The sequence below is a fragment of the Oryzias latipes genome, chromosome 21, assembly GCF_053564925.1.
Source record: "Oryzias latipes strain Hd-rR chromosome 21, Olatipes_Hd-rR_3.1".
NCBI lineage: Eukaryota > Metazoa > Chordata > Actinopteri > Beloniformes > Adrianichthyidae > Oryzias > Oryzias latipes.
The window spans coordinates 5,484,017-5,606,292 of NC_136257.1; the positions used below are offsets into that span (position 1 = coordinate 5,484,017).

At 38.5% G+C, this 122,276-nt stretch overlaps 3 protein-coding genes across 8 annotated transcripts in view; 1 reads left to right on the plus strand and 2 right to left on the minus strand.

Moving 5' to 3' along the window:
* adcy5 (adenylate cyclase 5) overlaps window positions 1-37,044 on the plus strand; it is an 81,988-nt gene extending 44,944 nt beyond the window's left edge. Inside the window, exons 3-21 of one of the 3 annotated variants that reach the window (XR_002292707.3) lie at window positions 242-363; window positions 13,047-13,158; window positions 18,955-19,082; window positions 20,852-21,010; window positions 21,100-21,241; window positions 22,477-22,614; window positions 25,519-25,541; window positions 26,598-26,757; window positions 28,043-28,140; window positions 29,393-29,480; window positions 30,364-30,480; window positions 30,572-30,730; window positions 31,347-31,531; window positions 31,624-31,644; window positions 31,935-32,056; window positions 33,341-33,604; window positions 33,814-34,018; window positions 34,193-34,317; window positions 35,318-37,044. Coding sequence is in view for 2 of the 3 variants with exons in the window: in XM_020712839.3 (XP_020568498.1) it covers window positions 242-363; window positions 13,047-13,158; window positions 18,955-19,082; window positions 20,852-21,010; window positions 21,100-21,241; window positions 22,477-22,614; window positions 25,519-25,541; window positions 26,598-26,757; window positions 28,043-28,140; window positions 29,393-29,480; window positions 30,364-30,480; window positions 30,572-30,730; window positions 31,347-31,531; window positions 31,624-31,644; window positions 31,924-32,056; window positions 33,341-33,604; window positions 33,814-34,018; window positions 34,193-34,317; window positions 35,318-35,443 (2,505 nt within the window). In the remaining variant the exon portion in view is untranslated. Of the gene's footprint in view, window positions 1-241; window positions 364-13,046; window positions 13,159-18,954; window positions 19,083-20,851; window positions 21,011-21,099; window positions 21,242-22,476; window positions 22,615-25,518; window positions 25,542-26,597; window positions 26,758-28,042; window positions 28,141-29,392; window positions 29,481-30,363; window positions 30,481-30,571; window positions 30,731-31,346; window positions 31,532-31,623; window positions 31,645-31,923; window positions 32,057-33,340; window positions 33,605-33,813; window positions 34,019-34,192; window positions 34,318-35,317 lie in introns of all 3 variants that reach the window. The other 2 variants (XM_020712839.3, XM_020712840.3) reach the window with 2 other exon arrangements.
* A 6,931-nt stretch (window positions 37,045-43,975) lies between these two features.
* sec22a (SEC22 homolog A, vesicle trafficking protein) lies at window positions 43,976-52,128 on the minus strand. 4 transcript variants are annotated; one of them, XM_011489255.4, is made up of 8 exons: window positions 51,816-52,128; window positions 50,804-51,014; window positions 48,817-48,980; window positions 48,112-48,291; window positions 45,845-45,963; window positions 45,571-45,636; window positions 45,256-45,292; window positions 43,976-45,181 (listed from the first exon to the last, which is right to left on the minus strand). In XM_011489255.4, exons 2-8 carry the CDS (start codon window positions 50,983-50,985, stop codon window positions 45,099-45,101), a joined length of 831 nt encoding a protein of 276 aa, XP_011487557.1. In that variant the 5' UTR covers window positions 50,986-51,014; window positions 51,816-52,128; the 3' UTR covers window positions 43,976-45,098. The 4 variants fall into 4 exon arrangements, with proteins under 4 accessions (XP_011487557.1, XP_078795779.1, XP_004081475.1 ...); XM_078939653.1 differs by lacking the exon at window positions 45,571-45,636; XM_004081427.5 differs by having other exon boundaries at window positions 43,976-45,292.
* Window positions 52,129-57,056: 4,928 nt separating this feature from the next.
* Window positions 57,057-121,534, minus strand: pdia5 (protein disulfide isomerase family A, member 5). The gene is made up of 17 exons (XM_004081428.4): window positions 121,381-121,534; window positions 105,570-105,696; window positions 101,325-101,412; window positions 90,710-90,793; window positions 90,544-90,589; window positions 89,643-89,735; window positions 88,906-88,966; window positions 88,542-88,609; window positions 87,713-87,804; window positions 84,202-84,273; window positions 80,731-80,867; window positions 74,725-74,795; window positions 71,306-71,469; window positions 70,881-71,011; window positions 66,173-66,243; window positions 59,951-60,085; window positions 57,057-59,092 (listed from the first exon to the last, which is right to left on the minus strand). Exons 1-17 carry the CDS (start codon window positions 121,444-121,446, stop codon window positions 59,012-59,014), a joined length of 1,587 nt encoding a protein of 528 aa, XP_004081476.1. The 5' UTR covers window positions 121,447-121,534; the 3' UTR covers window positions 57,057-59,011.
* Between the last annotated feature and the right edge of the window lie 742 nt (window positions 121,535-122,276).

A 122,276-nucleotide genomic window follows, 5' to 3' on the forward strand; every position in this document is an offset into this window, starting at 1 on the left:
GTAAAATAAAGCACATTTTAATATTTATTTTTCTCCAGTTTATAAATTTAGTTCATGCTTAAAACAATGATAACAATATTTCTTTTCACAACAACAACTTTCCTCCACAAGAGCTGTATTTCCTCCTTCATTTTATCCCTGCATGCAGCTTTTCTTTATAAATATTTTTGCACAGCTACTCTCTCCTGCCGTCAACTCAATCCCATGCACATTAAATTCATATCCCTCCTCTTTCACTCAGGAGCGTCTCCTGCTTTCAGTACTTCCTCGCCACGTTGCCATGGAGATGAAAGATGACATTAACGCCAAGCAGGAGGACATGATGTTTCACAAGATCTACATCCAAAAGCATGACAACGTCAGGTAACATCAGTAAACGGGGATGTGATGAGGTGAAGCTGTGTGAATCTGATGGAACTGATAAGACTCCTTTTCATCTGTGTTTCCTTCAGCACAGATGACAAATAATTATAATTAAGCTTTGCCAAATAAAAAAAAACCACATTTTTACACCTGTATGTTTAGAGAGATAGATTTTTTGTAAATAGTAACATTGAGAATTATGCAGGCTGTGCACATCTGCTGGAATCATTGGAATGACCTGCTGCTGTATTAGCTACATTAACAGAAGAATCTGCAAAAAAAAAAAAAAAAAAGTTCAGGTATCTAATATGTGGATTCAAGCGTTGTTCACATTCTAGAAGTTCTTCAACTTCAATTTTTGTTTAAGATTTAGGTTCAGCTATTGGAAGCTGCTGCAATAGATTCAATGCTCACTCCAAGGCCAAATTATTTAAACAAGACCATGTTAGGAAGTTGTGCAACCACAGAATTGAAAATAAATGACAATTTAGTCCAGGTTAATGCTGAACACTGCAGCCCACTCACAGGCCGCGACAGAGGAGGAGGAAATGTTTCCATGACAACATGCTGCATGGTATTTTCCAATAATATTTTGCGTAATGGGGTTCATGATGTAATTTAAAAGATAAAAAAAGACACAAAAAAAAGAATCGGCGATGCTATTTTAAAAATATCTTAAAAATAAAGGCTTTCCCTTGTGTCCAGCTAGACTTCTGGAGTTTGATGTTAAACATTCCTAGTGTTTAAAAGCGAGAGGGAATGCTTTTCTCTTTTTTAAATTAAACGTGTGTCAAATTTGCCTCTTTGCTTTGAACTTAAAGCTTTAATTAAATGTCTTATAAAAACTTGAAACCTTTATCTGTAGGATGGAACAAAATTAACATGTGATCTAGCGGATTTTACAAGCTTTTCAAAAAATACTTTAACAATTTTGAAGAGCAAACCAATTACACTGTGCGATCTGACAGCATCTTTATTTTTCATTTCAAAAATAATTTCTCTTTGAAGGGCAAAATTAATTAACTGGTTTAAACATGCATTAGTTTAAATTCATTTGTGTATATGTCATTGTCAAATGTTGTTAACTTGACAGTGCTTTAAAAGATGGATCTGCTCCCAGTTTCTGGTCATTCTCTTATCAAACTTTAATAAATGTCATAATATATTATTTGACAATATATTTCATAAGGATTTACTTGTTAAATTTTCATGCTAATGTATCTTCGTGTATATCATTAAACGATTTATACCATGGTACGGGGGAATACTGGATTCTGATTAGCTGCTGGGTGTGGATTTAAAAAGTGAAAATGGACAGTGGTATTGTATCTCAAAAAGACACCCCCAAATGTTCTATATCACTGCGCTGTCTTCTTTGCCGAAGCAACCGTTCTCCGCTTTTCATCTGACAGTTTAGGCTTGCAAGTCATCTGTTAATTTCTGATAATTGACGCCATTATCCTTTACACAAAATAAATGGAAATGATACATTTTGCAGTATATGAAAATACTGCAATTATGTCTGTTTATATGCTGAAATTTGTCCAATATAAGGCTAATGTATAAAAACAGTACAGACCAAAAGTTTGGACACACCATCTCATTCAAAGAGTTTTCTTTATTTTCACGACTATGAAAATTGTAGATTCACACTGAAGGCATTGAAACTATGAATTAACACATGTGGAATTATATACATAACAAAAAAGTGTGAAACAACTGAAAATGTTTCATATTGTAGGTTCTTCAAAGTAGCCACCTTTTGCTTTGATTACTGCTTTGCACACTCTTGGCATTCTATGATAAGCTTCAAAATGTGGTCTTTCAACAGTCTTGAAGGAATTCCCAGAATGCTTAGCACTTGTTGGCCCTTTTGCCTTTACTCTGCTGTCCAGCTCACCCCAATATACGCACGCACACACACACACACACACGCGGATGGATAGATGGATCGATAGATGGATTTGTGTGTGTATATATATATATAAAATATTCATTTGATACATGCAAAATATAAAATTAAAGAATGTAAAATGTCACATTTTTGACGATGTGTTGATTAACAACATCAATTTAGCTTGCCTTAAATAAATAGTTGGAATATTTCTCATCTTTATTTCATAAAACTGTCTTAAAGCCTATTATGAGAAATATATTCTTTGAGAAGATCTAAACTCTACACATACTATGTTGCACAATCTACAACTTCCTGGATTTGAATGCCGTTTTAAAAATATTTTTATACTTATTATTTTAACCAATTCTCTTAAGAAATTGCAGCAGGAGCTTTTTTTTGTTTTGGCTGTTCAGCCTCCTGTGTTGGTTGTCCTCCAGACCCATTGCTGCAGTGTGAGCCATTGTTGAAGTCTCTTATTCTGTGAGGTTTTGTTTTGCCACTGCAACTCTGACCCACAACCATTTAAAGCCTTCTCATGATGGAGGAAATAATTAAACTCTGTGTAACCCCATGGGATAGTTGCGGTTAGGGGATTGAGGTTATGTTTAGCACCTCCTTATGGTCTTAGGGCAGACTACAGCCTGCACTCGGTAGCGTTGCTGTGATCACTGAAAGCACAGAAGTGTCTGCTTGGGTTTCTGTCTCTTCTGACTATTGAGTAAACTGGGGTTTATTCGTGCGAGACCCTCCAAAGTGATGAAAGCAAGACCGCACAGCAGCTGGAACAAACGTGTGAGTAGAAGTCTTTAGCTGAGACAGTGGGGGGAAAAAAGAGCTGTTGAGGAAACTTATCACTTTGATCTGGCCCTCCCTCATGTGTTGGAACATCAAGACATGTACTTTTTCTCCCAGACACAATGTTCTTAAACAGATTCTAACCTAAAGCGTCATTTGCTGCAAGAATCTGCTGTAAATGTGCAGCACTAGTTGCATTCAGAAAGCTACAATGCAGTTTCGCTGTTAGAGAGAAGAGGAGAACCCGGAATGGATTAAAAACAGTGTGGTTCAGGGTTAGTGCAAGTTTTTATGCGACTCTCTGGGAAGCATGCAGCACATTAGCAACACCAGCTGAGCTTGGCTGAGTTCTGGCCTGTTGTTGTGAGTGTGCTGTGGATGGTGAGCCGTGGTAACCAGGTGTGACTGAGCTTGTTGGGCAGCAGTCAGCGTCTTTCCGTAATTGGGACTCTGCTGAGAGGCAAAGAAACAAGACGAAAGGAACTGACAGCTCCCACTGCTGCAACTTAAGAGCCAAAAGGACAAACAGAGTGGAGCAGAGATGTGGGGAGGTTGCTAGGGGTTTGAAGTTTGTTGATGCCTGCCAGTCAAGAGGTCTTTCCAAAAAGAATGTCCTTTCATCCAAGGCAGAGTGAAAAACTAACATGGTTGTCTGGGAAATATTTATTACAATTCGGGGTAAACAGCTGTGTGAACTAACAATGATGCATATGGGAACAACAAAAAGTCTCTAGGTTCAGTTGACTTTAAAATTAACCAAAATTTGACCAAAGTTGACCAAAATTAAACTGAGGGACATTGTGCAAACTAGATTCTATGGGCCCAATTGGTTCATCAGTCAAAGCTAAGATGGACTTTTCATTATCAATGTCCATGGAGAATAAATCTAACTAATAAATACACATTTTAAAAATGTATTAGGTTGGTTGGTCATGTAATAAACTTTCTTTATTTCTAAGCTAGTTCTAAAATGATCAAAAAGACTTGCCAAACGTTTTGCATCTCACCTTTATAGCATGAAATTCTCCTTTTTTATTGAGCATTGAAGTCTAGTTGGAAACTCAGATTAATCTACAGCTTCACTAAACCATGTTTATTGGAAAGGCATTTCCCAATTTTGTCTTCAGTTATACTTTTTCATATATGCGCTGTTAACTTTTTTTTAAAGTATATTTTACCTAAAATGCAAAGCTTACAAAACCTTTTCTCTGTTTTCTTCTGAAGAGTCAAACTACAAATGTACTGTAGTAAACCTCACCAAGATTCACTTGCAAGTTAATACCTCAGTGCCTTGTTTTCAGGTGGACAATTGTTTGCTCGTTTGTTTCGCACCAAACCAAGCTTTCGGGCTTTTATAAGGAAGGGGCAATAAGAAAAAAAATATTCATGACGAACCATTTCAAAAAAAGAAATTCAATGAATTGTGGATTTCTAAGGCATTTTCTCCGAAGTTGCACTGCACTGGTTGATGGAATGTGAACATAAAGTGGTAAATAAATAAAAATACTGACTGTATGTATGTGTAGAACACTATAGAAAGTTTTTGCGATGATTTAAAATCATTTTATTATTTTATTTAATTTTTTTTAAATTTGAATGTCTTATTTGAAGGCAGTTTATTTCCATTGAACCATGCTGTTTGTCTGCTGTGACAAGAGCTTGGTAAAGCAGTCCCAACCTTCCTATTTTTTTCTCCATTGCTGATGTTTTGTGTTTTTAGCAAAAGTCATTTGTATCCGTGAAAAAAAGGCCTAACAGTAAAACCATTCACTGAATTTACCCAACAGTTTTATAGGGTTTAATTTAGTCTGGTTCTTCTTTTAGTGACTTTAAATGACAATATCACCCACCAAATTGTCTAGTGGTACGAATTCTTCTGTGCGTTAAACGAGTTTAGTAACCCATTTGTGTTAATCCACTCAAATGAAGTCCTGTGGCTTCAGGAATGGGGCAACAATGTGTGCTGGCTAAGGAGCTTATGCAAGAGAGGTCAGGGGTGGATGTTTGATGCTGCTGGGTTGCCCTTTTAATGTAGAAGGAATCATCCCAAACAGTGACGCTAGCTGCTGTTGGTATGTAGGCCAGGAACACTGAATGAGAGAAGCATAGAGAGCACATTACATAAATTAGAGGAACTGACCTTCAGAGCTTTTGGGCTCACTGTTCTGGTTTAACCAAGAATTAGCACAAACTGAGCAGCAGATGGATCTATTTCACTGGGGTTCTTTTGTTTTTTGTCATTTCTGAGGTTTTTCTTTTTTCAAATTAAGTTATTTTAGGGTTTAGTTTTCATTTCAGAAGTGCAAATAATTTTTGCTAAAATTATTGAGAATATGTAAACGTTTCAATGAGACTTTATTGCAATTAAATTGGTTAATTGAATAACGGTAATTAATCGTCCTCACTGTTATGTTGCTGAAGAAATGTGACCCCCCCCCCCCATTTTGTGTTTTGTCAGCTGAGTTCTAAAGAAAAAAAGATGAAAGTGGGGAAAAAAAGCATCTCACAAGTGCCACTGGTTTCTGGGAACTTCTGCATGTCAAAAGGATGCTACAAGTGTGTTTAATTGGTGTAGCCGCCAAAGGTGGGCATTTTAATGAGTGGCTGTGAAGCTAATTGAAGCAGCTGGTCTGTGATGGCGAGGAGGCTAAAAAAAGAGGAGGGGGAGGGGTCTCTGAATTTGGCGATGCCAGCAAAGCAGAGCTTTGATTCAGCTAGGAGGTGACTGATTAACTTTAGGTGCAGCTTTTAGTGGAAATGGGCAATGAAGGAGCTGTTTTTGTGCTTTATGCTTTGCCTCTGGTTTAAATTAACGTCTGTAATAAGCTCTACAATGTTTACTGTGAGAGACAGAATGTAATAAATAATTCAGGAAGTCAAATTGTATGATTTTTTTTTAAGAATTTATTTGTTTACTGGTGCAGACAATAAGTATTTAGCTCCTACAAACAAGAATTCTGTCCCTGACAGACATGTTACTTCTTCTTTAAGAAGCTCTTCTGTCCTCCACTCATTACGTGTATTAATGCCATCTGGTTACATGTTTTAAAGATACTTGTCCACACCCTTAAACTGTGAAGACAGCAACCTATCCAGCATGAGTAACCAGTCTACGATAGGCAAATATCTTGATGAGAAGAGATTAGTGAGCAAGGGGAGTGGGGGAACTGGCTACTGATGGAAAAATGCTGAGATGCATCCCATCAACACCATACCCTCTGTGAAGCATGGGGGTGGAGAGATCATGGTTTGGGACCAAAGGGACAGGATAAGTGTTCCCTATTAAGGAAAGAATGAATGGGGCCCTGTATGGTTAGATTTTGGGCAAAAACCTCCTCCCATCAGCATTGAAGATGAAACATGGCTGGATCTTTCAGCAAGACAATGATCCAAACATCGCCTGGGCAACCAAGTCACACACCTAAAACGCATTTCAAGGTTCTGGAGCGGACCTTTCCATCTCTACAGCTCAATATAATAGAGAAACTTTAATGGGAGTTGGCAGTCCATGCTGCCCAGCAACATACCTAAAAGATCACAGCTCTTGAGAAGATCTGGATGGAAGAATGGACCAAAACAGCAGCTACAGTATGTGCAAACCTACAGAAAACCTTTTGTGTCATTTCTAACTATGGTCACATTACAAAGTCTTGAAGGGAACTTTTGTTATTGACCAAATATCCACTTTCTGCATCATTACTTACACAAAGACACTTAATATTAAATTGACACAAAGATGTCAGTTTTGCAAAAGTTGTGTGCTGCCACAACATTTCTACTGAAACGAGTTCTTCATCCAATCTAACAACCGCGATCCTCCTGAAAAAGTCCAGCAAAGTTAAATGAGAAAGTAAAAAAGCTTGCAACATTGAGTTTTATGTTGTATGAAAAAAAAAATAAACACGGCACAGGAACATTTTAACATTTTGGACGAAAATTAGGAAGTTTGTCATTTAAATCCTGTTTTTGTTTATTACCTAATGTTGGTGGGTTTTTAAATTTTTAGTTGGTTTTAAAAATCTCCGTTCCAAACTCAAGTTCAGATCAACTCTAACTTGCAGTTGCTTGACTAACAAACTCGACTGTCTTCCAGTGCCTTGCGACAGTATCCTTGAACTTTTTAACCTTTTGCCACATTTCAGGCTTCAAACATAAATATATAAACTGTAATGTTTTTGTATTTAATGGTGGTGGCAGCATCATGGTTTGGGCCTGCTTCTCTTCAGCAGGGACAGGGAGGATGGTTAGAATTGATGGGAAGATGGATGGAGCCAAATACAGGACCATTCTGGAAGAAAACCTGATGGAGTCTGCAAAGGACCTGAGACTGGGACAGAAATTTGTCTTCCAACAAGACAATGATCCAAAACATAAAGCAAAATCTACAATGGAATGGTTTACATATCCACATATCCAGGTGTTTGAATGGCCAAGTCAAATTCCAGACCTGAATCCAGTGGAAAGTCTGTGGAAAGAACTGAAACTGCTGCTCACAAACGCTCTCCATCCAATCTCACTGAGCTCCAGCTGTTTTGCAAGGAGGAATGGGCAAAATTTCAGTCTTTCGATGTGCATAACTGATAGAAACATACACCAAGAGACTAACAGCTGGAATCACAGCAAAAGGCGGGGCTACAAAGTATTAACTTAAGGGGCCTGAATCATTTTGCACACCCATTTTTTTTGTTTTTATATTTGTTAAAAAAGTTTGAAATATCCAATAAATTTCATTCCACTTCATATTGTGTCCCCCTTTTGATTTTACAAAAAAATATAGTTTTATATTTGTATGATTGCAGCCTGAAATGTGGTAAAAGGCTGAAAAGTTAAAGGGGGCAGAAACGTTTCGCAAGGCACTGTAGCCGTTTTTGAAGTTGAAAGAAAAATATTAAACTTGAAATTTCACCGTTAGATTTGGGGTTTCTAGTAGTGTTGAGGCAGACAAAGGTTCTCGAGGGGTTTCTTCATTAGGGTTGCTCTGGTTTACACAAACTGAATTATTTCATAAAGACCTTATTGATCCAGAACTGACCTGAAGCCAAATACTGTCCCAGATTTAGGTCTTTCATCTTTTCTAAGAAACTGTAATGACAATACTAAACCCTTTTATATGCAAGTTGTCATCGGGTCAGAACATTTTACATAATAGTATGTATTCAAAAAACTAAAAGGCGCTCTTTCAGAAAGCTAAACAAAGAAAAAATCTTGACAAAATGTCAACATTTTTACTTTTGTGGGACTTGATGTAATAGCTGAGGGTTTTCGTAGAACTTGTTATCTTATCCTGACACTAAAGCAGAGAAGCTAATAGTTTTTTTTTGGACCTTAGTTTTAGTCAAATGTTACAACTAAGTATCAGATTTATGTCCTGTAATATTTGCATTTTAACTTTTTTTCCTACTCTTAATGTCTACTAAAAACAGATAAAATACAACATTTTTTTCTCAAACTTTGTCTTGTTGCATTCCTCTCTGGTCATCCTCTCTTCAACCCAAGAAGTCAGAATTGTTTCTGAACGTGCCAGATTGGTGTCTGGTTTCCCTGGACCTCCCATGCAACAGTTCACAGAAAAGCAATCAATTATTCTCAGAAATGTGTTCCCAGACGAGGGGACATTTAATCCTTTTCATCTCTGGATCCAAATTGGGTAAATTTAAACATCTAAAGCTCGGGTTCACTCGAACCCATACGTGCTCTTGACATGCAACAAGAGCAAAAGCCTGCAAAGCCCCAAAACACACCAGGATGACTCTTTATAGTTGGAAACGCACAGCTGATATGCTGTAGAAAAAACAGTTTTCTTTGCTTTGTGTAATGTAATCCATGGACCCATGTGAGCTTTTTTTATATTTGTCTTTTTACTTTTACTTCTATTATTTTCCTCAAAGTTCAGGAAAGTGTTGAAAATGTTAACTTTTTAAAGTCTACATAAAGCTTGCTAGTGGATTACAGGAAAAGGATGATGGGATTTTTTGCGCCCTATATATTGATTCATTCTGGTTGTGCTCACTGATGTAGAAGTCATTTTGAGAGGTACATGGGGCTCTGTCAAAATATCAATCTATTTTTTTTTTCTAATCAGTTCCAAACAAGTTTGGGTGTTGAGTTTTTTTTACATGCTACCAACAAAGTTGAGCATTAGAGTAGTCTCACTAACGTCTGTTTCAGCGGTATTTTGTTTTGTTTTGTTTTACTACCATGAAGAGTAAAGGTTGTAATGATGGGAGTAAAAAGTGTAAACTTCATATTTGAAATGATTTGATTGACAACATGATACTATTTTCTGAAAACCGACTGCAAAAATTCTAAATTCCTAGCAGTTTTTTTCTAGCATGTTGTTAGAAAAATCCAAATAATCTCAGTGTTCATAATTGACTTTATTGGGCTAATTAATTTTCTCTCTTTAGGTTTTCTTTATGCTGTGGTTCACTTTCAATCATTCTTTACAAAAAACAAGAACTTTTGATATGGGATTAGATTAATAGTGGTTATTTAACCTTTGGAAAGTCCCAAATAAGTAGGTTCCTCAAAAGACACTTCTTTAAGAATAACACCCAAAGCACGATGCTAGTTTTTTGGTCCAGTGTTAACTAAAGCCTATCAGTTTTTGTTTTTCTGCCCTTAAGAAAAATTGGTTTCAGAGAAAGAAATATACTTATTTAGAAAAATTGAAAGCAAAAATGCCCTTTTCGTAGTGAAAGAGTTTGATTTTCCAGAACATTTAAAGCATTAGAGAGGAGGTTTCTCACAGGTGTTAGACCCTGTCCATCATTGCTAAGGCTGTGAATGTTGAGGCCTTTACCTGTAAGCCTGGCTGCTTTGTCCTCTTCACTGAGAGAAATGATTCAGCCAAGTGAGATCAGCAGTCCTGCTGCCGTGTCAGGAGAGTAATGAAAAAGCCTCGATCACCAAAAAGACTTGTGCTTTATTGGTTTACCTCGTCCCTACTCAATGTTTTTACAGGCAGCTATTACCCATGACTCCCCACGCTCTCCTTGGCCAGACGTTATTAACACAAATGCCGTTTCAGGTTTTGTTAGACACTGGATTTACGGGTGTTGTATTACATTTATGCACGACTGCCCAAAGCAGCTGTAATCCCAGTCTCACACCTCTCTTCTCCATCAGTGTCGTACTCGCACACCAGTGTGTCCAATTTTGACCAAAAGAATTCAACTTATCACTTTTATATCAACAACAAAAGTCTCATAGAAAATAAACCACACACCCTCTTTTTGTTTTTGTCACTCTTATTTCTCTCTATTTCTTTTTTTTTTTTTTTTTTACTTGTCCTGTCCAACAGCTAGGCAAACAGATGAGAGCTGAGGGCCTCTTGTGTTGGACATATTTTATTTTAACAAGAGGGGTTATTCATCTTCAGACAAACCAAAGGTATGTCTGAATAAACCCCTTTTGTAATTGAGGCCAAACTTTATTAATTTCAATCATGTTTGAATATCTTTGGTGTTGGACCGGACGGAAAAGGAAAGAGGGGAAGAAGAGAGAGGGACGTTAGAGAGAGGGGGGGGTAGGAGGGTGATAATAGGAGGGGAAGGGGGGTAAGACCATGAAGCAGCATAGAGCAGACAGGTTTACTGGTTGTTTATCGTTACGGTACGGTTCAAATGTAGTACAAAAAGGGCGGGGCCTGTTCACACACACTCAAATATTATCAACACACCTGCTAGCCGCAAAAATGTCCACATGTCAACATGCACACAAAACAGATAGTGTTCACGAACGCATACCTATGCCTTTAAACCAACTAGTGTGAAATCTTTCATTCATTCAATCATGCAAACTATTAGTGCAAAGGTGGGCTAACACCTGTGCTCAGGTGAGTGTATATGTTCTTCTACTATATATTTCTCTCTATTTCTTTTGTCCAAGGACAACAAATGGCAGAAAGTCGCTGTTTGATGGGGTTAAAAGAGGTTTTTCTGTGCTGTTATGTTTTTCCCTCAACATCTAATAGGTTACTGTCAGTCCTTTAGAGCAGCTAATGGTTTCCTGTTAATGGTTTTCATACATGTTGACTTCAATAAATCCTTTTTTGCAGAGAGTTTCCTGTAGTCTGTGCAGAGTTGCATCATTTTAGTAAGGTTAGAGTATGAATGTTTTCTTCCTGTGTCATTTGAACTAATTTCATTGTTTTTTTTTTAAAGACATTCTGTCTTTTAAATCAGTTTAATCATAGACTTTTTTTTTGTCAGCTTTAGGTGTGGGAGCGATCTCATTTTGGTTTCTTGAATCCTTTTATGCAAAAAGAGGAGTTTGATGTGATTGATTGATTATATTACCCTTCCACCACCGTGCTTAAGTATTGTAGCCATAGTTTATGTAGCTGGATGTGGTTACATTCTGAGATTGATTTTTACACATCAGTATGGTAAAACTTCATTGCATTTTATGGCAAGTTTTAGTTATTTGGGTGGCAACGAGGCAAACCTGAAAGACACTGCCATGGTTTCTGATGGTGTCTTCTAGTCATTTTCAGTGTTTAAGAATGACGTTGATTGAAAAGTTTTACACTCACTTACAATCAAAGTTTTTTTATTTGTGAATTTAAATAACAGCATGATATCAAATGAAACAATATGGTTTAAATACAAAATGTCATATCTGCAAAGCTGAACTGCCTTTGTTGTTGTAATACACATAAAACTTGTATCTTTTTCATTTGCTTTTATTACTCTGTGAAGACTCTCATTCAGTGGTTAGTACCTCCACCTAACAGCAAGAAGTCCTTGGTCCAAACCCCATCTGGGACCTTTCTGTGTGGAGTTTGCATGTCCTCCCTGTGCATGCGTGGGTTTTCCCCAGGCACTCCTGCTTCTTCCCACAGTCCATAAACAGGCCTCATATGTTAACTGGAGATCCCGAAAAAACAAAAATTATTCCTCAAAGTAAATGTGTGAGTCTGTGTGACAGACTGGACACCTGTCCAGGATGTACCCCGCCTTCACCCAACAGTAGCTGGGATAGCCCAGAACCCAGTGATCAACTGAGGCATTCAGTGGGTTCAAAAGATGGACAGACTTTCTTTTGTCCTGGATGGTTCCATTGCAGGGATGTTTAACAAAATATTCAACTTAATTTTTTAATGGAAAGAAAAAAGAGCTGGACCAAGGATAGAACCTTGCGGTACCCCACAGGACAGAGGAGCCAAAGATGATGAGGCCTCACCAATACTGACTATAGAACAACTCCCTGTTAAATAGGACTTAAGCTAGTCAAGTGTGTCCACAGTGTCAAAAGCTGCTATCAAGTCCAATAGCACCAGAGCAACAGACAGTTTGGCATCAACGGACACTGCAATGTCATCCTGGACTGTTAGCAAGGCGGACTCTGAGCTGTCACCAGATCTAAAATCTGACTGAAACTTCTTAAAATTAAAATTGTGATCTAAAAAGGACTGCAAGTGCTTAAAAAAAGTTTTCTATGAACTTAGATAAATGGGAAACGTGTCTAAAATTAGCTAAAACAAACGTGTCAAGGTGGTTTCTTTTGACAAGACGCTTAACCATAGCATGTTTAAAAGCAGACGGGACAACTCCAGAGTTTGAAGAAGTGTTAAAATTTTTTAAAAAGGAATGAAGGATTTTTTAAATTAATTTTTTTACTTTACAAGGTTTGCTTGTCATTGCTTGTCAGAGAACTGTTTCTCTGACATTTCCTATCATTTCTAACTAACATAATTGATTTAATTCCCTTGTGGAAAGCCAGCTAGAGGTCATCTTGTCATTAGAAAACTGACAAGCTCCAGTCATGCTTGACCAGGCTGCACGGTCACTCAGCAGTTCTGATGATTCCTTTTGCACGTTTACATTGAAAGTTTGATCCATGCACATTTTCACACATCTGCCTCAGGGTACCCACAGTTTTAGGTATAGACTTCAACATGTTAGATCCAATATGTAGCTCACTAAAAACCGTGCAGTGAAAATGGACCATGAATGAGTCTGTGTCTCCTGTTTTTGTGTTTCTGCAGCATCCTGTTTGCAGATATTGAGGGTTTCACCAGCTTAGCATCTCAGTGCACGGCACAGGAGTTGGTGATGACTCTCAACGAACTCTTTGCCCGCTTTGACAAGCTAGCAGCGGTAAGGATACCGTCACACTAATGTGCACAAGCTCTAACCTTAATTATGTTTTCATGTTGTTGGATTTTCACAAAAATGATCCTTTATTTGTCATGTTTTCGAGGTTACTTTGCTGATTCCCTGTAAAGTGTATCAGTGATGTTAAGTGAAGGGAACAGGAACATAGAGTGACACACTTTTATAGCACTAAACATGAGATGTGACTCACGCAACGTGTTGTCCAGGATAATGGATAGAGTGCAGAGAACACTAAATGCTTGCAGTTCTCTTGCTTTTACCATTGTCAGATGTTTTTTATGACTACAAACATAAGGTGTCCAGATTGATGCTCACTACATTTGGCTGTAATTGTTTTTTTTAATTTATTTTAAAGGACCTTCTGGACTGTTAGTGCTGTTAACTTCATGTTAAATGAGTAGAGGTGTGGAACATTTTTCATGTCTAAAACTTCTGAAGTTGTTGAACTAGATGTTCTGATAAAACCTGTAGATGGTAAACCAAAGACAAATACTCATAATAAAGATCTGGAGCACAGGCTTCTCAGGAAAAAAGACTTGACAAGTACAAATCGTGTTCTAAAAACGTTCTTCTACAAGGAAAGTACAGTATTTTCTCATACTTTAAGTTGCTCTAAAGTGTGTGCAGCCAAAAAATGCATAATAAAGGAAAACATGATACATCATAAGTTGCACTTTTGGGAGAAATATATTTGACAATATAAGGGAACAAGAACAGACATTTCATCTTAAAAGGGAGATGGAATAGATAATAATTATAGACTGAATATCTGCACGCTTCACGACACATTGATGCTTATTTAGCTTCATGAAACAAAGGAGGAATCTGGCTGCATTAGTGCAATATATGAACAATTATTCAGAAAAGAACACGATAACAAATCAAGTAAACTCTATATCACTTTAAACCAGGGGTGTCAAACTCATTTTCACCGAGGGCCACATCAGCATAGTGGCTGTCCTCAAAGGGCCAGATATAACTTATACGTGTAACTAAATGTAATGAAAAATAAACGCAACTACTCCTTAATGCTAAATTACTCATTTATTTATTTATTATAACTTTTAAAGTGACAATTGCAGTTAAAAAAACAAACATATATTTACTTGTTATATTTGCCCAATCTTATATTTCAAGTCCGATTCCCCCTAGAGATGAATAAATACAAACCAATTTTTTATTTTTATTTTAAGAAATTAAAAACTTTTATGCGCTCGCGGGCCCCAAAAAATGACATGGAGGGCCACATTTGGCCCCCGGGCCTTGAGTTTGACACATGTGCTTTAAACCATTAAATCCATTGAATTCTTCATTGTCTGTGTCGCTTCAATTAATTTTGCCAAGTCCGGCGCTTCTTCTTCTGCCTCGCTGTCAGTGGCAAATACTGATTTACACATGAATAGCGCCCTCTAGCAGATGTTGCTATTTATTTTTTAAAAATCACATACAAGTCACACCTGAGGATAAGTCGCTCCCCCGGCGAAACTGTGCAAAAGAATTTGACTTATACTCCGAAAAATAAGAGTCATAAAGCTGCTTATAAATTATTTATACATTGTGAATTTAGCTCTATTTTTCAAAGGCAACAAACAGGCTTTAATGCAATCAAATTGAAGCGGCTACATCGGTTGGGAGTGTGAGACGTTTCTGAGTGTGTAAACACAAACGAGGCCTTTATAAAACGCCGTTTATCTTTATGGTCAAGCTGAAGTGTGTGTAGTTGTGGGGATAAATGCTGTGGGGAAAAGGCTTAGTTCAATATTTTTCCATCCCCCTATATCAATTTTACCAACATCAAAGCACTCTAAGGCATAAAATTATTATTTTCTGTTCAGAAATTATGACCCCAACCCTTTTTTTCATGTTTGTTTGATTTATTTATTTAAAGGAAGTGAACAGATTGATAAACATTGTATGATTGATAGATTTTGTTCAGTTGCACTCATGGTCACAGGAATAGATGAACCCAGAAGATTATATTCTGGCATTTTTATTAATTAATGGACATAGAAGTGTGAAACTTCTTGGTCTTTATTGAGATTCACACTAGGAGCCAGTGATCCAAACGGTCAGACTGTTTTTATCCCTTGTGCTATCTTAGATGACCCCACCCTTACATTGATGTGTTCTTCCTACCATGACAAAGGTGGATAAAGGTGGAAAGATTTCATGTAATCCATGGACACCAGTGAAGATCACAAATCATTGAAGAAAAAAGGTTCAGAGCACTGTCTAGTGCAGGGGTCGGGAACCTATGGCTCGCGAGCCATATATGGCTCTTTTGATGGTCACATGTGGCTCGCAGACAAATCTTTAATTATACTTTTTTTTATCATTAGTCCAGTCCTTCTCGGGCGCGATGCGATGCCAGAGGCGCGCAGTAGTAGCGGTGCTTGGAGAGAAAAATCTGCGCCAGCGCTATAAGTTTACAATTATCTATAATTTCACAGAGTTTGTACCAACTGGAAACCTGTGAATTGCCGTGCCTAAAAGTTCGCGCTCCCGTCTCTGAGAAAGAGCGCGCAGTTGCGGGGACGGGATGTGTGAGGGAGAAAGCAGAGGGTGGGGGTGAGGGGTTGTGGGGACAGGCAGCAGGTGAATCGCGCAGGGATTGTAAAAACGTAAAACCCGCTGCCCGTCAGTCACTGCGGCGTGTGAGTGTGTGTTTGGCTCCCCGTCTGCATGTGAGCAGTCTTTGTCACATCTACAGAACATTCAGACCTACGATCACGTTTAAAGTCTCAACGCCTGCATGAAGCAGAAACTCACCACGTATCAACCAGACTAGACCATCAGCAAAACTACCACGAGAAATACTCATCATTTATTAGCAATAGCATAACAATGTTATTAAAAAGAATCCACAGACTTATTGTACTTTAAAAATGTTGAAATTACATCAAATGCACACATTCATTTGTATATTTAGTTTTAAACATATTGTCGCGGACTGAGTTGGGTGGCTGTTGGGCCGCGTTAAAAGTTCTGGAGTTCATTGATCGCATCAAGCAGAGATCTGATTGGCTCTCAGTTCTGTCGCTCAGCCTGTTGTTAGGTAGTTTGGACCAATGGGGTTCAGCTATGGGCCGAATAAGGGAAATGGGAGGGCTGGAGCGGGAGCAGGTGAATATAAAGTTGGTAGAAGCGCTCTCTCTCGTCTCGTGTCGACAGGAGAGATTCAGGAGTTGCTGAATTAATTGTACGGCGTTTGTTGTGGTCTACAGTAACCAGAATAAAGAATCCTAAAAGAAGTTAAGTCTCAGTGCCTCAGTGTGGGAAAGGGACGCTACATTATTGTATGGCTCTTTCGAAATTACATTTAAAAATATGTGGCGTTTATGGCTCTCTTGGCCAAAAAGGTTCCCGACCCCTGGTCTAGTGGGTCTAGATGACCCAACTCCCATGCTTGTTATGTACATTAGCTGATTGTCATCACCATTCTAAAAACAAATAAGAACTTACCGTAAATCTATTTGAGAAATTACTTGAATGGTGCTCCTTTTTTGTTCTAGTTCAAGGTTGTTTTTTTTTTTTTTTTTTTGTTTTGTCAGCCATTCTGTTGACACATTTGAAACAGACAGCAGAATAAGATCAATAGAAAAAATAGACGTTTCTCTTCCTGCTAAAAAAAACACACGTCTAAGACGTCACCTGATTTCAAATATTTACATCTTAGAAACATTGGGTAAGAGCGATATGTATTTTGTTATGTTTACCATGCAGCAATCCAATGGCTTTTAGACTGTTTATTTAAGCTGCAGCAAACCACATACTCATCAATATTAATATAATTTTTTCCTGCCATTGTTCTTCTGTGTAATGTTGAACATATTTGTTTATGAAAGGTGGCGTGATGGGCTGCACTTCCATATTTATGAGTGAAATGAGCACAATGCCGTCAGAAACTATGAACTGACACCTTAATGTCCGTACCAGATGTTTAATCCATGTGTGTGCTCATCAACACACACAACTCTGCTGCCATTTGAGCGTTTTATCGACTCTGACTTCACCTCTACAGGCTGATCTTAACTGATAACTATTTAATTATTTGTTTTAAGCTTTATCGAACATTTATTAGAGTGGTTGTCCAAAACCCAGTCCACAGAATAATTCCTCATGATCAAAGAAAATGCCTTTTTTTTTTTCGTAATATCATTCTTGTAAAGGTTTGTGGTTATATCAGAGAATGTCCTCATTGGGAAACAAAAGGCCCACACACTCACAGACTCTAGGCTCCTATTTGCACAGTGAGCCTTATTGTTTTTGAGCCATGTGCTGGAGAGACACTCAGGTGGTTATCATGAGATGCAATATTCTCTCTAGCCCCTTAACATTCACGCACACAGAGAATATTATAGTAGTCACACTGTGGAACCTTTGAAGCTTAAGGCTAAAGTGTGAAATGTTAAAACTCTATTATTATTCAAATAAACAACACTTATTTATTTTGTTCCATGTGAGGGACAGCTGTGATACCTCTCTGATATTTGACAGTCTGTTTGACGCAGAGACTTGTTGATTTATCATCTGTTTTATAAAGTCTAGCTGCCTCTGATGTAGTCGTTTTCCCAAACCATGATACTCTCACCACCCTGCTTCATCCTTGGAAGTCTGATTTAAGGCTCTGGTATGCATTGATGTTTAAATTAACCAATACAGGGCCAAAGACAAGAAATGATCCATTTGTTAAGATGCCTATGCTTTGAATTGTAGGGTGATCAAAAGCACTAATTAGTAGTAAAAGATTATTTCTATAGCATTTTTTTCTCCAAAAGAATCACAAAGTTCTTTTTAAATCAGGTCAAAACGATAAGAAAAACACATCAAAGATTTTCTTTTTAAAAAGTTTTAAAAAGTGAGAAAACTATGCCAAAAGTGTAGCCTAAAGTGTACTGAAATAAAATGGCTTAAATATCCTTTGTTTCAGTATTTCTTTTACCCTATGCAAATGTGCAGAAAGGCAGAACGTAAACTGCCAGAGATGGAGACTTTATGTTTTTTATTTTATTAAGTACTGTTGAAGGCAGTCTTAGTTTTTTGTGGTCTAAAAGAAGTAACAATAAAGCCAGATGCTTAATTTTGAATGGGCCTCTGAGGATTACAACAAGCAGTGGTCTTTGGGTCAAACACAATCATCTTGAAAATGAAGAAACTTGTTTTCTGAAAAAAACAATCTTAAAACAGTTTTATATGCAAGTTTTAAAATTATTTGCAAAACTGTGAAACAAATTTAAAAACTAAACTTTAATTTCTGTATTTTTATTTTCATAATTTAGAATAACTACATTTGAAACCCAACAGCAGCGGTACAAACTTTGCGTCTTTTAAAATCCCTCCTTTGAGTTAGAATAAAGAAAAAAAACAATTTTATCAGATAATGAAAATCTGTTTTATGAAGTCCAGCTGCCTCTGATGTTGTAGTTTTCCCAAACCATGATATTCTCACCCCCCTGCTTTATACTTGGAAACAATTTTATCAGAAATGGAAAATTTGATCAATAATGAAAAAGCAGATTCAGCATTGTTGTGAAATAATTCAAAGGGGGTGGTAATTGATGAACACGTCTGTAAAGGTTTAATTTGACCAAATAATACTGGATGATACTTCAATAGATAATATTTGAAGACCCTCAAAATTAAACCTTTAAAAATTGTTTTGGTAATTGTTCTGTTTCCTCATTTCTGATTAAAAAACTCAACTTTTCATAGGCGATGCCTGTAATTACCAATAAGTTGTCTGTTGTCTCTGTTATGTGGTGTTGTTTTGGGCGACAGGAGAACCACTGTCTGCGGATCAAGATTCTGGGCGACTGCTACTATTGCGTGTCGGGGCTGCCCGAGGCGCGGGCTGACCACGCCCACTGCTGTGTCGAGATGGGGCTGGACATGATAGAAGCCATCTCGTAAGTTAACCCCTAATTCTCTCAGATCTGCTTAAAGGTCACAGTGCGACAGTAATCTAGAACATGATAGGAGAGTGGTGTTCTCTCAGTTTTATTGGTTTAAAGTTCCTCCAATAATGCGGATAAAACTAAATTATTTACTCCATCTGTCAATTCCAAGTAATAAACCTGTGAATCTTAATCAACAAAATGAAAAATCTCCAAAATCTGGCTGTTTATTTTATGTCAAGAAATGAACAAATATAATAGCAGAACAAACAGTCTTCAGTCCTCCCCGCCACAAAGGAGTTACTCGTGTTATAGTTGCAGCTAATTGTAAGTCTGCTCTAATTGCATCAGGGACACTTTTTCCAGCTTTTTCCTCAAGAGATGACGCGTCCATCCTCCGACCGCCACCGCCTTTTCTCCTGTTTACCCAAAATAATAAGCAATTAACAGACCATTCCCTGGATACAGATCAGTTCCCTGTATATATAGATCAATATCAGTTATGATAAGTTGAGTGATTTTTCTCACAGCAATGTCAGTTTAAGATGCAAAAATAAAAATAAAACACCTTAATTACCCACTGTCTCAAATTTAAGCACCACATTTTTTACATGCAGTAACTGTCTTATAAAGAATTATTAATCAACAAATTGAGCTGTTTTTTCAAAACAGAAAGTTGCCTTTTAAAAATGGACAACAATTGATAGATAGTTAATAGATAGTTATTCTCAGTGTCCGCCCTGTAACTGGAAGGTCGTGGGTTCAAACCCAGGCCGAGTCATACCAAAGACTTGACTTGACATTCACAGCATTAAGAGGTTGGATTGGGGGGTTGAACCACCAAATGGTGCCTGAGCACGGCTCGTCTGCAGCTCACCGCTCCCCCAGGGGAGGGGTCAAATGCGCAGAACAAATGTCCCCATTGTGGGATAAATAGAGTCAACTTTAAAGTTTTAAAAATGAGCATGAAAAGTTCCTCTGATGATGAACTACAGGACAGAAAATATAAACCAAATTCTATCCAAAAGTTTTTTAAGGAAAGTTTGGATCATTCCATTGAGATAGGCATTTCATAAATGCAAGTATCACATATGATACAAATGGTTATCTGCTATCTGTAAAGTCCATCTCTGACCTCATTCAGATTTATAAACCAGCACATGCTCTGAGGTCAGAGGTCATCTCCAGCTTGTGGAGCCCATGACGAGGCTCAAAACTAGAGGAGACAGAGCGTTCTCTGTTGTCGGCCCTAAGCTGTGGAACGCTCTGCCTCCTTCTGACACGAGGAGGCGGAGCGTTCCACAGCTTAGGGCCGACAACAGAGAACGCTCTGCCTCCTCGTGTCAGAACAGCGCCCCCTGTGGAGTGTTTTAAGTCTGGTCTTAAAACACATTTTTATTCTCTGGCTTTCCACGCCACGAGAGTTGTGTTTTTATCTGTTTTTTTTCTCTTATTTTTATTCCTTTTATTGCTGTATTTTGCTTGTTTTTATTTTGTTTAATAATTTTAATTTAGTTTTAGTCACTATACAGCTCTTTGGAAACTGTTTGTTTGGGAGATGTGCTCTATAAATAAAGAGGATGGGATTGGATCTGCTAAATAAAATGGAGGCATAATAGTTCAAAGGACTCAGGAAGTTATCCAGATGTTCTGTTTAGAAGAATCATATTAAAGATATGCTTAAAAGCCAAAAAGTATTTGAGACTCTTCAACATTTTTTGTATTTGAGCTGCTGTCACACGACTGTGTCAATGTGCTGAAGTCCCGTGTGTTCCTGACAGGCTGGTGCGTGAGGTGACGGGGGTGAATGTGAACATGCGAGTCGGCATTCACAGTGGCAGGGTGCACTGCGGCGTTCTAGGACTCAGGAAATGGCAGTTCGACGTCTGGTCCAACGATGTCACGCTCGCAAACCAGATGGAAGCTGGGGGGCAAGCTGGGTAGGAGCTCTAGAGATGTTTGAAAGCCACAAAAAAAAATCCGAAATGCCTTGGATTAATCTATGTTTGTGGTTGTGGCTGCTCTTCAGACGAATCCACATCACTAAAGCCACCCTGAATTACCTGAATGGGGACTATGATGTGGAACCAGGAGCAGGAGGAGAAAGAAACGCCTACCTGAAGAGAAACAACATTGAAACCTACCTCATTGTGGGCTGCAGTCAGAAAAGGGTATATTTGACTTTCTCCTTTTGGTTCGAAGCTGCTTTTAAACAAGAGCAAATTGGCATCTTTAAACTTTAACATATACTGTCATTAATACACATATACTTGCAAAATGTTGTGATCAAGTAGAAAAAAAAGGTCTTTTTGTGTTGTTTCTATTGAAATCCCCCCTCTGCTGTGGAAATCAAACCTAAAGCTGAAGAAGATTATAGGTTTTATGAGGAATGTTTTAAAGCCTTAGAATAAGTAAAAAGCAAAAATCTGAACTTGATCTTTTGGAGTAAAAGCAAACGGAGTTTTTCAGCGTTTTTTGCACAAATTTCCCGTTTTAGTTCCAGGGTTCTTTTGTATGTTTTATGGCCTTTAACGCTAAATTAATAGCTTTTTACATAAAAACAGCTTTTTAGAATAATGTCAGACATTTATATCAGCCCTTTTGGAATTTTTGCCATCATGTGTGAAATTCAAAATGTTCTCCTCTCCTTATAGTTGATTTCCTGATTGTTTTGGGGGGAGGAACATTAGCAAAAAATAAAAATCCTTTTGATAACAGTTTTTTTTACCTAGTTTTGATCAATTAATTATCCTTTTTTTTTGGTATAAAACAAAAAAGTCTTTTTTCAAGGGAGCTTTTCTGTTCTTTTTGCTACTTTATTCCAACAGTATTGTGAAAACGACTGACTTTATCTCTGCTTCCCTGCATGTGTTTCTGACTTTATCAGCTGTTGCTGTCCTCCAGCAGATCACAAGCTGCGACTATAGTTAGCTTGTCATGTGAAGTGATATCGTCTTCTCATTTTGCAGCCCATGCTGGGATACAGAGGAACAATTGTGCAGTCTAATTATTATTTTTTTTTGCTATTATTCATTTTTTTCTCCCCTGACAAGTTCTCCCTTTGAGCGTCTGTGCAGGCATAATGTCAGAAATAAAAGAATTAGTCTTCCAAGTCGACTTTATGATGGCAACGGAGCACAACCTGAGAGGGAGGGGACACACTTTTAGAAAAGAATAAAGAGCGTTTGTGGTTGGATGCTTTCTCCAATCTGAGGAGTTTAAGGTGTCGCTTAAGGGTATTTAAGCATATTATGATGGTTTTACCATACCTGAAGCTTAACTTTATCTCTTTATAGATATAAATTAATATGCAGGTCCCTGCGATTGCAGCAGCTGGACTCACCTAAACTTAAAAAGTGAAACATTTTCTTGACTTGCATATTGTTTTCGTTTGTTTCTCCTACAGAAAGAGGAAAAGGCCATGATCGCCAAAATGAGTCGACAGAGAACCAATTCTGTCACGCACAACAGTGGACACTGGACTGACCGTCCCTTTTACAACCACTTGGGTGGAAACCAGATCTCCAAGGAGATAAGGAGGATGGTGAGGAAACAGTCTGTAAGATTGAAAAAACAAAGGAGCTACACTCGGCTCTCCAGAGCTATTAGGCTAATGGAGTTATTAATGTGGCACGGCCGGGTGGCCTTCATGCCCATGCCTCTCTCAGCCGCCATTGGTCGTTGAGGCCGAGGTGTAGTTGGTTATCATAATCCTTTGATCCGCACGGACAGTAGGCAGCAGGGATGGCCCTTCTCGACACGCCGCGCCTCTGACGCCTCACTCTGGCAACGAGAGGCTGTCAGGAGCACTCAGGGACACGGCAGCTGCAATCAAGAGACAAATGGAACAGGAGAGTGATGTGATCCTATTGACTTCACCATATATTTATGTGCTGAGGCTGAGCCTGTGAACAAACAGGTACTCGCTCAATGGTTAAATGCATTCGAAGTTGACTCAGCCAGAAGCTATAGATCCCCTTCCCTTGATGCCACGTTCACACGGGGCGTGTGACTGGTTCTTGAAGGTGCTTTTGACATAGTGTCATAGAATTAGAACCACAATTATTCTGCTTCATGGCCACTTTTCAAACAGTTGGCACTTCCTAGAATTGAAAAGGATGCCACCCTTCCATCACTAACAAATCCAAATCCCTGATTGGTCGAAATTTAACTGGTGCTGCTGTAGAGTTCGGAAATGGACTTAAACAATGCATGGCGACGGATGAGCGCCAGGGTTCTGAATGTGGAAAACCTGAACTGCACATTTACATGGACCTTTTGGTTGAAAGGGGTTGACTGAACGCGTGTTGCTGAGGCAGGTGGGAATGTAGCTTTAAATGCACTTGTTCTCCCTTAAAAGCATGATGTTTTAAAACTGATGGATGTATTAAAATGAACATTCCTAAATAGATTAGTTGTCTATTTGCAGTCATTTGATTTTAAAATGGAATATCTGCAATAAAAGTTTTTTATTTTTAGTTATCAGAAAATCAATGCATATATGGGTATGAAGAATCAAAAATCTTACTTAAAAAATAAAAAGTAAAGCCTCGCATCTTCACATTATGAAGAATGTATGTATTCTGGAGGAAAAAGCCAAATATTTGATTTGAGAACATTTTTATTTTCTAAATGAGTGAAATCCTGAGATTAATCAACTAATTAGACCTTAATGGGACTCTAAGAAATGAAAAAAAAAACAGATAGATCAAGGATGGGATGGAAAGACCTGGGAAACTGAATAGCGCAGTTATCAACCTTGAATTGTATAATAAGTAATAAAAACGAGGTCAAAGTGACAGTGTTAGAAAGCGGAAATGTCACAGTGAGTGATAGAAAACAGGCCGTTACACTTTGACATGAACACGTCTGATATAGATAATAATTTACTGAATTAAAGTCAAATTAGTACGATGATAAAGTGAAAGATTGTCATCGTAATTGGATCCTTTATGAGAATTGAAGTCATGAATTGTTTTGTGTCACATGCTGTATTTTTGTGTTCTGCTGCACTTCTTACATTTAAGGTCTCAATAAACCGTCACTTATTTTGCATTGATTGGAATAGTTTAAAAAGTGAGGTGGCATGAAATTAACATGAAATTATTCGGAGTGATTTTCAGTTGGAGACCTGCAGGGGTCTCTGCTGCAGCTCCTCATGCTCTGTTGGAGGCTGAAGAGCACAACAGTGAGCAGATGGCCAAGAAACCAGTGCCATCTGCAGAATCTGCTGTTTCTTTACATGCAGCAGAAAGCTGTAGTTTTATTTTATTTGTAAATAAAGGGATTGGCTGAGGTGGCGACTGATGCAATGACACATTTATTTATTTTTTATAAGCAAGAAGGAATGGAGGAAATAAAAATCGTATTTTGCTGCTGTCATTTCACCCAAGTCTCCCCTTTGGCAGCTCATTGTGTTGTTGCTGTAACAACATTGTTCACTAGAGGGAGCCAGAGAGCCACATTGTGTTTCTGTCAAGCAGACTTGAAAAAACAGGCATTGCAAGAGTAAGGAGAAACTTTGTATTTTTGTGTCCAGGGAAAATGTTTAGCATTCATGAAGTATTTCTACTACTATTAAAGAAGTGGCTAACATGAATATTTAAAAACCTTGCTGCTGTTTCAAAGCATTTTATTTGTCGGTGCACCACCTTTACTGTAGAAGAGACCAACGTGCGTTATGTTAGATTCATCTCAACTTCATGATGCAACTTAACATCATCCTTCCTGCATCCATGGGACCTTCTGACCTTTTTTGGGTTCTGTTCTTTCATTTTGGTCTGTGCTTTATTGCTCTGAAAATGCACTGCTGTTTTTTGCAGCAACAAACAGAAAAAATAATGAAATGCAGAAGCGTTTCTCACGCACAAGCACATTTTTCTAATGTTTTAAAACTAAGACAAAAAAAATGTTTTTTTTAGAGAGCATCAGTTTGAAAGACTTCTAAATTCAAAATGTCTTTATTCTTAAATTTGTTTAGAGACCTTCTTTGTTTTGGGTCGTGGGTCTTGTGCTATTAATATAGCTAATAAAGCTCCAAATTGCTCTTTTAAGTTTTATTTATTTATTTAAATCACTGAGTTAAGAGCAGACAAAAAAAAAAGCTGTTTGAATAAGACCTTATTTGTGACGCAGAAAACACGCTGGGCCGGCCACAAGCTCCTTCTTGTCGGGAAGGAGGCGCGGAGTTGCTCCGCACATATTATACCCTAACCCTTACCCACAAAAACGAATAAACTATTGCTGCTCTGCAGAAACTATGTCAGAAAACGACAGAGGTTTTTAGGTTTTCCCTAAAAACAGCATAATCCTAATTAAAAGACCACTTTTAAAATAGATCAAAAGAGTTGGACTTTCAAGATGTAAGAGAAGCAGGAAAAAGTATGACCAAATAAAGAATATTGTAAATTTACAGCTAATCATCTTTTGTTCTTTTTTCTGTTTGCAGGGTTTTGACGACCCCAAGGACAAGTGAGTAACAACGAGACTAGTTTCCTCTCTACTAGGTAAATTACATTAGAAGGTTTAAAGTGGGTGTAACTGTGCAGGTGGAAACGCCACAGAAATACACAAACCCTGAAACCCCTCGAACCAGGAAGTTGTGGGAAGCTGTGCGGCTTCTAGTGTGTTTTTCTTTGTATAGTTTCTTTGCAATGCAAACACCAAACCAGTTCATCTGGACTGTGTTTCTGATTTTAATGTTGTAAAAGCTTAAAGCTACTGATCTAATAAAAAAACGTCAATTTATTTTGTCAGAAGAATTTTGTGCACATTTTCAGGCAAACAGCACTTTTGTTTTGTTTGCTATTTCTATCAGAGGGAACATTTAACTGATGGTTTTGGCTTTTGCTGCTGATGCAACTGTGTCAGTGTTAATAGAGAGACTAAAAATTATGCCTAGAAAAGGTATGATCCACCTTTTATTATTTTTTATTCACCACATCTGTGTCTAGAATTTGAAAATGGCATAATACCCTAAATTAAAAATCATTGCAACTTTATTTTTCCACCTTTTCTGCCTTCTAGATCCTACATTATACATATTTTATATATTGTCACTGAATAAGTGAAAGTTTTAATAAGGAGACATAAAGATAAACTAGATCATCAGAATATTTGGGTTAGGTGAACTTTATTTAAATGTATGTATGTATGTATGTATATATATATATATATATATATATATATATATATATATATATATATATATATATATATATATATATATATATATATATATATATATATATATGTATATATGTATATATATATATATATATATATATATATATATATATATATATATATATATATATATGTATATATGTATATATATATATATATATATATATATATATATATATATATATATATATATATATATATATATGTGTATATATATATATATATATATGTATATATGTATAATTGAACCTTAAAGGACAGCATGTTGGAGCCGCAGGAGGCAAACTGCCTTTTCCGTATCAATATACAAATGTTGTTTTGATCCCATCTTGTTTTATTCAGGCATTTTATTTTCAGAAACGCACAGGAAAACCTCAACCCGGAGGATGAGGTGGACGAGTTTCTGGGCCGGGCCATCGACGCGCGCAGCATCGACCGTCTGCGTTCTGAACACGTCAAGAAGTTCCTGCTCACCTTCAGGGAGCCTGACCTGGAGAAAAAGGTTCAAACATGCTCACATAGTCAAGATATCTGCATAACATACTTTTATGTGTAACAATGTGTCAGTTTACTTCACTCTATTACTTTACACTTTAATTTATTTCCAGCTATGAGGGGGGGAAAAAATCACTTGTGTTTTTGTTTTCGTGTAAATGAAAGTAATTTTAGAGTCGAAGTGGTTTGATGCATATTTGCATCAAAGGTCATCAAGGGGTTAAATGTTTAGGAGATCTCTATTAAGGGCAGGAATGGACCAGTCACTGTTAAAGGGGAGTGGCTTAAGCTGAAGATCAGAAAATAAATTTCAGAGGAAAAGGAGTAAGATTTTCTTTCAGTTTTACCTCCTTTTTTTGATTAAAAAAATGTCCATGAGTTCAAAGTATATATCAGAGGGACTTTGTGAGAAGCTGGTTGGCTGTCAGAACTCCATCCATTGATCTACAGGTCTGTTTGTATTTAAATGGATATGTCATGAGCCACACTTCCATTATTCTCCCAGCTGCTGTGTTCTCCTCAATCATTTCAGCAGCAACAGAAAGGAATCATTTTGAACTGTCCATCTGCAAAAACTCTTTTTTATTTGATCCATGTTAGAATCTTCACATTTTATCCCCAAAAGTCAAAGTCCCTTTTTGTTAAAAAAATAAAAATAAACTGCAATAAATCTTTAAATAAACTGTGAATACATATTCCATCAAAAGAGGATAAAACCTGGGCATCAGTCTGTTTGTGGTTACATGCCTGTGTCTCTTGTAGCCTTTAACCAAAGCTCTAAAGCAACGTCCTGAATGGAAGGCTGAGTTTGACGCGTCCATTGCTGTAGTGCACGCTGTTTCTTGCTTTGTCTCTGCTTTTAATAACTGCTTTCAGAACTTTCTAAAGGAAATGTAGCTGTCCCATATCTAAATGTCCACATTTGTGTGTCTCCAGAGCTTTTAGTGAAAGTCTGGAGTCTTGATGGCTGACGACAGGAGTGCTTTCCTGTCATCCACTGATTGCATGTTTTCAAACTTTATTATTGTTTACGGACTGTTTGCATTCTTATTTTGACTATAAAAATAAAAAAGTAGTGGTTCAGAGGATGGCTTAACCTAAAGCTGTCACGGATGTTCTGTGTATAAATCTATTTCTTTTCAAATTTCACTAAGAGCTTCTCCACTAAACATGTGATCACAGATTTTATTCATCCCCCATCTGTGTAGTTGGTCTTTCTGTCATTTTTAAAATACGTGTCCCTCATGGTGACAGATTGTGAGGGACGCCTAATATTTGCTTCTTTTATGCAGTACTCGAAGCAGGTGGACACCAGATTCGGTGCGTATGTGGCCTGTGCCTCCCTGGTTTTCCTCTTTATCTGCTTCATCCAGATCATCATTGTGCCAAGGTGAGTCAGCATTAGCAGAAATTAGTACACTTGAAGTTTTTTCATTAAGTATAGTTGAGTATAAGTATGGCAACTACATGTAGTGTGGGAAATGTACTAACTGAATACTTCTTCAAACTAAATTGGGACATTTTATTCTTACTTGAAGTAAACTAAAGTATACTGCCTCACGTTTTGCTTATTGTAAGTAACACTAAAAACTCTGTCTGTAGATTTTCTTAAACCACTTGCCTTTATCCCTCCCGAGGTCACGGGGTTGCAGGAGCTTGACCCGGCTACTGTAGAGCGAAGGCAGGGTACGCCATGGAAAGACCACCAGTCTGCCGCAGGGCACGGCAAAAACCCGTTTTAAAAAATGTGTTTGCAAAACTTTCTTCCCGTTGAATGGCAAAAAAAATATATAAGAGCATTATTTTTTTATTTTTTTTTGGTTTGCTTTGAATCATTCCAAAGGTGAATTTTTGCCGTTCCCATGAGTATTCCATCTGTTTTGCTCTGAGATGTAGAAGCAGTTGAAAAGAAAGGTGGTGGGGAAAAAAAGGAGCGTTTTTATTTTCTAACCTGGCTTCCCACCAAAGGATGGTAGCAAGTATGATGAGGTTATGATAAATAATATTAGCAAGAAGTGAAGCAGGGCAATCGGGAATTGACTTGTTTTGAATATCAAGTACTTCACACTCCACTTCACATTATTGATTCAGCCTCCAGCTGCAACTAAGCTTAGACAGTAAAAAGAGAAAACAGATTGTTACCCAGTATAGAAGTTTTAGCAGATTTTTGTCTAAAATACTACCCAAAAGGTTCATAAACACAATAAAAAAACAGTAATTAACCTCCAGACTTTCCTGAACCTTTACAACTACAGTTTAAGGAATCTAGGAAAATGATTTTTAAGTGGATATGGAGTCCAAAACTGGTATTTGTGGTCAAGAACAACAGATGACCAAAAAGAGGTCAATCTTTGCTTTGAAATCCTCTTTTCCCCCTTAGTTCTTGCAGTTTTTCATTATCGATCTTCTTTATTGTTCCACTTTACTTCATTTTTACCTCCCAGTTTTCTTAGATGCTGTATTCTCGACTCCCCTATCAATGAAGCAGCCCTTTTCTTTATCATCTTTACTTCTAAACACACATTATACCTTTTTCTAGCACAGTATTCCCAGCAGCCAAAGCTCAAAGCATCCAGCACAAAAGCGTCACATTCAGCTGCAAAATAAACACAGAATTATAGAAAATGTGTTTTTTCCTTCAGATCCACACTGATGATTGGCTTCTTCATCACCTGCCTGGTTATCCTGATGTCAGTCATGTTCATCTCAACTGTGTACTACTGTTTCGGGGTAAGAAAGAAGAAGCAAGCAAGAACAAGTAGAATGAATTTAGCATTTATGTTGGAGAGTTTCTGATGACCTGAGAACATGCAAATATCATGGAAAGACACTTTTAATTGGTTTTGCTTTTAACATTTTTTTTTTTTTTGGATGTTCTCTCACTTCCTGTTTCTGATGACTGAACAGCTCCTAACCTTCCCTTGGAACTGATCGTTTTTAAAAATAACTTGAGTCAGATAATACATAGGCACCATAATTTATCATAACAATAATCTGCTAAGAATCCATCCAAACTAATGTGATTAAATATTAACCATCATGTACAGTTTCAAGGTTTCTGTCTGGTTTCTTACAACCTTTTGTTGCTAAGATCAATTAATACATTAATAATTATTATTGTCAATATTAATTGGGGTCACAGGGTTGCTGGAGCCTATCCCTACTGTGGGGCGAAGGCGGGGTACACCCAAACTGGCTCGCCAGTCTGTCGCAGGGCTAGATGTAGTCCATATGTTAAGCTACTTCCATGTCGTCCTTAGGATGTTAAAAACGAATTTTTAATAACTGAAAATTTTCCTGCATTGTTTAGGATTTGTTTTCCTGATTTTCTTGAATGGATAAACTCACAAAATCTCTTCTCATCCTCCCCGTAAACTTTGAATCAGAAAGTGTTGAGAGTCTCCTCTGTTGACTCATTTTCTCCCTGCAGCTGATGAGTCATGAGAAGCAGGAATGATCTAAAAAAAGGTTGTTGTTTTGTCACTATGACTCATGGTTATGATGTTTTTACTTTGCCTGTGTTGATTAGAGAGTTTTATGCGACAGACTCCAGGTTAGTTTGCAAACTGGGCATACAAAATTTGACCTCATTTCTTCTTTCCTGCTCCCTCAGATCTTCCCTGTCTCCCTTCAAACTCTCTCTAAAAGGATAGTTCAGTCCCGACTCAACAGCACCCTGGTTGGCGTCTTCACCATCCTCACTGTGTTTCTGTCGGCTTTCATTAACATTGTGAGTGAAGTGAGCGCACGAAGAATCGCCACCATCAGAGCTTCTAGCAGCAATGATGAAGCTCATGAAAAACCCTTTTGACCTGCTTCAGTTCACCTGCAGCAGCGCTGACCTGCGGAGCTGCATCGGTTCAGGGCTCAACGTCAGCGTGGACAGCGTGAACCCCTGCCACGCCGTCTCCCTCAATTACAGCCTGGACCCGCGGCACACGCCCTGCGGAGAAGGCGCCCTCGTCTGTAACTTTCCCGAGGTAAACCTGCGTACGACTGAATTAGCTGACACAGGTAAAACGGCATTTCATAGGTTTGCCTTTTATCGCCAAAATTGCGTCGATGCTGCCTCAAAAAATCACATGTGTGGATTCCAGCAGATTGAAAACAATAGTTTGACTTTTGGGGTACAGTTGAAAGTCTTTCTGGAACACATTTTTTAGGGGGTTATTAATGTTGCTTGTCCAACATGGTTTAAAGACTGCTCTGCTCGGAGCGCCACACCGTCTATGCATGACGTCAAACCAAACAAAGAATACTGTAAAAAGTAGCTTATTAGTACTAATAAAAGCTGTTGTATGAATACACAAGAAAGGGAATCTTTCAGTATAACTATATTATTAGATGAATACAGACAGACTAATATTTCAGTTCATTGTTGCCTATTGTCAAGTTGCTTATTTTATGGAATATTTTTAAAAAGTAGGATTACACTTCATAAATGCTCCAGGAGCAAAGTCCTGATGCAACAGCATTTTTTATTTGCACAGCAGTGTTCACTCAAAGGGGTTCTGACTCCAGCTCTTTCAAGTGGGACTCATTCTAAAAAATAGCTTCCGGAAACGCTCCCCTCAGCACTTCTTCTCTCCCCCTCAGTACTTCTCATCCTGTGTGCTCCTGAGCCTGCTGGCCTCCTCCGTCTTCCTGCAGATGAGCAGCATCGGCAAACTCTTCCTCATGCTCTTCATTGAGCTGCTCTACCTTCTGATTATGGAGGTGCCTAAAGTGAGCCTTTTTGACAACCAGGACCTCCTTGTCATGGCAAACGCCTTCAGCTCCCTGTGAGTCTAGTTATCAAATCCCTTTCCTTCTAGATTTGTCTTTAACAGTTGGAAAACCCCTCAGCTTCTGCTCTCTGTTCTCCTCCGTACAGCAAACAGATGAATGGAACAAGGTGAGTCTGTCATGGCAGAGACCCCAAAGCACTGTCATCTGTTAAATCTGCAGCATCCTTTCTGCTTTTCTGGCACAAATATAACAGCAATGAGCTGCTGGCAACAGATGATGATAATGAGGAAACATCCAGACGGCAGCCAACGATGCTGCAAAGTATCTCTTCAGGCTTGGTCTCCAGCATCTGGACTTGATTGTTTTTTGCCGGCTTTGCCTCAGCATAAAACCTCTGCAGAGTTCATGCCTTCACGTGTGTGTTTGTGTGTGCGCTAACCTCCAGCTGTGTGGCAGACACCAAGGTTCCTCTGAAGATCATGACCCCAGTGGTGATCACGGTCTTCGTGCTCGCCCTCTACCTGCACGCTCAGCAGGTGGAGTCCACGGCCAGGCTGGACTTCCTGTGGAAGCTGCAGGTCAGTCAGCCTGTGCACTCGAGGGGAGGGGGAATCGAACAAATGGTTGCCAACATAAACCTGGCGTGAACGTTTCTGTGTGATGACCAAACCTCACAAATCCATTGTGTTACAACAATGCTGCAAAGTATCGTTGTAACACACACTGATTTAATAGCATGTAAAGGCATGCACTCTGGAATACTAGGCTAATGCAAACATAAACTGTTCTTTGCCAATTAAGGATGCAACATGTTTCTACACAAAATGTAGTCCAGCTACACATCCTAAGTGGATCATGTTAAGCAGAGTTTAGATTGGATTGCTTACTGGTATTTTTTCAGAATATAAATTGCTATATTTTTTCATTTTTAGCTGTTGCAGTTTGGCAGGGGGGGTGACTTATACTCAAGTGCGACTTGTGTGTGATTTAAAAAAAACAACAATTATCAACAACCACTAGAGGGCGCTGTAGCTGCGTGTATCAGTTTGCTACTGACAGCAAGTCTATGCCAGGGGTGCTCATCACCCATCATGGTGGATGTCAGGCCATCAAAAATAAATTTTTGGAGGTTAGGTTGATTGACATTCAGAACGGCCAATCAAACATCGTCTGTTTAACTACACTTTCTTTCTTTCTGCTACCGGCCCCTCTGGTAATGAGCTGGTTCCCAGGAGGATATAATTCAGTGCAATCTGGCACAAAGAAACACAATTCTGCTCTAATTTTTAAGCTTAATGCAAATGTTCTAATAAATAAGACTTTGTTTTAATACATTTTTTTATAAAATGTATTTACACTAAGACCTTTTTTTAAAGACCTGCAGAAATGTTTTGGTTCAATCTGAGACTCAATTTACAATAAATATAACCATTACTCTGATGTTCATTATCATTTTATTGTTAATAATTGGGTTTTTAAGTTGTAAAAAAAGTGCAAACATGAAAAAGTTAAGTTATTTACTCCTCATTCCACCATAGTAATCTTTTTGTGTATACATAATTAGCTTAAGCTTATTGGCTAATTCTCAAATGTCCTTTTTTAAATTTGCTAATAAGCAAGTAACAAAGATAAAAACTTTTCAGTTGTCCTATAAAAATCCTGATGTAACGTTATAAAAGAAAAAATGATAACTATTCCTTACATTTTGCACAACAACTATGTGATATTTTCAATGTAAACATACTGCGATGCAGTAAGGATTCACTTTCCCCACCATTCAGTTCAATGGTGTAACATACGGTTCGGTTTTAAACCAAGAATTGCAGCATCCCTAATTATGACCCTCTATTGGGATTCTCCAGGCCACGGAGGAGAAGGAGGAAATGGAGGAGCTCCAGGCCTACAACCGTCGTCTGCTCCACAACATCCTTCCCAAAGACGTGGCCGCTCACTTCCTGCAGCGCGAGCGCCGTAACGACGAGCTCTACTACCAGTCCTGCGAGTGCGTGGCAGTCATGTTCGCCTCCATCAGCAACTTCTCCGAATTCTATGTGGAGCTGGAGGCCAACAATGAGGGAGTGGAGTGTCTGCGGCTGCTCAATGAAATCATAGCAGACTTCGATGAGGTAACCGTGTCGATCAGAGCCTGTTCTCTGGGAGTTTTTTGACCCCGATTTATGTCGGGTCAAACTACTTGGCTAGAAATGTTTTTTTTTTTAATGTAATGATTTATGCAAGTGTAACATTTGCAGAGAATCAATGAAAATCTTTAAATGTAATTCTTCTGGAAGTAAAAGTGTCGACTTCTCAAACACGCCCCGTGTTTCTGCACTAGATCATCAGTGAGGATCAGTTCCGCCAGCTGGAAAAGATCAAGACCATCGGCTCCACCTACATGGCGGCCTCGGGCCTCAATGACTCCACGTACGACAAGGCTGGACGCTCACACATTCGAGCCATGGCAGATTACGCCATGAGGATGATGGACCAGATTAAAATCATCAATGAGCACTCCTTTAACAACTTCAAGATGAAAATAGGTGTGCATCCGAAAGCTGCTCTGTAATTCTGACTGGAATCACAGCTGCAAATCAGTCCAGGACAGACTCATAATGTTAAATTACTTCTAGGAATAAATGCTGCCCCCTCCTTTTTTTTCCATTTTTTTGTAAAGTGGGAACGTTGTGACATTTCACGTCAATCTCCCTCCATAGGTCTGAACATCGGCCCTGTGGTTGCCGGGGTGATCGGGGCCAGGAAGCCTCAGTATGACATTTGGGGGAACACGGTAAACGTTGCGAGTCGCATGGACAGCACAGGGGTTCCCGAGAGAATTCAGGTAACAGTGACAGTTTTAATGTATTTCTCAGATTTTCATGACTCTGTTGCAGCTTGATTACAAAAGGGAAATAGAAATATTTTAACTTTTGTAAAAAAAAAAAAAAAAATGTTTTCAGTTATAGTCTGTTTTGTCTTAAAGAAGTCGTAATATATCAAACTCATTATGTTTTCTGCTACAACTATTTAAAATAATCTTAAGTGTGCTTAGTCCAAATCTACACCTAGTTTTTAATCATGGCTGAAAAATATAAAACAGGAAAAAAACTGTAACTTTGAAGCGATTTTAATTTTAAATTGTGTTTTTTAGAATTCATGGAAAATATCCTTTTAAAGCCTTTTTATTACTGTTGTTTAAAAAACACTAACTTTTTTTATGTATTTTGTTTGTATTTATCGCTATAAACGATAAAGTATCTTTTTAAAGTGATATAAAACAACTTTTATTTAAATCAGTAATTTAAAACCTGGTTTTGGCTACAAACCAAACAAAAGCATAATGTCTAATATTCATTAAATCAATTGATACATTCAGTTATTTGCTGCTTTGCATCATTTTGTATGGAACCCACGACCTCCCTTGCATTATTTATGTTTTTTCCTCTTTTTTGTGTTTTTATCACATTTTCTCATGATAACGAGATGGTAGATGTCATTATCACAAGAAAACAGAAAAATACAAAATAAATAAAAAGGTGGATTTTGTTATTGCAAAAGCAAGATGCCCCTCGTGCAGCTTCTGTGTTTTTTACTGCAAAGAAGCAGTGATAACTATTTACTGTCAACATTTCCTTATACTAATAGCATGGTATAGAAAATAATTAAGAGAATTTTGGTCCTTGTATGGCAACTTTTCATGACGATCATGATGATTTTACAAAACACTTTTAATGTGTATAAATAATTTCCTCAGAATTTGTTATAAAATATGTAATTTAAACACTGGATAAGGAAGAAAAAAACACAGTTTAGTCACATTTCCATCCACTTTTTATTTGCAGGTGACAACAGATCTTTACCAGGTACTGAGCTCCTACAACTACACACTGGAATACAGAGGCGTGGTGACCGTCAAGGGGAAAGGAGAGATGATGACCTACTTTCTGACCGGAGGACCCTCCAGTTAACTTTTACTGAGCGATAAACAGATGGGGCGTGACCCAGAGGACGTCAGGTCTCTCATAGCTTTCAGCAGACTGAGTTAGCCTGAAGTGTGTGGTCGCCTTCAAATCCCTCCTTGCTCATGATGCCAGTCAGGATGAGAGACAGCCCGACCTCAGGAGGTACAGGACACGCTCGCTTGCCTTTCAGACCAAAGATGTCCAATCCGTACATTTTACAAGAAGAGAAAAAAACAAACAGATTTAACCACCTGGAGGAAGAACTCCTACGTGCCAGCTTTGTTAAAAAGTTTAGGACAACCCTGCAGGGAGACAAATGTCACCTCCTTTTCTTTCTCTCTGTCGTGTTTGTGCAAACCCCGAAGGCTCTTCTTCATACTTTTCATCAAACACTCGTCACTGTTGTGTTGAACGGCTACAAATCTCTTTTCTTCCACGTGTTGATTTCAACTTGCATCAGTAATTAACAATCTAGATAACAAGAGCAGTAAGTGAGGCCTTACTGTACTTCATTTGGGGGGGGTCGACACTTTATACTATATGAAATGCGCAGTATTTATGGAAAGCTTCACGTCAGCCAATATCAACACCTGCAACAGAGAAAGGATGTCACTGAAGAGCTTTTCTAATCTTGACGTTTTTGTATTCTGGACTCCAACCTTGTGAAAGATTTTCAGATTCTATATTTTGTAAGATCATATATTAGAGAGCCTGTCTATAAACTCTAGCGTTTTCAGGTGAAGATACTTTAAACGTTATTTCCACTGCGATGTTGCCGGATCTTTGTGTCCCTTCAGAGAGGTGGGGTTTTTTTTTTTAGTTCTCCTCTTGCATTTTTGATCTACAGGAAAGTCAGCTGTTGGTTGAATAAAACGTCCTAGAAGTGAAGGAGTCGGCCTGAGCCGAGGCTGAGTTTCTCTGACCGATCAGAGGACTTTAAACGCATCACACTCGATGCTTAAAAAGCCATTTTGCACTTTTGTGCTTTGTTCCGCTTGCTCTTCTGCCCCCTTGTTTGCTCCACCAGATGGTACGACCCAATGAATGTCCAATGATCTCCGATGAGGCCTTGCTAATACGGACTCTGACCAAGTTGATGATGTTCATCCTCTGGACAGAGCACATGCAGAAATGTGCACTTGCATCTGCTGTTTTTTGGTTTTTTTCTTCCATGTTGTGTTATTACTACTCACACACAAAAAACACACACGCCGCAACGTTTCTATCAAAACCCTGCAGCTGCTACACCTGATCTTGGTTAAATAAGAGGAAAAAATTTTCAACACTTCTGGATTATATTTATACTTTTGTCATAAAAAAAGAAGAGTTTGGGATTATAGGATGCTAACGCAGAAAGAACCACTAAGTTGTACTGAAGTTGAACTAAGGTCAATTCAAGATCTCTCTGTACAATTGTCACAAAAAATGTTCAAACCTTTATTTGTTTTAAATTCCTGAACACAAACTCTGATTGGCCGAGTGTTTTCAAGGATCTGACCACTCAGAGCTTCTCTGTACTTCTGATTAGGACTATTGACCCTTTGGTTGTATGCAGTTTAAAGGTCCATGCAGCAATTTCAACTAAATAAAGATATTTTTTAAAAACATATCGATCTGATTGAATTGCATTAGAAATTGCTTTTATTTTTACACCCATAAAAACTGTAAACATTTGAAGTCGGTAAAATTGTCATTTAAAAAGAGTGTTTTTAAGAAAACGCAATATTTAGAGGTTCATTGCCTAATTCAATGTGCAAGTACTCAAGTGATAAAGATATAAATCCTGGTTAATAACCCTTGTGCTATCTTGTGGGGTCCAGATGACCCCACAAGATAGCACAAGGGTTAAAACAAAATTTGAATTACAATTAAGCCACTGAACAGATTAATATTTTGTTTTTTCTATCAAATTTCGATGTCAGTACAAAAGTAAAACAACACTGTTTAGCATTACCTTTCCTTTTAATAAGCCTCGGTGTATTTACTGGAGATGGAAAAACAAGGCAGTGCTGGTTAACCTCTTCTTTGTCCTTCACACTGTACTGCACTGTGCAGCCTCCGTCTCACCTGAACCACTGACTCCATTTGCTCTGTCTGACTTGTTGAATGCGGTTTCTTCTGCACGAATGTCCCACTGTCGCAGTCGCTGGGAGGGAAGCGCAGATTAATGGCGCTAAAGGCTCTTTTATAACTAGAAGGTTTTTTTTTTTTTTTCCTGCAGCTGCAGATCCTCACAACGAAACGGTTTCTGTTCCAGAAACAGCTCCATACAGAAACACGGGGTTGTTTGTTTTTTTTACTCTACTCAATGCCATGCTTTTCCTTTTAAAAGTAAAATAAATTCGCAATTTATTTTTTAAAGGTGTTTGAGTTCATTTCGTGTTTTTTTCCTACTTATTCTGTCAATGATGAACATCACAGTCGGCTTCATGTGTGAAAGAAGCTGCAGTGCAACATTAGGGGTCGGCTGCATTTACAGTGAGGGGGTCATAATGAGGATCAGTGCAGAATTGCTCCAGATCTCAGAGAATGCAGCCAATTTTAAACCTGTTCTGGAAGTTCACCAACAGATGGCAGGAGCACCGCATCGCTCCTGCTTCACCAGCTTCTTTAACTCCTTCCCATCATGTCTGAAGATGACAAAAACAAGCTGTTCAAATTCTGATACATAACTTTCCATCATTTCCGTATTTGTTTTAACAGCTGTTGATTAAACTAAACTTGAATAATGTCTCAGTAAATTCCTTTTGCATTACATGTAAGCAGCAGTTTTGAATTTTTGACTTCATCTTCAAAATTCAAGTTAATAAAAATGTTTTAGTACAGAATTTTTATTAACTTGGTCAGTTTTCTTCAAAGAAATTAATTGATGTAAAATGTATAATTGAATTTGAGTATTTAATAAGTATGAATATCTGAGGCAGAGGGTAGATTTTATTTAGATTATTAAAATCGTTTCATTAAAATAACCATAATAATGAATTGTACAAAGTGAGCCTAAAAACTCAATGTTTGGAGCGATAAAGTTATTTTGGAAATATCTGCCTTTGAAAAGAAAACTATAAAATTTTGACCAGGAAATTCTAAAGAAATTACTGGAATAATTTTCCTTTTTTTTTACTTGACACTGAATTCCCAGGTAACCCTTGTGCTATCCTAGGCACTTTAACATTAGGAGTTGGGTCATCTAGACCCACTAGACAGTGCTCTGAACCTTTTTTCTTCAATGATTTGTGATCTTCACTGGTGTCCATGGATTACATGAAATCTTTCCACCTTTATCCACCTTTGACATGGTAGGGAGAACACGTCAATGCAAGGGTGGGGTCATCTGGACCCCACAAGACGGCACAAGGGTTAAGAAAGGACAGCACTATGATAAATATGTGTAGAATTTTATCATAAGGTCGTCTTGTTTTATTCCCTCCACGAAAAAGCAATGTACAGGAAGTTTAGTGACGAATCTCTAAGAGAAAACTTTGAATATTGTTATGGGGGAAAAAAACAACTTTTCTATTTCTTATTGCCTTGGATAAGTAGTGCACACAATCACCTTTTTTTAATATTTAGTTTTCAAAACATTAATTGCCACTTGACTGAACAGGCAGTTAAAGGGTTCAGGCAGAATTGATTAGACGGGAACACATTGCAAAAACTCAATGTTAAGATGCTTGTTTCAAGAAATATGGTCTTTTTTTCTGCCTCTAAACAAAAATAATCATTTCAAGAAAATTTTTCAATAGCAAAAAAATCCTAAGAAAGCCTGATTAATTTTTTTTGTTAGAATATGGTCTTGGTAAGACATTTTTTCTTACCCAAATGACAGATTTGTATTTATTTTTTGTTAATTTACAGACAATCTGCCAATGGGACAAGAAATGTTTTTGACTTGCTGGATTTCTAAGGGGCCTGTTTTTGCTGTGTAAGAAACATAATTGTTTGGGGTTTATTACAAAAAAAGGATTTTTCTCCCACCCTGAACAGAGTGTAGTAATCAAATAACTGATTATGAAAAACATCTAAACTTGAACTTCCATAGACACGCATTCATCCCGCACACGAAAAGCCACAAAATAAAGCGATCACAAAAAAGATGATGATACGCAGCAGTGAGGATGAGGATGTCTCCTCTTGAATATTTGTTTGGAAACACTTTTAACCCTAGTGCTATCTTAGATGACCCCATCCTTCCATTGACGCGTTCTCCCTACCATGACAAAGGTGGATAAAGGTGGAAAGATTTCATGTAATCCATGGACACCAGTGAGGTTCACAAATCATTGAAGAAAAAAGGTTCAGAGCACTGTCTGGTGGGTCTAGATGACCCAACTCCCAATGGTAAAGTGCCTTGGATAGCACAAGGGTTAATGGTGAAATGTCCATTAATTGTAACCCATCGTTCATACACTGACCAAAAATATAAACGCAACACTTTTGTTATTGCTCCCATTTGCTCCCATTTATGAACTCAAAGATGTGAAACATTTTCCACATGCACAAAATAACCAGTTCTCTGAAATATTGTTCACAAATCTGTTTAAATCTGTGATAGTGAGCACTTCTCCTTTGCCAAGACTGGCTCGTCTCTGCTCTGTACCTGACCGAGTACCTCGTCTCTGCTCCTGCTCCTCCACCTGGCTGTGGTTCCTGTCTCCGGCTCGACTCGCACCCCTGACTGTCCCCCCAACCACAGCTGGATGAAGCTCGTCTGCTGGACTTTATATATGTAGTGGTAGGGTTAGATAAGTTAATTCTTCTCTAAGAGTTCTGGCAAATCCCCTGTCCGTCCTGGGGGAGGATCCCTCCTTCATGTGGGCACCCCTGAGGTTTCTTCGTTTTTTCCGGAATCCGGTTTTTTAGGAGTTTTTCCCTACCGCGAAGGGGGGTCTAAGAGCAGGGATGTCCAGTTTGGCTTAGTCAGTTTGTTAGTTCATTTTAGTATTTTCCTATTGAACTCTATTCATGATCCTTTTGAGTTCATGTTTTACTTCGAAGCCCATCGAGAGGACTGTTGTTGTGATTTTGGGCTATACAAATAAAATTGAATTGAAAGACAATCCATCCCACCTCGCAGGTGTGCCATATCAAGATGCTGATTAGACAGCATGATTATTGCACAGGTGTGCCTTGGACTGGCCACAAGAAAAGGCCACTCTGAAATCTTCAGTATCCAGTCAGTATCTGGTGTGACCACCATTTGCCTCATGAAGTGCGACACATCTCCTTCGCATAGAGTTGATCAGGTTGTCTATTGTGGCCTGTGGAATGTTGGTCCACTCTTCTTCAATGGCTGTGTGGAGTTGCTGGATGTTGGCAGGAACTGGAACACGCTGTCGTATACGCCAATCCAGAGCATCCCAAACATGCTCAATGGGTGATATGTCCAGTGAGTATGCTGGCCATGCAAGAACTGGGATGTTTTCAACTTCCAAGAATTGTGTACAGATCCTTGCAACATGGGGCCGGTGATGGAGGTGATGTTGGATGTATGGCACAACAATGGGCCCCAGGATCTCGTCACGGTATCTCTGTGCATTCAAAATGCCATCAATGAAATGCACCTGTGTTCTTCGTCCATAACATATGCCTGCCCATACCATAATCCCACCACCACCGTGGGCTACTAATACTACAACAATGACATCAGAAAACCGCTCACCCACACGACGCCACACACGCTGTCTGCCATCTGCCCTGAACAGTATAAACCGGATTTCATCTGTGAAGAGAACACCTCTCCAACGTGTCAGACCCCATCGCATGTGACCATTTGCCCACTCAAGTCGGTTACGACGACAAACTGGAGTGAGGTCGAGACCTCGATGAGGACGACGAGCATGCAGATGAGCTTCCCTGAGACGGTTTCTGACAGTTTGTGCAGAAATTCTGTGGTTATGCAAACCAATTGTTTCAGCAGCTGTCCGAGCGGCTGGTCTCAGACGATCTTGGAGGTGGACATGCTGGATGTGGAGGTCTTGGGCTGGTGTGGTTACACGTGGTGTGAGGCCGGTTGGATGTGCTGCCAAATTCTCGGAAACGCCTTTGGAGACGGCTTATGGTGGAGAAATGGACATTCAATTCCCTAGCAACAGGTCTGGTGGACATTCCTGCTATCAGCATGTCAATTCCACGCTCCCTCAAAACTTGCGTCATCTGTGGCATTGTGCTGTGTGATACAACTGAAGATTTCAGAGTGGCCTTTTCTTGTGGCCAGTCTAAGGCACACCTGTGCAATAATCATGCTGTCTAATCAGCATCTTGATTTGGCACACCTGTGAGGTGGGATGGATTGTCTTGGCAAAGGAGAAGCGCTCACTATCACAGATTTAGACAGATTTGTGAACAATATTTCAGAGAACTGGTTATTTTGTGTATGTGGAAAATGTTTCACATCTTTGAGTTCATACCATAAAAAATGGGAGCAATAACAAAAGTTTTGCGTTTATATTTTTGGTCAGTGTAGATCCCAAGGTAATACAATCAGGAAGTGAAATAAATACAAGCATAATTTAGCATCTGCTGTGTGAAAATGCATGCTTCAAACATCAATGTTAAAACTCTTACATTTTAAACATTGAAGATATTAAACAAAATATTGTGTTCTATAAATATTAATGAAGGATTTTACATTCTTTTCTTTTCCCATTACCAATGAAGGCCCATTTTTAGGTCGTTTTGTTTTTCCCATCCAATGAGAGTCATGGATAAATTAGATTTAAGCCTTTAACTTTGTAACATGTCAAATGTTTTGTATTTGTCCAACTAAAAGAAGTTTCAATCTTACTTTTAGGTTTTCTGATAGAACTCTTTAAAAAAACTATTTTAATTAGAAAAACATTTTATTGTATTGTTATATTTTGTTAACTGTCATTTCAGTTTTGTCCCAATATAACTGAATAAAATGTAAATATCATTTCTAGTTGTACAGTATTTTGGGCATTTGCCTAATTTCATTTGGTTAATAACAGACAGCTATATCTATAAATCTTAATTCTTAGCATTTGGACTTCTTACAAAACACCCACCCAGCAAATGTACTATAATAGCTCCTAAAGTGGATGATGAAGAATTGAGTCAGTGAGAAAAAAGTCATTTCAGACTCCAGAAAGCTTAAGCAGTTCCGTGAGAAGAGCCATTTAGTCATGTAGGTGTGGCCCTGCTGCTGGAACGGGAACCAGAGTCGCAGAATAATGACTAACATGGGACTTCTGGTTCCAGCAATCCTCCGGCTAAACGGTCAGGCTGATGCCGGATAGACACGGCACGGAGCTTCAATGCTGCATTCAAATTCTTAAATGATGTGGAGTTATAACTCAAACTAAGACGGAATGATGCAATCCTCTCAAATTTTTTTTTTTTTTTTTTTTAACTTGTCCTGTCCAACGGCTGGGCAGACAGACGAGAGCTGAGGGCCTCTTGTGTTGGACATATTTTGCTTTAACAAGAGGGGTTATTAATCTTCTGACAAACCAAAGGTATGTCTGAATAAACCCCTTTTGTAATTGAGGCCAAACTTTATTAATTTCAACCATGTCTGAAAATCTTTGGTGTTGGACCGGACGGAAAAGGAAAGAGGGGAAGAAGAGAGAGGGACGTTAGAGAGAGGGGGGGGGGGGGGTAGGGGGTGATAATAGGAGGGGAAGGGGGATAAGACCATGAAGCAGCATAAAGTAACAAGTTTACTGGTTGTTAATCATTATGGTAAGGTTCAAATGCAGTACAAAAAGGGCGGGGCCTGTCCACACACACACTCAAATGTTATCAACACACCTGCTAGCTGCAAAAATGTCCACCTGTCGACATGTACACAAAACAGATAGTGTTCACACACGCATACTTATGCCTTAAAACCAACTAGTGTGAAACATTTCAGTCATTCAGTCATGCAAGCTATTAGTGCAAAGGTGAGCTAACACCTGTGCTCAGGTGAGGTTTTATGTTCTTCTAAAATGGATGGTGGAACGTGAAAAGAAGGAGGGAGAGTGCCCAGCCATCCCCACCCCAAGACCCCCACCGCAGCAGCAGCGGCAGCCGGAATCCCCCCAACGCCACACGGGAACCGGCAGGGAACAACCGCCGCCCGGGCAATCCTCTCAAATGATGACAGTTCCCCTTTAGGATTTAGTGGAACGTTGAAGAACTTTGCTGTAATTTCCTGAACAAATATCCCATCAACTGAAAAGAAACCGGACTTTTCCTCATAGTTAACGTGCTATATGTTAGAATTGTACCGTATGAAGGGGTGAAAGACGTTTTGTTGTCCTAAATCGATGGTTTATCCGGCCTCTGGGATCCACATTGCAGCTCTGCTACTTCATTCTTGGCAGCACCAACCTGTTTACATATGCGGTGACGGGATAGTGGAAGAAGACGTGCTGGCCACAAAAAAAAACAAAACTTTGCTAGAACTGTGTCAAGCTTTAGGTCTGAGTGGGAAAAAGAAAAGAAAAAATAAAATCCCTAAGCATTTGCATCTGTACATGAAACATATTTGACGGAAAGTCACAGCAAATAAATAAAGCAAAGAGTCTAAGCATATACCAGGTTGAAAAATATGCATTTTAATTTGTGTCATTTGTAAAAATGTACAATAATGTGAAACTTAGAGGCACAATTAGGGCAGCATTGCAGATTTTTTAAATTAAAAACTACAATATTGTCCTGTAGGACAAGTCAGGAACGTTAAAAGTTGGAGAAAATTAACAATAAAAGGTTGAATTCAAGTGTTGTGATAAAAATAGATTTGTTATTTATGTTTTGTCCAGATTCAAGGCGACTTGAAGAGTTTTCTTCACGTGTTTTGCCTTATTTATGACCTTTGTGCATGTTTGGAAACTCTTCCTGCAAATTCTACATAGTCAATTTAATTTATGAGATGTATAGTTAAAAGGGTGATGAGGAAAGAAAATAAACTAAAAACCAACAAAATATTAAAACATTTTACAAGGATAGTTTGGCTTGTAATGTGACTGTAATAATACCCCTAAAAAATTAATAAAAATGCATTCTAAACTTATTTGGTAAATATAAATGATTTTTAGAGTAAAATTGGTTTCTGAGCTTGATTTTATAGCGCCACACTTCCTGGTTTTTTTGGTTGATGTTCTATGTGTTTTATTCATTTATTACATAAAAATGAAGGGATGTGTGAAACAGTCAGTTTGTCAGGAAAAACAGTCTGTATTGGGCTTCAGCGCTTCAACCCTTTATTTGGACTGAATGTACTCAAAACTAGATAAACACAGAACTATGTGGTAATAATATTTAGAATTACTTTAATCATTCGGGTCAAATGCAGTTGAGTGTCTGTGGCCTTCGGGTTTCTGACTTGACACACAATCACGTAAAACACCTTTTCTCTCACATGATTTACATCTTTGGAGTTTGGTCGTCATGTTAATTTATGATCTTCTTGTATCATAAATGTAAAATCTTTGCATATAGAACAATAACAGGGGGACTGCAATATTTGATTTGATTTTTTTAAATACTTGGTTTAGCCGACAGAAAGCGAGCAAACGAGCTTGTAAAAACACTAGTCCAATAAAGTCCTGAAGTGGATTCAACTCCAAAAAAAAAAAGTGATCTCTCCAGCGATTCTCTTTTTCCCTGATCCGTGAAGGTGCTGCTCGCCGTCTTTCCAGGTCCGTTTTGTCAGACATTATAGTCTGGTGATTTTCCCAAAGGCTGCCTCAGTCTGATTTGCAGCGTCATGAAGGCTCCCACTGCCACATGAAAGAGGATCTGCCAAACGTTCCTCAGTTCATACAGGTACATGTTGGACAGACATATGAGTGCAAACGCCAGGAAGGACTTACTGTTCCTCCAGACAGAGAAGTATGCAAACAGGTAGCACTGGAAACGAAACAAAAAAAGGATTATTTCAATGCTGCACGACCAAAACAGACTCATCTCCCTCATCTGTCTGTCAAATGACAGTGTTCCATTAAGTATGGGGGGGGGAGGGGGGCTGAATCGAACAAGCTGATGAAAATGTTTTAAAGGGAAAACACTGGCGGCGAGCGCACTGCGCTTTGGTGAATGTTTGTCTAACTGACAGGCTGCTGAGCTGTAAAGTGCAGGGCTGTTAGTCAGCCAGTGATGGGCTGCTCTTACCGCAGACTATCACTTACCTGATACAGACAGGCAGCTGTGCCGAGGAAGAAGGCAATCACATAATTAAAGTCTTCATCATCATTCTAAACAGTGTGAGAAAAGGCACAATGAAAAACATCTTACTTTGTCTTGCATTTATACAAGTGAATCAGCATTTACAAGAGGATGTGTACTTTTTTTTGTCCTCCATCGGATTTACATTAAGAAGAGGATGCGAGATCGATGCTCCCACCGGCAAAGTTGTGGGACTTTTTCAAACTTTCATGTCTGGTGTGAAGCAGCCTTTTTTACCTGCAGCACGCTCTCTATAGCATGGACTCCTCGAAGGAGGTTCAGCCCGCCACAGAGGACGCTCAGCACGCAAGATATGACGCCTGGGAGACACACGGGTTCCAACATCTGTGTGGGAGCTGAAAGAAAGGCAAACTCTAAATGCAGTCACACTGCAGCTTCCCAGGGAAAAAAAGTCATTATTGATTTAAAAGAACCTTGCAGGAAAAATGAAAGGAATGAAAAGAAAATGTGAGCTTTGACCCGCTTGAATTCCAGGACTTCCTGGCACAGTAAAATAATTGATGTGCCACGACGATCAGACTCAAGCTTCCTCCCTCAGGACAAAATGATTTATGTTCATAGAAAACTGAGACTGGCAAGGGCTGTAGGAAGTAAGACAAGCAAGGCAAAGTAAAAAAGAAAAAAAAAGAAAATCTGAGATGATGTTTCATATAACAGGAGAGGAAGTCCTGAAACAATGAAAGCTTTCAAAGTAAACATCCGGTTTCCCGACATACAATATTTGTTTTTGGTAAAAGCAGCGGAAAAAGAAAATCCTTTAACGTGTTCCCACAACAAATTTATCCAAACAAAAAATAACAAAAGGAGTGAAAATAGTGAAAACAATAGTGTTTGGTTTGAAGCCTGTAAAGACGTCTTCCTCCAGGTTGGTTCTATCTTCTATAGTCCATTTTACATAAAGGTAAATCTGGTTTCAGTAAATTCATTCTGTGGTTCCCGAAAGCAACTTTAAAATATCAGGTTTTTCAAAACAAAATGCGATCCATTTAAGGTGATGTTTGCTTCATTTACAGAACATTCTCAACTTCCAACAGCTCATGTTCTGATGCACTAACAGCAAATCTGGACTTCATCAAATAAAGTAAAAAAAACTCAATCCAGATGAGTTTTTAAAACTCCTTCTGCAGTGCAGCATCACAAGAAACCAGAGAAAAGGTTTTACCCAAATCCATCATTTATGTGGAGCACATAAAAAGCACAAACGCGGACAAAATAAAAGCCCCAAAGTGGCAAAAGGTACAAAGAACAAAGAGCTGCTTCTAACTACATAAACCTTCAAATGTTTTTGGAAAAGTAGAAGCAAAATATGCTCATCTCTATTAGAGCCGTGGGTCGTTACTTCAGTCACGATCCAATTCGATTCGCCAATCCAGATCAACAATTTTTCACGATTCATCGATAGATTATCTTTGGTTTAAATGGTTGCTGCTACATGAATGAAAATTAAAATAATATGCAATGAACGCCATTATTTTACCTTTATTTAGAACTGGAGATCAGGATCAACTAACCAATAAAGATTTTTAAGAAGAAAAATTGCATCCGTCACTTTAAACAATGTCCCACTCAAACGCTTTTCTGTCAACTTCCTGGTTGAGTCTAACAGTAAACGTTGTTTTAGATCATTTAACAACACATCCTGAAAATGTTCTCTGCAGTTTTTCTGTCCTCAAAATGTAGCCAACCAGTGGATGGATGACAGGAAGTTAGAGAATAAAGACTCAGCAACACCTAAATAAAAATGTCTCTTTGTCATTTCATCTAAACTGGCAGCAGTGCTTCCAGTTTTAACCGACTGTTTTTTTTATGTATTTAGTAGAAATGACTAACAAAATAACCCCACCCTTTAAAAGATCAACATTTCATAGATCAGTTCCAGCATGGATGCTATGATGTCACATAATTGATCACCACATTTTCGTAATATTTCTAACGTATCTTTTTAAACACTTTTTCAATGATATTTAAGACTAAATCGGCTTTTCGCAACAAATTTCAGTAAACTGAACGTCAGTCTATTTTTTTTAATCTATTAGAAATGCCTGATATTTTTACCCTGAAAAGAGCAACCTTCAGTAACACTTTACTTTGAAGATGTACTTACTTCCTGTGACAGGCTACTGTCACACAGTTTGTTTAGTTTATGTAGATAAAATCCAACATTATTCTGCAATTTTAGAGCGATAATTAGCCTTCCTGAGGTGTACTTTCACTCCACATTACTATATTTAGAAACATCGCAAATTCCTGATCCTAATATTTGTTTTCCTGGACCAGATCTGGAATATCCAAGTATTCAGATACTCGCCACAGCCCTAATCTGTACTGATGGATTTTGGTCCAGAAGGTAAACTAGTGACTTTCAGCAGATGCTGTGCCAAAATGAGAGTCAAAATCTGGAAAGAAATCTGCTTCTAAGAGTTGTTTTCTTGTGCTTAACTAGACAGTACCTGTACAGATGAGCTTTAGGACTCAAGGCCTACCTATGCCTTTGTACTTTGACGGCGTGTGCACAGAGAATCCATTGATAGCCTGCAGATCGTCGGGGGAAAGCTGATAGGGCGGCCGCAGCTTAATCTCTGTCTGCATGTCAGCCAGGTTGATCTTTGTAGACAAGGAACGAGGATTGTTGTAGCGCTGCTTGGTCTTCTGGATGAAAGTGTCTGAGGAGAGAGATGACGACGATGCAAAACCAGCTAGACACACATGAAGCCACAACTTAAGTCTCACCAAATGAAAAAAATGCAGGTAAAAATACGGATTTTAGATTTTCCTTCAAGCAACTTTCAACATGTCAACGTTGGCTAGTATGAACTTAATCTGAAACCAGCTTTGTCCAAACGTAACACTTTTGCAGTAAGTGACAGAATTAATGCATAAAAACATTTTTATATTTACAAATTCAAAAGTGTGTATTCTTCAGTCAGCTGATACACTTGTGACTCCTCCCACTTGACAAATTGTTTCAAAAAACAATTTAAATAATCATTTTAGAAAAAGGACTACATCAACGGAACAATCAAAGCGGAACTTTAAGTTATTTGGTTGTTTCATTTAAAAAAAAAAAGTTGCTTTTTTTTACGAGAATAAAGTCGTAAATTTAATAGTATTATTATTTTTATGGTGGCCCTGACACTCAGGCATATTTCTATGAATCTGAAGTTGATGTGAAATTCCTTAAGACTGACCAAATTCAATGAAGGAGTATGGCCGCACGGCGCTGCTGATACGTTTGGGGTCATAGGTGACGATGAACTCCTTCTGTAGCTCGTCCAGGAAGCAGAATGCCAGCACGTTTGGGTAATTCGCAGTGCACACCATCAGATATCCAACACCCAGAGAGCTGGTGAAACTAATACCCACAGAACATCCAGAAAACATTGTTACTCTCAGTGCACTTCATCAAGAAGAAGAAAACCAACAGTAGTAATAAAGGACTGTAGGTCCTCACTACACCAGGTTTACTATGGTTGCCATTCTAGTGAAAACGTTCAAACTGGTCAGTTTATTTTTAGCCCTCGTAACATCTTGTGCTTTTGTCGTTCATTCCCTTCACCCTGAGGTGGATTGAGACACTCCTTCCTCCTCTCGGGAGGACCCAGTTTGCATATTTAAATAATAAAAAAACAATGAAATAGCTAATGACCCAAAAGAAACATCCCTGGTGCAAATCAAACCTGTGTTAATGTACCCTTGGTGTAAAAAACAAAAAATAAAGACCATACATACATTTCAGTCTGATTTAGATTGAAGCAGTAAAGGCTTCTAGACGTGACGACAGTTAGTTCTTGAATTTAAAATCAAAATCAAGTTTTATGTTGTGAGTACAGAAAATCTGACAGGGGCATTTTATTACGCAAAAGACTGACTAGAAATCTTTCTTAAATTTTTTAAACAGAGAACACGGACCTCACAGCAAAAGAAAGTCACGGGAGGACCCAAATCTTTGAACTTAAGCCTTCAAAATCAGAGCTTTAGTTCCAGTGTTTAAAACATTTTAACAAGCACTCTTTAACCGTTTACGCAATTGACGTAATTCTGAAGCGGAGAAAAGCAGTTTGTCCTGATATGCATCACTTAAGTCATGTGTTGCATTACGGTGCAAAGATGATACGCAAAGCCGTCAGAAACAGTTCCTTCACGTTGATTGGTCAAAGATTTACTTTCTCAAAGGGCGTGAGTTAAAATGTGTCAGCAGCAACGCCTCTGGTGTTAAAGGGTAAAAAAGCTGATACTCTGATGTGACGCCTTTACACCCATCTGATGGGCCAGGCTACGTGACGAGTGAAATTCTTTAAAAAGAAGAAATGGTAGTTTTATAATGTATGGTGCTGAGTTAATCTAAGTATTACTTAGAGCAGGGGTTCTCAAAGTTTCTGTCGCAGAGGGCCAAATTAAGAACTTGACATTAGACTGGGGAACAATTTTGGTGAAAAAAAAAATGGATAAACAGAAAAAGTTGTTTTTAATAACTTTAATGACCAAGTGTTGTTTGTACAATTAACAGGCCCTCCAGATATTTAACCCGGAGGTTGCTGTCCAGATCTTCTACTCGTCTAGTAATTGTATCATTTGACAGACTTTTTTTAGCTCTGGACAAACAATGTAAGCTGCTTTCAGAATACATTCTTTCTACAAACTCCTCACCACTTAAGGGTTTGCTACGCCGGGCCATTTCCAAAGCCACAACGTAGCTACTAGCTACTTTTTAAAGGTGACATATTTGTTGTTTACAACTGTTCTGTGAAGCAGTTGCTTTGTTTTCCAAACCGCAACACTAAATCCTAAGAAAATAAAAAGCCTTGTTTCAGAAAAAATGTCTCATTTTCTGTCTTGCAAGAAACCCAACATTATCAAGAAAGTTTCTCAAAAGTGCAATAATCTGAGTTTGAGAAAACATGTCTTTGTGCCTAGAATTTTTTTTTCTTAAAATAGGAATTATTCTTTAAACCATTTTTCTGATCCAATTGGCAGATTTCTTTCTTTTTTTTTTTTGCTTATTTTTAAGAAAAGACAATCTGACGGTGGGGAAAGAATTTTGACTTCTTTCAACAGGGCCTGTTTTGGAAGTGAAAATCCTAACAAATATCTTTTTTTAATGCCTAATTTACTTAAATATGGTCGCCTAGTAAAACGTTTTTTTTTTGGGCAGAAAAAGCATGGAATGAGACCTACTTTACATTATATGGTCCAGACTTAAGTGTGCAGCGGTCAGGGAACTGGTTGAGCTTCCTTGAAAGCCCTTTGAGGTGTCTCTTTGTCTCCTGAAGCTCTTTCTCCATCTCATAATCAGTTGATGCTGAGAGAGGAAGACCATCTCCAACTCGGACCACCGAAGCAAACAACACCATCGACATGTTAGAGCTTTGGATGTCTCACTGCAGATCTGCAAACAGAGGGAAAAGCAGGAAATAAAACGTGCTCAGACACAGGTATATAATGCTTACAGGTCTCCTTCACTCGTTTGTATATCCATCTGGTCTATGACTGACTTAACTGGACAGGTAAACTTTTACAGGTAGAAATGTCTGGATCAGTATCTGTATGTCAGAAATGTTAGCATATTTTAAGTTTCGTCTGTTATAAAGTTTCCTCTGTAGTGAATATATATATTAAAGGATTTCACATTAAAGCTAAAGCAACTCTTTTTGACATAAGATGCTGATCCAGCACTGACCGTTTGTCAGAACCATGGATAGCTCCGTAGCCACGTGAAGACACCCTAAAGTAAAGAGGAAGTGATTTCTCTCCCGAAATTTATCTTCAACAGAAATGGGGACATTTCGCTATGAAGTAAACACTTCCTCCAAACTGCACAAACGAATATTACTGATGACATAAACAATAGCTCTCTTGTTAGCAGCACATCCAGTGTTGAGAATTAGCAACTTAGCTTAGCTCTTAGAAGTAGAAAGAAAAAAAACTTCTACACAACAAACGTGTACATTGGGACGTTGCATAAATTGGATCTGATGTGCAAAACTGTAAATACAAAGCAAAAGTATGCGGGCTAAAATGCAAAGAAAGCGACCAGGTTAATCGTCTGGCAGGTTAGCTAGCGTTAGCTGCTAGCAAGATGCAAGTACAGGTACATGACGTTGCTAACTATTTTAACAAAAGCAAAGGGATATAAATTGAAATCAGCAAATGTCGGAGAAACAAATACAATTGACTAAAAAAGTGATACCTGGAGAAAAAATGTAACATCATGCGGACATCTAACAACGTGCAGCTTTAAAATACTCCAGTTCCTCTGTTCTGTTTACGTGGCTCTGTCGCTGTGCATTGTGGGTAAAGATACTCACGAACGTCACCACGAAGGGAAATTTGATTCAATTAGTTTTAAAAACCGAAAATTAAAAAAAAGAAATAAAAAAAGCATAATTAAATACAGGAACGAAAAAAAAGCGTATAACTCCGTAAAGAAGCAACCCTTTTATAGATACTTGTTCCCTCTTCTTTGCCTGTCAGTTGTTCCCTTCAGCCAGGGTCACCACAGTGAATCATCTGCCTTCATCTGTCTATATATTCTCTGCATCCCCTGCCTGGCCCCACATTGCTCCTGATGGTTACAAGTTAGCACCAGTGTTCGACAACAGAGCGTGAGGGTGTGTTTACATGGATGAATGGATCTATGACTGTAGAGCATTTGGGCCTTCTAAGAAGGTATAGCACAACATAAATGCTTTCAGTGAATGTGGATTGCAGTTTGCAGATTGCAGGAGGAACATTTCAGGTGTGATGTCTGACAACAGTGTGTAAGAAAAAATGGAGACAAGGCGTAGAAGACTAAAACGCAGCTTCTCTGCAAATTGAGGCGATAGATAAATTATGACAGAAGGATCCTGTAAGAACAGTGAACACTTCCCCTTTATCTCAGATTTTAATATACGTTCCTATTATTATATTTTAATCAATCACTTTTAGAAGTTCTTAATATTGATCATTTGGATTGCAACTTGCTCCAGATGTTATTTTCCACTGAAAGCCAGTTAAACATTAGCCTCATTTCAAAGCATCTGATGTTGCAGTTTATTTTTTGGACTAGGACCAAGGCATTAAAAATAAACAATGTGTATACATGAGCGGCCAAGTTTTGTTGCTCCGATCAGACATGAAATAGGCCAGTTACTTTGTACCCCCCCAGCGTTCATACATTTCCCTAGTAAAATGTGTGAGAGGAAGAAGAAATGACTGTGACTGGAGGAGATGGTAGGCAGCCTCATCGTTCACAGATACCTGTGCAATCTCTCCTGAGCTCAGGCAGTGTGTCAGCCTGAGGGGACCTTCATGGCCCGTGTGTGTTGGGCGGTGGGGGAGGACAGCAACAAAGAGGGGGGAAAGATGGAAAGTGGATGATGGATGTGAGCTGCTGCTGACAGGTTGATGAATAGCCACAGATTTCTCTGAGTGTTTAGAGCAGGAAAGTGTCAGGTGTGGGGACAGCAGTGCTGTTATTGCAGTGACACAATCTAAACAGAAGATCGGGAACATCCACTGAATTCAAATTGATCGCTGCCAGCTGGTTTTTACCAACAATATCAACTTTTTTTTAGAGCAGAGAGGTTTTTCTAAAAATACGACTGCTTTTGCTTCTTTTTGCATCGTGTCGAGTAAATCTGACCTTTCATAACGGTAAATTGACATTAGTATTGTCATTATGACAGCTTTTAGACATATCTGAACAAAATTTTAGGTACCCACAACAGTCACCAATAGAGTGATTGACCTTAAATCGAAAGATTGCAGGTTCGATTCCCGCCCATGTGTCTAAGTGTCCTTGGGCAAGACACTGAACCCCACCTTGCTCCTGGTGGCTAGTGTTAGGCAGCGAAGCCACTAACAGTGTGTGCATGGGTGAATGGGACTGTGACTGTAAAGTTCTTTGGGCCCTTTAAGACGGTAATGAGTACCCTGCTGTTTGCCATGTAAAGTTTAAATAAGAATTTACTAAAAATCAATCAACAACCAAAGGGATTTTCTCTTATTAGCATCACAAGTGTCTTCAAATTTGTAATTAACGAGTCTGGATATTTATAGGGTGTCAATACTTTCCTGTTTTGTGTGTGAACAACACTAAACGTGTAAAACAGAAAGATAAAGCGGTGTACTTAGGTGAGAAAAAATTGCAATGACAAGATTGATAAGGGATTAGGTTGTAGGAGGTTCTGTTCCTATGATTACAAGTACATGTCATGCAGACATTTAAGGTGTACAGGACAGCAGGCTAACCACCCTGAATAAGAAGAAAATTCTTGAAAACTCAAAGAGATTTATAGAACAAGTTATAACCACAGTCTAAAACAACCTCTCCCATGACTCCCAAGGTAAACTCCAAGGTCATAGTACACCAAAATTGTGTTTTTGCTGTTTCTAACAAGTTCATTTACCATTTTTTTTCTTGGTGGAGGCCATATATTATAGTACCAAAAATATTCGCTCACCTGCCTTGACTCGCCGCCATTTCCCATAATCCATCTGTGTAGACTGTCACCTGCTAACTTACAGCCCCTCACACCCCTAACCTAACATTACCGGTGCAATTAAAATGGTGAGCAATATTGGAACTATGCAACTGTACAGTTTAGAGCCAGACAGACACCAGCTCAGATGAGGAAAACAAAGACGGACATGGATCTAGTCCTCTACAAATGGATGCATCAGAATGAAGCAGAGCAGTAATGCTAGGATTGCGGATATGAACTGACGTGGAAAATCCTAACCCATAGAGTTCAATAGGATGTTGGTCCACCTTTTGAAGCAATTACAGCTTCAACTCTTCTGGGAAGGCTGTCCACAAGGATTGAGGAGAGTGTTCATAGGAATTTTTGACCATTTTTCCAAAAGCGCATTGGTGAGGTCACACACTGATGTTGGTGGTAAAGGCCTGGCTCTCAGTCTCCACTCTAATTCGTTCCAAAGGTGTTCATCCACGTCTTTATGGACCTTGCTTTGTGCACTGGTGGACAGTCATGTTAGAAGAGGAAGGGGCACGCTCCAAACTGTTCCCACGAGGTTGAGAGCATGGAACTGTACAAAACGTTTTGGTATCCTGAAGCATTCAGAGCTCCTCTCACTGGAACGAAGAGGCCAAGCCCAATTCCTAAAAAAGAATCCTCCTCCACCAAATTTCCTGCTTGGCACAATGCAGTCTGAAACGTACCGTTCTTCTGGCAACCTCCAAACCCAGACTCGTCCATCAGATTGCCAGATGGAAAAGCGTGATTCCTCACAGCAGAGAAGGCGTCTCCGCGGCTCTAGAGTCCAGTGGCGACGTGCTGTACACCACCGCAACAAACGCTTTGCATTGCACTTGGTGATGCATGGCTTGGATGCAGCTGGTCGGCCTTGGATACCCATTCCATGAAGCTCACTTGGTGGCTGAGTTGCAGTTGTTCTCAAACTCTTCCATTTTGTTCTGAAAGAGCTGAAAGTTGCCTGTGGAATATTCAGGAAATTTCACGACTGGATTTGTTGCACAGGTGACATCCTACGACAGTTCCAGGCTGAAATTCAGGCAGCACCTGAGAGCGGCCCATTCTTTCACAAATGCTTGTAAAAAAAAGTCTTGATTTCACAGACCTGTGGCCAGGCCGAGTGATTTGTACACCTGATTCTGATCATTAGGTAAGGGAAACATTGATTCAGAATGCCGGGTATTTAACGTAGGAAGTTGATCAGAGAGAACAAACAGTGGTGTCTACTAGACTAGCCTCCTGGAACCTCAAAGACTGGATCATGAGGAAAGAACACAAAAACCTAAAGAGTCATTTAGGAGATTCTGCACAGTCTGCACATTTACCTAAGATTGTGCATGGACAACAGAAGCTTTATTTCTGTAACAGCCCACAGAGATTTATTTGGTTAATATTGGTTTTCTAAAATCTAAAATACTGTTAAAATATATTTCCTGACTTTTAATGTAAAGAACTCTGAGAGGATTATTTGTTTTTTACTGATTTCTTTCATATTTGCTGATTATTACATTTACTTTTATTTTCAGTGAAGAACCCAGAGAGGAGTATTTGATAAACGATTGGGTTATTAATATTTGGTTATGTGTGACTTTCAGTTTACATTTAGGCACCCCTGCCTCTGTCACCTGCTTTAAATCCTACTTTTGTTATGTTCCTTTAATGCCTGCAGCTTCGTGTGCATTCATTTCACAGTTGTTCATGCATTTTTGAAAGACATAAAACAAGGTTAATAATGATGCTTAGTTTCTTGCTGCTCAAGAGTGGAAAGTCTATTTTTTATAGAATATTTTTGTAAACAAGAAAATAGCACAATTATCGTTTCTGTCAATCAATGACTTTATCTGTTCTGCATTATAAACGTCTAACTGAGACTGAATAAAGTATTAGAAATAGCCATTTTCTTTGGATTTTTTAAGATTAATTTTGTGTTTGAGTTAAAGCTGACCAATAGGTTGGCGAAGAGAAATGACCAGGTTATGGCATAAACATAAAAATAAATAAATAAATTCCAGGTTAATTTGTGTTGTATTACCTTTTGAGGTATGGAAACCCCAATTAGAATTTCTCCCAAACCTTAGCGATTTTATTTTAGTCCTTGGTATTTTATCTGGGTGTTGCTTGCAACAAATACAATAAAAAGCTATAGATATCAATATTGTTTAAAACAGTTGACTTTTTTTGACCAATTGTCTGTCTGGAGGACATCAAACTTGATCTTAAAAGGTCTACCTCATCCAACATCTGAACTAGAAGGTTAGCTTCATTCTGGAGTAAGGATTTCCTATAAACCTCATTTGGATTCAGTGAAGGATTTAAACACTTGACATTTCCACAACACTGTTCCGATGGATTTATCTCTCTCTAAATTATTTAAGAAATGCCATAATTTTTTTATGCTTTGATTCAGAAAATTGATTGATGTCATTAGGCAAAACGGCTGAGTGAAAGAAAATCTTCCGCTGTTCCAAACTTTTTGTTTTTAATGTTTTTGTATGATCCAATATGTCCAACAAAGTGCATGATTAAATAAGATACTAAAAATTACAGCATAGTAATTTGGGGATGAGTCCCAAAAAAATCCAAAGTGGCGTTTTAGAGCTAAAGTAAAAGGGGGAACGCTGCATCCATTCCAAAGAATGACACGTCATCCAAACTTGGAAGATCACAGAACTTCAATGCCTTCAAGTCTTCAGGCTGAGATCTAAACATTTATCCGGAAAGTGGTGGTTCAAATTATGGAATTAATCCAACTGTGACTACCGTCAAAGTGAGATATTTCAGATTTCTTTTGGTCCTCTTTTCCCAAACCTTCAAGAATATAAATCTGCTTCCAGCATCACGTCAGTTTGCTCATTTTATTTTTATCTTTTAACGGCAAATCCTGGTTCCAAAATTCATTGTGATATGAAAATCCATCACAAGAAATGACTCCACAAAAGATTTTCAAAAGCTAAAATGTAGAACAAATGTCTTTAATACATTGAAAAAAAAAACATTCTTTGAGATATTTTTGGCTTTATTTTATTACTGCAAAAGGAGAACTGTTCAGATGGCTGGACACAAAAACAAAAGGAAAACAAAAAGGCAACAATGATTTCTTGGCATAAAATGTGAAACATTTGTACACAAATTGGACACGTTTGGGATAAAGACGGAGACTCTTCTGTTTAACAGGTGCATTTCAGTGTCTGAGCTGTGATGAAACAAACGAATTACTCCAAAATGATTGTAATAACTGTGACCTTATCACCAAACTGCATGAGGCCTTCCATCAGAGCGCTCAAACTTGCAATGAAACTTTAATAATCACCGCCAACAAAGGTTAAAAACAAAACAAAAACAGAAAGTCTGATACCAGCCAGAACTTGAGACCCGATCCTATTGGACAGTATTCACTCAGAAAAACAATTAGCATTTGAGGAGAAACCCATAAAACGGACTAAAAAATGGATGGGATGTGTATTTGAAAGAGAAATGTAAACAATATTTCATTTGGTGATGTCAAAATCAGCTGGAATGAAAACTTAATAAGAAATGCGCTCCCAATAAGTGGATTTCACTATCCCTGAGAATCTTATTTATCACCAAAGTTTTTTAATAACAAAACTCAAGTGCAGCTACATACAGTATAGGACTTTAAACAAAGTATACAGGGCAAGGCGTGGGGATTGGATTTAAAATAAAATAAAATAAAAATGATGCCTAATTGATGGAAAGGAGGGCAAACAGATGTAGGATTTTTGCACGTAGAGCAAAAAATGTTGATAAGATTGGATGGAACACATTAAAACGGTTTATGCATTTCAAAATAAAAGCCCTGAATGTGAGCTTAGAGATCTGCAGCATTTTAGAAATCAAAGGGTCGTTTACAATAAAAGAATTATGTCAAACATTTTGACCTGCCTGTGATGCAGAAATAAACCGTTTCGTAAGCTAGGATATCAACGAATCTCCTTTTCATCAAACAAAAAGGTGCAGTTATAGAGGTGCAGGAGATAAATGTCACCCTGTGTGTATAAAGGAGTGTGCGCAGCAACATTTGGCATCAAATGTACACATTTTTTCCTCTTCTCTTCTGGTTCTTGTTCAAGTGTTGAGGAAGTGAAAGTCACACCAGGCCTCAGGTTCTCCGAAACTAGATTTTTGCAGTGCCAGATATTTTACTTTGCTTTAACGTTTAAGGCTACATTTTTAAGAAATACCTATTAAAAGAAAAAGAAAAATTCAAGTGCGCCTTCAGAGCAAAACCAATGATAGTGCAGACCCAAACAGAATACTGGTCTTGTAAAGAAAGAAAATAAAAGTCTAGCCAATGTGCACAGCTCCAGCTTCTTCCAACTCACTGCAGTGCTTCACATTTGGAATGATTAGTGATTGATTAATCCTTTAGACTGTAAGCCGTGTTCTTGATGGAACCAAAACCAAAGAACAGGTGTGTTTAGATAACCAGAATAAGTCCATAAAGACAGACTTTGATTACTGATGGACAATAGAACTTCTACTTCAGCCTTGATGCCCTCATAAGACATCACCACAGTCACAGAGACCCCCCCCACAGGGCACAGCAGGAGTCAATATTGCATAGATACAGTTTAGGGTGTAGCTTTTCACGTATTCACAGTGAGTGGGCAAAAACAGTCCGTTTTTTCTTTTCTATTTTTTGCCCATCAGAATACATATGGAAAAAATCAAAAGGAAAAGAAGTCTCAAATGTTTGGTCGGACTGTAAATAATCCACTGGCATTATTACAAACGGGTCACCCAGTAATATATAAAAACAGAAGAAAGAAAAAGGACAAAAAAAACAAAAAGAAAACAGCCTTTGCTGAGGTCATCAGTATCTCCCATATCAGTGCTGACTGGGCTGAGCTCGAGGGCGAGTCTGCATCGTCCCCTGGTCCTGCACTCAGAGCTCCTCCTTCCTTTTGACTACCTTTTCCTGGTCTCGTCCTCTTAAGCTGCGCATGAATCCTGTAAAGCCTGCCTCCTGAAAAATAAGAAACAACAACAGAGAATTGCTTTAGTATTTCTTACGTTTAGGTGTGTTTTTGTCCTGAAAGCCATGAGAGACCCGCTGCAATGGAAATCGTGTCTTTGGTGTTTTTAGCATGTTCTTGTGGCATTTTTCTGACAACAGAGGACATATATAAAGAAAATTGTGTTTAAACGGGCTTTTCTTAGTATTTCGTCATACAAATCGTTGTGAATCAGGAGGAGAGGAAAAAATGCTGTTAGAAAACACTTGTAGTTGTGACGTAGAAGCTCCTACGACGAGCCTCAAGCTCCCAGCTTCGCTCCATTCTTGCAGATGACTAGACCCATGCATGTCTTCTTTTTCCTCGTCTGTATTGGTATTTGGTTCAAAACTGTTTGGCTGGACAGCTCCAATATTGCTCACCATTTTTGGTTCACTGTTGGTGTTACATTAGGGGTGTGAGGGGGCTGTAAGCTAGTGGGAGAGATGGGATAACAAAGTGATGATGGGAAATGGGGGCGAGCTAACTCAGCGCCAACAATTCCGCTCACAACTCAGAGGCAAATTTTTAATAAACTACTGCCGCTCTGCAGAAACTATGTCCTCCTAGAAAATGACAGTTTTTTTTTTCTTTTTCAGCTAAAAATCGGCAAGGATATAATAAAAGACCACTGGGAACACTTTTACAAAAGATCAATCAATCGGAGTGCTGCCCAAAAACCCAAAGATCTCAAAAGTCACAAAACACAAGTAGAAAAATGTTTTGTGTTCAAACTGGTACATGAAGCAGAATTCAATAGTGGCAAAATAACAAGGTGTATTTTTATGCCTGTTTATTGTACTTTTTCAGTGCATATTGGTAACACTTACCCCACGATCTCCATTATATCGTTCCACAAACTTTCCATAATTGTAGTGGTTAAATGTTGGGTAACCTTCCACCCCTTCCTGCTTGCAGACCTCGTGGTTCTGTCCTTTTGTGCAGTCCACAGCAGCAAAAACAATCTAAACAGACAAAACAAAAACAAAAAAACGTCATGGCAGATTATTTATACACTGTAAATACGTATCTGTGCATTTACACACCTACTGTACATTCTTACTGGCTGTTTTTTTTCCTTGTGTATAATAGAAAAAAAACACATAAAATTGTTATTTCTAAGAGACTGTTTCTGCAAAAAAATGCGTCATTTTTAAATAAAATAAAATAGTTTTTAGGTCTACAAAAAAGAAGAAAGATTTTAGAGATTTGATCAAAAAAGTTAACTCTAAAATGTGACTGTAATGTAACTTAATGGATTTGACTGCAAGGCTGATTTGTTGCTAACAACAATAATCAGTTTTTATTTTATTTTTTTGCACAAATTTTGTGATTACTTATAAGATGATTTTGTTGCTCATCAAAAAACAAAACAAATGTCTACATTAAAACTCTTTCATTTGAAATTCTCACAGTTAGTTGATGCTTAACTCCATTTTTAAACAAAACTCTACAATGTCAATCAAGCGCCCTGATAAATGGCATTTGCATAGTTGAACGGTTGCATAAATTAGTGACAAACTGTCCCAGCGAAGGATAAATGTTGCCTCGCTGACGCATCACTCACTCAACATGTCATGTTAAACAGCGGAAATGTCTCTCGGAGTCCTGCAGGTTTGACTTGTCACTGTCAAAAATCCCCCTGGATGTCTGCTCAGGTGGTTTAGTGGAAAAGACAGATTTGTTCCAGAAGGAAACTATGTTTGACACTTGGACCAAGGAGGAAAAAAATAATGATTTTTTTTTTATTTCAAGTACTTCTTTAATGCATATAAAATATTAAATTTAAGAAGATTTACCTAAGAGTTAATATATCATTCAAAGAGCAACTTCATTTTGCTTGTTTACTCATCTGCAAACCAAAAAGGTAGGAAAAATGAGCATTTACAGCCCGGTCTAAATAGCTGTAAAGCTGCATGACGAGCAAAGCTTAAAATGTCTTCAGTGCGGGTCTGCAAAGGCAAAAAAGTTACACAAATGCATCTCAAAAACTGTGAAAATTGTCTGTCCAGAGTCACAGTGACAGAAGAATATTAACCAGCAGATCTGATGTTCTTGTTCTTTGGAGTGGTTGCCGCTTTCAAAGAACAATTGTGAAAGAAAGAGTAAAATTCTCTAAATTTACTATCAAGTGTTCCGTTTAGGGGAAAACATTCTACCAGCTGGCTATATTCGATAACCGGTGTGACACAAAAAAATAAGAAAATGGGTAAAACATTTCCTGATTCACAAACAGGTTTTTCTTCCCATTTCAAACGTTTTTATTAATAGATTTGGATTTTTATATATATATATATATACCCTATTTTTCAGTGTATAAGTCGCAGTTTTTATCATGGTTTGGCCGGGGGTGAGACTTATACTCAGGAGCGATTTATATGCGATTCTTTTGAACAGAAATTGGCTCATTTATTTGTCACTTTTCCTCTAACAACCCTTTAGCGGTCGTTTCCCATGAGCACTGACGCGTGTCAAAAGAGGCAGCAGACGCACATTCGATGCGTGAATGACGTTTGGTGTGAACATAGCATTACGCTGGGCTTGACGGGTTTGTTCAGAATAGTCTGGAACAACTGGTATGTTTTTTTTCTTCTTTCTTATGAATTTTTTGGCTCCTGTGATTTATAGTCCGGTGCAAATTATAATCTAGAAAACACAGGTTATATAAAAAAAATACAACCATTAATAATGAAGAAACTGTAAGACTTTTGTATTTATTATTGTTGAGATTTATAATATTTGTGTAATTCTGCACCCTTATTTTTTACTTTAAATTGTATTCATTTTCCAATCAATTCATGACTAATTATGCAAATAGAGTTTAGTATATCTATGTGGAGATCTATATTTCTCTTGTTCACCTTCTTTAGACTTTTTTTCCTCAATAACCACTTTTCTTTTACTCTGAGTAACTGTCAGGTTGAGCGCTTGTGTGTTCTTTGTTTTCGAGCACAAAATGCAAATATATGTGGGCTGCTAAGATTTAGAGGAAGAGAAGAGAAGTTGTCTTAAATGCATAAAAGCTTCTGAGGTAATATGGAGTTCGTAAGCGAAATGAAAGTGTGTAAAAAGACAAGAGCCGCAAATTAAAAAAGGTGGAAAAGTTAAAAAGGATTCATTAGTAGTGTGGCCGAGATTTCCCGACAAATGAAACATAAAATTACATATTAATTAGAAAAATCCTAAAGCTACATTAATAGCAGTAAAGCATTTGATAAATCCTGTAATTACCTCTTAGATGAAACTTGTCACAAGCTGCCTTTGAAAACATACAATAGCAGGCCTTATGTAACTTTCAGCTACTCATTCAGAAAGACAACAATCTCTGCACAGCGTTCACACCCCTGTACAGCACAATGGGAACTCTTACTCGCTTCCCTCTTTAAAGGACTGGTTTACGGTGCGTTTTTAATGATAAGTGGCAGAGCTGAACGCACACTGTGACCATCTTTAGCTTTGTGTGGTGCACTGAGGCTCGTCTTGACCATCAACATGTGTGAACACACAGGGACACTCACGCCACTCAGACAAAAAGCAAAACTCCCTTTGGATCCTAAGGAAATGACAAACAGAAAAAGAGCTTGAGTTCGTGCACCAACAGAAAACCAGCCTCCTGCTGGGATGCTTGTGAAACTCATAGCGGGCTTCAGGTCAGGGGGGTTAATCCAAACCTCACGTCTAATAGTGTAGCCAAAATGCCTTAAGTGCTTTTGGACTGAAGACGCTAAAAAAGAACAACCCAACACATAACATGCGGTTGTACAAATATGCAGGTTGTTGGGTTCTCTAATGGCTTGGCTGGCTTTCAGTCCTTCTTTTCTCTGCATGTAATCAACATGTCTGCCAAATTTCAGCTTTGCCTTTAGGAACATAGCGAGAATTTAATTCAATATACGAGACATCCTACAAAAGCATATGAAAGAGTTCAAAATACAGTTAGTGTAGTCAACAAATGCAGAAATGAATTTCAGCTGTTACTGTAGCTGGCCGGCTCAGAGGGATGAATGTCTGATTGTGCAGGATACTGTTGCACATACTCCAAAAAAATTCCAAAGGCATGAGAGATCCACTTTGGCTGAGTAAGTGGAGCTCTTCACGAAGCTTTTCATAACAATGTTTGGTTAATTTGAGATGATGAATTAACATAAATGTTCCCATGTTTTCCCACTTAGACTGAACAAGAGAGAAAAAAAGAGAGGTGGGCGATACAAAGCTAAAAAGGTGACGAGATGAGCCAGAGACTGTGAGCAGGAAAATGTGGAGTGGGGGCGAGTCCGGACCCAAGCCTTAGACAGAGAGGTAAAAGGGAGGGGGGGTAGAGATGATGGATGATGAGGATCTCCGTCTCCTGAGCTGCAAATGAACCCCCAAAAGCTTTCAAATCCCAAATGTGCAAAGCATCTAGAGCAGTGTTTTTCAACCTTTTTTGAGCCACGGCACACTTTAACCCTGACAAAAATCCCGCGGCACACCAGCATCCAAAAAAAAAAAAAAAAATCAGAAATTCATGGTCTGTATTGATCGACAGCCCCCCCCCCCCCCCCCCCCCCCCCACGCAATCTCACGTGGTTTTTTGTGATAATTGTGGCAGAAAAAGCAGGAAGTTCCGGCTGTTTTTTTCTAAGAGATGAACCACCAGCTAAAGATGAGCTTTAGCTGGTATTTTTGTTAGAACTGAGCGACTTTATCAGCAGAATTAAGAACAAGGAAGTGAAGACTTTAACCACTTCTGATTGGTCAGACTGATGACATGTGATTAAGCCTTCAAGAATGATTGGCGGAGACAGTTAAAGGGGCGGGACTTTTCCTTACACAGTTATAGCTGCAGCTAAATCGCGGTACCGTGATTCTTATCAAAATGTCTTTAATAGAATTAAATAAACACAAAGAAAAAGTAATTTTAAGATCTTTTATATTTCTAACTACTCAGTGTTATCAGGGCCTGTTTGGATGAACAAAGAGCTGATTTCCTGGAGATGGAAAATGTTTTTAGATCAGTTAATGAGGGCAATTTCTCCACGGCGCACTTGACCATCTCCCACGGCACACTAGTGTGCCGCGGCACACTGGTTGAAAAACACTGATCTAGAGACTGTTTTAGCAAACCTATCAACTGTCTGGTTGTTGATGAAAAACACGAGAATTAATGTAAGATCTAGTAACACTAAACCTTATAAATATGACCATGAGTGGGCTTCATTCATTTAGATTGAACATCTTTAGGCCTTTTGACTCAATTCCTCTCATAGTATGACACTTATACTCCAAATGACATTCCTAAATCTGATATTAAAAACTGAATTCCACAGAAATTAGGGGCAGGCTTAATCCACGTCAACAGTCCCGCCTACAACTCAGAGGTAAAAATTTTTTTTAACTTGTCCTGTCTGACAGCTGAGCAAACAGATGAGAGCCCAAGGCCTCAGATATTACTTTAACAACAGGGGGTTATGAATTTTCTGACACACAAGGTGTATATTTGAATAAACCCCTTTTGTAATCTATACTAAACTTTATTGATATTATTTATATTTGTAACAGTTTTTGTTGGACCGGAAAAGGAGGGAAGAAGAGAGAGGGGCGTTTGTGTGTGTGTGGGGGGGGGAGGATGATTATAAAGATGTGGGGGGGGGGGGGGGGGTAAAATCATAAAGCATCATAAAGCAGCAAGTGACTTGAAGTTTATAATCATTACTGTCAGGTTTAGATGTATAACTAATCTAAAAGGGGCGGGGCCTGTCCACACACACACTCGCGTCATAAAAATTTAAGTGTGTCTCCAATTATGAGACACACTCAAATGTTGGCTCCAATAATGTTCACATACAAACGTATCATCATGTACATCATAAAACTAACGTTGACAGACGCTTACTTATGCGTTCAGACAAACACGTGTGAAACATTTCCTTCAGTCACGCAAACTATGTGTGCAAAGGTGAGCTAGCACCTGTGCTCAAGTGAGTGTTTATGTTCTTCTGAGGTGGATGATGGAATGTAAAAAGAATCGCCACCCAGGCCAGAGCCAGCAGGACCGCCACTGGCGCCCCCAATGCCACAGAGCAGGGAGGCATGGGGGGACAGAGAGTGAAGTCTCCAGAAGAGAAGAGCAGCCCCCCAGCCTGCCTGGAGGGCCCAACGACGGGGTAAATTTCTACTAAAATACTGCGCTTTGCATAAACTATGGTTTCTGAAAAAAACAAAACAGAATCATAATTAAAAGACCCAATGGGGACGCAGTGAAAATAGATCAGAACATAATCAAAGTTGAATTTTAAGTTATTTAGATTTTTTTTGAGGAACCGTTAATTGTCTCTAGTTTTTTCAGCAGAAACCAAGTATGTGAATTTTAGTGGTGTATTGATGCAGTGATGCTGCTTTTATTTTCCTGTCATATTTCTGCTTTTGCCACATTTGCAGAAATCCTGCGATGCTCATTTGGAGACATGGGTGTGAAGGCAGGTAGTAATATTAGAACCATGAAAAGTAGCAGAATTCAGAGCTACAAGCTGGGTGTTTAGATCAGGCATGAGTGAGCTGCACATGTGCAAAAACAAGAGCACATCTCATTGACTATTGTATTATTCTTTATTTGTAAGTATAACCTAATTATAGTATTGACATTACTATTCATTACCATACCAAGGGCAAAACTGCCCTGACATTATGAGTCATAATAAGAATTAACATTAAGTTTGAACAATGAATGAAATCTATGTTGACTAAAAAATGTCTAACATGACATGTTTTTCGTTTAAATTTCTTGGTTTACTCTCATGAGCAAACACAAAATCCCAGATAATGACAACTGGGAACAAATGTCAGCAATTTTTAAAGGAATTTAAAAAATATGTTCAAAGAATAAAAAACAACTGTACTCAAATAAAAGAAAGCATCTTCTTTTCTGCCAATAGATGCGTGGAGCTTTAAAATGCATAAAATCTATACAGATTTCACCTTCAAATGTATTTTTTTCTCATGGAAAACTGAACAAACTCATACATTTACATAAAAGGTGTCTATAATGGAAAAACAAAAAGAGACACACTGACCTTGCGATCCTCTTTAAAAAGTTCTGCGGCGGTGGTGAAGTGTGGAACAGCATTTTTGCAATGAGGACACCCTGAAAGAAACAAACAGGTGGGAGGGTTTCACAGAGACATGGATTACTATAAATGATAGAAAAAGTATATGTCAACACTAGAGTCTTTCTTTAATATATCATAGGCATTCCAAGCTCTAATATTGATTGACCTTTTTACTTTTATATTCCTAAATGATTCTTAGTTTAGTGTTTGAAGTCACACAAGCAACATTTTGTGCAAGGTTTTGCACAAAAAGGTCCGATACAATATAGGAACTAAACACAAATGTAGGGGAAATTATTATTTCAAAAGCATAAACAATGTTTGCAACTTTAGAAAAAGTCTGGTTCTTTAAAACGACACAAGGCCAATAGAAGCACTTTAACTTAATAATTTTCTGCAGCTCAACCAGGAAAGAAACTGACATTTTAGTTTAGTTACTGGGATTGAAGCTAAGACACACAAACAGTTTTTGAAGCTAAAATAACTTTCATTCAGCCGTTCAGGAACAGTCAGAAACCTGGGCGTTAGTTTTGACTCTAAGTTACCTTTAATTACTTATATAAAACATGTGGTTAAAACTGGTTTTTATCATTTTCAAAATCTGGCTAGGGTCCGCCCTCTACTCTCTCCTGCTAATATGGAGACGTTGATGCATGTTTTCATCATGAGTAAAATTGATTACTGTAACGCCCTGCTTGCTGGTCTTCCAAAAACTATTATTAAGAAACTTCAGCTTCTCCAAAACTCTGCTGCACGAGTTCTCGCCAAGACCAGGAGGCGGGCTCACTTCCTCCCTTGGCTCCCCATATGCTTCAGGATTGAATTTAAGATACTTTTATTGGTTTTTAAATGTCTCAACGGTCTTGCGCCTTCTTGTCTATCAGATCTTTTAGTCAAATATGAACGCTTGTGGACCCTGAGATCCTCTAGCACTGGTCTTTTATCCATTCCAGCGGTGAAAACCAAAACTTATGGAGAGGCTGCTTTTCAGCACTATGGAGCTCTGGATGGGGACCAGCCTTGCTGTGGTGGAGCGGTCCTCGCCTGTGATGCTACATTTGGCTGGTTATGCAGCTATTCACAGAGAAGGAGGTTCCAATTATTATTAGCCTTTCCAATAACAAACATTTTGTTTTCCTGCGCAGCCATTTTCAATTTCTCCCCATCAGTTAGGGGGAGGGAGGTGTGAAAGGGGTTTGGGGGGTTGTGTGTAGGTATGGGGAGGGGGCTCTATTTTAATTTTCGTGCTTGCTTTTATTTTACTTATTTTGCTTTGTTTTAATGTAAAGCACTTTGTGAAATGCTTTTTAGGAAAAGTGTATACAAATAAATTTTGATTTGATAAAAGCGAAACCAAATGCAAATTATGAGGCATTCTCCAGGGTGTTGATATTTTAGGTAATAAAACACTGAACAGAATTAGATGGAAAGATGAAGATCAAAGCAGTCCTTCACATATCTGTATGAGGACAACAGAGCTAACTTTGCTTTGGTTTAGCAGCAGCTCTCAGCACAGCCTGACTAAGAGAACATTCAGAACATTATTTCCTGCTAAAGTGCTCTTTTAGCTACAGCTTTAAATGGCCTTTAAATGATAAGAGTGATGTTATCAGAAACACAGCGGTGTGCCGTGTTTCTCACAGAAGAACCACGAAGCAATTGCCTGAAATTGCAGCAGATGACGATAAAGTTATAAAAAGGGACAGGAGGGTTAGAATCAGTTCAGAGGTGAAGAAGCACTTAAGATCTCATTTCTTATGTATCCAAGTCGGTGTATTATAATTATGAAGGTCTTCTATTAATAAAAATTCATCATTCTTTTTGAAACCTTTACCAGACCTTTATTTCTCCATTATTACTAATATTTCAGATGGAGAGTAGATTAAAGCTGATAGATAACAGGCTAGAAAATATGAGGCTTTAGTGACAAACCAAATGTTATAGTTGAACAACACAAAAAAAATGAATGAATGAACAAACAAAAAATGTCTATCTTTCTATCTTTTAAGACGTGAAGTGAAACTGCTTTGTTAAGGAGGTTGTTTGAAAGCTAATCTCAATCTAATCCTAATCTTGGATACCTTTAAACAGTCATGTGCCTGTGAACCAATCAACACCCTGTCACAGGGCAAAAACAGTGAAATCCATGTGTTTGCAATCACCTTGAACACATTTTAACCTTCAAGTGAGTTCAGAGACGTATCAGACCCCAGCGATGCAGGGGCATATGGGGGGGGGGGGGGGGGGGGGGGATTAATGCTGTTGGATGGTGCATCTTTTTAGGAGGCAGCACCAAAAGGCGTGATTAAAGAGAAGTTTTAACCACATTTCATCAGGAAAAGAGGTGCACAGTCTGCAGAAGCAGGTACGTTGATATTTACATTAAGGTTTTGTATGGAAGCTTCCACAATTTTCTTTTAGGGCTGGAAAAATGTGATTCAGGGTTTAAAGACCCACTCTGTTGAAAATAGTGCTTTTAACATGTTCGTGTGGCATTTTTCTCATAATGGAGGACATTTATAAAAGAATTTAGGATTAAAACTGCGTTTCTGAGCATTTCCTTATTCAAGTTGTGAATCAGGAGCAGACAAAAAAATGCTGTTTTAGCAAAAGCTTATTTATGACAGAAAATACGCAGGTGGGCGACAAGCTCTCTGCTCCGCTTCACTGTGATGCATTAACTCGAAAATGACTACGATTTAAATTAAGATTAATTTTATTAGTAGACTAGATCCACGTACGTCTTGTTTTTCCTCGTCTGAGCTGGCATCTGACTCAAAACTGTACAGCTGTTAGGTTAAGGGGTTTGGAGGGACTAAATAAAACAGATGGATGATGGGAAATGAGTGCGGTCCACGTCAACAGTCCCGCCCACAACTCAAAAGTGAATTTCTTTTGCTGCTCTGCAGAGACTATGTCCTAGAAAGCCACACCGTTTTTTTAAATTATTTTTTATTTTGGCTGGAAACGGCAAAATCATAATTAAGAGACTATTGGAAATGCTTTGAGGATAGATCAAAAGATGGTCAAAGTGGGGCTTTATGATTTCTGGAAGAAAATGTGTAAAGATATGTAATACCATCAACAACTATGGATGTTTTTTCTGTTCCATCAGATTCTGAATTCTTTTTAAACCTTTGATTTTCAAACAGCAACATTTTACATCTTGAAATATTATTCTCTATCTTTAATATTTCAGTGTTTTTAATTTTGAGAATCAACAATTTGATGGCCCAGATATTCAATGTAGTGAAGGGAAAGAAGTCACTTTTACTGTCCCACTAGAACAACTAGTCGATCTAAGAACACATCGATATCCAGCCAGTCGAAACATAACACTGACTTGTGTTGCCAAGTTAAGTTACTTTCTAAAAATGCTTATGAATAATCTGCTTTTTTGCGAAATCTAATAACTCAGATCCTAACCAACATACTATTCTGATGGTCTAGAACAGTGTTTTTCAACCTTTTTTGAGCCACGGCACACTTTAACCTTGACAAAAATCCCGCGGCACACCAGCATCCCAAAAAAAAAGAAAAAGCAGAAACTCATAGTCTGTTTTGATCTACAGCCCCCCCCCCCCGGCAATCTGACGTGCATTTTTGTGATAATTGTGGCAGAAAAAGCAGGAAGTTGCAGATGTTTTTTCTAAAAGATGTAATAAAAGTTAAGTTACATACAAACTGTATGTTCTTTGTGGTTTCAAGACGTGTAAGGACGACTTATTGTACGCTGAGGCGCTGTCCCTTTAAGCCAATGCATCATGGGAGATGTAGTGTAAAAACTGCGAGAAAACGGCAGAAAGACTCGCGTCTGTGAGCTTCATGGTTTTGTTCACTTGTTCCACGGTCTGATACCGGCTTCTGTGGAAAGCTACACCGCTAAAGACGAGCTTTAGCTGGTATTTTTGTTGGAACTGAGTGAGTTATGAGCTAAATTGGAACAAGGAAGTGAATACTTTAAACACTTCTGATTGGTCAGACTGATGACATGTGATTAAGCCTTCAAGAATGATTGGTGGAGTCGTGGAGACAGTAAAAGCTGCGGGACTTTTCAGAAAACAGTTATAGCTGCAGCTAAATCGCGTTACCGTCATTCTTATAAAAATGTCTTTAATAGAATCAAATAAACACAAAGAAAAAAGTATTTTATGATCTTTCATATTCCTAACTACTCAGTGTTTTATCAGGACCTGTTTGGATGAACAAAGAGCTGATTTCCTGATGGGAAATGTTTTTAGATCAGTGAATGAGGGCAATTTTCCACGGCACACTTGACCATCTCCCACGGCACACTAGTGTGCCGCGGCACACTGGTTGAAAAACACTGGTCTAGAATACAAGAAGAACAGATCTTTCTCTTTTTACTTTGTGCAATCTTATTCTTTGTGATGAAACTTATTCCAGAGACTCCCAGAGGCTTAGGTGGAGCTTAAATGCTGTGCAATGAAGGGATTGGCAAAGCAGCTCGGAGTTACAGACCGGTTTGAACACAGTCACACTAAGTCCAGCACAACATAGCTGTGATCACACTTGGCTCCGACAACCTCACACCCATTTGATATTTTAATCAAGCAAGAGAAACTCAAAAGTTGGTGAAACCAGAAAGCCGAGTCTTTTCCCAGTTCCAGATATCTGCAGAATGAAAAGGTAAAAAAAGAAACCTTCTTACACGGAGCGTAGAACATGACCAAAGCGTGTTTTTTCTTCTTCAGAGCTTCTCTGAAATCTTCTGATCCAAGATGGCTCACACTTGAGGGCTTATCCTCCCATGACAGTTCAGGGGGTGGAGGTGCCTGTGGGCTGCAGGAACATTTATGTAAATATTGAACTTTTTAAAAGAGATCAATACTGTGCCATCCAAAAAGCTGACATATTTTACTGGCGACATATCTGAACGTTCACCAAGGTCCACATAAAGATTTAATGATGCATTATTGGAAGTGATGTTGAAATGGAAAAACTGGAGTGATGTCATTAGGTTTTGAATCCATTCTTTAAAGATAAGACTTCAGGCTACATAAATGTTTTCCTCTTTTTTCCAAAAATAAATAAAGAAAGAAAAACTGGCATCTACTTCCATAGTGTGAGACTCACTTGTGCATGTATTCCACTATCATGTTTTTAGTTCGAAGGTGTGGCAATGTGTATCTCTCTTCTCCTTTTTCAAAATATTTAACGGTTGGGAAACCAGAGATCTTAAAGCGTTCTCCCAAAGCCTTGTGCACTGTGGCGTCCACTGCTGCCAACACTCCTGGACTCTGGAGAGAGAAAAAAAAATGAATAAATAAGAGCAAACATGGTTTAAAAACTCCCCTCTGCTGTTCTTCTGGATTACAATCAGACCCTTCATTTACAGTTCCTCTACAACTTTTTTTTTTTTTACTTTTGGCAATAAAGATCTGCTAATTAAAGAGCAGTAATTGTCCTGATGCAGGTCTGATGCCAAACTACAAGAGCACTTCTTTTAATGCATGCTGTCCTGTTGTTTCTGGAGCCTCTCAATCCAAAACTAACAGGAGGCAGGCCTGTTCTCATTCACTCTCCCTCTGGGGAATAACCTACAGGTCTGGGAATTGAATGTGGATATTATCTCTGCTTTAACCCCTATTGATGCAAATATGCATTAAACAGCTCAGCTTCAAAATAACCTTAATTTAGCTTCTACATTAAAGCAAAAACACAAGTTTTTTTATAGCTGGAAAAGTTTTCATTTGATTGATAGCTACTGTCATTATAGAGTAATAATTAAACAACACTGTTTGGTTTAAATGACACGGTTAAATATCTACTACTTCAATGTTGAAAATGTTATTCAACAGTTTTTTTTAGGTCTCAGATTTTTGCATATTTTGTAGTTTTTTTTATTTGTAGGTGGGAGTACACAACAGTTCACTTTGTCCCCCCTAAATGATGATTTCTGAACCCTGTTGAGCTAGGTAGACTAAATTAACACTTAATTCCAACTTAATGTTTGCTGTGAAAAATCCAATGCATGAGATCAGAGATTTTCACTCTCGTGCATATATGCCTATGGTTGCTATGCTGGATTATTGTCGTGATTTATTAAGGGGCCAGTACTTTACAGTGGGGCAAAAAAGTATTTAGTCAACCACCAATTGTGCATGTTCTTCCACTTAAGAAGATAAGAGGCCTGTAACTTTCATCCTAGAAATACTTTAACTATGAGAGACAAGAAGAAATCCAGAAAATCACATTGTCTGATTTTTAAAGAATTTATTTGTAACTAATGGTCAATGACGAAAGTATTCACCCTTTCTTGGCAATGACAGCGGTCAAACGTTTTCTGTGAGTCTTCACAAGGTTTTCACAAACTGTTGCTGGTATTTTGGCCCATTCCTCCATGCAGATCTCCTCTACAGCAGTGACGTTTTGGGGCTGTCGCTGAGAAACAGACTTTCAACTCCCTCCAAAGATTTTCAATGGGGTTGGGATCTGGAGACTGGCTAGGCCACTCCAGGACCTTGAAAGGCTTCTTACGAAGCCATTCCCTCGTTACACGGGCAGCGTGTTTGGGATTCATGCTGAAAAACCCAGCCACGTTTTATCTTCAATGCCCTTGCCGATGGAAGGATTTCACTCAAAATCTGATGATACATTCATCCGTTCTTTCCTATACACAGATGAGTGGTCCTGGTCTCTTTGCTAAAAAAAAAACAGCCTCAAAGCATGATGCTTCCACTTCCATGCTTTACAGTAGGTATTGTGTTCATTGGATGCCACACAGCATTTTTTCTCCTTCAAACATGTCAAGTGGAGTTCTCACTAAAAAGTTCTATTTTGGTTTCATCTCGTCATAGGACATTCTCCCAGTCCTCTTCCGGATCATCCAAATGCTCTCAAGCAAACTTTAGACGGGCCTGCACATGTACTGGCTTTAGCCTGGCGGCATTACTTTGGTCCCAGCTCTCTGCAGGTCATTCACTAGGCCCCCCCCCGTGGGGTTCTGGGATTTTTACTCACCGTTCGTGGGATCATTCTGACCCCACGGGGTGAGATCTTGCCCCAGATGGAGGGAGATTCTCAGTGGTCTTGTATGCCTTCCATTTCCTGATTATTGCTCCCACAGTTGATTTCTTCTCACCAAGCTGCTTTCCTATTGCAGATTCAGTCTTCCAGCCTGGTGCAGGTCAACAATCTGGTTTCTGGTGTCCTTTGACAGCTCTTTGGTCTTCGCCATAGTGGAGTTTGGAGTGTGACTGTTTGAGGTTGTGGACAGGTGTCTTTGTATAGATAACCATTTCAAACAGGTGTCATAATTACAGGTATCCAGGGGAGGACAGAGGATCCTAATACAGAACAAGTTACAGGTTTGTGGGAGACAAAAATCTGGCTTGTTTGTAGATGACCAACTATATATATTTTCCACCATAGTTTATAAATACATTCTTTAAAAAGCAGACAATGTAATTATCTGGATTTTCTTTCTCATTTTGTCTATCGTAGTTGAGGTATACCTGTGATGAAAACTACAGGCCTCTCTCATCTTTTTAAGTGGGAGAACTTGCACTATTGGTGGCTGACTACTTTTTTTTCTTCCTCACTGTATCAACTGCAAGTGCAAAATTTCACTGTACTTGTAAAATTGTTGTAAATGACTTTATTTCTAACTTTACAGCACTGGATTCCCATTCATGTTAAGATTCCTTGTAGTTCATTTTGAGTCCTTACATGGTTTGGCCCCTTCTTTACCTTTCAGAGCTGCTGCGCCCTTTTGTTCCTTCCTGCACACTTATCAGCTGCTTCTACACGGTTTGATTTTAATTCTCAATTCTAAAACCAACATCTTTATTTAAGCCTTTAAAATTGAATAAATTGGAGTTTTAAGTATTTTATTCTATTTCATCTTATTTATTTGATTTCTCTGTTTTGTTTTATTATTATTTTATAGGTTTGGACATCTGGAATGTAGAGACCTGGCTTCCTTCAGGAGGAAGCCAGGTCTCTACATTCCATAATTTTATCACTTTATCCTGGTGTGCGTATATGTGTCTGTGTGCGTGTGTTTGTTTGATCATTAAAGTGTTGTAGAATTTGATTAATTTTGTGTAAACATCAATCCATAAGTAAAATTAATGGCAGGATTTTTTTTAAATCGAGAGTGGCTTCTACTTTTGTTTACAGATCAGATAACAAGGCTTTCCACACTGACCCTCCAGCCTGGGCATAGAGCCACGAGGATGCAACGTCAGATACTTAGAGATGAGATAATCGAGAGGTCAAGGTTTCATGGTTCAAGAGGTTCAAGTTATTACAGAAGAGGACGGATGAAGAACACCACTGACTAATGGAGAGTTGAACTTTTGGCTGACCTGCATGCTAACCTCAAACTCTAGCAGCCTTCAGGTCAAGAGGAGGGATTGTTAGAACCTTTAATGAGCCAAACCTGCATCACGCAAATGTTTGCTTGTAATAGCTGGAAACGCAACGTGTAGGGCTGTACTGACACATGTTGTGTGCACATGTATGGACAACGAGTAGGGCACAACACTTACATCTGCATCTTTGTTGAGTATTTCAGCAGCTTCATCATATTCTGGCTTCATTTTCTTGCAGTGGCCACACCCTGTAGAGAAACAGACACACTTTACAGCCTGAACTGGTGCACTTTTCTTTATTAATTAATAGTTTTTTGGTTTTTTTTGCTTATGCTGAAACAAACATGCTCATTTTAAATAAACGTTTAAAGAGAAACATAGTGCAGGCATTGACAAATGCGATAAAACACAACAGTAAGAGCCAGTTGGCTCTGCATCACTGAGACATTCTGATTAAATAGACATTTTTAGAATAAAACTTACATACAACAAAAAAAGAACACAGATTTACTAAGTGGACTGCTGTTGTCTGTGTTCATGCATTTGAATCTAATCCTGAGCCGACCGATGAGGCTGGCACCGTCACAAGGAGTGGTGAAGGGCTTGACAATTTCGCTAATCAGCAGCATGGGTGGGACGAGCGCTGCAGTCAAGCTCACTTCATCAACAATCAGTTTTGTTGTTCTCCGGAGGCACAGTTATAGAATGACAAATGGAGGAAGATGCTCAGCTGGTTTTATTTTGTACACTCAGCCCCAAGCGCCCTGGCAGAGTGTCAACACAATCGCACAACTGTGTAAATGTTCAGGCAGCTATATACTGGGCTCCAGTGGCTACTCAAAGACAAAATAAATACCCCACCCCAAAAAGAACTTTGTGAGCTTACAACTTCAGTTCTTCAGTTTGACATAAAATAGCTACCAAGTAATGCGTAAAGAACATTGTTTTTTTAGAAAATTGTTGTATAAATAATGACATTAAATGTAAAAACTTGCACATAAGAAAGTGACTGTTCTGCTCATTTTCTTTTTGTTTATTAGCAGGCTATTAGAAAATTGAAAGTGAGCTTGACTCAACAAACCTCACGTAAATTCAGTTGGTGACCCCTTTTTTAAATCCCACTATTCTGGTCTTTTGATCAAATTATGATTATGCTGTTTTTAGCCCAAATCATTTTCAAGGATATGGTTTCTGCAGAGTGGCAGTAGTTCATTAGAAATTCACAACTGAGTAGTGGGAGGGATTGTTGGCGTGGAGTAAGCCTGCCCCTACTTCCTGTCATCCAACTGTTTATACGCTCTTTTGCTAGCTAACAGCCCTTCACAACCCCAGCCTAACAATAGGTTCGACAAAAATGGCGAGAAATATTCATATATCCATCTGTACAGTTTTAATCCAAAGACGTACATGGATCTATTTGTCTGCGAGTGGATGCATCAGAATGGAGCAGAGCAGGGAGCTGGTGGCTCACTCAGCGTATTTTCGACATCACAAATAACCATCCTTTTAAAACAGCATTTTCCCATCTGCTACTAATTAACCACGGTTTGAATAAAGAAATACTCAGAAATGCAATTTTCTTTATATACGTCCTCTATCATGAGAAAAATACCACAAGAACATGATAAAAACACCATTATCCTCAGAGTGGGTCTTAAAGAAGGGAGTTTATTAAGTTTTGTTATCAGGTCTTTTCACCAAAAAGTAATTCATGCACATATGCAAAAATGCACTTCCTTTTTAAAATTGTTGTTAATATTATAAAAGAAACATATTCTTACGTTATTTTTTCTAATATTTGTGTGGTTTGACAGTGATGAGCGTTGTGTTTACTTTGCTGAAAAAGCACAAAGACAACCTTGGGGCTTTTCCAAACCGTTTCAAATTGCCCTTGTCGGAACAGTTTAGGAATTCCTTTCTTCAATTTACAATGCAGCTTTGATGCAAGCTATAAATCAACCTTGCAGGAGAGAAAAAAACCTCATCTTTTTCAACTTTGTTGGTGGAGTGTGCAACCACGCACAAATGTTTCTGTGCAGTTTTATCAGAAAAACAAGAGCAACTGAGAAGACTTTGACTCTTCAAAGTGATGAGCCAGAGGAGGAAAAAAAAAAAAAATCAGTCGTCTATGCTGCATCAGTTCTGCTGCTCATTCAGAAGGATGGTGCATGAGGTCAGCTCGTGTGCACGTGGGAGTGGCTGAAAGACAAAGCTGAGATATTTGCTGATTCAGGCAAAAAGTGGGTGAAGAAGGGATCATAGTGAAGAGCTTTAAAATGCTGGCTACAAACCAAAATATAAAATAAAAATAAAGGACTAACCAGCAAATAAAGGACTTTAAATAGCATTTTGGATGCTAATAGAGCAAATAGAAAATAAAATTATTTCAGGGTAAAAACACTGCCAACAACCTCAGTCATCTCTACGGAAGCAACTTTCAATATGTCGATGTGTTTACCCAACACTGGCTGAAAGGAACTTTTGTTTCCACTTGGGACATAATAAGGTTCACTCTGGGAAGCAGCATTCAATTGGAGGTTGAGCCACAACACAAAGCTACACGCGAAACTCTCCCGCTGTGATGCTCGGAGGACGGTGAGAACGGACAGAAATACAATTTGATGGGGTTTGTTGGGAGACCATTAATCTCACTCTGACAGCAGGGCCATTAAGAAACTGCACTGAAGCAGCAAGGCTGGACATCTATGTCTGCATGCCTGCATATGAGATACGGAGAGCTGCGCGGTATAATTGTGTACAATAAATGCTTTGTTCAGGTGTGAAATATGAGTTTGATGGGTCAGGCACGCAAAAGAAATGGTTGTGAGAGAGCAGGCTGTAGAAAGGATGATGCAGCTGGTTTCAGTAGACCGGCATCGATTGCCAAATTATCATTTGACAATGATGCTGCAATAGTTGGCAAAAAGAAGTGAGTCCTGGGTGGCATGTATTTTAAAGGTATAAAATAATTCACAAGTTAAATCTTCAACACCTTACTGCATGTATATGTGCTTTTCTCAATCTTGTGCATTAGACCAGTGTTTTTCAACCAGTGTGCTGCAGCACACTAGTGTGCCGTGGGAAATTGCCCTCATTAACTGATCTAAAAACATTTCCCATCTCCAGGATTTCAGCTCTGTGTTCATCCAAACAGGCCCTGATAAACCACTGAGTAGTTGGGAATATGATAGATCATAAAATACTTTTTTCTTTGTGTTTATTTAATTCTATTAAAGACATTTTGATAAGAATGACGGTACCGCGATTTAGCTGCAACTATAACTATTTTAGGAAAAGTCCCACCCCTTTAACTGTCTCCACCAATCATTATTTGAGACTTAATCAAATGTCATCAGTCTGACCAATCAGAAGTGGTTAAAGTCTCCACTTCCTTGTTCCGATTTAGCTCATAAAGTCTCTCAGTTCCAATAAAAATACCAGCTAAAGCTCGTCTTTAGCGGTGTAGACCGTGGAACATGTGAAGAAAACAATGAAGCTCAGAGACGCCAGTTTGTCTGCGTTCGGTGGCTGTTTGCACTACATCTCCCATGATGCATTGGGTTAAAGTGACAGCGTCTCAGCGCACAATGAGTCGTTCCTGTTAAATGTCTTGAAACCACAAGGGACACACATCAAACAGTTTTTATATCTTCTAACTTCACTTTTATTACATCTTTTAGAAAAAAACAGCTGCAACTTCCAGCTTTTTCTGCCACAATTATCACAAAAATGCACGTGAGATTGCGGAGGGACTGTACATCAATACAGACTATGAGTTTCTCCTTTTTATTAATTTTGGGATGCTGGTGTCCCGCAGGATTTTTGTCAAGGTTAAAGTGTGCCGTGGTTCAAAAAAGATTGAAAAACACTGCCTTAGACTAACGTTTTAACTTTCTTTTGAGACCAATTACAGGCCTGTGTAGTTGTGAAGCTCATTTCAGGGGTTCCTCACATGCCAAGTTTTAGACATGAAGGTTTTCGTGAATGAGAAGGAGACATAAATTGCTGTTTCAAGAAAGAGTGTATTTGTGATGTCGAAGCTACAATCGAAAAACCACAAGCTCCCTGCTCTGCTCCATTCTGATGCATCCACTTGTAGACAAACAGATCCATGTTCGTCTTTGTTTCCCCCCTCCAATGTTAGGTTGGGGTTGTGAGGGGCTGTAAGCTAGTGGGAGAGACTGTAAACAGTCATCTCTGCAGTAATGAGGACGGGCGAGGTTGCTCCGCGCCAATGGTCCCACCCACAACTCAGAGGCTAATTTCAAATGAACTACTCTCCAGACACTAGGCTCTAAAAAATGACCCGTTTGTGAATTTTGGCTAAAAATCTTTTGAAAAATTGAACAGACAAAACACTGAGAGAAAGAGAATGAATAAGAAATGTAAATAAATGGGAAATAACTGAAACTTCATCTGAGACGCTAGTTCCTAAACCAACGGTTAAAAAACAAATCTTATTAAGCAGCAATCTCTAATTCCTGCTTTGTATTTTGAACAAACGAATTGATCAAATAGTCTATTGTAAAATGTTTTTTAGGAAAGTGGTTGCAGTGAGGAACAACACAAGGGCAACAACAAAGCAAAAATCCATTACAAAGTCACAGAAAAGGGTCAAAGACTGCTAATGTGCATTGAACTAGTCACCAACATGAAAGGCAGTTAGAGATTTGGCCTTTTTTTCTGCTGACACAGGATTTGAGGGCATTCTAGTTACATTATTGAGGTTTTCAAGTCCTTTGCCATTTACTGTATCAAAGGATCCCAGCAGTAAAAATTGAACAAAACTGCTAACAAAAAAAAACAAAAAGAAAAAGGTGGTGCAGGTAAAGTCAAGATCTCGACTGAAACGCTGTGGTGGGTTTTTAGAAGATCTATGTAAAACAATTATTGTCAGACCCCCATGATGATTTAAAAGAAGAAGAGTATAAAGTTTATTTTAAAAATGTTAAACAGATAATGACATAAAGAAAACCAAAGGTTTCACGTTGGTGCTATGAAACAGGACCTTCAGCAGATTTCTGTTTCATAGTTAGCAGAAGAAAAACCAGAAAACATTTTAACATATGGCCGACACATAATTATTTACCAAATAAACATGACACCCCATATTTACAGGAAATTGTAAATACTCTATAAGGTTTCTTAAACATGGTAACAAAAAAAGACTGATTAAATCAGTGTAATTTGCATTCACATGTTACTTTCACAAGCAACAATCTTCTGTAAATCTTTTGGAAATTAGATCAGCAAATCCTCTTGTTTCACACGCTTTGAAATGTTTTGTCTTAAGTATTTTGATATTCTCTTAAACTAGTATTTCTATTAATAACATTATTATGACCTTTATTTGGCTACCTAAAGTAAATCTTTTGGTTAAAAATGTTCCTGATTTTAAATAATGAAAATGCTGAAACAAATCTGTCCGATTAGTGGAATTTCAGGGGCAAAGTTTGGATCACTTTAACAAAACGGTGAGGGTCTTTGACTTTTGGGCTTTGCTCTCAGTTAGTGTATGCGGTACAGTGTGTGTAAACACACAGAAAGCATGATAAAATCTTGAAAATGAAAACTCATTGCTTTGGCTCACGCTCTTGTTATGGTTCACCCATCTATTTTTACAAGCCTGACACTGAAACACGACGAGCAGATGGTGGAACAGGCATGGAGGTGATGACGGCAGATGGAATAGTTTGAAGAAATAAAGCACATGTAAAAATAATCAAACCAGATTAAAATTGTTTGATACAATTAACAGCTTTGAGATTAACCAAAAAGTGAAAAATAAAATCTCAACTGTAAATGTGTTTGAATTTAAAAAAAAAAATGGCGTGTGAAATGAAATGATAAGCAGGCTTCTATGAACCATATGGCAACCATAAGGAGGTGTTGTGCTATGAGTTTGTGTGAGCATAGAGCTTATATGTGACAGATACCACTGAAAGTGTTAAAGTCACTGTTTCATTTTCCAGCAGACTGTAACTGCTAATCAAACAAATGAATTCAAATAAAATTAAAGCCGCTCAGGCATGTGCCATTTGCACAAAAAGTCCCTTAAAACGAAGACCAACGCATTCAAATGTATGAGAAAATATAAAGTATGTACAAAGGTCTCCAATTTTAGTAATTGATTAATAAATTGGTCAACTTATTTTTGATTTCCCTTAACAAGTGATTACTCACACGGGGCGTAGAACATGACCAGGGCGGCAGGATGTTCCTCTAAGAAGCTGTCAAACGTGTCATCAGTGAGATGGAAGACGGCAGAATCCATCTCTGACCACGGCACCTCTGGAGTTTTTGGCTGAGGGGGCTGAGGGCTGAAACCACAAGAGATGACACACTTTAATCCACTGCAGTTATAATGTTTGGGATTTTTGAGTAATTAAAGTGCAGAAAAAAAATGGAAAAAGTAAAACAAATGGAGCCCACTGTCCACCAAATGTGTAAGTATGGAACAGACCTGATTGTCCCTCACTGATGGCATACAGTGTTAATGTGCCAAGGACTTACATATTTGTAAATTGAAAGTCTAGAGCCAAGAGATTTTAAAATAGAAATGCTTACAGTGTTTATCCAGCATAAAAAAACTGGTCTGACTAAAAGACGTACCAACGCGCGATCACAAAGTGGAGTCTTTCTTCATCCATCTAAACTAATCCTAATGACCACAGATGAAAAATTAAGTCCTGAGAACAAAGAAAGAGCTCATCACCAGTGGTTTAGAAACCTGGAAGACTCCAAATTAAAATGGACAAGACGGACTTTGAAAAGAGAAACATAAAAAAGAAAATTAAGAAGAGAAACGAAGCTGAAGGCAAAATCCAGAGGACCTTTGTGCAGCTTAAGACTGTTTCTTGTAAAATTAATAAAAGAGATGTGAGCATTGCGATGGAAACTGTGTAGGGCTTTAATAATAGATGAAAACATGACTGCTAAACTACAACCCTGAAAAAATTAGAGAACAATGAAAATTAAGGGAATAAATCTGTTAATATAAGCGGCTAGATGTTTTTGAGATAAGGGGGGAGCATGTGGGTGACATGGATTTACAATTACAATAGGAGAGCCAATTATAACACTTGACAAAGAAGCCATCCTTTATTTCCGACATATATTTTCTATTTTTATGTTTAACTACTTTAAACTATTTTTAAATCACACTGGATAATTATAGCTGCACAAATTTACCTGTAGCTTGATATCCACAGATACCAGAGTCAGCGGTTTAGAAAAGCCTCAAGATGAATGTTTAGCAGAGGCTGAGGCAACACTTGAGATAAAATATTTAGTTGGTCAGATACGACCAAAAAGATACTAATCACACCTCTTCTTGTGTGAAAAGTTGTTGCCGTGATGCTAAAGCCTAGAATAATTCATGATGTATATCTACTACATGTTGGGGTGCTGCGCTGCTATATGCTGCGCATAACTGAGAAGGACTTCTGTTCTAAAACATGGTTTGAGCTAAGCATACTTCCGACACTCGCTACACCTGCTGTTTTATAAATTCCATGTTGTTGATGTCAATTGTATATTTTAGATAAAGAAATAGTGATAATAATGAAATGAACTGATGCAGAGTTGGGTGAAAACAATTACAGAGTAATAGAAAACACTTCTAGTCACATTAAAAGAAGCCGACATTCAACTATTCAGATGTTCAGCTCTTTCAGCTTTTTTCCAGCTGTGACTTTTGGTCCTTTAAATCCTTGAACCTTTCAAGATATTCCAGGATTTCTGCCTCCATTGAAATACATGGGGAATCTTTGGTGCAGAAGCTTGCTGGTTTGATACCCGGCTCTGGCATTTTTCACAGAAATATCTTTTTTGTATTGTGCTGTTTTCACTTTATTTATGGTCAACTTTGATCATATCTTTATTTATTTTTTTGTTGCCAATTACTACCCTTCTATTTTCATTTTAATTCAGCAATATAGCATTCAACCCTGCATTTTCTTTTGGAAATGCAGCTTCTTCTAGTTTTAATTTACTTTACTTTGTCATATAAGTTACAGATGTTCTTCTGTTCTTTTATAATGTTGCACTGTTCTGGTTGTCACTTTGCTTGAATGTCACTTTTGCCACTGCAGACAAAATGTCCCCATCTAAATAAATAAAATCTTATCTTATCCATCTTTCTGTCATCCAGAGCACATTAAATAATATCTCTTACATCCAGACTGTTCATGAAGAAACATCTTATTTCACCACAATGGAGAAAAACAGATTGTTTTCTTTTTTACAGAAAACCAGCACAAAAGACCATACTTTACAATTACATCAGCTATAATAATATTGATGATCATCCTAAACATGAAATTTGCTCTATCAATTTAAGTGCTTAGTGGTTTGCCAAGCAACCACTTACCCCAGAGGACCCCTATTAGGCCCACTGCTAAGAATGGGGGCAAAAAGAGTTTTCATCCCGTCTCACTCGGGTTCCTGTAAAACAGATGGATGCAGCCTTGGAGAGAGTAGTGTCATAGACAGAGCTGTGAGCCAGAGTGGCAATGACAAATGGGACAGAACATGTGCTGCTTGAAGACACCTTGGTGAGGTAGGTCTAGGTGAGAAGAAGCTGGAACAGGTGCGATGAACAGAAGTACAGAAAGAAAACCATCAAAGAGGTGACGATAGGGTCCTAGGCTGAATCCGAATTCTTCCCCTACCCCTCAGGCTTCTGCCTATCCCTCCAATTGTACGAGCATTTGGAGGGTTAGGGGGAAACCCTTTGTATCCCTCTGCCGTGAGGGAAATCCGTGTGGTGTGGAGGAGAAGCACATTTCTTCATGTGGGTGTCTGGAGCACAGAAGTTGACATGTACGGTAAATGTAAGTAATGACTTTAAGTTTTAGCGTGACTTTTTAAAGTTATAACACTGATGTTATGTATTTTCTGAGCACTGGCAGCTACACGATAACGTGGATGACCGGCGAATACTGATGATGTCATCGAGTGGGAGTGACGTCCAAATTAGAAGACACTAAAACCTGTGTCCGAATTACCGCCCTGACCCCTATATAGTGGGTTCGCCATTCTGTAGAGCCGTCTGAATCTACAATTCCAAAATTGAGTGCCCCGGAAATTTCCCAGAAGTCACCAGTGTGCATCGATGCTCACTAGATCGGCGAATATCGACCACAATACATTGCATTTTTTGCCAAAAGAACATATTTAAATGTATTTTTCCAATAAACCATCAACATTTTTATCCTCAGAAGACAATGAACTCATAAATAATCGTCGCATTTTAATTAGATTTTAATTTTGTGAAATCGATGACGTCATATCCACCTTTAAAAAAATAAAAAGTACTGAGGATGGTGTCCGAATTGCTTTTAAAATTCAGGGCACTACATAGTACCAGACTGTATAGTTTTTTAGTAGTTAGAGGTTAGGGTGGGAATTCGGACAGAGTCTATTTTTCCATTGCTCTCCGTATGGAGGGCTAAATTTAGGGGTAGGGAGAAGCTATAGGGGTAGGGGAAGAATTCGGATTCGGCCCTAGAGTGTAGAAATCCAGCAAAGAAAATATAGCTACTTGATAGAGGGGACAGGGTTTGGTTTTTATGTATTCCCTACAGCGCTTTCTTTGTCACATAAGACTCAACACACGAAGCAAATCTGGTCGCAGATAAAGGTCACACTTACTTCTTCAGCCAGTCTGTAATATCCTTGGCAGTAGCACCATAGTTTTCGTAGTGATACAGGAATTTTCCCTTCCTAAAAGACAAGAGAACAAGATCATCAGTCATTTAGCAAGAATTAGGAAGTGGGTCTGGTAAAACTTGAAAATACAATCATTTAAGAAGGAAGTATAGAGACACACATGGAAAGAAGTGTTAGAATTTGACCTCGAGCCATCTCTGTCATAAAGCACTTCTATCCATCCATCTGTACAGAGAAAGAGATTTCTAACACTCATCTGGTGACAGATCACAAGGTCAGTAGTTTAGGAATTGATTTACAGTCCTCTCTGCACACAGCAATCACTCCAGCTCTTGTGGTCTCAGCTGAGATGCCATATGTGAATTCTCTAAAGGGTTATTGCCTTGAATTTCCTTCAGTCAGGCGTGGTTTAAACAATTGACATAAGAGAACTTCACTTCATTCATGTGATCAAACAACCTTGAGTGCTTTGCTTGCATATAGAAGACTTGCAACTCTAAAAATTTCCTGAATGATTAAACAAGTCAAAGCCTTTCTAAAGGAACTGTATGTTTTCAGCATCTGTTTAGAGGTTTGTTTAGCATCCAGTATCGTGACCAATTTGTTTGTAATGGGTGTTGGGGCGACCCATAGTTTCACAATAAAACAATTCTGCCAACCCTTCAAACATTTGGGGATTTGTGGAAAATTGTTTCAGATGGTTAAAATATCATTAACACTGCGGTGCAAAGAAGGGATCTTTAAAGAGCCACTCCGATGAAAATGGTGTTTCTAACATGTTCTTTCATTTCCTCATGATGGAGGACGGATGTAAAGAAAATAAAGCTTAAAATTGCGTTTCTGAGTCTTTATTCATTCAGATCTCTGGATCTTCGTCTGAGCTGGCATCTGGCTCAAAACTGCACAGCTGGATGGCTCCAATATTGCTCAGCATTTTTGTTGCACCAGTAAAGTTAGGTTGGGGGGTGTGAGGGGCTGTAACCTAGCGGGAGAGTGTAACCAGACGGATGCCGGGAAGTGGAGGAGGCTTACTACGTGCCGACGGTCCTGCCTACAACTCAGAAGGGATTTTTTGATGAACTCCTGCCGTTCTGAAGAAACTATGTCCTAAAAAATGACAGTTTGAAAAAAAATAGGCTAAAAGTAGCATTATAAGAATTACAAGAGCACTTTTAGGTTTCATTAAAATATCATAGGAGTGGGTGTTTAAGAACTGTAAGTCAAACTATTTGTCAGAGAAACCAAGAGAAGCTGCACTTTTCAAGTAAAAGTCAGCATAGCTGTCGTACAAAGAAAAGGAGCATCTCCTTTGCTCAAAAATTAATCTGGGATTAATCAAAGAATAAGACACATCTGAACATAATGGTGACATTTTAATGCCATTAACAGAAGAATGTTTCGGTAAACATGATACAGATAAAGGATTGACTTTAATGGAGTTTTTCAAGAACATGGATTATTAGGCTAACTGATTTCAGCAACAAAGCATGAGAGCTTGGAATTTAATCAGAGATTTATGATCAACTCTGTTTCTTCAGTTTTATCTCCACTGTTCCTAAACACAGTGAAACTTCCCACATTTCAAATTTGAAATGATGACTGCCTTTTTTTTTATTTTTACTTGAAAGAATGAATAGGATAATGAGGCAGGAAGTCTTTCATAATGTATTTTGAATTTTATTCAGCTTTTAGGTCGCTTGCTTTCTTAATATCAAGGACAGAAAACCTAAAAAGACCTTGAAAACTCTCTCCTATAGCAGGTGCAACAGTGCGATAACAGCAACAGTGTTGATAGCGATTTACCCAGCAGTGATTAGCTGCTGTTTATCACAGAGTGGCTTATTGCTGAAGTCAGTGGACATGGATGGTCATTAGCTAGCCTTGCATTGACACTAATGCTCTCCCAGCTAACAGAATGTCTCTGGCTCTGCTGCACGGTGCACGCACGTGCACTGGAGGGAGGAAAAAATGAGCTAGAAGAAGGCAAGAGCAAACACAATTGCTGACCACAAAAGCACTTAATCAGTCTTGACTTAATCAAAAGGCCAGACTGGACAAAAGAGCAATTAATGTGGAAACGGAGGACGAGAAAGTTAGTGCAAATTTATATAAGCTCAGCAAGTCAACATCACTGGAATCTGCGTCACAAAGCATTAGCGGAGCCGCAAACATGGCTGCAATGTCGCGAGGTGTGACCCTCATGTCATCCTTTTTTTCCCCCTATCAATCAGAAAAACTAAACAGCAAAAAGGCTTGATCTAACTGCAAAAGTATGAAGTATATAATGAAAAACAAAGCAAATTGATACTGAGGCGGTGTGGTGATTCTGCAAACACCATCCATCAAATGGGTCACCATGACTTGATCTTGCATGTGTGTCTCTATCTGCATTTTTAGGCTTTGTTCCAGAGGAGCACTAAGAGGATGCTATTTAAAACAACCAAATATACTGCGATTAGGTGTTATAAAAATGCAACATCGCTCTGTACAGCATCGCAGACAAACTTTTTGATTTGACTTCTGTTTTGTCATTGTCAAGCACTGTAGTGGAAAGGTAATAGTTTGGGCTTGTTCTGCTGCTTTTGGACGAGGGTATTACTTGGAAAATATAAAACGTAACAGTTGAATTGAATAGAGATGCACTTTGCACACATAAATCTAAAAATAAAAAAATTAAAATAACATTGTCAAATTTGAGACTTCTACCAAAAGAAATATGTTGAACTGGGAACCTCAGGGAGAGTTACAACTTTTACTTAAGGTGTTATTTTTAGCATTGTATACCTTATATCTGCAAGGGTATTAAAGGTGTTTTAAAAATTTACTAAAATCAAATCTAATTTCATTAGGAAAATGTATTTTCTGGTCAGATTCTTTCAATCGCATTCATAATTTTTTGGGCAAAAAATGAAAAGATTATTATATTTTATCATGAAAACTTATAATAAGATGATTTTAATTTTCCCCTTTGTTTAGTTTAAATCATTTTTTTTTTTTACTAAAAAAAAATAAAATCAGTTTTAATAGAAAATTGATAGAAAAAATAGAAATGATATTTAAGCGAATTACATTTAATTGTAAATCTAACGGTAAAATTCAGCATTTCGCCAATGAAAGCCAGAACTATTTGTGACGTCTTTCTTACATTTCCTCTGTTCTCAGACAGGAAATATTCCATCACAAGCTTCAGTCCATATTCGATTGAGTTTTTAAACCGCAAACCTCTTTGGTCAGATTTTTTTCTTGTAGTTTGAAAAGCTTCAATGAAAGATAACAGGTAACACAGAGTAAGAGGGCTGATTTCTCTCTAAATGTATAAGTAGAGACTAAATCATGGCTCCAAAGTTTTGTTCCAAGAATTAAAGTCACAGTTCCAAATAATAATCATGTCTCGATCTTATAAAAGGTCACATTTTTGAAAGTATTCCCTTTTATTTCAAAACAATAAAATATCGTACAGTTAAAAAAATCTTAACACAATGATTGAACTCACTCAAAGTAGCAAAAGGTTGGATAGCCTTTGACACTGTATTCCTGCTTTAGGCCATCGAACTCAGATGGATGGACGTTCATTCCTGCCAGTACCTTAAAGTGGAAAAATACAAATAAATAATTTATTAATTATCAAAAAAAAAGAGAAACATGGTACCTGGTAAAAATGCAAAAATCTACAATAAATGAAATGTTTAAGCAGCGCACAAGATGACAGCAATAACGTGATGTGACTCCTAAAAGACATACAATAACAAAAGGTAGAGAAAAAAGTTGTCATCATTGTCTTGGTCAGTATGACTCAAACTCTAAACACTTACAGAAATACTTATAAAAAGTCTTGAATGTTTCTGGAATCAAACGTAGTTTTATCTTCTTAGCAACACCAGACTCAGACCTCACAGATAGAACATTCTGCTGCAAACCATTTCAATTAAAAAAACTCAATTACTCCCAGGAGGGGATTTACCAAGCTTCATTAAGACTCGAGCGTTTTAGTTCACCATTATTTCCTGATTTTCCTTTTATCATAAGAGAAGAGAAAAGTGGTCAATCACAAAGCGTTCATTTTCTCTGCCATCCTATAGATTTTCTAGTCATTTTTTTCCAGTGGATGTCTTTTTCTCTACTTTAAAAAAGATAGGAGAGCAAAATCAATAAAAGGTTTAAAAAACAACAACACATGAAAAAAACAAAAAACAGATTAGTGGTAATTATTCGTTTGCACAATGATTTATTCTACAAGTCAAACCTCTATCAATATGTTGAGACATGTTGAAGGACATAATACCTTTACATGTTTTTCTTTATTAAGGAAAAAAAAAACTTACAAACTGTCCTTTTGCCTCAGTGGCTGCTTGCTGAAAAATGGGCTGCATTCTTTTACAAACTCCACACCCTGCAACAAACATCAACACAACAACAAAAGAGGTCAAAGACAAAATTGGAACAAAGAAAATTATATTTAAAATATATATTACTAAGGGATCAAATGTACATTTTTACATCCTCGCTGACTTTTTTGCTTAGCTTGTTGACAATTTTCTTGTCAATTGGTTTAATTTAAAAAAGTTTTTGTTGCAATTTTTGTTATAAAATCATTATATTATAACAACTTTTTTTTCTCTTACACTTCCTGAGAAATGTTTGCTCTCTCTTGCAGTCACTAAAAATGACAATAAAAAGAAGACTTACAGGGAGCATAAAACATCATGAGCACTGGCTTCTCCTCTTTCTTCAACAACTTCCTGAATTCCTTAAGAAAAGGCACAAGAGGATGAGAAAACTTTCACAATTATTCAAACAGTGCATGCAAAAAAACGGGAGAAGACAAATCACCAAACTTAAAATCTTGACATGTATCGGACTTTACATCACAGCTGAACAATCAAAAGCCACAAGTCTTTGAAGAGTCTTCTGAGAACTTATTAAAGAGCTCACAGAGCAGTTTTTCTCATCTTTACCTTCCAAAGGGAGCTATTTAACACCATCTTTTATTGACATCTACAACAAGCTACAAGTGAGGAATGTGTCGGCGTCAACTGCCGGGTTTGATGTTTATTAAATTAAAACAAGTTGGAAACGATGTTAAACGTAGAGCTCTGAACTGCCAGGTTCAGAGCAGATGTTGCGAGGACTTTGACACCAGAGCGAATCTGATAAAGGTTTGAGCTGTCTGAAGTTTTCAGGCTCTAAGGAGCAAGTGGGGGATGAAAACTTAACCAGCTCTCTGATTATAAAGCCTTCAGCGTCTCTGTGTTTGGCTAGATGTCGCAAGATTGTCTCTGCCAGGACCAGAAGCTGGTAGAAGAGGAGAGAATGGACGGTGTCTGCATTGCATGAACAATCATCTCCTTCATCAAGCGATCACACGAACAGCTGATGCTTCTTTTTTTTTTGTCATTGCAAAGTTTACATCAGTTGTTCCTTACTTTTTCTGTTTCAATGTGTACGACGTCTTTTGCCTCTGGGTTTTCCTCCCAAAGTGGGGGGCCCGATGGGTCTTTCAGGAATGCTACCATAGACTGCAGGAGAGAGGCATGAAACAGAACGAGACGGAGAAAAATCTGTCAGGGATGCAAAACCAGGCTGCTAACTCTTTACATTTTTTGCATTCGTTTTATAAATGTTGAATGTTTTCTCATCTCTCTTTCACCTGTCCAAGGAATTTATACACAAACCCAAAATACACAAAAATAACACTTTGTATTCTCAACAACAAAACAGAACAAAATAGAATGCTATTATAAACAGTTACAGTTTATGTACTTGTTCGAGCCACATGGAAGTTAAATGTAATTGCCTCTGAAATCAAAACCAAATCAAAAATATTTTACTTTTTGTGTTAACAATTTCAGAAAAAGGTTTTCTGAAATTGAAAATCTAAAACTGATTTATTGGAACTGCAATGGTTTAAAATTGAAACTTGTGGTGTTTCATTGCTTTCAGGAGCTGCTCACCTGTCAGAAAAAGAAATACATACATTGACCAGATAGAATAATTATTGATATTTGAAATTTAGAAGTGTTTCCTTTTGATTTTAAATCAGCTTCCAATATTATAGCCATATATATATATATATATATATATATATATATATATATATATATATATATATATATATATATATATATATATATATATATATATATATATATATATATATATATATATATATATATATATATATTATATATCGAGGCTGAGATTTGAAGTTGTGTTCAACATGATGTTACTAATCCTAGTTGTTTGATGAGAAGAATTCACAAATAATCTACCAAATTCATTTTCTTCTGCAAATACATTTAAGAACAAGACAAATGATTGGTTCACCTTTATTGTGGTAGGTCTGTTGTATTCTGTATGAAAAGTTCCATCTCTACAAGACACAAAAGGCACCAAAAAAATAGTGGTAAAGTTTCAAACAAACTACCACTTTGCACAAAGCAGTGAGGTGTCAGAAAATGTCAGACCGCCACCTGGATGCCTCGTTACTCACTTGTAATGCAGCAGCTCTATTCCTCCTTGTTTTGAACTTGGATCCACTTTTACTTTCTTGCAGAGTTTACGGCCTTCCGAATCTCTGCAATGAAAAAAAACAACAAACAGATAACTTTTATTTAACAAACTTTTTCTTGTGAAGACCACAGATTTAAGGGGATTCAGTGAGACATTTTTCTAAATGAAATCTGACATTAAAAAGGCCAATAACCTTCATCTATTGATGCAAAACTAAAAATATTTATACATTCCTCTAAAGAAAATGAACTGTTTCAAAGTTGGGCTTTTTTTTTTGCTTTTTTACAGTCACAGTCCCGTTCACCCCTGCACACACGCAGTCATACATGGCGCCAAGAGCAATGTGAGATTCAGTGTTTTGCCCAATGAAACAACACATGGGCAGGCAAGGCGGGAATCTAACCTCCAAATAAAAGTCACCTGCTCTACCGCTATACACTCAGCATACTCAGACATCTTTTGATCTATTTTAGAAGTGCTCCCAGTGGTCGTTTAAATATAATTACAGTGTTCACCCTCTTATTCGCAGTTTCAATGTCTTTATATATTTTTTTTCAGTCACACTGCTACTCCAGTTCATCACAAAAACTCAGACAAAACTCAAGATGTTTGCATCTGAAGGAAAAGCTGCCGAAATTTTTGAAGAGGGGAGCGGAGATGAAGAGCACGCTGAACAAAATCATCTCGGAGAATAATTATCACCCGGAGTTGATTTCTAACGAACCCGGCCTCTTCCTGAAGAAGATCCCTTCTGGCATTTAACTGATGAAGGAGGAACCAGGGGCTCCAGGTTTTCTAAAACACAGTTTCGATGTGCACGGATCTAGTCAAGATAGAGAAAGAAGAGCACAGATCTAGTCGAGATAGAGAAAATCGTGCACATATGTAGTTAAGATCGAGAAAGACGTGCAGGGATCTAGTCGAGACAGAGAAAGAAGAGCATGGATCTAGTAGAGATACGGAAAGATGTGCGCAGATGTAGTTGAGACAGAGACAGACGTGCAAGGATCTAGTCAAGATAGAGAAAGACATGCACGGATCTAGTCGAGAAAGAAGAGCACGGATCTAGTAGAGATACAGAAAGACGTGCGAGGATGTAGTTGAGACAGAGACAGACGTGCACGGATCTAGTCAAGATAGAGAAAGAAGAGCACGGATCTAGTCGAGATAGAGAAAATCGTGCACGTATGTAGTTAAGATCGAGAAAGACGTGCAGGGATCTAGTCGAGACAGAGAAAGACATGCACGGATCTATTCGAGATAGAGAAAGAAGAGCACGGATCTAGTAGAGATACAGAAACCCATGCGCAGATGTAGTTGAGACAGAGACAGACGTGCACGGATCTAGTCGAGATAGAGAAAGAAGAGCACGGATCTAGTAGAGATACAGAAACACGTGCGCAGATGTAGTTGAGACAGAGACAGACGTGCACGGATCTCGTCGAGATAGAGCAGGGGTTGACATAGCCCAGAAATTTGCACTGGCCCACAGGGCCAGTAGTTTTTGAAACTTACTGGCCCTGCCTGAAAGTTACTGGCCCGACACTGCGCATAGCGGGACCCGCCGCTCCGCAGGTGCTTGCAACTTTAGGGGGGTCTGGGGGCCTGCCCCCCCGGAAACTTTTAATATGGTACAATTTGGTGCATTCTGGTGACATCACTTATTTCTACACTTTTCAATGACTGAAAATAGACCATATCAAACTTAAATCTGCTCTAGTCTGTTTCAGATGTTTTGAAGAGAGCACTGCAGTGTAGTAGGTAACACTAGTTCAGAAGTTTTCATGGTGCTTCTAACGGCAAATATCGCAATAAATCATAAACCTTAAATGTGTTAAAACAATCTAATGGCAGCTTGAACCATTTAACGAATCAAATAAATCCCTTAATGCATTTGACCAATCGGATGGACGCCTTCACATTGTTGACCAATCAGATGGAGCCCTGTTATGTTAGATGTTTGTAACCTATGTCAACGTGGGTCATTTGGAGTATAATTTTTAAACTGGGAATGGTTATTTGGTTATTTTGCTGTTTGTTTATATACCGCAAATTATATCCTTATCGCAATTTTAATCTCTGATATCGCATATCGCAAGTTTTCCTCATATTGTGCAGGTCTAACTGAGATCATTCAGCTAACTAGAAATACTTACTGCTTACAGTGTTGTACAGAAAAACAAAATTAAGTAGTTTAACATTCTACTGCATTTGAGTCTGAGATTCAGGTATTTGGAGTTGCCTTTGATTCTTTGACATTCAGCTTAAAGCTTAGTGGATACAGTTTCATCTTCAATGCATTCATTAAATATCTTGCTGTCCATACTACTAATTATACCCACTACTCCATCCAACATATTCCTATCTATTCCTGCCATGTCTTCCACATCTCTGACATGCTTCAGTCTCTCTTCAGTGACGGTGTCGGATTTATAATCAAATGTAATAATAACCCACTGGCTTGTGCCTTCGTTGTTGCTGTTTAACATTGTTTTGTATTGAATTGTTACATTCAATAAAGTTTGAAAAAAAAAAGTAGTGACCGCGTGCCGCGTGGTGCTCGGCAGTGAAAGCCGAGCGTGCGCAGGCGGGAGAGGAGGAGAAGTGATCAAAGGTTTCCCATAGAAACCCTTGAAGTCTGAACACAGGACTAGCAGAAAAACTAAATTATGAAGACAAGGTAAATCTACACGTTTTCGCAAAATTTACTTTATTGAAAAAGGTGAAGAATATATAAACCGTTAAATATTTTAGTGGCCCGAGCGGACAAGTGAAAAGTAAAGTCTTGTGGTCCGCACTGCTCGAAAAACAGGACCGGGCCAGCGGACAAATGGCTATGTCGAGCCCTGTAGAGAAAGAAGAGCACGGATCTAGTAGAGATACAGAAATACGTGCACGGATCTCGTCGAGATAGAGAAAGAAGAGCACGGATCTAGTAGAGATACAGAAAGACGTACACGGATCTAGTCGAGACAGAGAAAGACATGCACGGATGTAGTCGAGATAGGGAAAATCGTGCACGGATGTAGTTAAGATCGAGAAAGACGTGCAGGGATCTAGACGATATAGTCGTCTACAAGTGGATGCATCAGAATGGAATGAATCAGGGAGCTTGTGGCCCACCCATTATATTTTCTACATAACAGATATGCCCTTTCCAAATGTATTTTTTTTTCATCTGCTCCTGATTCACAAAGATTTGAATAGGGAAATACTCAGAAATGCAATTTTGAGCTGAATTTCACAAGAACATGTGTAAAAACACATTCTTTTATCAGATTGGGTCTTTAAACGGTTTAACCACAAAATGTTTCTTAAGCAAGACTTTGGCTGCAGCTCACCGCTCCCCCAGAGGATAGCCAAGTGTGGAAAATAAATGTCATACACCCAGAAGTCCAAACACCAGAGGGACTTGACCCTTGACACTGAAGTGTCTGGATGCCATATTGACCTGTCAGCAGTTCGTATAGAGCAGTGTTTCCCAAACCAATTTCTGGAGGAACTCTGTCCTGCAGGTTTTCAATGCTACTCTGCTTAAGTCCTCCTGGTTCAATCATCATCAACCCTTGTAGAGACTTTACAGCGACAGTCAAACATTTGGATAGGAAACATGCAGGAGAGTGTGCCCTAAGTAGTAGGCTTGTGAAACACTGACATAGAGAATGACTTCTGCATCATTAAATAAAAATACAGAAAAGTTGACTTAATCTTAAATGTGTTTGACAAAATTGATGAAATACAACAACTGTCCTGTAGGATAATTGGATCTTATTTCACAATCAAAACTCCAGAAAGCAATAAGCTTGATGCCCTGACAACAATGAACCCCTTTTTTTTTTAAAGGTTATGATACTCCATTAAACACAACTTTAGAAGATTGTTATGTAAAACTTAAAATAAGTGTGTGTCATTCTTTGATTTAAAATTGAATCATGTTTCTTTGTATTTTTGATACCATAGGATTGACTGGCATGTTTTAGAGCATATTTCTTTTAAATTATTAAAAAAAATAAACTTGTTTGAACTTTTTCAAAATATAGACCGAGCACATTTGGGTATTAAAACTCCATGGCAGTCTTCATGTGCTACAAACCCAGTTCATCTATCAGTGGAGACACTAAATGACATTTAGTGAATTATTTGCTAAATGCTATAATTTGCATCTTACACAATGCAAGAAACAAGTTTCTTTAAATTAAGCTTTTTTAGTGTGGTTAGTGAAAACTGTTTGTAACTAGAAAGGCAGTAAATACAGGTACCTCTCAGAAATTATAGAACTGTGTGTATTCTGAAATTTGTATAGAATTGTATATAGAATATTTACAAATAAATTGAAATTTGCTGAGCCTCTTCTTTTTAAATAACATTTTGATAATTATAGATGATAAAACCCTTAAATTTAGAGTCTTACAAGAACAAGATATTGTGAAAATATTCCAAGTTGGAAGATCATAGTGTCTGATCAAGTAATTAACTTAAAAAAAACCTGCAAAGGTTTACTGAGCCTTTAAATGGACTCTCAATCTGGGTCAGTGGACTACATAATCATAGGGCAGACTGCTGGCTTGAAAGAAATTTGAAAGGAAGGAAAAAGTGTGGCAGGAACAGGTCCAACACGTAACCCGGCCCCGAGAGGATTGTCAAGCAAAATCCATTCAAGATTTTGTTGGGGCATCACAAGGAGTGGAATAGAACTGGAGTTAGTGAATCAAGAGTCACTAGACATGGGCTAAAAATTGCAATCCTCGTGTCAGGCAACTACTGAACCAGAGACAACGTTATAAGCTCCTTACTTTGGCTAAGAAGAAACAGACTTGGACTGTTTATCAGTGGTACAAAGTCCTCTTCTCAGATGAAAGAAAAGTTTTCATTTCATTTAGAAATCAATATATCGAGGCACCTGTTGATGTGACAGAGGACTGGGTTCAAGACTGGTTGTTGCATTTTATGATGTCATTTTTGTTGTTCAATGTGAATTGACTATTCACTCGTTTGCTTTACATCCGACAGCCTTTGTATTGCAGTTAACGTTACACAAGATATAAAGGTTTCAGATATTCTGATCTATGAGGAAATGTTGCTATAAAATGATTACCTTTTTTAAATAAATGACATTTAAATGCTCTCATACTTTTACTTGCCACGATGTTAACAATCAAATGGTTCTTGGGTTGGTTTGTACAATATAGATGGAGGAGGGGTCTGTTTTTTAATTGTTCCTTAAACAAATGAAAACATATCTAAAAGACTCGGCTATAGTGGAAAAGAAAATTGGTTCAGCTGTCATCCATTGCCATGTTCCTGTTGTGTTCATCAGTAAGGATTTTTAAAATACAGTACATTGGAGTACTTTTAACCAAGGCTTCATTAAAGTTTGCTAGAATAATATTTCTTGTAATATTTTGTCAGTTTTTATTGAAAGAACATGGAGCTTTGATCATAGAGCGTTGCATTAACTATTGAAATGCTCCCAATAAAAACATTTCAGTTGAAATCAGGCCTTGGTCTGCTAATCCACAGTTAGTCTTCCTGTTTCCGTCAGTACCTTTATCAGCGAGTTTGAGATCATTGTTTTGATTTTCGACAAACATTTTTAGTTTTATAGATGGATATATGGCCTCATATTTATTATGGTGTGCAGAGGAGTTTATGGTATACATTACTGATAAGTGCCTTGGTCCTGTGATTGCAAGACAGGACCAAATTAGCAGCTGTTTTTGATATTTGTTATGATACATTATGCTGCTTGTTTTTTATAAAAGTGGAAAAAAAACTTGTTTTGTATGTAAGTTTTGTTCCTTTCAGCCTATTTTGAACCACATTATCTATCTACATATGTTTTTAATAATGGCCGATTATGGATCAATTACAAGTTTCATCTGCAGTTAATCTGAGGTTTCATTAATTTTATCCACTTGATTTCTTTTACATTTTTTTAACAGAAGAAAAACTGTTATGTCTTCATTGAGAATACCGTATTTTCCGGACTATAAGTCGCACCGGAGTATAAGTCGCACAAGCCCAAAAATGCATTTTAAAGTAGAAAAAAACACAGATAAGTCGCACTGGACTATAAGTCGCATTTTGACAGGAAACTTATTTGACAAAATCTGTGACCAAGAACTAATAACTTTCACAACTTCATATGACACAATCATAGCAGACTGTTTATCTCATAATTTCACAGTAATTGTTTCTCATAATTATTTATTTATTCTTTTCATGAAGCATCATTGGCCAACTAATTCTCTGTTTTCATCCTGTATTTGTAGAAACAGTTGTCATTTTATCGCATTTCTGAATCTATAAAATCATTGGAAAATTGAATATTATGTTGTTAGCCTTCAAGATCTTACTGTAAAAAAAAGTTTGCTGATTCTCTGAGTCACTTAATGTACCTCATACATCAAATTGACCCGGGAACATCATCTCTGTTCCTCACAAATGAACATAACAGGAGGGTTAACAATGTATTTATTTCAATCTATTTCTCATATAAGTCGCTGCGGAGTATAAGTCGCACCCCTTGCCAAACTATGAAAAAAAGAGCGACTTATAGTCCGGAAAATACGGTAATCTAAAATATGTTTATGTTTGTACACATGTTGTCAAAAAGTGTTTTGTCCATAACTGAGTTATTTTAAGCCGAATTACAGATGGCAGCAACAGGACACAACAGGAGCAACCTCTACATACACTTGGAGATGACACGCAGTAACCTGATTTAAGATAGATTTGCTGCTTCTAGCTGTTCCAATGGCTGCCACAAAATGAAACAATAAAATAAAAAATGCCAATAACTAAACAGAAGTGACTTTTATAAAAGACACCACTTATTTAAAGAAGGTACTTTAAGAAATTCTATTATGCAATCATATATTTTTACATGCGGCTTAAACTGTAGTAAGTAAAAAATTTACAACCATAAACATTTGTCAACATGAATAATTCATATCAAAGCATATATAACTGAATTTTCTTTAAATGTCGAGAGAAGAAAAATAACCTGGTTAGACAACCTGTGAAACAAATGAGAGCATTTCAGATGGTTCAATAACAGTGTTGGCTCAAAAATACTTTAAGATATTAAAAAGAACAAAATGTGAACGACAAGAGTTATTGATTAAACCCATCTGACTATTGGGTTCCCAAATGTCTTCTTTAGGTAAATCATTCATTTACTTTCCTTCTAACTAGATATGAAAAAAAGAAATGTGAAAAATTGTGCTGCTTCAACCAAATAGGCATTTATTTTTTGGCTAGGCCCCCACAAAAACAGATAAAAATCTAGTTTGATTTGATTTAATTTTATTTATAAATAAAATTGTAAATATAATAATCTAAATATTGTATATATTTTACTCAGAGAACCGGATTTGAAATGAGTGGTAAAATAAACGCCCTATATTTATAAAGTGGTTTTGAACCTTGATTTAAAGCCCCCCGGGCTTTACAGTCACAGCCCCATTCACCCTCTGACGGCAGCTCTGCTGCTTTACACTGGCGCCAACCTCCGCCACCAGGAGCAAAGTGGGATTCGTTGTCTTGGCATTTCAACCCATGGGCTGGCAAGGCGGAAAGCCGACCTGTGATTCTTCGATTAAAGGTCAACCGCTCTACCTCTGCACAACAGCTGCCCGAATTAAGCAAAATAAGGGACATAATATTAGATCAAAACTACCGATAATTCATTTCCTTTCTCAAATAATTAGAGCAACCCCCACACCAGGAGCACACGTTCTAGATTTAGACAGTGCTTTCATCTTTTTACTCTTTCATGTGAGTAAAATCGACAATAGACATTAAACCTTTGTGTTTTTGAACTGATGACTTAATATGCCAACAGAGACTAGGGTCAATATTTTAACCAAGCTTTTAAATTGAATTGAAAATATTTTGAAAAAGCAATTTTCCCTTATTTTAATGATGTGTAATCTGTGAGCAACATCTTTGAGGGAGCAGGGAGAGATTTATGCATTTCTGAAGTATGACTACAGAGGAGAAAAAAAGGCTATTTCAATTCCTTTTGACAAGACTGCTAACACAATAATCTCCTGTCCCCTTTCTAGAGGATTGGTGGGGGGAAAAGCAGCTCTGCTCTGTTTTCCTTTCCTGTATGACATCATCATGCATCCCACTGGTGGAACCCAGTTGGCCAACACTCAGATTGCTCTCATCTGTTCAAAGTGTGCCATTCTGGCCCTGGTGAGGCTCTTCTTTGGCAGAGCTGACAGTTCTCACGCTGTGCTATGCACTTTGGTTTCCTTCTCCCTCTGTTCACCATGAGGTCTCAGCTGGAATTTTGGTTTGGATCCTGTCCATTTGGGACGGTAGAAATATATGCCAAAAAGCACAATACCTTCCAGCAGATCCTGGAACTAGATCTGCGTCCTTTAGTGATAAACCTAGTAGAAATCTGGCCAACTATACATGTATTTTAAAAGATGTGTTTAAAAACACCTGTTGGACAAAAAGGAGTATGATAGCATGGCAGAAAACACTGACAAAAGACGAGCAGCATGAAAGGCCTTTGGCTGTAACAGACAGGTAAACATCTGATCGCTTTAGTGGAATACTTTGAACCAACTGTCTGTTTGGTTTTGAAGCTTGAGACACTTTCTGCACTCTGGAATGAGCATCGGGTGACAAAAATACAATACTTGTCCTCGCTGTTGGTTTCCTGTTGTATGACAGGAAAAGAAGAAGACGGTTCACATTGTTGGTGGGTACACTGGTATGTTGAAAACAAAAAATAATGGTGTGTGAAATGAACAACCAAAGTCAGAACAAATGGGAATACAGCCCATCAAGAAAACTATTCTTCCTCGGGTCTCAAGAGCATCTGTATTCATTATTTCCTTCAAAATATATATTTTTTTAAATTCTCTATCTATTAGAATTTCCACGACCACAACAGGAGATTGGTTTGACTGAAGCACACCGCCAAGGTCAAATGTGGAGAACAGTTTTCCACTAATGGCACTCTAAGTTTGGAGTTTAGCCTATTGTTCCTACCTAAAAGGCTACTGCAGCATAATGCAGGGCCTCTTTGCAGAGAACGTGCTTGCAGGGTTAGACTCAGGGACAACAGGACGCCTCATTGTTCCAGAGAAGAATGTGAAGCCAAGACAAAGGCAGGACATCTAACACCTCTGTTCCCTTATTTCAAATGAAGGCAGCAGTTGCAAGACTTTTTAAATTTATGACTGGTTATGAATCATTCAACGTCGTAATCTGCACACAAATCAATATAATGGGTTATGTGGCTGAATGCTATAAAGTATTCAAACCACTGTTTTCCTGTTTCTCTTTCTTTTTTATAGTATTTTCCACCATTTTTTGGCGCTTAACTCCTACAATTTTTCAGCTATTTTAACAATTCAACTAATAAAATGTTCAGCTCTTTCAGCTTTTTCCAGCTATAACTTTTGGTCCTTTAAAGCTTTGAACTTTTCAAGATATTCCAGGATTTTTGCCTCCATTGAAATCCATGGGGAATCCTTAAAAACCTTTGCTTCTTTTGTGGTGCAGAAGCTCGCTGGTTCGATACCCACCAGCAGTCTCATTTTTCACAAAAATATCGTTTTTGTTGTTGTGTTGTGTTCACTTTATTTATGGTCAACTTTGATAATTTCTTTATTTTTTATCTATTTTATTTTAGCCAATTATTTCCCTTTTAGTTTCATTTTCATTCAGCAACATAGCATTCAACCCAGCATTTTCTTCTGGAAATGCAACTCCTTCTAGTTTTAAAAAGTTGTTGATTTTTTTAAAGCATGTGTGGAAACCTATAAACACCAATCGCTTGTACATTCATACTGCATTTTAGAACAGGCCAATAAACGTCTATGCAAGTCTGAGCTTCAGTTTTTCAGGGTTCACATTTAGTTAATGGAGATAACATAAAGCCCAAAACAAGAAAATGAAACTTGAATGACTTCAAACTTGTTTTGCACAAAAATGCATAGCTTGAATATTTTTATCAATATGGCCCATTTAAAACTTTCAGCCATTCACATAAAGCCTCACCATGGGTAATGTTCCTATAAAAATAAAGTGACAAAAAAAGAAAAATTACAACTGATAAAATACAGCAAATAAAATAAAATTAAAAAGTTCTAGATCTTTATAAAACTAAACTTGTCTTCTTGTTGGTTATGTGTGTAGATATTTTGCAAGTACAGACGGAAACAGTTATGGATACGAGTTGTTAATAAAGGCTATTGGATGCAACAGCTGCTGGCAAAAGCTTTACTTATAGATTTTTACAGGCAAACCCTCTTTTTCTACCCCACTGTGTTGTGTCATTATAAATCAGTCTAACATTTATAGAGTTATTGTCGTGCAATATACTTTGGAACAGTCTTGTGAGATAGTATTGGAGGAGTGACAAAGGTTTTGTCACTGGGGGAAACAGAAGAGTAGCACACAATGCTAACAATCAGGCTCTCGCGCTGCTGTTACTCAGCTGATTCCTGGTTCTGGTTTGCTGTGTACACACTCTGACACAGAGTCAAACCACTCCAATTTTATGGTACAAGAGCAGAATTTGTCTTGAGGATGCTTTTTGTCTTGTCTTTTTTTTAAGAACTTACCCACAATTGACCCAGGCAATGGTCCCTTGGCCTTTAACTGTTTGTGCGACATCAGATAGCAGCTTCAAATGGGAGTCCCCCGATGTTGCTATGGACAGAAAATAATCTAAGATCAGTGTCGTTGCTGAAACTGTTTAACAGTTTAGGACAATCCCAACTCATGAGACAGAGAAGACACTGTCATGTCAAATACAGTGTAGAGGAATTAAGTTACAGTGCAGCTCAATGGTCTGCTGAAAACAAAGGAGATTGGGGACTTTGGGTTGGAGTGGGGATGGAAGAGCCTTCTCTCAAGCCTTTGACGGGAAGGGTTTAGGGGAGTGGCTAGTGTTACTTCAGCTTTTATCTCACAAAAGACTGACTATCCAAAAGATGGATGGATTCTACAGTGAATGCTAAAGCAAACGAACTTTCCAGCAGAGAGAAACAAATCATGAATGTATCCTGAGACAGACTGAGAAACAAGTCTAACAATTAAAAATGCATGGCCTTGATCAGTAAGAAACTACAGTAGCTGTAAACACTTCACTTTTTAGAACGAGACAAGCTGGTACTAACTGCTGCATAACACTGAAAAAACTTCATGATTTTTGTTTTTCCAATAAAGCAGAATAATGACGTGGACTATCTTGACTGAAAAGAAAAATCATAATTCTACTGTGTACACAACGCTTTAATGCTGCATTTTCAATAAAAGTTAGTGTGTTTGACCTGATTCAAAAAATGAAGTCTTTCAATGTTTCACTAAGTCATATTCTAATTAAATATAAGCTCATTGTCATGAAGCCCTTGGATTCGTTTTACATTGCTAAGAAACACGTCCACCATATTGCACCAATTGACACCTGGGATTAACATGCAGTTAAAGTAATTATATCACAAGTGAACAGATAAACTAAGAAAAAACTGTTTAAACATTTAATTAAATCTTATTTAGAAAGTGTAATTAGTTAAAATGAAATCTGTAATATCTATTTCCGTCAAAGCAAACTGTTTAACAACAAATTAATCTAAAAACATCTGCAGGAACCAGAATTGTAGAGAAAATTGTATGACTACAAATCACAGTCATATTTAGAATTTAATTTTTAAATCTTTATCGACAGAAACCTTTTCAAATTGTTCAAGATACAGTTCAATATTTCACTGAACTTAGGTCTGCCTCCTCACTCCACCCACCGCTCGGCTCGTCACCATGGGGGGCAGAGCATTCAGCCACTCTGCCCCCAAGCTCTGGAAATTACTTTCCTCAGGTCTGCGGAACATGAACTCTCCCCCGCAGTTTGCTAAAAATCTGAAAACCCACCTCTTCAGACAAGCATACCCACCCTAATTAATTTTATGATTCTATTGTTTTGTTTGTTTTTAACTAATGTGTCTTTCTTTTAATTGCATTCCTTTTTTTTTCTGTAAGGCAACCTTGGGTGTCTAGAAAGGCGGCATATAGATAAAAATCATTATATTATTGGTTAGCTGTAGCAGACACTCATTACATTTTAGAAACCAAAATTAAAAAATTGAAAACAAGTTTCTATTTTTTCATATTCATTCATTTTATTCCAAACATCTCTTTAGGCTTTCATCATTATTTAAACTCTTTTTGTGAAAGAAAATATCAGATTGCAATGAAGTAGGGAATAGTGTTAGCCAGAGAGTGACCAAAAGTTCAATTTAAAAATACATTAAAAACATTAATATGCAGTTTAGTCTCCAGTTCCAGAAATTCTAAATTTCGAATAAAAATCAAATTTTGACCTGTTTTTTAAGTCATACATTGCAGGATTCATGTCCATGCTGAACACAAATGCTAAAATGTTAAAGACGTCATTTCAAACTGTATTTTTGAATTTAAATACATTTCAATCCAGTTAATATAAGAGTTGAACTTCAAGAAATTAAATAAACAAGTCAAACCATCTGCAAAATTCAACACAATGATTATGTCCGAATCCCTTCCCTACTCGCCATATAGTGCGTTTTTGTAGTGCTGTCCGAATCAACAATTTCTTTTTTTCCCCTCCAAAATCGAGAGCCCTAGAAACGTCCCAGAAGTCTCTGCAAAAACCAGTACGCATCGAGGCATACTAGATTGGCCAATATAGACCACAATGCATCGTGTTTGAACAATTTTTGCTAAGAAAATGTATTTTAATGTATTTTCTTGTAAAATGTCAACGTGCAATTTAGTTACCCAGTTAACCAAACTTTAGACTTTGACCAAACTAAACACATTTTTAACAATTTCCTCCCTTTCTTTTAACTACTACTTACAAAAACAGGAAAAAAAAACAGGAGGATTTTCCTGCACTAAAGCAGCTTTACAGCCATGAGAGTTTAAAAACCTCTACTTTTGGACTGTTTCAGCTCAAAGCTGTCATTAAAGCACAAGCAAATAAACAGGGACACTGCTGCGGTTATGATGGACACTAAAAAAAGCAGAACAGGCAAGTAAGTAAAAAAAAAAAGGTTTCAGACATAGTTAATGAGTCAGAAGCAGAGCAGGACGGTGATGCTGAAGTGAGAAAAAGAATGAAGGAGCTAGAAGAGCTGGGAAGATCAAAACCTGCACGAGAGAATCCTCCGCTCTCTTTGAAGCTGGGTCTTTAGGAACCATCAGCCACTGATCAATCAGAGCTAGAGCTCAATCTATGGAAGCCACAACCAATACATCTAAGCTGGTGTGCCTCATGAATCGTGAAACAAGCAAAAGGCTGTAGAGCTCTGACAGCCTGCTGGTGCTTATGGAGCACAGTAAGGGTCTTCTAGAAGGAGCCATTAGCAAAGGCCTCTCTCTATGAAACTACTGAGTTCATTCCTCTCAGCTTGTCAAGTCAGCAAAAGAAGTCAAACTTCAAAAGCCGCTGGAGCACATGTTTTTGTTTCAGAACAACTGACTGGAAACCAATGAACAAATATATCAGCTGGTTTTTTTAACAACAAAACTTCAAATCTTACCTTTAAATGTTTCCGAGCTGATAACTGACACTGACTAATGTGATTATGGCTTTAAAACATTTATCTTATAACACTGTAAAAAAAAGGGGGCTGGATGCCTCAGTTGGCTGTCTGTAGGACTGATGCATGGAAGAACCAGGGTTCGATTCCCAAGGGGAGCAAGGAATTTCCTCCAAGGACAAGACCCTTTACGCTATGTAGTCATAAGAGGGCCCCAGTCTGGGTCCCCCTGTCCCGGTCCCCAGCCTGGATAAAATACAGGGTTGTGTCATGAAGGGGCATTTTGACAAACCCCTTGGGTGAAACAGTTAAAGCCGGTTTGTTGTGGTGACCCCCGAAGATATATGTCGAAAGGTGAACAAGACAAAACAGTTTAATGTTATCGGGCTGGTTTAGCCCGATTAGTAATGTGAGCATAAAAAGTCATTTGTTTCTGGGTGGCCTGGTCATTTTGTTTAATGAGAGCTAAGGGAAAGTTCCAACCTCACAAAATGTACACAAACGGCAGATTCTTTCAAGCACTAAAGAGCATTTTGAAGCTAAAACCAGCTGCAAGGCCACCAGAAGGTACAAAACGAGTATAAAATTAGACTTTCAGGCAGTCATGCCGGCACTTCAATCATTATTGAGAAAAAATAAATAAATGCATTTCTTCTTTTGACATGATAAAACAGTCACATTTGGTATTTTGCCCCTCATCATTCACCGTGTGACAGCAACCAGGTGCTAAAACACAATGCAACACTAAAATTAGACGCAGGAAATTTCAAGAATTTGTTATTTTATCAACAAAAGTTCAACCTTCTTTCTGTTCAAATGGTTATTATGTGAAAAACATAATAACCACACTAAACTTTGACAAGTTCAATGGGGCTGGGAAATCAAATCAGCATTCCCCAGCCTTAATAAAGATTATTCTAAATATTATGCTGTTTCCCTGCCATCAGTGTTTTTATTCCAGTTATTTGGCCTGCAGGATGCAAGCAAAGGTGTTAAGCAAATTCACATTATGTGGGGGGGGGGGGGGGGGGGGGTATGAACATAGTTTTGATGTAAAGACTATTTCTGGCAAGCATGGGACAAGGGCCAAATCATTTCTGTCTCCCTTGTTGCTCATCCTCCCATGTGACTGGCTGGCCAGTCAGGAGGAAAAAAAACAACTTTTATCTTTAATAATTCAATATTTGGACCGCTTTTTAACTGCATCTGAATAGATCTTAGTGTTAGAACTAGTGCTATGTTACAGGTCATCATGCAGGTCACATGTTATTTGTCAAGTCCCAGCAGTACCTGTTTTTGTGTAGAGCACTAGAACGTTGGTTCTGGTCCTGAGGAGCTTCTTGAAGTCTTTGTGGTCACCAACTTTATCTATTAGAGGAGACACCTTTACAGCGTCCAACGCAGACAGCAGCCACACCTGGTAACACATTAACACATTAAACAACCGCAGTAAAAAACAATTGGTTACTTTTTGATTTTCATGAAAGACAGAAGCAAAGACGATCCAAAAATTTGACACATCATGTTCATTCAGCACTTTCTTTCCAGCCTCTTTGTACAATTTCAGCAAAGTCACATCAGTTTCAACAAAAGGTTTGTCTGTGTGAATCTCAGCCAGTGATAATTTAAAAAAATATACACTATTTTTATAATGTTAGTATTTTTTATATTTCTTTAGAGAATATTGAATACACAGTATTCAACCATAAAAACAAAAGTGTACATGTCTTGACTGCTAAACCAAATCGAGTTTCCATCATTTCAATCGTTCCTTCAACAATATTAACTCCAATAGCAAGAAGACTATTGTCAAACGGGTAGTACAACAGACACAGACATGGCAGTGAGCTGTGTACTTTAATCATTAAATAAATTTTTTTTAAAATAAGTTGGGTGTGCTTCTGCCCCAGAGGGCTGTTTCCATGCATTCTAATTTTCTCCATGCCTTCGCCATTCATTAAATAGTCCCTCATTAAGGTGCACAGAGAACTAAATTAGATGCCAGACCTTGTCTGCTCACTCTGCGGATTGAGTCGGATGAGTGGCATCACTCAGAATGAAAACAAGCATCTGTCTGCCTCGTTTGCCTTTTTAATTCCAACAAGACATTCTTTGAGTCAGAACACTTGGAATTTAAGCTGAGGTGTTTCTGTCAATTGTTTTCCACCAGCGAGGAAAACAAAAGAAAAAATAAACTTAAATCAGTAGACATTACTACACTAGATTTGCAAACTGGTGTTTTTTTCCTTCATAGACTGCATTACTCATTGAGAAGCACAAACTAACTTACAATAGTAGAGGTTGAATGACACTTTCTCTTCCCTGAATATTCAAAGTTCTATTGTAGGCAAGAAAGTTATATTAGAAGTTAAAAGCAATTTTTAAGGCTTTAGTCATAATTGTCCTCACAAGTGGACACGAGCTGTCTGCAGGTTAAAAAAAAAGGGAAACCTGCAAGGGTAGGTAGGGGTGAAGTAGGTGAGACGCAGGAGTATCGTACAAAATGTTTTTCAGACACCCCAAAACCTTTGCACTTCACAAGGGACCCGTTATTCCTGTTCAAGTGATACGTCTTCGCTCCTGTGTGCTCCACGCTTGCAGCCCGACTATTAGAAATGAGTAAATTAGGCAATTAGGTATTTTATGTGGGCATCTTATCTATGGGCTCTTACGTATCACCTGCACACCCAGTGCGTTCAGCATTTGCGCCGCGGTCAGTAAGTGGCCAGTACTTTCTTGTATGTTTCATTTTCATGATGCCCCTTAAAGTGGTCGCATGAGCCTTTAAGGTGCAGCCCGTCCTGTCTACGAACCTCCAAAGTGGGCCTAAGGGTTAATCTTTTCAAACCTCAAAGGACATAAAAGTATCAATGGAATTTGGATGGGTTAAACCTTGTGTAAGCAATGTTTTTTAATCCACTAATTTTCCTTAAAAACATTTTTTTACATCAATGCAGTGGGTAGTATTACTATTATAATGGTTTAAGTAAAGCTTAGTTAAAAAACATCAATTTTGACTGGATGTCAGATTTAAACCATGTAGTAGCCAAACAACGCTACCTGTGCTTAATGCAAAAAAAAACACATTTGCAAAAAAAGCTCTTAGAAAGGCATTTTTAATTAAAGACTACATTGCTTTGGCTCGTAATAGGATAAGATAATATCTTTAATGTTAATAATAAAAGCGCAATGTCATCCACTGACACATAAACAATGAAAACAACAACAAAGGTTCACAGCTTCTCCATAAAAACGATAATGTGCTGTGCCAACTTGTGTTTCACTGAAGCACTGATGATTGAAGAAACAGTTATTTTAAGATGAGGATGTTCCAAAGGCAGCTGATTTAGAGTGAAATGAGACAAAAATACCAGCACCAGTTTATCTTTCTGTCTGCTGTTGATTTATAGCAGTCGAAAGTAGTTGATTTGTTGAAGTTTCAAGAAGTCCCATTCCCAGCCATACTGAAGCCCAAAAATCTGCACCCAAACATTCTCACTTTACAGTTGAACTGCCTATTTCTACATAACCAGACGGCATGTTCCCCTCAAACTACTGGTGCTGATCTGCTGTGGTATGAGCAACGTTGGAAATAAGCGGTTATCCTGTTGTCCGAGACAACCAGATTTCACGGAGGACAATCAAAAATGAACCTGATGGTTGTCTGTGTGACAACCTGGTGTTTTATTCAACATTTTGGTATTTTTCGACTATTTTTCAAAGTTTTTGGGAAACCGATGTCCGACTTTTTAAGATAAAACCGAGTGTCCACGTACGATGTCACATGACTTCCGAACGAACCGAGTACGCCAAAGACATCGCAAAATGACAACATTGCACCTGCATGTCTTGTTTAAAAGATCGGGGATTTTAGTCTTTACTGCTACTGCAGCGCACAATGTAAACATGGTATCATTTACACCTGTTTATTTGAAATAGATGTTATATCATATTATAACTTTTCATCATATATAAATATTACTTTATATTTGGAATGCTGTACAAGTCCCAGTCCATACAAGTGTTCTAAATTTTAAAAATACTCATTAGGTTACAGTGTTGGTTAATCTAATCAATTTTCTGATATATTATAGGGTAAGATGAAGTTTTTTTCATTCGACCATAACAGTTGATTTACATGGCAATACTTTGTGTAACCAGATGCTACAATATTTAGTAAAATGTTTGTTTTTAATATTTAAAGAGTTTTTTTAAATGTCCATCATAAGAGGCAGTTGATATTAGATGTATAGAAGAAATAAAGATGTAAGTACTGACATCTGAGTAGTTTTTGTTGCTGTTGAATATTGGTATTGAAGGACAACCAAAGATTACTTCCAGGTTGTCCGGAGGACAACCATTTCCCCCCCGTATTTCTAACGCTGTATGAGCTTACATCCACATCAATGTTTCTAAAGAAAAATGTAATAACTTTTATTCAAACTGGACCTGGGTTTTAGAGGGGTCATTATTAATAAAGTGGATGACCCTATTATAGCTTTACCAGTGACCAGGGTCTGCTGGCTGTTAAGAGAACCCGTTTAAAGACTAAAGGAGACAGAGCCTTTGCCACGGTGGCCCCATCCCTCTGGAACTCTCTTCCTCTCAGCCTCAGATCTGTGGACTCAGTGTTTTCTTTTAAAAAGCAGCTAAAAACATATCTTTTTAAAATAGCTTTTTCTTAATTTCTTTTTAACATGTGTTTTTACTGTGTTTTACTGTTGTTTTATCGTGTTGTACTGTGAAGCACTTTGTGATTTTTATCTGGAAAGGTGCTATACAAATAAAGTTTTATTATTATTTATTATAGCTTTAAAATTCAAGACTTAGATCCTGAAGAGTACAAAAAAAAAAAAACAGACTTAGAGAAATGATGCCTTGGCTGCACATTCCTGCATGCCGACTCTGTTTTAAATAAAGGATTTTTCAATGGTGATGATCAACCAACAACAATCAGCATTGACAAGGTGAAAACAATAATATCGACAAAAACGTACAAACATGCTCTTTGAACAGCTGTTGTAAAAGAGAAATCCTTTCACAAAAGATTAATGAAGGTCCATAAAATTATAAAGACTTTTGTTTTGTTAAAAATACATTGACCAAGAAGGATGGTAAGGACTTAAAGAAGTTCTTCTATGATCACAGCTAGTAAATGAAAATGTCTGTGGATCTGTTCATTAAGTTTAATATTTGCACTTTTTTCTAAATATAGAGTTATTTATTTTTTTATGTTTAAGCAACAATAAATCAAAATGTGACCTACAGTCTTATGCAACATACGCACTGGGAATGTAAAGTAAATGCGCTGAACGCGGGTTCTTGAAGACGTTCTCTGCATCTGGTCTTTACAATGAACTGTCGCTACATGACACTTCAGCATTTGCCTACAGTTGGAAGAGGCTTGGTGCGAAATGTCCAAGCGGCGCAAAATCTTGTGAATCTTGCTCCAGGCTTTCTCTTACACAGCTCTATTCCAAGATGAACGACTTGGTGTGATAGAAGTCCGGCTGGGCACAAACCGCAAGTATTAGTTTTTCTCCTTTACGATTACTTATCAAACGGTTGGAACTTTTGCTTTTTGATAAGGACGATGCCCATACATCAATACCAATACTCTGACCATCACCGGGGACATTCATGCACAGTCACACACCAGTGGAGCCACACTGGAGGCAGGGAGGGTGAAGGGTCTTGCCCAAGGACACAACGACGGTTGGCTGGGGGGAGCGGGGATCGAGCCACTGACCCTTCGTTCATTGAGCGACCTGCACAACCGCCTGAGCCACTGCCGACCTAATTCTGAGACCCTGATTGGTCAAAGCTCAACTGGTTTAACTTTTAACGCACGTTCAATTGCTGCACATTGCTGTACGTAGAGCCCATAAACAGAACTAACAACTGGCATGGTGATGCGTGAATGCAAAGGTTTTGAATGCGAAAGCCCGAAAAGTGACACGTTTCCATAGACTCTTCACTGGAAGCCGTCGCTACAATGCGTGTTTCTGAGCCCGGTGTGAACGTAGCCTTAATGTGACATTTGAGATGCGGTAAAAACATAAATACCCTCTAGAATTCTAAGCACAAATGCAAAGGTGGACATAATTTAAAGCCAAAACGCACCAGTTACGACGCAGCCTCAGCCAACTGCTAGAAGGTGAGAGAAGAACCCCGACAGCAGCTCTCCCACTTTTTCTTCCTTCTGAAAAAAATGCGATAATGCAAGAGGCATCGCAATGTGATGTTCGGGCATGTTCCCAAGACCATCCTTCGCTTTTATCTCCACACTCTTTAGCACAGGTGTCACCAACACGGTGCCCGCGGGCACCCGGTCGCCCGCAAGGACCACATGAGTCGCCCGCGGGCCTGTTCCAAAAATAGCACATCTCATAGAGAGCTGCGTCTAAAAATTAATTTTGTTCTGTTGCTATTATTTTTTTAATCACACTTGTATGTATATAGATTTAAAAAATACTATCTTAAAAATACTTTAAGGTTAACGCGCACAATATTTACCTATGGGCAGTAAAGTAGAGCTTGTGGGATGTGGAGAGTAAGCTAGCGGGCGCTGTATGCACTTTCGTACCCCAAAAACATGGCAGAAAAAAGAAAGAAAACGTATCTCTTTCACAGTGAATGGGAAGAGGAGTTCTTTTTTACGACTGTAAAAGAAACCTGCGTGTGTCTGATTTGCGGGACGACCGTGGCGACAGCAAAACGGCACAATGTGGAGAGACATTTCAATACGTGTCACAAAAGCTACCATGATAAATATCCACCTGCAAGCGCCCTACGGGCAGAAAAAGCCCGTGAGCTAAAGACCGCTCTGGGTAAGCAACAGTCTTTTTTTACGAGGCCGACCAAAAACTCACAAAAAGCATCCGAAGCCTCGTTTAGAGCTACACATTTTCTGATCAAGAAAAAAAAGGCATTTACAGATGGAGAAGTTGTCAAAGAAGCGATGTTATTAATTGCTAACACTGTATTTAAAGACGAGAAAAATGGAAGCGACCTAATCTCCACTCTTTCCGACGTCCAACTGGGGGCATCTACGATGGCAAGACGAGTATCAGCTATGTCCAGTAACTTGGTCGATCAGTTGGAGCAGGATCTGGCGAAGTGCAAGTGGTTTAGCCTCCAGTGCGATGAGTCCGTGGACAGCAGCAGTACAGCGCAGTTATTGGTTTTTATCCGGATGGTGTTTAATGATTTCTCCACAAAAGAAGAACTCCTGACACTACTGCCCTTAAAGACAACTACGAGAGGAGTTGACATTTATAACACGGTGAAGGAGTTTTTCGTGCAGAAAAAGGTGCCATTGGAAAAGCTGGTAGCGGTGACAACAGACGGGGCTCCTGCTATGGTCGGCCGACAGACAGGTTTCATCGCTCACTGTAAACGTGACCCAGACTTCCCCAAATTTCTGCATTACCATTGCATCATTCACCAGCAGGCGTTGTGTGCGAAAGTGATCGGCTTTGGGCACGTGATGACTCCCGTTGTGAAAATCATAAACAACATCCGCTCCAAAGCAAAGCAGCACAGGATTTTCAAGGTACTATTAGAGGAGATGTCAGCAGAATATGGGGACCTACTGCTACACACAGAAATCAGATGGCTCAGCAGAGGACGAGTTTTGCATCGTTTTTTGTCTCTTTTGCGTGAAATCAAAGAGTTCATGCAGTCCAAAGGCGAAGATGTCTCACTGCTAGAGGACACAGAGTGGACACTTGACCTTGCATTTTTGGTGGACATTACTGGGAAACTAAACCTCCTGAACTGCCAGCTGCAAGGCAAAGGTAAGACTGTTGTCGATATGATAAGTGCTTTAAATGCATTTAAAGCCAAAATGAATGCATTCTCTGCAGATTTACAGAGAAAAAAAGTTCTGCACTTTCCCTCTGTGCAGTCAGTGCTGAAAGACAATGCTTCTGCATCTGAGACATTTGAAAAAGTGGCAGAAAAGTACATTGAAGTAATAAACAGACTTGGGCAAGAGTTTGAGAATAGGTTTTGTGACCTTCATCAGCTTGAACCATGTGTGTTCTTCATTTCCAACCCTTTCATGAATGGGGACACAACATGCTTTGCTGAGCAGTTAAGTGCAACGTTCAACTTGGATGCTGGACAGGTGGAGATTGAAATTATAACATTGCAAAATGATCTCCATCTCAAAGCCTACCAGGCTGCACCAAACTTTTGGCGCCTTGTTGACACAGAGAAGTACAGTGGAGTATGCACAGCAGCCATGAAGGTTGCCAGCCTGTTTGGCTCAACCTATCTCTGTGAATCAGCATTTTCTGACATGAACTTCATCAAAAACAAACACAGAACACGCCTCACTGATGCACATCTGAGAGACTCACTCACAGTTGCAGTGTCAAGTTACACACCAGATTACAACACACTGGTGAACAGCATGCAATGCCAGTCTTCCCACTAACCAAGGACGGATACCAGATGTAGTCAGTGACAACATGGTAGTGCCATGGCAAAGTTGAATTAAAATATTGAAGAATTGTGTTCAATTTAAAAGTGTGTTCATGACATTTAAAAGTTATAATTTTGTTAAACATAACACAGACTTGGCCATTAGTTCAAAATGTGAAATAAAAAATGTATTACATATTTAAAAATATGTAAGTTGATTTTGTTTAACATTACATAATTGTTAACTTTTTGAAACATGTTGCAACATAGTTCATGATTTGTTAACAGGGCATGTCAGTGGCTTGTGCAAATGGGATATTTTTTGCTAAAATGTAGTGATGTAAGTGATCATCTGAAAATGTAACAAATACTGTGATTAATAGAGATAAAGTGTTGAATATTGATATCTGTTTCCCACCTTGTTGTCATTTTTGATAATCATTGTTAGAAATCATTAACATGATCAGTGTTTTTACATAGGTGAGTATTACTAATCATTATAAATAATGTATAACTAAAGGCAAACTGAGCAAATTTGTTATTTCAGAAGAGCGTATCAAACTGGTAGCCCTTCGTATGATTCAGTAACCGTGAAGTAGCTCTCAGTTTCAAAAAGGTTGGTGACCCCTGCTTTAGCACATGCTGCAGGTGGAAAGCCTGATTGCTATAAAGTAGATCAATAGTGAAGAGACCACGTAAACCAGCACTATTTGGCACAACAGAGTCATTTTTCACTGTTACACAGATACTGGGCACGCATTAGGAATGCTCAATGAGGAAAAGTGTGGGAGAAAAACTTTTAAACATCACACACTGCTGCACATTATTAGCCTAACAGAAACTAATATTTTTGAAGTTTGTAAGTAGTTTACAAAACAACTGCTTTCCATTCAAATGATTTGGGAGAATTATTTTTTAAATGAAATGATAAAAATGTACTGACCTCATGTGTTAGCCTGGATTTAAAAAAAAATGTTGCCTTGGTAACAGACTGTCATTTTCACAAAAAAATGCTCAAGCCTCAACTTTGATGGCACAAATGTGTGTGTTTGTCATGCTACTTAAAAAAACAAATAATTAAAAATAATGTGAAAAACACGTTTACTCTGCATCACATGCTGAACTTCCTGTGAATCCACACCTTCCATCTGCTGTGACAAATCTGCCCAATAAGTGGTTTGCAGTTCAGGCCCAGTGCCAAACTTACCCAGATTGCATCAGTTTTTGCTTCCAGTCTAAAAGTTAATCCAGGTTTGTGTTGTTGTGCAAACATTGGCATTCAGTACCTATTAGCACTATTTAAGCACTCTCACATAAAGTCCCACTCCGATCATCTTTTGATCCTTTTTAAAAGTGTTCCCAGTGGTTTTTGAATCCCGATGATGCCGTTTTTAACCAAAATCAAACCACCTGTGTGGTTTTCTACGACAGTGTTTTTCAACCAGTGTGCCGCGGGAAATTGCCCTCATTAACTGATATAAAACCATTTCCCATCTCCAGGATATCAGCTCTGTGTTCATTCAAACAGGCCCTGATAAAACACTGAGTATTTAGGAATATGAAAGATCAGTGGCAGTGGCCCCCCTCCTATGGTTGCCGTATGGAGTGGGCCCCCCCTCTTTCGGTTTTATTTGCACCTTAGACATGTAGAGCCCTTGGTAGGGGGGGTGCTTGGACATCACTGCCAGCAAGCAGCGGATGTCCTCCTAGCACCCTACCCGCCAATTTTAACCGCACCTTAGACATTTAGGGCCCCTTGGTGGGGAGGGTGAGGGGACGTCACTGTGAGTAATCAGGAGATGTCCCCTTAGTGCCCTACCCGCCAATTTTAACTGCACCCCCCTTAGTACACACACCCCTCCCCCCTCAATATATACATCCCAACATAAACACACACACATGCACACACACACCCTCTCAAACACACATACACGCACACACATTTTGCAAGGAAGGTGGGACCTGGGTCCATCTGTCCCCTGCCTCTTCCCTGGTGGGGGGTACGGGCCCCTTTGCAACGGCGGCCGTGTCCCCGAGGTGCCGGCTTCCTGGGCCCGGCGGTGCTCTCTCCGCACGGTGGGGGGGTTCACATTACATCTGAGCCGGGGGTGTCTGGTCCCTGGGGGGTGGGTTCTGGTCCTCGCTCCTGAGTGCTGGGCCCCGCCAAATTTCCAACTGTGGCCGAGCCTGGTCGGGCCATATTTACAACACCCCTTGTGGGCCCTCGTTTTTCCCCGGGGTTCCACCCTCCTGGGCGGGGGCGGCGGGCCCCTGCCTCGCTCCTCCCTGGACCAACCGTGGGCCGGGCGGATGGCTGCCTGGAGTGCGGAGCGGGTCTCCCCTGGGGGGTCCTGGCTCGTATCTGGGGTTGGGGCGGGGAGATGCCCGGAACTCCTGGGTGGTGGTGGGGTGCTCGTTTGGGGCTGTGGGCGTCCTTCTCCGGTGGGGCCCTGCGTTGGGTTCTCCCGGCGCGGCGGGGGGGCTGCTCTCCTGGTTGGGCTGGGGCGGCGCTCTCTTTCCCTCCGTGCCTCCCTGGCCTCTGGCTCTGGGGGCCTTGCGGCGGCCCTGCTGGCCCTGGCCTGGGTGGCGGGCTTGGTCGCCCGGGCGGCGGTTGTTCCCTGCCGGTTCCCGTGTGGCGTTGGGGGGATTCCGGCTGCCGCTGCTGCTGCGGTGGGGGTCTTGGGGTGGGGAGGGCTGGGCACTCTCCCTCCTTCTTTTCACGTTCCACCACCCATTTTAGAAGAACATAAACACTCACCTGAGCACTGGTGTTAGCTCACCTTTGCACTAACAGTTTGCATGACTGAAATATTTCACACTAGTTGGTTTTAAGGCATAAGTATGCGTGTGAACACTATCTGTTTTGTGTACATGTCGACAGGTGGACATTTTTGCAGCTAGCAGGTGTGTTTAATACATTTCAGTGCGTGTGTGGACAGGCTCCGCCCCCTTTTTTTTATTTTTTTATTTTTACTACATTTGAACCTTACCATAATGATTAACAAACAGTAAACTTGTTGCTTTATGCTGCTTCATGGTCTTATCCCCCTTCCCCTCCTATTATCACCCCCTACCCCCCCTCTCTCTAACGTCCCTCTCTCTTCTTCCCCTCTTTCCTTTTCCGTCCGGTCCAACACCAAAGATTTTCAGACATGATTGAAATTAATAAAGTTTGGCCTCAATTACAAAAGGGGTTTATTCAGACATACCTTTGGTTTGTCTGAAGATTAATAACCCCTCTTGTTAAAGTAAAATATGTCCAACACAAGAGGCCCTCAGCTCTCATCTGTCTGCCCAGCTGTTGGACAGGACAAGTTAAAAAAAAAAAAAAAGGAATATGAAAGATCATAAAATACTTTTTTCTTTGTGTTTATTTGATTCTATTAAAGACATTTTGATAAGAATGACGGTACCACGATTTAGCCGCAGCTGTATTAGGAAAAGTCCCGCCCCTGCAACTGTCTCCACCAATCATGCACCGGCATTCTTGGAGGCTTAATCATACGTCATCAGTCTGACCAATCAGAAGTGGTTAGAGTCTTCACTTCCTTGTTCCGATTCTGCTCATAAAGTCTCTCAGTTCCAACAAAAATACCAGCTAAAGCTCGTCTTTAGCGGTGTAGCTTTCCACATAATCCGGTATCAGACCGTGGAACAAGTGAACAAAACCATGAAGCTCAGAGACGCCAGTTTTTTTGCGTTTGGCGGCGGTTCGCACTACATCTCCCATGATGCATTGGGTTAAAGTGACAGCGTCTCAGCGCACAATGAGTCGTCTTTGTTAAACGTCTTGAAACCACAACGAACACACATCAAACAGTTTTTAAATCTTCTAACTTAACTTTTATTACATCTTTTAGAAAAAAACAGCTGCAACTTCCAGCTTAAACTGCCACAATTATTACAAAAATGCATGTGAGATTGCAGAGGGGCTGTACATCAATACAGAGTATGAGTTTCTCCTTTTTTTTCTTTTTTTTTTGAATGCTGGTGTGCCGCAGGATTTTTGTCAAGGTTAAAGTGTGCAGTGGCTCAAAAAAGGTTGAAAAACACTGTTCTAGGACATAGTTTCTGCAGAGCAGCAAGAGGTCATTAGAAATTTGGGACTTTTGGAGCACTGTAAGCCCACTCCTGCTTCCCAACTTCCATCTGTTCACACGCTCTCCCGCTAGCTTACATCCCCTCACACCCCCAACCTAACATTAGCGGTGCAACAAAGATAGTGAGAATACTGGTGTTACAATGTTGAGCCAGGTACCAGCTCAGAGGAAGAACACAAAGACGTACAGGGATCTATTTGTCTGCAAGTGGATCCATTGGAATGGAGCGGAGCCATAGACTGTATATAGAGATGAACACACGGCGTGTGACATCACCCATAGAAAATGCCTTACTTCCAGCTCCAGCGAAATGAAGCCAGTTCAGTCGCCATTTTGCGCTGCCATGTTGGAGCCACTTGACAGTGATTGGTCCAAGTCAGTCTGAGTCAACGTTTCTAGGGCAACTATTGTCGCTTGTTCAAAGTCCACACCCCTACCACCGAGAGCTGCTCAAGCGAATCGGACAATCAAACATTCGAGGTGGGGGCCAGCAATTACCACATGCTTTCACTAAGGCATCTGATTGGTCAGTTTGGATTATCAAGAAGATGTTGCATCAGATCAAGACTGGTTATTCTGATAGATGAAATGATTGAGTGATAGCTGATTGTTTCTCATTAGAAGTCTATGGGATATTGGCTTTTTGGAGCCAGCAGGTACTTCCTGTTTGGAATGTGAGGGAGGAGGGGTCACTCTGTCCAGTTCCTCTTTACAGTCTATGAGTGGAGCAGGGAGCTTGTGGCTTGCCATAATAACTTGAACATCACACTTTCCAGCGAACTTTGTTCGTCTGCCCCAGAGTCACAACAATATGAATAAAGAAATACTATGAAATTTTGAGCTTAGTTTTCTTAATATATATCCTCCATCATCAGAAAAATCCAACAAGAACATGTTAAAAACACCAAAAACACAGGGTGGGTCTATGAAAGCATCAAAGGACTTCATCAATTTGAAACTTTATAAGACTAGAAATGCAACCATAAAAAAAAACTAGAGTCCATTCTAGTTGTAGGACACAAAACTTTCAAAATAAATATAGTTTTGACAGTTATTTATTTTTTGGTAGAATGAAACAAAAAAGACAAATAGCCTGCATGAGTATTTTCATAGATATAGTACATGCGTCCTGAATTGTGGACCATTTCACCTCTCATGCCTTGTTATTACATGACTTCAAAAAGTAAAGTCTCTTAAAGAGACTAACAGTGAATTTATTCATACATCATTTAGTGTATGAACATATTTAATTTTGCACATGCATACAAGTATATCAGTTACCAATAAGTCCAAAGAAGTCTTTCATTGGTGAACATTAGCTGCTTGTATAGTATATATGTTTTGCAAAACATGTCACAAAAGCTATTGAAAAAAAATTGTTCTAACGCCAGCCTGCATGACTGTCCCCACTAAAAAAAAAAGGCATTTTAAAACACTTTATGTTCTTACTACCCAGAAAAAACTGTACATTTGAGAAGACATGTTGAGCGTGTCTGCCTACTGGCCAACTAAGCAAAAACATTAGTACGGTATGTATTTTAATAGGAATTTGTTTTGACAGGCAGGCCTGAACAACAAGACAGCTCTCCTCTAAAAACTGCCGCAGTGGTTAATCACCTCCGCAGTCACTGCAGTGCTTCTTAAAAAAATATGACGAGATAAGCAACAACCGCAAGAAAAAACAAAAACTACAAATTATCTGGATCCACTGGATTCTCAGTGGAGAAACTAAAACTAAAAATTTGCTGTCAAGTCTATCTGGATGATTTTAAATCACGATTAGTAGAAATGTTTCTGCCATTGTACTTTTTGGTTAAAAGCGAAGCATTTCAAATGAATCATTTAGTTCCTAACAGATTCCTTTACACTGAAAAAGACAATTGGAGCAGAAGTCAGAAGTGAACCAACCATGTAAAACAACACATCATTTTTGGATTAACCTCCAAAACACTTGAAGCAAAAAACAATACGCCACCAAAGCCATAATACTTTTAAGAATAATAAAAAAAAACAAATGAGAATCATTTTTACGTTTCTTCAACCTGATGCTCACATTGGTTTGAAGACATGTCACGGCAGAATATACAGATTCGGTCTTTTAAATGAAGCACTGATCCGCAGGTGTACTATGGATGGATGGATGGATGGATGGATGGATGGATGGATGGATGGACGGACGGACGGACGGACGGACGGACGGACGGACGGACGGACGGACGGACGGACGGACGGACGGATGGATGGATGGATGGACGGAATCCTAGTTTCTCAGAGCTCTGGTTTTAACTGACCAGAGGCCAAACCTCGGTTACAGACACTTAATGAAGTACTGATTTTTAGAGAATTGTTATCAACTTTACTCAAACTGAATCCACATTCACATATATTATTGTGACATAATACAAGTAGAAGTTTATTTTTTGTGACTGTCATAATGTTTGAAAGGGACACTCAATTTACACCCTATTTGGTGATGTAAATGCACGTCAAAATACAGCAGAGTTGCCACACAAACTCATGGGAGACTTTTAGCTACACAAACCTGTGGCTTTCTGCCACAATAACAAATAGGGTCCCTGCCCAAAAAGCACACAGTGTGTAAGTAATAAAACAACAAAAAAAACCTTGAGACCCAGCATAACTTGTAGAATTTACTCTACTGTGACTGCGCTTTGTCCATAATTTCAGACAGTCTTTGTCATTTGATGGAGCACAAATAAAATGTAATCATTTTCGTTTACATTTGGGTTGAACAAATTCAATAAATAATGTGTCATGTTTTAGACCTGAAATATTTACAAACCTTCTGAAAGACTTTAGCGATGAAATGTAACCTTTTTCTCAGTTTATTTAACTTTCCATCCATGCATTCATTCTCCTGTTTATTCAAGGTTAAGTTTATAAAAATAAACAAAAACAAGCCAAGCTGGTTTTTCTCCAACTCCCCAGTTCTTCTCAAGTCATCTTGATTGAAACATAGAACTTTGGCTTTAAAATAATATTATTTTAAAAGCGCATTGTTGGATCTAACCTTCTCATACATCTTGCTCAACAAAATCCTTTCCTCATCATCCTGAACCTCAACTTGCAATTAGAGGTAGACAGATTAATCAGTCAGCTGACGAATCACATCATTTTTGCCACTTTTAAATAATAGGCATAGGGTCATGTCTGGAATGACCCGCTGATTAACAGCCACATACATTGCCAGTTGAGCTGTTGCTGTGGAAACGGAAAGGAAACGGCGGACTTGTCCCTTTTTGTCAATTAAAGTGTCAAAACCTAAAATGGTTAAAGCGGGACTTGAGCTCAGAAGATTTGGCATACGAATGTCTAAACTTTTTATGCAAAGAGGGCCAAATTTGCAAATTAACCCTTGCAATAACATTAAATGCAATAAAATACATCTAAATACATTTTTACCCAAATTACTGTGAATTTTATCTTTTTAGACCAGAAATAAAATAAAGAAAGTCTGTCTGGGAGAAAAACAAAAACTTTTTGTCAACAACAAATCTGGGGTCTTATGAAAGGTTTCACATTATTTACAATTTAATGTTCACTGTAAACTCCTAAATTTCAACCACGTACATAGGAAAATAACACAAATATTGATCTTACTGGGAACTACGATCCAGTGTGGTTTTGATCACAGAAATCGATTTGTTCTTCTCGTTTGGCCCTTGATGTCACTGAAGGTCAAGTAGATGCCACAGGTTGTTTAGCCAATCACATTTAAGAAATCTGACACACTGTTCTTTAGAAAGTGCTGTTGGTATTATTGGTTTTATGACAGGATTTTTGCAGACATGGACTTTTTAAACGCCAGCCGGACTTTGGACAAGGCTGAATAAGGATATGCAGCAAAAAATAAAAACAGTTTTTAAAAAATAATTTATGGCTAAAAAAAATGTTCTTTTTTGCAAGTAATTTTCACTCATAATGTGTTCATCATTATTAGGCAGGTTAACAATCAAAAAAAATAAATTTAGCATGTTAATGGAAAAAAAACTAAGAAAGAAGAACAAAACTACCACACCATGACCAAGTCTCACAGGCTGCTAGTTATAAACTTTCATTTCCGCTTTGTGACTTTCGTGCCTCATGAAGTTAGTTAGCTGCTGAGATTGAGCTTTTTTTTGGCTAAACGGGCGGTGTGTGAAACAAACAACCCCTTAATGCTGTTCTTAAGGTTTCTGTGTGTGTGTCTGCTTTGACAGAGACAGCGCGTGCGGGAGGTTCGCCACAAAACTCCAGTGTAACCAGTAAACAAACAACCCACGTCACCTGCGCCGCAGAAACCACATTTAAGAAAAGAAAAACTTTTACTAGCTTGTTATAGCTGAGCTACCAAGTTCGGTCAGGGGCTGTCAACTTCCCTCCCGTACCTGCTGCACCGGCAGCAGCAGCAGGCTAGGACTGGAGAGGAGGAGACGTGCTGAGAGATTGAACCGTGCTGGTTTTATTTTTTGGCCTCTCTTCTCTTTCAAAACCAGCGAGAGAACCGGAAGGCGTCGTCTCCCGCACTAAACCGCCGAGACTCATTCAAAAACACCAATACTTCAACTCACCAGCAGCACCAGCGTGGACATTTTCGCCTCTCTCATCCTATTCCCGTTGCGGTTCCAAGAGGCCATGATGCCGCTGCCACGTCTGGATACGCAAGCGCACTCCGATTTTCCCGGATTGTCGAGCGGGGCGCAAGCGCCTCTGGGAAATGCAGTCATTACAAGTAATCCAACACTTGAACTTGTAACTCCTGTTATCACTCTTATTTTTCTTCATTCAAATAATGTGTTTAAAGTTGGAGATATTACGACGGGGTTTTATTGTTATTATTACTATATTGCAACTTAGTTAATTACACTTGAGGATAATTAGTAAATTGTCTCACAACCGGATGACACTCAATTAGCATTGTTCTTCATTAACACTACTGGGAAGTTGGATATGTTGTATGCTTGAGCAGCTGATGATTTATGTTCTGATTAGTACAAATTAAATAATAGAAAATGTTATGATACAAATATTTACACAAATGTAATAATGTATAAATGATGCCTATCATACACAATGTTTGTGATTTGGCAGAATACTGCACAGCTCAAAAAATATTCAAAACATGAAACTTTTTTTTATTTTTTTACCAAACATATAAAAAAGGTATTCATTAAAAGAGAGGACGAGTATTATTTCATGGAAAGGGAACATTTATTATACACAAGTCAAACAAAAGCTGATTTTGTGTGTCCAGAAGTGGAGCAAGGCCGAGGGATTTAAGTTTACACTTAAAACAATGTCCACACATAAAGGAGTTTAGAACAGATGTAGAAATATTATTATCGACAGATATGTACAGCTGCAAAACATAAATAAACATTGACATATCTGCAAATATTTATGAGTATAATTGTGACTGTCTAGTACTGTTCCTTCTCTAATAAGTACATATTCAGTTTCAGATACC

Bases quoted from the DNA above. Each gene is read 5' to 3' on its own strand.
- sec22a (XM_004081427.5), bottom strand. From the start codon at position 50,985: ATGTCGATGGTGTTGTTTGCTTCGGTGGTCCGAGTTGGAGATGGTCTT. The intron at 45,964-48,111 runs GTAGGCCTTGAG...CCTTTCTTTCAG, and splicing joins GTCAAAGTACAAAGGCATAG to CTCCCACACAGATGTTGGAA. The intron at 45,637-45,844 runs GTAAAAAAGGCT...CACACTGTTTAG, and splicing joins CTATAGAGAGCGTGCTGCAG to AATGATGATGAAGACTTTAA.
- pdia5 (XM_004081428.4), bottom strand. From the start codon at position 121,446: ATGGCCTCTTGGAACCGCAACGGGAATAGGATGAGAGAGGCGAAAATG. The intron at 101,413-105,569 runs GTACTGCTGGGA...TTCTGTCCATAG, and splicing joins AGTGCTCTACACAAAAACAG to CAACATCGGGGGACTCCCAT. The intron at 59,093-59,950 runs GTAAGTGTTACC...CTTATTTTTCAG, and splicing joins GATATAATGGAGATCGTGGG to GAGGCAGGCTTTACAGGATT.